At 49.0% G+C, this 121,896-nt stretch overlaps 3 protein-coding genes and 1 pseudogene across 5 annotated transcripts; 1 reads left to right on the top strand and 3 right to left on the bottom strand.

The window, feature by feature from the left end:
* Nucleotides 1-1,977: 1,977 nt before the first annotated feature.
* Nucleotides 1,978-7,563, bottom strand: Slc25a47 (solute carrier family 25 member 47). Its single transcript, XM_032908898.1, has 6 exons — nucleotides 7,444-7,563; nucleotides 5,377-5,420; nucleotides 5,007-5,078; nucleotides 4,339-4,521; nucleotides 3,159-3,483; nucleotides 1,978-2,838 (listed from the first exon to the last, which is right to left on the bottom strand). Exons 1-6 carry the CDS (start codon nucleotides 7,469-7,471, stop codon nucleotides 2,558-2,560), a joined length of 933 nt encoding a protein of 310 aa, XP_032764789.1. The 5' UTR covers nucleotides 7,472-7,563; the 3' UTR covers nucleotides 1,978-2,557.
* Nucleotides 7,564-21,697: 14,134 nt separating this feature from the next.
* Nucleotides 21,698-32,063, top strand: Slc25a29 (solute carrier family 25 member 29). Of its 3 annotated transcripts, none has more exons than XM_032908413.1 (4): nucleotides 21,698-21,912; nucleotides 26,619-26,662; nucleotides 30,075-30,158; nucleotides 30,438-32,063. In XM_032908413.1, the coding sequence occupies exons 1-4, from the start codon at nucleotides 21,879-21,881 to the stop codon at nucleotides 31,194-31,196; spliced, it is 921 nt and encodes a 306-aa protein (XP_032764304.1). In that variant the 5' UTR covers nucleotides 21,698-21,878; the 3' UTR covers nucleotides 31,197-32,063. The 3 variants fall into 3 exon arrangements, with proteins under 3 accessions (XP_032764304.1, XP_032764305.1, XP_032764303.1); XM_032908414.1 differs by lacking the exon at nucleotides 21,698-21,912 and adding an exon at nucleotides 26,510-26,532; XM_032908412.1 differs by lacking the exons at nucleotides 21,698-21,912; nucleotides 26,619-26,662 and adding an exon at nucleotides 26,722-26,873.
* Nucleotides 32,064-40,689: 8,626 nt separating this feature from the next.
* Nucleotides 40,690-67,434, bottom strand: Yy1 (YY1 transcription factor). The gene is made up of 5 exons (XM_032908411.1): nucleotides 65,731-67,434; nucleotides 51,344-51,506; nucleotides 44,766-44,826; nucleotides 43,048-43,206; nucleotides 40,690-42,411 (listed from the first exon to the last, which is right to left on the bottom strand). Exons 1-5 carry the CDS (start codon nucleotides 66,398-66,400, stop codon nucleotides 42,229-42,231), a joined length of 1,236 nt encoding a protein of 411 aa, XP_032764302.1. The 5' UTR covers nucleotides 66,401-67,434; the 3' UTR covers nucleotides 40,690-42,228.
* On the bottom strand, nucleotides 54,200-55,437 carry LOC116905457 (annotated as a pseudogene).
* Nucleotides 67,435-121,896: the final 54,462 nt, after the last annotated feature.

Genomic DNA, 121,896 nt, shown 5'->3' with positions numbered 1-121,896 from the left:
TTATACTATTGGCCCTTCTCCTGGGCCCTTGGCTCTGCAGCCGGCTCCTCCTCCCTGACTTCACTGCTTCTGGGATGGTAACACTTAAAAGCCCTGCGCTTGGGAGGCTGAGGCAGGAAGGCGATGAGAATGAAATCAGCTGGGCCATAGAGTAAGCTCCAGGCCCTTCCTGCTCAGTCACGTCCTTCTCCAGTGGCAGCCTGGACTAGCTAGCAGCTCAGGAGTTGGGATCCACAGGAACCAGAGCACAGCCCTGACCCCCATGAACATGGAACATGAGAGCCAAGAGTCTGCGCTTAACCTCCCACAACATGCCAAGTGTGTCTCACATCCTTAGTCTCAGCCCTCAGGAGGCAGAAGCAGATGTCAGAGTTTGAGGCCGTCCTGGTCTACACAGCATGTTCCAGACCAGCCGAAACTATATAGTGAGACCCTGTCTAAAAAAGTTAAAACTAAAAAAATAAAAGTGAGACACAAAAGTGGGCGCCACTGGAGCTGACAGGGTCAGAGTTGGTGATTTTTGAAGACGTTTTATTAGTTGTTCTTTTCCAGGCGCTGGCCCAGAATGTGCCAGCATCTTTACCTCCCTAAGCTGGGTGAACTTTCAAGTTCAGGAACTAAAACCACAGGGCTTCGGAATTAATTCAAGAGACGTGGGGTGCTAAGTCTGTGTTCGAAGCATGCGAGCAGAGCGGGAGCGTGTGTGCAGAACAGCTCTGAAGTCTACAGGGTAGCTGAAATTGTTTAAAGAAAAACCCTACTGAAACTGAAAGAGAACACAGGCTATGTGACCCAAATGAGGTAGAGAGTGCTTTTCAAAAGTCCATAGCAGCTGTATCTTGTGCATCTGTCTGCCCTTCCTAGATGCAGGCAGAGGATGGCAGGGACAGCCCTCCCTCCAGGCTACAGCTGGAGACATGCCCAGGTCCTGAAGTCCTACCCCTGTATCCTCCCAACCCATCTGGAAGCTCTCTGGCTTTCCTCACAGCCAGGACCTCCTCACTGCCTTTTTACCTGAAGCCGAGAGGTCCTAGATAGCTCCCAGTTTGGGGATGGGACAGACAAGCAACCAGCCAGCTAGCCAGGCTCCATGGGAGGAGCCTAGAGTGCCCAGGTAGTGAGACCAGAAGACCTTCCCGGAGAAGAGGCCCAGGAGATGATACCACACAGATTGAGGGAGATCTTACAGGCAAGGGCTCTGTATGAGATCTGGTGTCCAGGAGTTGGGGATTTAGCTTAGTGGTAGAGCGCTTACCTAGCAAGCGCAAGGCCCTGGGTTCAGCCCCCAGCTCTGAAAAAAAAAAAAAAAGATCTGGTGTCCAGGGACCTCCATGACAGGAATTGACCCAGAAACAGATCTTGTCCCTTCTAGAAACTAGAAGGTTTCACTGGACCAACACACACACACACACACACACACACCCCTAGAGGACAGTTGGTGCGTTGTGTACGTGGTCAGGCTTTGCATCTGAACATGCACAGCTAAAGCAGGAATCGGCCAGCTCTACCACAGGACCATTCAGTGAAGACCCAGTAGTAAGTCCAGCCTGACTCTCAGTGGCCCATCATTGGAAGCCATAGGGTGCCAGGAGAGGGAGGCTAATTCCACTATGTGCCTGAGGACAGACCGAACCTTACCCCGCCCTCCAAGCCACTGGCTCATAAGACATTCGTAAGGTACCCAGCACCCTCCCATCCTCGGTGCAGAGCTCTAGCCAGGTGTTTGGCCTGGCTATGACACAGATAAGGACTACACAGCCCAGAAAGTAAAACGGAGTGAAGCCAGCCCGGGGCTATGCAGGATTTCACAGTGACCCTCTACGTAGTGAGCACCTAGCCACCCAGGCAAGAACTCTAGTCCACCTTCGCCACCAGGACCAAGGTTCCACACCTCCTCTCCTACCATGAACAGACAGGCCTCATGAGGGCCCTGGATGAGCACAAGGGGGCTAGGACCCCACAGACCACAGGGCAATGTGGCTGAGCAACCACAGAAACATTTATTAACAGCCAGTCCTGGACCAGGTTCCAGGACCTTCATGTGACCAGCACAGCACCTGCAGGCAGTGTGGGACTTTGACGGTGATACCCTGCACCGATTCCTTGGGTCAGTGAGAACGTGGGCTCTCTCGAGCAGCCTAGGATGGGACCAGCCCAGCCTATAGCCAGATGTAACCAGCTTGCTGTCTTGTCCCAAGCCTCCCTCTAAGGGGACAGTGTGAATCGGTGAATGTTGAGTGGAACTGGGGTTAGGGGTTGGCAAGGTAATGCTCTGAAATCAGTGTGGGCATGGCTGTACCAACAGGAATGAACAGTTGTTCGATGACAGATGACTCCAAGTGACACGTGTCCTCAAGGAGACTCACACCATCCTGACTCATGGCCACCAAGCAGATGGCAGATGAAACTCCCTGACTGTGGTCAGCAACTGGGCTGGCTAAACTCAGGCCTCCCCTGAGTCACAGCACAGAAGGCCCTCTGCTGTTCGGGTGACAGTCCTGTGGGATCCTGAGCTTGCCTCCGGCTGCTATGTGATGTGGATGCTGCTGACCAGTGCCTATGTGAGCAGGCCCTGAGTGAGCCTCAGCACAGCCTCATAAGCCACGAAGACCACCATGTTGACAGGAAAGGCGCGGCAGCAGTTGAGTGCCAGTCCCTTGAAGAGCACTCTGGGACCCTCCTCCCGCACGCTGGTCACCACACAGTGCAGGAGGCCCCGGTAGCGCTGCTGGCCCTGCCCATCTGCCTGAAGGCGGGACTTGATAACGTCCATGGGCGTAGCCACAGCCCAGGCCAGGACCCCGGCACAGCCTCCAGCCACCAGCACACCTAGGACATCTGCAGGGGAGACAGTGGCCATACCTTATTGCAAGCTTCTTGGAGACAGGACCCAGGCCAGGGGAACTCAGTGAGTCGAGATAAACCCCCCTAGCACAAAGTCACTGTGGCCTTGGACAGTCACACACACTCCCCTCAGAAACCCTACTTGAAAAATGAGGCAGGCAGATAAGAATGCTTAGCCTGATTAGGTGTCAGTGAGCTGCACAAGCAGCCTGAGAAACCTCGTGTGCAAACAAGCCTGCCTGGGTTAAAGCTATGCTTCTATGATGCAGATTCCTTTCCCAGCACCCATGCCGTGCCCTCTGCCTGTCACTCACCTGGCTGACTCTGGCCAGCAGGGGTGAGCCACTCGGAGAGCACAGCATAGGAGAGAAAGTAGGTGGCAAAGGAGTGGCCTTCACGAAGGAGTAGAGCCGAGCTGCCCTTGTAGAGTCCGCGCAGACCCTCCTCTCGGGCCACTGTGACTAAACAATGTAGTGGCCCACTGTACTTAGGCCTGGGCTCCAGGCAAGCAGTGGGTGCTGGACACAAAGCGGGAGCCACAGATGTCCAGGAGGCCGAGGGTCGCCGCTGCTGTGTCTGAGATTGGGCCTGTGTCTGCAGGCGGACTTTGGCCACCTCAGTGGGTGACGTCAGGAACACCTAGGACAGGGAAGAAACCGAGTAGGACATGCCTACAAACTGCCCACAGACTCTAGGACCCGCCAGGGCAGTGCGGAGAGCCCAGACCCCAAGAGGCTGCTAGCTGGTCCTAGTGGTTTGATGGTGCTGAGTTCAAAGCCAGCTCAGCCCAATTAAGGCCAAAGCCAAGGCCTTCTGCTTCCTTCTCTCCTATCTGAGAGTACTGGCTCAACACCTACCAGGTGCTAAGTGAGTGCGACTAAGTCCAAGACTGTAACGGACACAGTAGTGTGTGATAGTCGCATTGCTAAAGCCAAGGAAGGCTTGGCAGTCACATGGGCCTCACTTCTTACCTGCAGATGAGATGGCAGCTCAGAGAGCCTCAAGCCTTTGGTCTCTGCACTGTGTACAGTAGGTGTGACACTTAGCCCCTCAGCCCATGGGGCTCTAAGAGCTAGGGCCTTACCCATGCTCCATCCTGGCTTATGAGGGACATCAGCTGCACTTGCCCTCCCCGCTCCTGTCTGTGGTCCCTGATGCTCCATCTTCATGGGCATGAGGGATTCCAAGTGTCCATGGTAACACTGGGTGATGTTCAGGCATTTGGTGGCCACCCTGATAATGGAGCCCTCCCAGCTGGAAGGTCACAGGCACATGAGTGCTGTCTCTCCGGGTCCTCACACCGACAGAGAGGGTCTTTACAGCATCACCTCCTCCTCCCCACTAGGGTATACTGGGAGGGATCCTAGCCCATCCCAGGCACGATAGAAGTTCCTCTCCACAGTCCCCAGGCCCTGCAGGGTCTACCTTCTCAGAGCCTCAGCCTCCACACCTGCTGGGAGGTAGGATTCAGACCCCCTGAATGCCTCCACTCACCCGGACAAGGCCAGAGGCGCATCCTGAGAGTGTGATGTCAGCCTTGGTGGGCTTGACGTCCGTGCTGCCGTACCGGAAGCGGCAAATGTGAGCCAGGCAGTGGTGGTAGGTACCGAAGGATACAGATGACACCAGGGACACGGTACACACAGGCAGTGAGAGGCCTCTGTAGAATCCCCACAGCTGAGGGATAGAGACCACGTAAGGACAGGACACAGCCAAGAGAAAGTGCCCTTGTGCTGGGACTGAACATCATCACCTTTCCCCAGGCCAGTGCCTCTAGGCTTGGGGGTCTCAGGACTTGGCGATGTTTGAGGTCGGGTGAGGGGTTGAGGAGATAGGTGCCTGGCCATGCTGATGTAACCAGTGCGATGTTCAGCTAACCCCTGCCTGCACCAAGCCCCAAGTTCACTTGTATAGCATCCTCAAGGCCTCCTCCGGATGGGCTCCTCCCAGTCCTTCAGAAGCCCAGTTACCCCTGAGCCCTCTACCCTGGGGACAGGGACTTGGTTCTTTACCCTATAAATATCCCAGGTGCTCAAACTTTGGGCCTCAGAAGGGTCACTGGACTGTGCACAGCCATACCTGTTAGAAGTGCTAACAGACTAGGGCTGAAGGGGAAAGGCATCGCTAGCAAGTGCCACCATATCATCGGGTCCCAGTCCTACCCGCTCTTGACGATATGTGTCCCGGACACAGTGCCAGATGCTTGTGTACTTGGCCTCAGTCTGGATTTTGACCTGCAGGAGAGGAAAAAGGGTTCAGGAAGGGCTGGCCCTGGGCCTGAAACCAGTAGAAGCCTTGGCTTTGCCCCTTGATGGTGACGCATGCTGCTGTAGACTAAATGGGGACAGCGAGCCCCTTCTAGAATAAGGCACAGGATGAGAGAAACCAACAGTCCCAAGGGCCTCAGGGAGCCACTGATAGTATTAAAGGAAGGGCAGGGGGAGGGGCTAGGTCCTGTTAGCATTCTAATTGATGACCAGAGCTGGGTACCAGAGGCACTGTTAGTAAACCAAGGCAGGGCCTTTGCTGTACCTTCACTGTATCCAGAGGGTAGCCCACAGCAACACCGCAGACTCCTGCAAGGCAATCAGAGGAGCCCGTGAAGCAGCAGGAGGTGGCCCTGTCAGCAATGAGAGCCTATGCTTCCCAAGGAACAGAGGAGGTGGCCTCAGGTAAGTGCCTCTCCCCCACCTCCAGCTGACCTCCAGCTGATCCTGCCTGGGCTCCTTCTCTCCGAATCCTCTGTTTTGCTGGTGGGAAACCAAGGCACAGGACACACCTACCAAGCTTGCTAGACACCCCACCCTGGCCCAATGGTGTCTACGCACATTGCCAAGGACATTCCTCAGCCTCCCCTCTGACATCACATTTTGGGAGAACACATGGCTCCCTTTGGCTGATCCTGTCTCTGAGCCAGGTAGACTTTGCCCTCAGGCCTCAGCCTGTGCAGGGTTTCTGTGGAAGCCAGGTGGACACCCACACAGCCCAGGGCTCGGGGAAAGGCATATTCTGAACATAAGCCAAGGGAGCAGCCCAGACCCCTGTCCAGGTCACTTAAGAGCCAGCATTGCCTGGAACGGAAGGTGAGCGCGGGACAGTGTGCACAAACTCCCCCCGAGGCCCACCTGTGGGCAGTGGCAGAGCCTGCAGGAGATCCTTAAGCCACTGGGAGGCCATGTCTCAGAGGAGATTATGAAATTGCAGAATTGCCTTCTGGATTTCTGTACAACAGAACTGCCTAGCCTTGTCCTCTAAGCAACCACACAGACCCAGGCAGTGGGCCACCTGGCGGTCAGAGTCTCAGGAACCACACACTGAGTAACAGTTCTCCTACCTGAGGGGGTTGGCTACCTGAAGACGGTAGGCACAGCAGCTGACTCATCTTGCAGAGAGGCTGGTAGTGCCCACCCTGACTTTGAACCAGGAGATCTAGGATGCCTTCCTTGCCCTGCCACTTCTAGCACCAGGGCCTCCACATCTGCAGCACAACCTTGATGAAACTCAGGGGCCGATGAAGTGCTTGGGCTTTCTACCCCAGAGCAAGGACACCATGATAACCCAGGATGACAAGACCCATGGGTGCGTGGAAGAGTGAGTTCCTGGGGGTGGGGGGACTGCAAAGCAAGTGCCTGACAGGAGGCTCAGATAGAACAGCCTTCTACATCTCTCACTTTACCAACTCCTGCCCATCCCTCAAAGCCCTCCTCTCTTAGGCCTCCTTACTGTGTCTGTGCCTAGAAATAGGTTGACCAGGATCTGTGCCATATGGCCTTGTTCCTGTGCCCCACATTCCACAGTCACCTCTAGATCCAAGAGTTCTTCAAAGAAAGGCTTGGATCGGAGTCCCTAGGACCAGGGACCCAGGCCCAGCACAGAGCACAGGACCTTTCCTGTGACTATAAGGAGAATGTGACTTCCTGTGACACTAACATTCAAAGGAGCAGCCAGCCTCAGGATGGTGGAGGTCAAGACCCGGCAACCCAGGCAGGGCCAGGTCCTGAAGCTGGAGCTGTCTTTCCTTTCTAGCCCCCAGGCTGTTCCCAGCATGAGAAAGCCACCCACAACTATTTCACAATAGCTGCAGGGCCAAGGGTGCCTCACTCAAAATAGTTACACAGCCTGAGGATCAATAGCACCTGGAGTCCAGCGGGCAGTCACCTCTCTTCTGTGTCATCTCTCCCCAGAGGGAGCTGGTTTCAGCCACAGGGGGCTAGACATTAGTAGTAGGCTCAGTGGGCCAGAGAACCATCCAGCTGGGCCTGCTCTATGTCTAGCTCCTGCTCCCTGCAAACAGAACTCCTGGGTACGCAGTTCTTCCTTGGAACCTTCTGTCTCTCCCAGTACTCATTCACCCACACCCAGGACCCCAACCATCTCACTCCACAGGGTCAAGCTCTGCTCCCAAGCCAGGAATCTCTAGACCAGCTCAGAATCCTGCCTGATCTTCAAGGCTATGTGGCAACCCCTCGTCCATGCCAGAGGTCTGCTCAAACCCCGACTGCCTAGGGCTCCCTCCCACTTACACCCCCCCAACACACACACAAAAGCACCACCCCCAGCTCTCCCCAACCCCTGATCTCCTCTATTCAAGTCTTGTACCTCCAATGGCCCCAGCAACAAAATCCATGGACAGTGTAGGCAACAAGAAGGGTTCTGGTCTTGCTGTGTGTGCCGCACTGGCTGGCTCCTGTAAATCCTGCTCCTTAAATACCTGTGAGCAAAGGTGGAGATGGGGCTGTTTAACGAGCTATTTTGATGCCCACACTCACATGCCCCACAAGGTTCGCGGTGCCAATGACCCAAGCATCAGGAAAGCATGTGAGAGGTCATGGCATGTGGCCAACTCCCACACCTATGTCTGCCTCTATTCCCGGATTCGGACTATCCTGGGCTTCTGATTGCTTATGGTAATGGCATAAACAGTGGCCCCTCAGAGATGGACCCCACTCTACAGTTCACCTCCAGTCCTAAAAGGTAGGGGAAGCGAAGGCCTGTTGTAATCGTGGAACCACTAAGACCTCAAAGGGGACGTGCCTGAGGCAGCCACTATGTTAGAGTCATTCTATTTGATGGCAGTCATCCCATGCAGGAAGTGCAACCATGTTTCTATGGCTACCACTGCTAGTATAGTTCAGGGGCTCAGAGATCCCAGCTGCAGCCCTACAGGGGGCCTTAGGGCTAGAGAGCTACCAAATGAAGGGAATGGGCATGTTGACACGGAACCCTCAGCAGTCCTGTCTGAATGGCCCTCAGGGCAGGGCAGCGGAAGGCCACGTGTCCACCTGTTTTTCTGTTCTCTGAGGCCGGCCTTGAACAGGCTAGTTTCAAACTAGGGATGACCCCTCACCCTGACAGTTTGTCTACTTTTAGACAAGTCGGCAGTGCTGGCTGCCACAGCAGAGGGCAGAGGGCAGAAGAGGCCAGAAAGTAGCCTGTCCAAGGCCAACCTTGATGTCCAGCCTGTAGAGGGACATGGTCAGTCCATGACTGGAAGTTGACAGTGCCATTTGGTTTTGAGACAAGGTCTTTGGGCTCCCCATGCCTCTGCTTCTGCACCCACAAAATCTGTGCACACGGAGCAAGCTCTAGTTGGGTCCCTGCAGAATTGTCAGCCAAATTCACGAGCAGAAGGTGGAGAGGGAGGTGACGGGTCTGCTCTAGAGAGGCAGCTGAGCCAGACGGTACACTTAAGAAGCTAGGACCTTGGACAATGAGGGAACCTAAAACACGCTGTCCACCCGAGAGGACCGGGTCGCTTCAGTCCCACACTGCCAGTGGGTAGGACCATCCACGCTGACACTGGGTCCCAAGACCCCATTTATCCCGAACACCTTTCTCTCTCTGCTGGTCTTGGTATCTATCCTCAACTATCACAGTCAGGACCAATTGCCACTGTCCACCTACACTTCCCTAACTGTGTCATCATTCCTGGACAGCAGCCCACCTGTCCAGGCTCCTGATGCGTGCAACCAACACATGCCAGGCGCCAACGTGTGGGACACCTCAGTAAACACAACAATCTAGTCCCTGTCCCAGAGGCCTGGTGTGCTGGAAGAGAGACAGAGAGCCCTTGACAACCAGGAAAAGCCCAGAGGTGATTGCAAGGACTGCTGTGGTCAGCGGCTGGTCCCAGTTAGGCATGGCCATTGCTAAGAAGCAGAGCAGCTGTGACAACCCACAAGAGACCCTCAAGAAAGTGGGCCTAGGAGTGTCCCTCATGATGCAGGAGGTCCATGAGTCTCTCAAAGCCTCTCGCTACCCTAAGATTACCTGAAAAGAGCCCTGAGCATACAAAGTCAGAAACTAAGATGGACACATCTCCTCGGTTTACACGTCAGACTCACTGGCGGTCATTCGCCAAGTAATCCTGAGTTTGCCAGCTGCTGTGGCCATCGGCAATCACAGATTCTTTTATTCCATACTTGGTTATCAAATATAGGTCTCAGATCACATTTTATAGAGTAAAACACACACACACATACACACACACACACACACACACACACACACACACACGTTAAAAACAGGCTCAGTGGTTAAAAGCACTGATTGCTCTTCCAGAGGTCCTGAGTTCAGTTCCAAGAAGCCACATGGTGGCTCTCAACCATCTGTAATGGGATCTGATACCCTCTTTGGGTGTGTCTGAAGACGACAGTGTACTCACATACATAAAATCAATAAATCTTTAAAAGGGGGGGAGAAAGGTTGATAAAGAAGTGTCAGAATTTCAGCCTAGCTTTCCTGGAGCCAGAGGTAGAGAGCTCATAAGGACACAGGTGAAAGTCTGTAGAGACAGGGTAAGTCTGAGGAGATGCAGGTACAGACACAGCAGGTACAGGCCACTGGAAGAGTTTGTTTGAAGTGGTCAGTGTCACCGGCAAAGGATGCAGCCCTTGAGCAGGGGACAGAGGCTGAGTCCTCTCTATGGCAAAATTCCTGTGGAAAAGGCTGGGACCAAGTGACAGGCCACTCAGTGTGCCTGCCCTGGTCTAGCCTTGGGTGCACCCCCAAGAGATCCTGGTGAGGGATTCCATTTTGTTTAGTTGGTAGGTTCATAAGTCTTGTGTCCCTGGAGTGATTTGGTATATTGACAAGCATTATTCATGAACAGCACAAATAAATCACAAGCTTGTGCCTCCCGACTTGCTAGCAGGTAGCGATTACCTGTGTAAAAATGATGCGGAATCCTTCTTTCTCGGCACTTACCCTCAAAATGGAGTGTGGTGATTTGAATAAGAATGGACCCTATGGGTCATGTATTTGAATGCTTAATCACCATGGAGTGTCCTGTTTGAAACGATTAAAAGGATCAAGGGTTGTGGCCTTGTTTGTAGACTTTGAGATTTCAAAAGCCCATGCCAAACCCAGAAAGGCCCCCTCTCTTTCTCTTTCTTTGTCTCTCTCTTCTGTCTCTCTGTCTCTTCTGTCTCTCTTCTATCTCTCTCTTCTGTCTCTCTCTGTCTTTGTCTCTCTGTCTTCTATCTCTTTCTTCTGTCTCTGTTTATCTCTGTTTCTCTTCTCTCTGTGTCAGTCTTTCTCTTCCTTTCTGTCTTCTGTCTTTTTGTCTCTCTCTGTCTCTCTGTGTCTCTCTCTTTCTATCGCCCTTTCTCTCTGCCTATGGATCATGATGTAGCTCTCAGTTACTTTTCCAGCACCATGTCTGTCTATCTGTGCCAGCACCATGCTTGCCACCATGATAATGGACTAGACCTCTGAAACTATAAGGAAGCCCCCAAATTAGATGCTTTTTTCAAAAAAATAAAAGCTGCCTTAGTCACTAAGACAGCTTAGTGAACTTCACAGCAATAGAACCAAGTAACTGAGACATGAGGTAGCTCCAGTCTAGGCTCTAACTAAGCAGTCTGCAAGCTGCTATTCCATATAACAGAGTCATTTCAAGACACAAATAGCTAGGTGGACAAGAAGGCTCAATGGATAAGCCCAGTAACAGCCTAACAACTGAGTTTGATCTCAGGACCCACATGTTGGAGGAAGGGGAGAATTATTCCTCAAGTTGGTCTCTACTTCAATGTATATATGCATGCACACACCCTTAGCATACACCTTTAATCCCAAACAATGAAGATAAAAGTTAGCTTGTAGAAGGAAGCAGCCGTGTTTTGAAAATGATGTCGAATTGAAGGGCAGACAAAGTGACAAATTAGAAGATTTGACAGAATGGATAAGCCCAATTCTCACGAGACCCGAAAGGACGGAGAGGCTACTTAAGAGCACCGCAGGGAGAAAAGGTGTGTGTGGCAGTTTTACTGGGACCATTTTGCAGAGACAGGCTGCAGGTAAAGACAGAACAAGCCAGAGAATGAGAAGGAATCAGAAGATTAGAGCAAATTGCCAGAATTAGTTTGAGGCCAAGCAGAGCAATTCAGTTAGAAGCTGAGAGAGGCCAGATTGGATCAGTCAACTTGGAGAGGAGCCAGAACAGCTGAGTTGAACCAGCCAGCCAGAATTCAGAAAGAACTAGAAAGGATGAGTTTATTCAGCAGTAAGCCTCGACAACTATCACACCCGGTGAGTAAATGTTACTTTTACAAAACAGGGTGAGACTTCCTAGCAGCATAAATGCTTTTTGAGTTTCTTGTAAATAATCACAATAAACCTGTAGGCTCATCAATCTGGATTTGAGTGGAATTCTTTCTTTGGTCTTGCATAAATGACTCAAACACCAGGCTCCATCAAATAGGGATGGTTTATTGAATGCCACATCCCAAGACTGATTGATCAGGGCCACAGGTCAGAATCAGGGGTTGACTGTGATGTTGAGTCAAGATCCCATAGGGCTTTTAAAGCCTGAGATCTACAAGTACCTGTGCCAAGTTATTCTACCAGTCAGGGTTTAGAGATGGGGGTTTCCTTAGAAACTTGTACACTTGTCCTGCTCCCATTGGTCAGGGTACTGGCAGAGGACTTGCCTTATCTAACATTCATGTCTTAACTTGCCAACCAGGATGTTAGTTATATGTCTCTTTCTGCCAAACAGGATGTCAGTTCCCAGGGACATCTTGGGAACTTAAATTTTACTTGACCCCTACTCAAAATGGAAGTCTTATTCCAAATGGTTTCTTATATTGCTGTCTCTCTTATGTTGGGATCCATCCCAGGGGTAACTTAGAAAAGCAAATACCCAAAAAGTTTATACACGGGTGCAGGAAGTGCTGCTGGGTGGTTGGTTTGGGTTCAGGCTTATCGTGGGTAACTACACAAAGAAGTTCTACTGACTTCCTTCATGATTGGTTTTCAACAGCACAGAACATAGCAGACTATGAAATCAACTTGGACATGAGAAAGTTTCCTACTAACAGCAGAAACAACATAAGAGATAGTTTCCTTATAATATTAGGAACAGCACAAAATGGCAGGCTAGCCAGGTAACAGTTCTCTAGGCCTTAGCAGTCCATCTATGTCCTAATATATCTTACCTAGGCCTGAGCATGCTGATGCTGTCTGTATCAGGAATGGAGAAGCTTTTCTTTATATTGCTCTAGAGGGTGTCACACGACACCCAGATTAGCAGCAGGGAGAGAGAACAGAAGGAGTATGAATTGGAAAGGCAACCCTGGGACAGTCATGTTTTCAGAGTCACCCCAGTCTAATTTCTCCAGCACTTTGTCTTCTGAATAATATATACCCAGATTCACCAAAACCACAACTACATCCCATATGTATGGCTGCCTGTATTGTTTGGTCATTGGCTATAAACTTCTCATAGACATTGATAACCTAGGCTAGCCTTCCTCCACAATCATAGCATATAGTTCATAGTGGGTTGCTGCTGGGTGGTTAAGTGGAGGGAGATGAGAACAGATCAGTGAGCATAAGGATGGGTTGGATAAATAGAGAGGTAGGTAGGAGATGAAGGAAGGGATGAAGGGAGAGAAGAATGGATGGATGGATGGATGGATGGATGGATGGATGGATGGATGGGTGGGAGATGGACAGATGGGTGAACAGACAAACAACGAGAAGGTTGGATATAGAATGGAATGGATGGATGAATGGGTAGAAAATGGATGGAAGATGGACGAATGGGTGAAGAGATAAGCAAAGGAAAGATGGATGGTGTGATGGCTTGTGTATGCTTAGCCCAGGAAGTAGCACTTTTAGAAGGTGTGGCCTTGTTGGAATAGGTGTGCCTTTGTGTATGGGCTTTCATCCTAGCTGCTTTGAAGCCAGTATTCTGTTAGTGGCCTTCAGAACAAGATCTAGAACTCTCAGCTCCTCCTGCTCCATGCCTGCCTGGATGCTGCCATGTTCCTGCCATGATGATCATGGACTGAACCTCTGCACCTGTAAGCCAGCCCCAATTAAATGTTGTCCTTATAAGAGCTGCCTTGGTCATGGTGTCTGTTCACAGCAGTAAAACCCTAAGACAGATGGGTAGAAATGGATCAATGGAACAACAAAAAGGTAGAGTCAGAGATGAAGAAATGGATGAACAGATAAGGGAAAGGTGGGTGGGTAGTAATAGAATGATCAGTTGGTAAGAGATAGATGGAAGCAACAATAGAACATGGACAGATGGATAAATAAGGCTGGGATGATAGGAGAAAAGTGTGGGGAGAGTGGCTAAAGGCTGCCAGAGGCCATGGAAGGTAAGGTTTGTTGAAGTCCATGGTGAAAGGAGCTGAGGAACAGCCAGAGCATGGAGCTGTCTATGCTTGCCCTGCCTCCTTCTAGAGTGACTGTCATCATGAAAGGGCTTGTGAAATCTTGAGGCCACCTCCTTCTCTTTGCTGGAGCTGATAGAGATTGTGGGAAGGAAGAGACCTGCCAGGGAGTCCTCTGTGTGTGCACTGGGAAGGTGTGGTACCCTGGGCCTAGGTTTGTTGTGGAAATCTGCCTTGCTTAGCTGTGTGACCTCAGGTCAGAGACACAACCTCCCTGAGTCTTGACTTTCTTAGTAGGCAGTGGATCTCAAGTCTGCAAGGACAACAGAAAAAGCCCAAGGGGTGTCCAATGAGGCCACATCCGGCCATGGGCTAAGTAGTTATTTCTGGTATCCAGGCAACCTTTAGGCATCCTTCACATTGATGTCACATGCCTGAGGCTACCACAGATAGAAGCACTTAGGAGAACACAGGCTTTCTGTCTCGCCACAGAGGGTCTAGACACATTCTATTCACCTTCCTGCCTAATCATGAGTTTTACACAACTGGGAAGGCCATACAACCCAGGCCTCAGGACTGACAGCACAAAGGGACCTTGCAAACTCTTTCCTGCTGGACATTGTGACACATGTGTGTAACCCCAACATTTGGGAGTTAGAGGCAAGAGGACAAGAAATTTACTGCTACATGGCCAACGTGAGGCCAGACTGGCCTACTTGAGATGCTATCTCGAAAAAAGAAATTCTGCCTCAGCTTCCTGAGTGTTGGAAGCACAGACATGAACTACCATATCCAGCACGATCAATGAGTTTTAAGGATTTCATTTTTTAAAATCTATTAACATTTATTTTACGTGTAGACCAGGAGCATGCAAGTGCCTGCAGAAGCCAGAAGAGGGCATGAGGTCACCGGAACTGGAATGACCGATGGTTGTCAGCCACCCAACACAGCTCCTGGGTCCTCAGAAGAGCAGAACATGCTCGGAATCACTGAATAATCTTTCCAGACCCTAATGTTTCTAATTCTGGGTTTCAATTTCCTTCCTTCCTCTTCCTGTCCACATTCCTTTTCCCGGGTGCCTAGGGATCCACTTCTTGTACGTGACCGTAGCACACAGAGGAATGACCTGCAGCCAGTGGGTATAAGCCAGTGTCATGGTTTGTATATGCTTGGCCATGGGAGCGGCACTGTTTGGAGGTGTGGCCTTGTTGGAGTGGGTGTGTCACTGTGGGCTTGGGCTTTAAGACTCTTTTGCTAGTTTCCTAGAAGCCAGTCTTCCACCAGCAGCCTTCAGGTGAAAATGTAGAACTCTCAGCTCCTCCTGCACCATGCCTGCCTGGATGCTGCCATGCTCCTGCCTTGATGATAATGGACTGAACCTCTGAACCTGTAAGCCAGCCCCAATTAAATGTTGTCCTTATAAGAGTTGCCTTGGTCATGGTGTCTGTTCACAGCAGTAAATCCCCAAGACGACCAGACAACTTACAACAGATCATCCCTGCTCTGCCTTACAGCCTAGATAGGCAAACCCTTTAGCCCATCCCAGGCTTCACTTCCCTTACTTATTTCCTTACAGTACAAACCATGGAGTGCAGGCAGGAAGAAGACTCCAATTCCTCACCCTCCAAGGCTGGGGATGGAACCTAGTACCTCATGCGTGCAGGGCAAGCGCTAAACCACTGAGCTGCACCCCCAGCTCCTAGGCTCCACCTTTTAAGGACAGAGTACCAAAGATTTTACAGACCCGTGTGCGCCTGTCTCCCACCCTCAAACCCACATAAAGGCCAGAGAAGGTATTGGATTTCCTGAAACTGGAATTACAGGGAGATGTGTCCCACCCAACATGGTGCTGGGGACCAAACGCAGGTCCTCTCCAGGAGCATCAAGAGGTCTTAACCACTGGATCATCTCTCCAGCCCCATGGAGGCACACTTCCAAATGATTATGAAGAGTCAGGAACCATGGCTGTAAACTGCACAGGCTGTCCTCAGATGGGCTACCCCGGAGGCCAAAGAGGACCCAGCTGAACCATCTGAAAGAGGTCTAGACAGGCAGCAGGCGAGAATGTTTCAGAGTCGGCTCTAGGGAGCCAGGGGAGCAAGTGGGTCACTGTGGTTTGGGGCACATTTCATTCGTGCAGGCATAGCCTGGCCAGGAACAGAAACATGGCTAGTGGGGTAGCAGAGCTTGGGGCAGTAGAGTTTTTACTGTGTAGCACCTGCTCGCTGCCAGCCAGACATCCTCGCTGTGGTCAGAATGACCTTTACAGGGGCTACACTTAGAGGTGAACCATGCCCTTCATTCTTCCCACCCTACCTGGCACAAAAGCCTGGTAGAGCAGAGCAGACACAGAGCTCCATATGACAAGGGAAAGAGAAGCTGATCTACCTGCCCATGGCTACCTTGAAGGGAGGGAAAACAGGAGAAGCTGTGAACATTGACTAAAACCCCACAAAAGTTCACAGAACTCCTCGTTCTAAGACACTAAACATCTTTCACAAGCCTTCCCCCTTCAGTCTCTGGAGTCACCCAGGGCTCCCTTTGGCCACATCTGATACTTGTGGAGTGACATGCCCACTATGAGTGACCAGAGTGAGTTCAGGACACAGCATCCTCTTCTCTCTCCCAACTCCTGTGGTGCCAACTCCAACTAGTTCTAGGGCACCTCAAATCAAGCCTGTGCAGGGGACATGTCGTCCTCAGGCCAATGCCCTCCAGGGCCTGTTGATGCTGACAGTGGGTTGGGAACAGGCTGCCCATGGCATCACCGGGCTGCCAGTATGTCAGTGAGAGCCCCCGGGGGGGGTAGGGAGGCAGAGTAGAACATATGGCCAGATACCCATGAGGGACCCCTATGACCTTCCAGTTCTGGGGACATCCCAAGCAGAAACCCAACAGTCTATTTTTTCTATGCATTTATTTGTTTGTTTGTTTGTTTGTTTGTAGTTATTTATACCAAAGACCATCTTGAATTTCTGGTGTCTGTTGACTCCTGAAGGCCAAGTGGGTTTTAAAGCAGGCCAAGGCAGCCTCTGGTGAACCAAGAGCTGACCCCGGGGAGAACCGTTGGAAATGCACGACCCCCACACACCCACACCCAGAGCTGTAGTGCGATTATTAAATTAATCTTCATCCTCTGCTTCCTGGAACTGGAGCATCACCGATGCAGGATACCAGCAGAGTTGAATGCTGTCTGCTCCCTGGATCTCTCCCCAACTCAAGGCACACATGGCCTGGAAGGAAGGTGACAGGCAAGACGGCCAAGCCAAAGCATCCTAACATTCTGAGACATTGTCCCCAAAGCTGTTAAGCAAGCCACCTCTCCTGCTCAGGGGCTAGGAATTTGATTTGGCTGCACAGGAACTCTAGGCTTCACTTTCCTCTTGGAAGCCTCACGTGTGTCAGGGCACACCAGCCAGACAAACCGGTCTGAGCCTCCTCTGAGGCTGCCTGCCAGGCTAAGAGCTGCTCCTGGTTCCGTGTTCTTCCCTTTCCCTGCAAAGCTGCCGTTCCAGCACTTCCGTGGCTCCTCGGGGTGCCTCACTGACTGAGAAGAGCACTGTGTAGCACAAGCCGGCCTTGAGCTTGTGATGAACCCCCTGCTCCAGCCTTCTGATGCTAGGTTCTGCTGGAGACCCAAGCTCACTCACGTCTACGATTTGCCTCTGATTGGAATCTTTACACTTTATACACCTTTTATTTATTCTGTGTGCGTGAGGGACATCCATGCCACAGTACAAGTGTGAAAGTCAGAGGACAAGAGGTGGCAGTTGGTGCTCTCTTTTTATCAGATGGGTCCTGAGGACCAGACTTGGGTGTCAGGTCCCTCCATCCACTACTCCATCTAGCTGGCCCCTCCTTACAGGATTTCGTTGTCGCCGAGCGTTTTTCGTACTAGGTACCTCCTACGGCTATTCTTGATTGTCAACTTGTCTACATCTGGAATTAACTAAACCCCTAAAGTGGGGGGGGGGCACACCTTGAGAGACTTTTGCTTAATTTGAAGGGAAGATCCACTTCTAGGTTTTTTTTTTTTGTTCTTTTTTTTCGGAGCTGGGGACCGAACCCAGGGCCTTGCGCTTCCTAGGCAAGCGCTCTACCACTGAGCTAAATCCCCAACCCCGAAGATCCACTTCTAATCCAATTTTTGAGGCGCAAAGTCTCTCTTAATCCCGATCTTTTAAGGCGGGAAGACACCTCTTTGATCTGGGCCACACCTTTGACGGTCAGCCTGTGTGAGGGATGGGGAGGAGGGACGCTTGCTCCCTTGGCCAGTTCTCACCCTTGCTGGCATTAGAGCAAGACTTCTTTGGGATTTGAGTGTATACTGAAGACCAGAAGGGACAGCCAGCCTCATGGCCTGAACAACTACTGGATTCTTGGACCTTCTATTCAATGGCTAGCCATTGTTGGATTAGCTGGACCACAGCTTAAAAGTCATTCTACTAAGTCATATAAAAATATATATAATCATATAGAGGGGGGGAGACTCATTCTATAAATTCTTTTCCTCTAAAGCAGTGGTTCTCAAACCTTCCTGATGCTTCGACCCTTTAATTACAGTTCCTCATGTTGTGGAGACCCCCCAACCATAAAATTAGTTTGGTGTAACTTCATAACTGTAATTTTGCTATTATGAATCATAATGCAAATTTATTTATTTACTTCTTGGAGCTAGGGGCTGACAAAGGAGTCACAACCCACAGGTTAAGAACTGCTGCTCTAGAGAAGCCTGAAGGTATGGTAGCCTTGGCTAGCTTAGAACTCACTATGTAGACCAGGACTTGAAGCCATAAGAGATCTGCCTACTTCTGCCTCCTGAGTGCTGGGATTAAAGATGTGAGCTACCACATCAAGCCTTACAGGATTAAAAATAATGTTATATATTTACTTAGTGTGAAGACAGAAGAGGGTATTGGATCCCCTGGAGCTGGAGTTATAGGTGATTGTGAGCTACTCGGACACACTCGGGTCCTCTGAAAGAACACAGGGTGCTCTTTTTTTTTTTCTTTTTTTTTTTTTTTTTTTTTTTTTGAGCTGGGGACCCGAACCCAGGGCCTCGGCTTGCTAGGCAAGCGCTCTACCACTGAGCTAAATCCCCAACCCCACACAGGGTGCTCTTAACTGCTGAACCATTTCTCCAGCTGCCTCTGCCCCCGGGGAATTTTTTTTTTAATTCTAAAAAAATACATTTTAGATAATTGGAAGCACCCCTTGCTTGTCTTTCACTGGCCGTGTGTCCGTGGAGACAGGAGGCACTGTTAGCCAGTAAGGGCCTTCCTAATAACATCACCTGGGGGGTGTTGTGGGGCAGTGGGTTGGGGGGGGATTTCAACCTAGGAACTGCAATGGGAGGACATCAGAGCACAGAGGTGTCCCAGTGCTTTGCGCGAGAATTAGGTAGAATTAGGTAGAGTTCAAAATTCTAAAGCTATGTAGAGGGGTTGGGGATTTAGCTCAGTGGTAGAGCTCTTGCCTAGCAAGCGCAAGGCCATGGGTTCGGTCCCAAGCTCCGAAAAAAAAAGAAAAAAGAAAAAAAGCTATGCAGGTTAAGGGAAGGAGAGCTTGGTGTGTAAACTAGAGCTGGGCAGGAGAGGGCGGGAAGATGAGTAGGTACAGCCAAGTTGTTATGGCTCTCCTGTGTCCTTGGCATTGAGCAAGTGAGGTAGGGGCTGATCGACTGCCCCTCTGGGGTAGGGAGATGAAAGGGTATAGTGCTCCTTTTTGCCTACTATTGGTCCTGTTTCCACACTAAACCTGTCTCATATAAGGACTCAGGAAAGACATTTCCAAACACGTCACTGTGGGCAGTGACAGCCCGGACCCACGCTGCCTCTCTCCTACTGCCCAGCCCTTGGCATGGATCCTCAGAGCTAAACAGATCTCAATACCTGCGGGGCAGAGGTGGAAGGGGTAGTATACTCCTGCTATAATTTTACCCTTGTGAAACATACGAAAACAATAAAACAGTACAGCCCAGGGACGTGGGCACTCCAGGACTCTTTCGGTTTCTTCCCAGCTAACAACCAAGGACAAGCACTTGGACCCACCTTGTCTTCTGCCTCAGATCATCAATGGCCAGTGCAAAGGGCTCTCAGAGAGCAGGATGACTGTCTCAAGTGACTCCTTCCTACATAAGTGCCTGCACCACACCCCCTTCCCCGACAGTGCAGACCAGCAAGCCCAGGGGACACACTCAGCCACACAGGACAGATCCTGACCCACCCACGTGGCATGCAACCTCAACTTAGCCTTCCATTCCCTCACACACGTTGTCCCTAAACCTGTTAAGTCCAGACACAGTACCAGCCTGCCACAACTGGCCCACCCATACTCTGCAACGAGGGACCTAGAGGGCTGCCCACAGGGTCCCACTGGACCTCCCTCCAATGGTTCTGAAGCTCAACTATGGGGTACCCCATGTGCATATGAGGCTCCTGAACCCTTCCCCAGCACTCCTAGAGGATCAGAGCTCCACACAACTAATGCCAGGAATGACGTCCATGTGAAGGCAGGCTCTCCCACGCTCCTCCTCCCCCCACCCCCAACTTTCTCTGGCTTTTTGACGCACGTTCTCTTAACAAATAAAACAAGGGCCAGTGAGATGAGGTTCAGCAAGTTCTGCTCTCGACTGTCCAGCATGCGTGAACCCTGGGTCCCACCTCCAGAGAAAGAGAAAGTAGCCAGGTATTATCATGCACACCTGTAATGTCTGTCCGAATTCAGGAGGCTGAGGCACGAAGGTGTCAAGTTCAGCCTGGGCTACATATGAAGGTCTAGTCTCAAAGCCACAGGCAGAAAGTGCTGTTCTTGTCTCACGGCTGCCCGCCCTCCTGTTTCTTGGAAGCAGGAACCAGGGCGGTGTGAGGGTAGGAGCTTGGCCCCCAGGGCATTCTTACGACTAAGCCCCTGGAAGAGGATTGTTTGGTTCAGCGGCACTGACCTCAGGAGGGACCCTACAATCACCCCAGTTCCGGTGTGTACCTCCTTCTCCCTCTTACCACTTGCCATCAGAAGGCGTCCAGCTGACGCAAAGCCTGTGGAGATCAAACCCAGGTCTCCAGACCCCTAGTTCAGGGCCCAGTAGCCACCACAAGCACTGGACTAGGGGTCAGCAGGCCTGGACTTGGGTGTCGGCTTCACGAAGAGTCCATTCAGTTCTAAGGATAAACACCACCTCTCAAAAAAACACTGGGGTCCTGGCCTCAGATCGGCCCCTCCACCAGATCTGCCATCCCACAACTCGCGCGCCCAGTTCAGAGGGAGCAGAGGCAAGATAGGAGTGCGGGTAACCTCAGGAGGCTTACTCAAGAGAAAGTTACTCTCAGCAGAGGCCCTGAGAGTTATGGCTGTGTCCATCCATCACTTGGACCTGCTTCAAGACTCTTTGCTGATGTAGATATTAAGGGCGACTGGGTGAGGGCGGGCTGTGGGGGAGGGACGTCAGGTTCTTACCCTACCTCAACTTTAGTGCTCTCCAAGCCTGGAGCACAGGCACGCACGCTCCTTGTCCTGCACCTAGCTCACCCCGTCCCTAGGCCCAGGGCTGCAGCCGGATGTGCGCACCCCAGATCTGGCCTTCTGGCGGCTCCCAGCCCTGTCCCGGAATCTCCCTTTCTCCATAACCTTCAGCGGCTGCCACGAACACATCGGGCTTGGCCGCACCCTTCCATCCACAGGCCCCTTCTGTTTGAAAACGTTTCTGCGTCGTTCAAACTCAAGCCCCTGCCTCCGCTTCAGCCCGTTCGCCTAAGGAGATCCGGGGCCTCGGAGGCCCCTCCAAGTGGGTGGCCGTTCTCGAACTTTCACAGCTAGCTGAGTCCAAGGCCTTAGTAGGCCTTGGGAGAGTCGCGGCGTTCCACGTGTGCACTCGCCACGGTGTCCTCTTGACACAGGCAAGGACGATGAAGTTGGGCAGGAGAGTCGCATCCAAACACCGTGAGGGGCCCCAGGGTCGAAGCAGATCGAGCGCCGCCCTACGGACCGTGCAGTTGGGACGTTTCCGGCTCCAGTGCTCAGTGTGCCCACCGCACTGCCCCTGCCCAGCGCTGCGCGGGCGGGCCCGAGAAGCACAGTCTTTGTCTACTGAACCCCGAGGCGCCCCCGCCCGCCGCGCCCGAGGCCACGCCCCCAGGCGCGCCCAGCCAATGAGGCTTGGCGGCGGCATCCGGAGCGCGGGGTGTGTCCGCGCCTCGCTTGCCGATTGGTTGTGCTCTGCCCCCCGCCGGGTGCTGAGGCCGGCGGGGCGGGGCGCGCGGTGCGAGGTGAGGCCGGGCAAGCTGGACGCCCGGGGAGGGCTTTTCTAAGATTCGCCACCCAGTCGACACCCCGACCCCACTGCGCGCCCGGAGGCCTTACAGCCCGAGTCCCGAGGAGTAGTAGGACTCAGCCGGCTCGCCCGGCCGGGCCATGGCGCTCGACTTCCTGGCTGGATGCGCCGGAGGTAAGGAGACGACCGGCATGCCAAGCACACAGCCCGCCTGGTACGCGGAGACAGGTGTCTTCTTGACCCTTCTGTGCCCACTGGGCGCAAGGTCTGGGGATCCCGGCAGCACCGCCGCTTGGCCGGAGGCAGGCACAGAACGGGAGGATACGGCGCGCAGCCTACTCATCCTTCCCTTCCCACAGCTGTTCGAGCGAGGCTGGTGACACCGCGCGACCTCCTAGAGGGCTGCCCCGACCCCAGGCGCCCAGTGCTACCAATGCGATGCTTTAAGTTGCTGGAAGGTTCAGGAGAGGAGGAGGCGGTCTACCTAGGGTGGTCAAATCGGTGGTCATGTCAGCCTGACTGGAGAGGAAGCGGAGTGCAGGCCAGGTCTGCCCATGACCCAACGGTGCGGACCTGTTGAACATTTAGTGCCTTTCCTTTTACCTACAGGATTAGTTTATTTATTAAGTATTAAATATAGAGCCTAGTTTAGCCATTGGGATTCCAAGTAAATCAACTCAGTGGCAGTGGTCTGGCTGGCTATGTCAAGGTTGGGTTCAGCTCTGAGGCCCAGACCTGGCTCTTCACCCACCTGTCCTGCGTCTTCACCCACTTGCCTTCGTAGCCCTACCCGGAAAGGTCTCGCCTGGAACCGTGATAGACTGGAGTTGGCCTTAGGTGCGTAATCTGTGCTCTTCCTCCTGGGTGGAGAAGGTCGGTCTGGCAGGATGCCATCCTAAGCAGTGACATGCCCACAAGGTGCTTGGGAACCACCAGACTGTCACCAAGTCTAAGCTGTGGGAAGGTGACTAAGCCCAGAGATTTCCACAAGCTGGTGGGGAATTAGAGACCCCAGCTGTAACAGGACAGGTGAGGGCATCCTCTATGGCTAAGACCCCCAGGGCCAAGGTTCCCTCCATTTGTAGCCTGGTGAGTACAGTGGACCTGGGGAGCATATATTCGCCCTGAGGGCGGGCCTGCTTAGAGACTCTGACCACCCCCACTGTCCCACAAGCTCATGGGCTCTTGCTCAAGTAGCCCTTCCCTGCCTGGGATACCCCATCCATCTTCCCCCAGCCTGTCTCCATTCCCTGTCAGCATTCACACCCAGGGTGCAGAGAGCGCCCAACTTCGTAGAGTACTGCAGGGTGGGCGTGAGGTTTCAGTGAGATGGAGGTCACCTACAGAGTGAGGTTCATCTAACAAGGAAAGGGGGCCTGGGGTGGGAAACACACACTCAACCTCTCTGAAGGGCTAGGACGGCTGTGGGGCAGACAACGATCTGATGGTGCTCCAGGCTTGCCTTCCAGGTTCCCATCACTGCTCAGCTCTGCCAGCTCAGAGTACACTTGCTGTCAGACAAGCTGAGCTCTGAGGCGCGTGGGGATCTGGCCTTCTAAAGTACCGGTCTAGTTCCTTCTGGCTTTGTTCCTTTCTCTTTGAAGGCCAGGATGATGATGGGGCCTCTTCCCAGAGGAGGAATGCACCGTGGGTGTGCCTGAGCGGTCCAGGACACATCCTACCCTGCCTTTAAAATCTCTGAGAGGCACGGCAAATACCCTGACTTGACTGATTTCTGGTAGAAGGGCAGGATTGCCTCTACTCTCTCCGGACTGTGAGAGGACTGGTCTCAAATGTTGAGGCCACAACAGCCCCTGGGTTCCTGATAGGGCATGGGCCAGTGTGACAGAAATGCCAGATCACCAGGTAGTGTCTACGTGGGAAGGGCAGACCTATCATCTCTCTCAGACCTGTGCTGCCGGCACCCCTAGAGCAGTGGTCCCTTCCTGTCCTCAGATAATCGTGGTGTGAGAGCTGCCCTGGTCATGGTCAGTGGCTTTGGAGTTAGCAAATGGGTTCCTTTCTGTTGGGGTGATCCATCTCCGAGGCGGGTGAGGCAGGGCTACCTGGCTCTTCGAGAAACTATAGGTCAAAAGGACATGGGTAGTAGGAAGTGGGAATGCCCAAGCCTGCCAGCTTTCAAACCCCTTGGGGCTTCCCAACAGAAGGGGTGGGTAAGAGGCTTCGTAGACTCGGCAGTGTTTTGGAAGTGGCACAGACTGTTGTTGCTGGCACCTGTGAGCACCTGTTCACAGCTGGGCTCTGCCCTCGGTGGGAAAGGGAGGAAGGCAACACCAGGGCATACCCAGATGCCTAGCATACCAGCCATGGGCGCTAGGCTTTCCAAAGCCCTAAGAGATCCAGATTAGCCTAAGAAAAGACATTCCAGAAGTAGGATCTGTAAATAACCAAAAAGTGCTAAGCAGGGGGCTTTGTGAGGTCCTGGTTCTGCCCCAGCAACCACTAACCAGGAAGTTAAAAAAAACAGGTGAGAATTAGTGGCTCTCCAAGGGAGGAAACAAGGTCCCACTGCCAAAAATGGGTAACGTTGGGAGGATGTGAGGGGCTCCAGGAGGAAGGGAGCCTTCCTGGAGAGATGGTGGCTAGTGAGAATAGATAACAGTGGAAATTTCCCCAGCTTGGAACCGGGCATGAATCTGCAGCTCGAAGGCTGGTGGAGTGCCAAGCAGGGTTGCTTTAAAGAAACAGGCACCCCCTTGGCACCCTCTGGTGACATTTCTAAAGTCCACACATGAAATCTCAGAGGCATCCTGAGAGGACACAGGGAGAGGGTGAGTAGGCTTCTTATCCAGAGCACTGGATATAGCCCAGCAGACTCTAAGCTGAGAGGAGCCGCTGGAAAGAGGCAGCGATGGTGACCTGTGGTGGGTGAGGGGTCAGGGGATGCTTACCTTTTTCCCCTGTGTGAAGAAGGAAGCGTTACTAGAAAGTGTTTCACTGAATTAAAAGGGCGGAACAGGGAAGGTGCAGAGTGAACGGAGGCCAGAGGCCAGTCGATCGCCACAGACACAGGCTGAGTTTGACGCCAGCAGAGTCTGTATAGGGAGGTCCAGGCCAGCCAGCATGACCTAGTGAGACCCCCGTCCTCCAAAAGAAAGAAACGAAAAGACCTGAAGCACAGAGCAGGGTGGGTCTCATAGAAGGATGCAAGGCACAATTCTGGAGATGTTACCTGTGCACTGGCAGGATCTGGGGCCAGCCCTCACAGGACCAGGGCGGTGAGTGGGCAGGAGGCAGCCCCAGGGCACAGCTGGAGCTCGGTTTCCTCACTTCCTGGCTAAGCTCCAGGGATGTACGGCTGTGGCTCCTCTGTCCTGCTTTGCTCGTTTGTAGAATGAGTTCATCATCCTCAGGAACGGGAGCGGGAACGCTAGGATCGGTATGAACCGAGAACGGTGACCAACAGTGCGTACTGTTAATGCTCATTGCCCAACATCAACTGTTGCAGTTAGACACACAGTACTAGCAACCAGAGGAAACATCTTTCCTTCTGTGTTGCTAAGGGAGGAACCCAGGACCTCAGGCACCGTGAGCAAGCACCCCACCTCTGCCCACAGGTCAACCCCAAAGAGGCTCTTTGACAGATGCTCCCAAGAAGTGGAGCTGACTTCTGTTTCTCCTTCTGTGAAATGGAATCACTGGGCTGCAGGGGGTAAGGTGGGGTTGAAGGGGAGTTACCGATGTTCACTACCTGAATGGCACCAAGGAGTGTTCTTAAGCCTTCGAGGAGGGGTGAACCTTGCTCTTGAGGGTGGGGTCTCCGGCAGGCCCTTAAATGGTAAATAAACTGAGTGTGAGTCAGGGTAGTGTGGCTCTTGGGAGGTGTCAGCCAGCAGCAGGCAGTGGGGCCTCACACCATGCTGAAGAGAGGGCAGAGGGGAAAGGGGAGGGAAGAAGAGGGAGAGAGACAGACAGAGACAGAGAGAGAGGTAAAGACACACAGAGAGACAGAGACCAAGATAAACAGAGAGACAGACAGAGACAGAGACAGAGAGACAGAGACAGAGAGACAGAGACAGACACACAGAGAGAGGGAGAGACAGAGAGAGATAGAGACAGAGAGACAGAGATAGAGACAGAGACAGAGAGAGATAGAGAGAGAGACACAGAGAGAAAGAGAAGAGAGAGACAGACACACAGAGAGAGACAGACAGACAGGGAGAGACAGACAGAGAGAAAGACCGAGAGAGACACAGAGAGAAAGGGAAGAAAGAAACAGAGACACACACAGAGAGAGACAGACAGACAGGAAGAGAGAGACAGAGAGACAGAGAGAGACAGAAAGAGAGATAGAGACAGACAGACAGGGAGAGACAGAGAGACAGAGACAGAGAGACAGAGACAGACAGAGACAGAGAGACAGAGACAGACAGAGAGAGACAAAGAGACAGAGAGAGACAGAGAGGGGGGGGGAGGGAGAAAGAAAGAAAAGAGAGAGAGAGTGTGTGTGTTTTCAGGTGAGCAGAGTAAGGCCAAGATGGTGAGTCCCTTTGTGAGCATGCCCAGAAGATAAATAACAGGAGGAAAATGCAAATCCCAGTGATAGGCTAACCTCTCACTCCAACATGCTCAAGAGCCTCTTGTATCAGCCGCTGGACCGGAGCTGTACAGTTAGTTCCCTAGGAGACACATCGTCTCGAGGAGCTACAGGGGAAGAGAAAGGACAAATGCTCTGAGCAAATCAGCTTGTTGGCTGGCTCTCGTTACCAGAGAGGACACTACAGGAATCCCTGGGAGGGGACCACGGGGCCCCCAGGGTCTCATCGGAACCTGGTCAGTCTCTCCTTCCCAGAACCTCACACTCCCCAGGATTCTGCAAAGGTCTGAGGCACTTGGTCACAGGTACCTTTCTCTTCCAGGTGTGGCAGGTGTGATTGTGGGACACCCTTTTGACACAGTCAAGGTGAGTCTATCGTGGAAGCACAGACGTCGGGGACAGGCGAGCAGGGTCTCTGCCCCAGGAACACAGTAAAGGTCACGCCCAGGTTCTGAGTGAAGGCAGGGCCGCTGCTGGCCACCACGGAATGAGCCACCTTACCCTTCCTCCTGGAATTGCATCTTCCCAGAGGCTGAGCTGTATGTTGAGTCCACAGCCAAGACTGACAGAGACTGAGGTACTGATGATGGGCTGGTCTTTTCATCCCTAGGGAGGAAGTCCATCCTTTTCCTGGTGTATAACTAACTCCCTTAGCATCTTCACTGAATTATTATATTATTCTATGAGTTTTGCCTGCGTGTATCGTCTACGTGTCTCGCGTTTGTGCCTGGTAGAAGTGGAATTGGAGGTGGTTGTGAGCCACCGTGTGGATTCTGGGAATTGAGCCCAGAGCGTCTGGAAGAGCCCCCCGGCTGCTGTTAACTGCTGAGCATCTCGTTAACCCCACCCCTATTATAACTGAGAGAAAAGTGAGAGTTGTGAGGTTGTGGAAATATAAGAAACCGAACCCCACTGGGCCAGGTGTGGTAACACCTCGAATTCCAGCCCTGGGGAGAACTGAGAGTTTGGGGCTGCCTTGTGTTAGGAAAGCCTGCCTCAACAGCTGGCTGTGGTAGCAGACACTGAGGTAGAACTTGGGCGTCTAAGGCAGGAGGCTCCAAGCTGGAGGACAGCCTGAGCTGTTCTAGCAAGACCATGTGACAAACACTTGATAAAACCGAGGGGATTGCTCGTCCAGTTGTTAAAGATGGGTGCCTGCCCTGTTTCGAGTGCTGGCCTGAACCTGTGGGGCAGGTCCTCTGGCAGTAAATCCTCTGAGTCACACCTCGATTAACTAGAGCTCCAGGCTCTTAGGATCCCTGGACAGAGGGAAAGGAGACAGACCTACACCCTCTGGCAGAAACCCCATGTGGAAAAGTCTCCTGTGGCTAGAGCTGTAAATGCTCAACTTATTCCCCTGCCATTTCCCCAAGGCCCAGGTGGCCTGTCATTGGCAGGCCCTAGCCCAGACCTGTACTTGGTACAGACACTAAACCGGCTTCTTCTCCACTTGGGTGAGGGAAGAGCTGGAGGCTGAACACATCTCAAGCTGGGTTGAGTTCACTTCCTGGTTCTTCCTCCTCCCCCCCACCCCCAGGGGTTTGTTGGCAAAGAAAGGAGCTCAATTATTCAGAGCTGGGATTTCTTCCAGTGTGGGTGTAAAGGCCTGGCCTCGTGCACCGGCTTTGACCTTACAAAGCTCTGTCCCTGCTCCAGGCCTCCTCTGCTGCTGCCTTAGTACCTGACCTGGGGCCAGACATGGGTGAACTGAGGAGTGAATGAGGTTACTAAAGTCTAGTTGTCCATCACATACCAGGATAATTTGGGTCTGGTTAATGGGGTATTCAGGCTCTGGACAGCACAGACCTGTCACCCCACAGCAGGCATCCCTGGGAGAAGGCCACACACTATACTCTCTTGGCAAGTGGTGGCCCCTGGTCAACTTGTCCACAAAGCAACCCACCATGCCCACATTGTCTGGATACCTTCTCCACATCCCCTTCCGCCCCCCACGAGGCTCGCTCCCATCCACATAGCAGTGCGTTTATATCTCATGATCAAATGTCTTAAACACCTCCCACAGCTTTGTCCAGCCAGTAAGAGCCTTGGATTTACTTCCTCAGTAGGGCACGGTTGCGAGTTAGTTGGGACTAAAGCAGGCCTCTTGGGCGAGAAAGCACTTTTGTCCTGGAAGCCGAAACTCCTCTGAGTTGCTGAGCCCACAGCCACCCCTCTGCAGTTATTCATCCACAGGAGTCACCCCATTGCTCTTGGAGATGTGGAAAGTGATGTGGAAAATCAGTTTGCATGGTTACCCCTCCCCAACTATGGTTGGGCCGCTGGCATTGTGTTCAAGCAAACTGACTATAAAAGGCTGTTGGTTGGCTGGTTGGTTGGTGGTTGGTTGGTGGTTGGTTGATTAGTTGGTGGTTGGTGGTTGGTTGATTAGTTGGTTGGTTGGTGGTTGGATGGTTGGTTGGTTAGTTGGTTGGTGGTTGGATGGTTGGTTGTTTGGTGGTTGGTTGGTTGTTTGGTGGTTGCTTGGTTGGTGGTTGGTTGGTTGGTTGGCTGGTTAGTTGGTTGTTGGTGGTGGGTTGTTGGTTGGCTGGTTGGTTGGTTGGCTCGTTGGTTAGCTGGTTAGTTGTTTGGTGGTTGGTTGTTTGGTGGTTGGTTGGTTGGTGGTTGTTGGTTGGTTGGTTGGTTGGTTGGTTGGTGGTTGGATGGTTGGTTGGTGGTTGGTTGGTGGGTTGGTGGCTGATTAGTTGTTTGGTGGTTGGTTAGTTGGTGGTTGGTTGGCGGCTGGCTGGTTAGTTGGTGGTTGGTGGTGGGTTGGCTGGCTGGCTGGCTGGCTGACTGGTTGGTTGGTTGGTTTTTAATGTGTATAGGTGTTTTGCCTGTCTATATGTATGTGTACCCTGTGTATGCCTGATGCCCATGGAAGCCAGAAGAGGGAATTGTATCCCCCTGGAACTAGAGTTACAGAAGATTTGAACCACAGAGTGGGTGCTGGGAATTGAACCCAGGTCCTCTGAAAGTGGCTGCTCTTAATCACTGAGCTACCTCTCCAGCCCCTTGGTGGTGGTGGGAATCAAACCCAGGACCTTGCACATGCTAGGTAAACCCTCTATCACTGAACTAAAACCTCAGCCCATGCCCGACCCTTTCTGCATCAGGCCTAGGGAGCTTGCGAGCTCTTGAGAACATGATGTGACCTACTTTTCCCCACAGCAGGAACATGGATCCCAAGCCTAGGAGACGCCCCTCTCCTTAGGCCACCATAAAGGCCAGTGTGTATTAAGAGCAGATAAACTCTCAGCAACAAAGAATGCTTTGATATGGAAGAGGTTCTGGGCCACTGGGCCTGGCAATGTCCCCAAGTCCTGGGGTTATTGCCATGGATCCCTAAGGAGGCTGTCACCTGTCTCATGACTCATGGCCATGGTTGTCAAAGGGCTACTAGCAAGAACCAAGCAGGGGGCAGAATAGAGGCCCAGTATCCTATCCTGATGGAGGTTACTGGTGGGACACCATGCTGGGATCCCTTTGGCCTCATCCCCATATGTGATCACAAGAGTCACCTGAGCAAAAGAGCTGGTCCAGTGGTAGTGCAAAAGAGAGACCTCTCCTCCACTTGTCAGAGGTCTCGGGGATTCCCAGCCCTCCCAGCCCAGTGGCAGCGGGCTGTCCTTGTAGCTGTTAGCTTTCAAACACCCAGCCCAGCCCCACCCTGGGATCCTAGGTCACAGGAAGCTATTTGGCTACCAGCCTTGTGCACTGCAGGCCAGGGGAATTGCTTCAGTGTCTCTGCCTGATCCTGCTTACTGGCCCTGCCCTGCAGGTGCGGCTTCAAGTACAGAACACGGAGAAGCCTCAGTACCGAGGGACGCTACACTGCTTCCAGTCTATCATCAAGCAAGAAAGTGTGAGTGGCTGGGTGGGGCAGTTGTAGGGCTGGGGGGCAAGCCCGGAGGTGCTAGAGACTCAGAAAAGGCTCTCAGGGCATCCTTAAGGGGCCATGGCTGTGTGAGTTGATCGCTAGGGTGTCTTGGATGGAGGACTTTGCATCTAACAGAATTCTGCATGCTGCCTGTGAGTAGCCAGGGGGAGGGGCTGCCACTCCTGTGTGGAGGACCCAAGGACAGCGGCTGGGCAACACAAGCAGGGTGGCACCCCTCACCTGATGGCATTTCTGTCTCTGCAGGTGCTGGGTCTCTATAAAGGCCTGGGCTCGCCACTAATGGGACTCACCTTCATCAATGCACTGGTGTTTGGGGTGCAGGGTAACACCCTCCGGGCCCTGGGCCAAGACTCACCACTCAATCAGTTCCTGGCGGGTGCGGCAGCAGGCGCCATTCAGTGTGTCATCTGTTGCCCCATGGAACTGGCCAAGACAAGGCTGCAGCTGCAGGCAGCGGGCCCTGCCCGTGCCTACAAGGGCTCCCTGGATTGCCTGGTACAGATTTACAGGCACGAGGGCCTGCGCGGCATCAACCGGGGCATGGTGTCCACACTCCTGCGGGAGACGCCCAGCTTCGGGGTCTACTTCCTCACTTACGATGTACTGACGCGTGCCATGGGCTGCGAGCCAGGCGACCGCCTGCTGGTGCCCAAGCTGCTGCTGGCGGGCGGCACATCGGGCATCACCTCCTGGCTCTCCACCTATCCCATGGACGTGGTTAAGTCGCGCCTGCAAGCCGACGGGCTGCAGGGAACCCCTCGCTACCGCGGCATCGTCGACTGCATGCGGCAGAGTTACCAGGCCGAGGGCTGGCAAGTCTTCACAAGAGGGCTGGCCTCCACACTGCTACGTGCCTTCCCGGTCAACGCCGCCACCTTCGCCACGGTCACTGTGGTGCTTACGTACATCCGGGGTGAGGAGGATCAGGTAGACAGCGAGGCAGCTCCGGGCACCTCTACCACTCCTGCCGGGCCAGCCCTGGCCCAGCCGTCCAGTCTGTGATCCTGTCTGTCCCACCAACTTTGTTGGTGTGACACAGGGGGGAATATGGCTCCTCCGCCAATCTTCTTGCTCATTGGCCAGTGATGCTAGCCAGTCTACACCCCACTGGCCTCCTATTTTCTTAGCTGTAAAATGGGGACTCTTCCTCATACGGGGTACATTCGGGGAGATCAAGCCTAGCTAAGTCTGCACTCTGCAGACAGCTGCCAGCCAGAATCTTCCGAGCCCAGCACTCCCAGGGGTTATCTCTTGAGCCAACTGTTACAAACCGGCCAAGGACCCACCCGTTCCCCAGATCCTCCATTGACCATGTCTTACCGTTAGGGACAGTGGCAGCACACAATGCTCTGGGCATTGCAGAGCAGCCCTGCCTCCATGGCTAGCTTCTCCACTGCTGCTCCTGAACGGCAGAGCAGGGTCGAGGCCCTGGCACCAAGCTTGTGGACGATTGAGCCAGTGTAGAGCCTGAATGGAAGCAGACAGGCCACTGGCCTCAACGTCTCCACAGGGAAATTGTGTAACAGCTGTGGCAGGACAAAGTCGTCTTACCTCTGAGCCTTAGGCTACCTGTTTGTAGGATGGAGGCCTGGGTCAGCTGATGTCTGGCTCTCTTAGTGCCACCCAGGATTCCCAGTGGTAGGTAGGCAGAGGGTCCAGGAGAACACTGTGGGATCGGCCCATTTCCCAGTAAATGCCATCCTTCTGGGTACTGTCAGTGCCTGTGCCTGTGAAGGCACAGAGGTCTTGGCACCAGTACAGAGTTGCCAGTTTGCACCTGCCTGGGCAGGGGAAACTGAGCTCTGGCTGTCCGTCACCATTGTACTGTCCTCTAAAGGAATAAAGTCGTTTTCCAGTGTGTGAAGCTCCTCTCTGCGTGGTGCAAAGCACTTCATTTCCATCCTAACCCTGGACTCACTGGCTATGATCTATGTCCTTGAAGTTGGCCCACAGGACTTGGAGCAGGTCAATGGTACACCTAGGCCTCCCTGGTCCACATGGTGGGTAAACAGACAGAGGCATGAATCTTGCTTAAGATCACAGGCAGGCCCTTTAGCAAGTAGTGACCATCGTTCCAAAAACTGGAGGGCTACGGTGGGGGACCCATGGAAGAGAAAAGTTGTGGGTGGAACTATCCACCGACTTGGTCAAGTAGTGTGGTCCCCGCTCAGCATCAGGGAGGGCTTCTCGGAAGAGGCCTCCTTCCCCTCCCTGCCACCGTCTCTGCCTCCCATAGCCACCTGGGCCCAAAGGCTTCTATGGAAGCACCCATGTGCCCCAGCTCTTCACCATAGCACCTCTCAGAAGCTAACTACAGCATGCGAAATCACATTTGTTCAGCTTCTAGGGACAGAAGGCCAGAGGGGAGTGTCTGGTTGTCCCTGAGCCTCCGTCTTGGCCTTTCTTCTCTTTCTAGTAAAGGAAAAGAAGTGATGACAGGGAGTAGAGAAGAGGAGGCCTTCCCAGGCTCCTCAGCCTAGTGACTGTCTCTCACGGGCAATCTGGATAGGGGCCTGGGCCACAGGGCACCCAGTGTCCCCATCACCCTCAAAGCCACACACCTGTACTTTCCAGAAAGGTCCTAATGTGACCAAGCAAGACAGGAGTGGGGCAGCCGGCCCCTTCCAGTGCCAGGGCTACAATACATGGACAAGCCCATTGCTTGAGGAGCGGTTGACAGGGGCTGCTCGAGGCTGCCTTGTGGCGTCCTCCAAATTGGTAACCTCAATAGTAGCCCGAAATGGTAGAAGGTGGTAACACCAGAAAGCAACCCCACCCCCACCCCACTGCCGCTGTGAGAGCTGACAAATGGGTTTTCCAATAAGTCTGGACTAAAAGGAGTGGTGGCCGTTAGTAAATTTATCCTGAGTTTTGTTGTGTGCTGGGCGCCCACATGTGCTGTGGAGGACGGGTTTAGAAGACAACTTGTGGGAATTCTCTCCTCTCACCATCCAAGTCCCAAAGACTAAACTCAGACCAATCATCATCACCCTTGGCAGGAAAGCACACTTATCTGCTGGTCCACCTTGTGAGTCCAAACTCGTCTGTCTTGTTTGCTCCTTGACTTGAACTTAATCTTTATAAGTACTATACGAGAGTTTTATTTCCTGTGCTTGAGACACGGGCTTGCTGTGCAGCCCAGGCTGGCCTCAAATGGGTAAGGGTGTGTCACCATACCCAGCTTATGAGGGGTGGGAGGTGACATGCAAAGAACCCAGACTAGGTACGAAGGGAAGTCCCCTAAGCTGGGTCTCTGATTTAAGGTCATCCTCTAGTCCCAGGCCATCTGCAATCTCAGGGCACCACGTCCTGTCCCCAACCACAGAATGGCTGCACTCCATCAAGTGTGGCAGAAGCAACCAGCATCTCGTTCTGTTTGTTTTTAGTACTAGGGGTTGAAACCAGGGTCTTATGCACTCGCTCTCCCGTTGGGCTCCATGAGGGCTTCTCAGACCTCCCACATTTCATTTGGAACTCAAGTCTGTATCAAAGGCAGACCATGAGCTTGAGCTCCTCCTGACAGCCACCAGAGATGCTGGGGTGAACGGCTAGCACCACCAAGCCCCACGCATGTTCTGTTCTTTGCTTTGTACAGGTCTCTCGGGCTGTGGCTAACACTCTTTCCTCAATTCCCAGATTCCCCAGAGCCCTGAAAGACACTGTTCCTTGACTTTCCAATTAAGGTGGTGACTGTCAGTCAGTGATGTTCCTTGGATTAAAGGACTATGGGTGATCCAAGAGCTGTGTGAGAAGACGCAGCCCACCCCTAGAGGTAGAAAGGTGGGAGGATGGCAGTGTGGGTCAAAGGTCTGGTCCTGTGAGGGCTGGAGTCGCATTGCTCTAGGGAATGACAACTTGCAGGTCTGGCTTTTGAGTTACTTCATGTTATAAATGTCACGACCTGGACCTCAGCTACTCGGTTTTGAGTGTAAATGCCAAGAAAGAATGACTTCACATCCTGTTTACACGAGTAAACATCAACTGCCGACACACCAGGAGGCACAAATTGATCATTTATTTGTGCCAATAAAAAATGACCCCTGTGAATATATCGTGTCACATCAGAAACACCGGACATGGAAACTTAACGCTCATACTGGACGGAACCACCTCAACTAAAACGATACAAGGAGCACTGGGCCGGTGAGATGGCTCAGTAAGGAAAGGTATTTGCTGCCAAGGCTGTGAAGCCGAGCTCAATCCCTGGAGCCCTTACAAGTGGAAGAAGAGAATCAACTCCTTCAACTTTCCCTCTGACCTCCACATGCCACACCCGACTCCCCCTCCCACACACCACACTTATATTTTAATGTAAAAAAGTTCTGCAGGGGCTAGAAAGATGGCTCAGCAGTTAAGAGCACTGTCTGCTCTTCCAGAGGTCCTGAGTTCAATTCCCAGCAACCACATGGTGGCTCACAACCATCTGTAATGAGATCTGATGCCCTTTCTGGTGTCTGAAGACAGCTACAGTGTACTCATATACATACATACATACATACATACATACATATATATATATATACATATACATACATACATATGTATATATATACATACATATACATACATACATATGTGTGTGTGTGTGTATATATATATATATATATATATATATATATATATAATATAATCCTTTTAAAAAAAGACTTACATGGCAGGCATACCGACCACCACCTGGCCACTTGTTGTCACCCCCGTGCAGGAAGATGGCCACAGTGAAGGACTTGCCAGAGTCCCCTGATCCTGCTGGAACACAGGCTCCCTTGACGCTACACTCAATCCATTTGAACACACTGGTCTCCAACAGCCCACCTAAGGATCGGTGACTCCTAAGGCTCACCAGCTTCCCAACACCCTCTTCCCCGGATCAGTTCTCTCCCTTCAGGGCAGCCTCACTTAAAACCTCTAACCCTTTCTTGGCTGTTCTGCCATTCCTATAGTGGTGTGAATGTAAAGTGTACTCTGAGTTAGCACTGGTAATTAAGACTAATTAAGGGGACATGTGGCTAGAGAGATGGGTTGAGCCAGGAGTATTTTTGCTCTTGCAGAGGACCTGAGTTTGATTTCTACCATCCTTAACTCCAGTTTCTGGAGATCTGACACCCTCTTCTGACTTCTGAGGGCACCAGGCACGTGGTGTAGACATAAATACAGGCAAAACACTCATAAGTCTAAAATAAATGTCCTAAAAAAAAAAAGACTGAAACAAAACCAAAGGATGGGCAGCCATTGTTTGGCTGCCAAGCATGGTTGGGATTAAAGGTTTCATGTAGCCCAAGTTAGCTTTGCAACATGGTTTCATTTAGCCCAGGCTAGCTTGGAACTCATTTTATAAGCGAGGTTGACTTTGAAGTGATCCTTCTTACAGCTGTCTGGCTGGGCTTAGAGGTGTGGGAAGACACAAATGTGTCTCCTGATGTTTCTTCCGGTGCTAATCCTGGCCCCTGGGTTTTCCTGTGGTCTTGTGAGGAGTGGCTGGGTGCAGTGAGGACTGGGCTCAGACAAGCCTTCCCGTAAAACCAGATTCCAGCATCGACTTGGAGGTTGTTGAGAGGATGTCCTATGCTAAGCTGCTGGTCCTGTAGTGCAGAACTCATTAGTGTTGGACTTGTGCAAGGTACCCTTGCAAGGTACAGAGGGTCAGCAGGTCAAGGCACGGGGCAGATGCTCCCTGCTCTCTAGTCCTGTCTCCCAAAACATTCCTCACTGAGATCTGGGCAGTAGCCTTGCCCCTCAGAGCCAAGGAAAGGAACCTAGCAGGTTTCCAGGTCCTGCGCCACCTGCTTCCTTCCTTTAACTGCACCCATCACTTCCAAGGCTCAGCTTTAATTCAAAGCACTTCCCTGCCCCGGAGCATAGCAGTCCTGGGTGCTGAGACACCTGTCTGCCCTGGAGCATTCTAGGACTCTAGGAACACCTGCCCGGGTGCCCCAAAGTCTCAGTCCCCACCCTGACCCTCTCCTTTGTGAGCTGGGCCCAGCCCAGATCCTACCACTTCCCTGGATAAAACCCAATGCTGCCAGATGAGGAGAGAAACCCCCCAGCTCTGTGAAGACACAAATGTGTCTGTGATGGATGCATTTGGCAGCATACAACGGAGAAGCCAAGGAAGAGGGCAAAGGAGATGGTCAACCCTCTCACAGGGCCACCGAGGACAGCAGCACCCCCCACCCCGACCCCATAAACACCTTGTTCTGTGTAGCCCTGGCTGTCCTGGAACTTGCTCTGTAGACCAGGCTGGACTCGGGATTCAGATTCCACAGATCCACCTGCTTCTGCCTCCGAAAGCGCTGTGATTAAAGTCGTGCACCACCACACAGGGATAACTGTGCACTTTTTCATAGCTCAACCTTTAATGTTTATCTCCCTCAACTAGGTGAAGTACAAGTGGCATTAATGTAGGACCATAAGTTCCTTAAACAGGGTTTGACACAGGCTGGAGAGATGGCTAAGCTGTTAAGAGCACTGTTTGCTCTTCCAGAGGTCCTGAGTTCAATTCCCAGCAACCACATGGTTCACAATCATCTATGACTGGGGTCTGATGCTCTCTTTTGGCATATGGGTATATGTACAGATAAAACACTCATATACCTAAACCTTAAAATAAACAAACAAACCAGGATCTGCTCCTACACACAGAACGAGTCAAGAATGATTCCTCTGTAGGTTGGGGCACAGGCCTGAGTCAAGGCTGAATCTGGAGGGTTACATGGAATAGACCATTTTCCAGTAGGAAATGGGGACCTGCTGCTGGGCCTGACAGTGCAGTCCAGGAACACTTGATTTGGGGCAGATGACCCTGGGGGAGCGGGGCTTCTCTAGTGCGCATAGTGGTGTGCTGCTCTAGCTCAGAAAGGTCCCATGCACTATTTGCAAAGGGCTTCCTTGAATGCAGGTTAGAAGAGTTTATCCCAGGCCAAGGGACCAGAAACCACACAGCGAAAGCAAAAAAGGCCTGTATTTTAAGTGGCCTGTGAAGAGATTTCTGGGCCTGTTTTTTCACTCTTAGCACAAAATGAATGTTCCCCGGTGTTTTCCTGGTTTGGAGATGAAAGCTACACTTACAGGCTGGTCAGTCAGTCAGTCAGTCAGAGGCAGGCCGCCTGGTCTTTGGAAATACCTAGAGACCAGCCCGCTTACCAGCCACAGACGCAGGAACAGATGTTCATCCCGCCTGCCCAGTGCTCTGTGGGTCTCCGCTCTTTTGGGCTTACAGGGACAGGGGCCCTGCCACTTCAGCCACATTATGCCTGCAGCCCCACTTCAGTATTAGTGGGGGCACCTAAGGCTCCAGGGCCCCAGGCAGGCAGAAAAGTGCATTGCTAGCCAAGTCCTGAGGGGTTGTTTTTTTTTTTTTTCCGGAGCTGGGGACCGAACCCAGGGCCTTGCGCTCCCTGAGGGGTTGTTTTTTTAACCAAGTCCATCTTCTGTCTCCTGAATTTCCAGAGGCCAACACAGAGGATCACAAACCCAGGCACACTGTTTGGTGTCTTCCTTGGGAATCCAGAAACCCTCAGAGCAGGTGAGGTAGCTCACCCCAGGCTGAAGGTAGAATGACCCAGCAAAGCGAGGAACAAAAGGAACCACAGGCGTTAAAAAGCTTAACATTAGCGTTTTTTATTGTATTGTATAGAGCCATGTTACACATGCGTGGTGCTTCAAACTGAGTTATGTTTTTCTGGATGCGAAGCCATCTGATGCTTGATGCGGATGCTTTTAAATACTATTGATATTTCTGTGTCTATGATCTATGTGCTAAGGAGAAACCAAGGACAATTCCAGAACAGCAAAGAATACTTAAGAGATGTACATGACACACAATGCAAAGTCCTTGAGCCAGGGCCTATGGGAGCTCCCAGAAAATGAAAACACAACTTTCCTCGCCATTCGCCATTCGTGGACATCAGAGTTTAACAGCTGCTGGCATTATAAAGAGGCGACTCTGGTACTGATGCCTTCTTTCCTCTCTGACGCTGTGTATGGAGTTACCATGTGGCTGCCCAACTCCAAGGTCATTTCTCAGGGTGGCCGAGGGATCTTCTGTCAATATCATCAAACTTGCCACTCTGAGATGTCAAGCAAGGTGCTGCCAACTAACCCGTCAATGGTCTCCAGAACGCTGGCCGGGCACACCTTGTACCAGTCTGGACGGTGCACCCCGCCTGTGACCTACTGCCACTCAATTCCAAAACCTTGACCGTTTTGTCAGGGACGGTGTGACATTTGCTCACATCTGCCACCCACCCCTTCCTATGAAGTCTACATACTGTCCCAGCTGGAGGCTGATCTTCCTGGCGCCATACTGACTAAGTATGCCCAATGATGCCGGTAGCCTTAGCCACACAGCCACCCTCCCCTGCCCAGTACTTGCTCACCTGAAGGCCCTGTACTTGTGACATCTTGAGGCAACCAAGGCATCTGAGCTTACCCTGAGAGTAGTTAACAAGCCCAGTGTCTTGGAGACCCAACCAACCTGGTCAATGCTGCTGGGGTGTGATTTGAAGCACGGAGTAGCTTTTGTTCTGACCAGCCAAAGTAGAGTTTCAAGTGTTGCAAGCAAGCAAGCACATCTGCTTTGGAGTTCTGAGTTCCTATACTCAGCTACAGTGTATCTGTCAGGTCCTGGCTCTAGAAAAGGTCACGCCAACACCAAAGGGCTGCTAGGACAATGCCTTTTAGAAGTCAATCATGGATGGCATCTACTGATAACTCTCCTCATCTCCCTGCTCTCGCCCCAAAGTCCCTGCTCTTGCTGTAGGCTAGATGACAAGAGAATAGAAACAAACAAACAAAACCCACTGAAGACTGACTAAATCATGCTAATTCTGGAGCACAGAGGAAAGGCATAAGTAGTCAAGTCCCCATCGATGGTGGGGAGTGGGCAAAACTTCCTGGGCCACAGATATACATACACTCGAGTCAGTGATCTGAGGGTTGCACCACAGGTGAGTCCTGCAGAGTGGAAAGGTGAGATAGGTGCTAAGCCAGGCCAGCACCATATCCCTGGAGCACCACACACTTCACTGACAGACGGTAGCTAAAACTGCCTAGAAACATGGGCAGGCACTGCACACACCACCCCTTAAGGTCCTACATGCCCAAACTTAGCAAAGCAAGTAGCATTCAGAGGAACCAATGTGTGGAAACCAAATCGGGGGGCGAGGTAGGGGAGTGGAGTCTTGGTTTTCCTCAGTCCCTCAGGTCTGGAGTCTGGGCACAGGACCTGCACAGAACCAGCAGTGTGAGCTCAGCATCTCTGTGGGAAATAAACATCACTCTGGCATGACAGCTCTGTGTACAGATAACAGATAATATGCCCCCAACCGCACTACCAAAGAGGGGCGAATAACAAATTTAAAAGTAGAAAATAAGATCTTATTGGGTGTAAACTTAGTCTCTGGAGTTTTTACATTACATTTGCTAGAACATGCATTTATTTCTGCTCAGATGTAAGAAAATATGTCTATCGGTATTACTTACAAATCAGATTAAGTGTCTAGACAATGGACTCACTGTTAGAACACCATTTCCAATTTAGTAAATTACATCTATAACAAAACTATAAACTCTAACAAGCAAAATGGGTTTCAGCCAAAGCCAATGAGAAGCAGCTTTCTTCTAGCCGCCGCCGTGTCAGTTCCCTACACCGCTGCCCTAAGCGAGGACCTGCACACCATGCTGTCTTTGAACCCCCAGATGAACTCCTAACGGAAGTTAACTGCACACTGAGAAGACAATGCCAACACAGAAAGGGCGAAGACGATGATGACTGCTCCCCTCAGAAAGGGACAGAAGAGATGGCCGAGGGGAATCTCCCAAGGAATCAAGGCACAGAGGATGAGGCCTCGCTCTACACGTGGGCCTGACTCGCAGGGGGCTGGCAGGCCATTCCGCAGCACAGGTCTGCTCTGCTGTGGAGCCTTGGGCAAGGGTCTTGAGGTGCCAGGGTCAGGCTCGAGGGTAGCACAACACTGGGTAAGGGAGGGCAACGTGGCTCTGGCCTCCTACTGCAGGGCATTTGGGAGGGCTCAACCTGATGGTAGGGAGCGAAGGCCTGGGTGCTCACAAAAGCACAGTGGGGAGCTCCGCCCAGGCCTGGTAGAGTTACATGGGCACTTGGCTCCGAAGGGGCCCCTTTAGGCTTAAGCCCTCCTGACTGCCAGGCATAGCAAAGCCTGCCTCCAGCACACGGCTGGGTCTGCTGATGCGCTCAGTCCCAGCAACTACTCACTGGATCAGATTCTGGACAAATAAAACAAGTATCCCAAGTTACCATTTCCATGTATGGTTCAGAAGGCACTTCAAAATTCCAGAGCCATGGGGCCACTGTTTCCAGGTCACCAAATCTTCCTGATGAGGCCGTAAGAAATTGGGCTAAGTGTTCGACCGGTTGGTCTCCCGGCCTCTTTGTGACTGAATCTGGTATTTGTCATTTTACCTTGTAGTAAGCATTCAGCACAGAAAGACAGACAGTTAGGTTTGCATTTTGAATAAATGAGATTTTGATGTATCACGGCAGTTTATAAAATATTTAACAAGTCTCGTATTTGATCCTAGGTAAAATTCAAAAATTATACTCATACATTGAAGAGGTCACACATGACAAGTCAAGTACTCACTGAGTACAACTTTCTAATAATCTAATCGCCTTGCCGCTCTGCACTTAGTGTGTCTACAAGCAAACAGCTACGGGCACTCAATCACTACATCTGATAGCATCTAATAAGGACTGTACTGAGGTTTCCGACTGGACAAGCCAAGGAGCCACTGCCCTTGAAGGCAGCCTGAGTGACGAGAAAACAGGCAGGCCCATCCTCCCCGGCGCACCCACTGCCAGTCGGTGCCTTCCCTTCAGAAAGCATCAGGCCCCACGCAAACCTGTCACTCCCACACGCACCAGGATATCAAGGGCAATCCTGCCAGCCATGGGCCATCTGTGTGCTCTGAGGTAGTTCCCTAGCTCGGGGTGCTTCCTGCCTGCTCTCGGAATTCAGGGCGTGTAGGAAATGCTAAGCGTCCGTGCATGGACCTCATCACAGTCACTGTCACTGAGTGCAAAATAGAGGAAACTCGAGTTGCTTTATTTAGCTTCCAATTTCTGGGAGGCTCAAGAATTGTAAGTATTCTGGACAACAGAGGAAAATAAGGCTGTGCTTACAGAGGTCTTTCTGCCATACTCTTTCTTTAGGATCGCTATTTTATTGTTGCCCTTTCCGTTACATGAATGCACACATCGGGTGTTAAAGGTACAATACATTCTACAACTGAGCACCACTTTCTGTAACTCAACAGGCAAAGGATCACACTGAACATCAGCATCTGGCAGTATTTTTGGGAAAAAAAAAAGTGACTAAAATGGGTTTAAATTGATTAACACTATTAAATCACATCTAATATTTGATACTACATGATTCAATACAGCTATACGATACAATTATACAAAATGTGTTAACATCAAAGAATACAACCAAAATTAAGATAGCAAACAAAACCTATATAACTTTTTTTGTACAGGAAAAATACTTTTGAAGTATGCATGTAACTGCCCATTCTTTTAAAGAAAATCTACCGCAAGCAAGTCGTCACCCTCCAGAAAGTCACACAGCATTACTAAGCATATCCCCAAAAAGTGTACAATATGCACACTTGGAAAATACAAAATTAAAAAAATTGTAAGCAACAGGTGAGCTTCATATTTATAAGAATGTGAAAAGAAGTCCCATTTTTAGCACTGTTGTATAAAGAATTGTCTTTTGATGCGAAGTTCATGAATTGTCCTCCTGTTGGGACCACACTTTACAAAAACACCTTGTTTTTGAAACGAGATTACAGAGCAAGATAGAGCATCTTAGCAATGTCATCTTATTAAAGTATTTTTTAAATTTTTACTACTTTATCAAAACATGTCCCTTAAGTGTGTAGGATTCATTTTTAAAATTCTTCCTAGAAATAATATACAAAGGAGAGGCATATTTATTCCCAATCACACTCCTGAAGAGGCTTCCCGGGGTCGAGAAGGTCTTCTCTCTTCTTTTCACTGGTTGTTTTTGGCTTTAGCGTGTGTTAAGATGTGAGATTTCAGGTTAGTTGACTGAGCAAACTTCTTATTACAACCGTCGAAGGGGCACACATAGGGCCTGTCTCCGGTATGGATTCGCACATGCGTGCGCAAATTGAAGTCCAGTGAAAAGCGCTTCCCGCAGCCTTCGAATGTGCACTGTCAAGGAAAAACCAGATATCAACCCACTTGGCAAATGAGACCAGAACCTGGGGATCGATGGCTCACTGCTTAGATGGAAAACCACCTACTATTCTGCTGAGCATGCCTCCTTCCTCGTCTGGAAACCCTTCTGAGGGTATTTTAGAACTGACACACTGGGATCTCTGATACTAAGAACCCATGGCTAGTTCTTGAGAAACAGAAGGGCTGTGCTGAGTGCAAATTTACAGCTTGAGTATTTTCAGAGACACTCCAGAAAGTAGACTACAGATGATTAAGATATTTAGTGATGCCAACTGTCAACTCACGAGTCTTCTATAAGCAGCACCAAGTGTCACCTGGAGCTGTAGCCAACAGCACTTATAAGCACTCTATCAGTAATTCAACACACTACTCACTACAAAACAGAACTGTTGAGTCTCTGTAAACCTGCTAGAGATTTAGTGTGGGGTTACTTCGCATAATCCCTCCACCCCCCATCTGTAACACCTGCAGTCACGCGCAGTAACCAGGAACCCAAGCAGACAGGAGGGATGGGAATAAGATACCCCAACTGGTGCCCCATAGTGCTTGATATCAACCACCCTGACCAGCACCCTAGCTTGCAGTTTGGGGAACAGGTACTGGCTCTACCTGAAAGGGCTTTTCTCCAGTATGAACCAGCTGGTGTCGTTTTAGCTTTGAGCTCTCAACGAACGCTTTGCCACATTCTGCACAGACGTGGACTCTGGGACCGTGGGTGTGCAGATGCTTTCTCATAGCAGAGTTATCCCTGAACATCTTTGTGCAGCCCTTAAAACAGAGAGAGAAGCTTAGTGGTTCACAATGCACACTGAGAAAGGACTCAATCACTGAACAGCCTTTACTGACATTGTTTACAGCAAAACCTCCCCAGCACCCCCTTTAAGTTAGCATTACAGAACATTAAACTATTTAAGACAAATAATAAATAAATCAGACAGCTGAGAAAAAGGCCTTATTTTTATTGCAAATCCGTGCTTTACAGATGAGGAAACTGAGGCTTAGAGATGTACTGAAGTAGACTTGCCCAAGGTCACACTACTAGTAGCCAGCCAAGCTGGGAATAGAACCCAGAACCCCAGCTTCCAGCTACACCACAGCCGCCTCACCCAGCTACAGCCCCCAGATGAAGTAACAGAAGCACTGAGAAATAAACGGAGTTAAAATGACGGTAGTCCACCACTACCTTTGGTGGGCCCCGTATTCTGTGCTGCAACAATGGGCTGTCATTCTCCATCGCCTACTGTTCCCTCTTCTCTCTTTGCCTCTTTCCCCTTCTTGACAGAGAAAGAAGCAAGAGGGTCTCCAAGGAATGGCAACTACAGAAGAAATTTATCTGGTGAGACACCGGGAAAAGGAAGAGGCAGGCAAAGCGATACCCGTGCGGGGAGGCAGATGGATGTGTGGTGCCCGAGAGCAGCATGTCCTCAACAATTTCTTCTGCAGTTGTTGCCCATGATGGAGTGAGTGGGGAAATGGTGAGACAGCATGACAGAAGGACAGCACAGGTCACCACTAGACAGCTTCACAGGCAAAAGGGAGGGAGGGGAAAGCCAGTTTTCCACCTTGACCTCTAACTTCAGCTCCCGTTTACACAGAGCAGCACAGAGACCCCGGCATGTATGGCATAACGGTTTTCAAATGCGTCATGATTGTGGCGGGGCTTAACAGCCACATGCACTCCACACCTCCACACTATGAGCGTGTACAAGCTACAGAGACGGGGGGCATGGCCTTCAACAGACCGCTATCAAGCACATTTACTCTGCAACTGCTATTTCTGGAAATTCTTTATTCCTTTCTTTGTTTCTTTCGCCTTATTTCTTGGAATTCACGTCTTTTCCCTGTTCAATCCAATTTGAAAACCACCCCCAGCACCTCAAAGTACTTTCCGGCCACCCCTTTTTACTTTAAAAGACCAGCTGCGTTTGAAAACAGTTATGCACCCTTCTAGCAGTACAATTAACAGAGTAAAAGGAAAACTGAAGGAAATTACCAAATCTTTATTTAATAGTCTATTCTAACAACAACCAAAGTAATTTCCAAGTTTCAGTCATAAGTTTAGAGTCTCAGGAAGACTCGTGGGTTAAGTACAACCCAGTAAAGACTTGACTTGCTAATGGTCCTTACACAGTACAGTCAATACAGGAATAAGAACTCTGGCCCCCTATAGCAGCCCCACTTTAACATATCTTAAGTGTCCTTTACTAACAAAACAAAATTAAGACTCTTGTGTTATAAATCAAAAATCCTGACTGCTCACTAATTGCTCAGTGACAAAGTGAAACTCCTCACACACTGTCTAGCAGCACTCCCCTCGCATTACTTACTTTATGAGGGCAAGCTATTGTTCTTGGAGCATCATCTTCTTTAATTTTTCTTGGCTTCATTCTTATTGAAAAAAAAAAGAGAAAGAGAGAAAGAGAGAGAGACAGATTTGTAGGAGTGGGTCACACTCGGCAAACATAAATCAAATCGTCCCTGAGATTTCTCCTTGTAGAACCAACACTAAGCTCCTGGTGTTCCCCTTCCACAAAGGAGAAAAGACCAAACTGCCCCGACTGCTGAGCCGGAAGCTCTCCTCTGACTTCTACGTAAAAGTGCTGGTGCTTGGAAAGCCTGCATCGCTGCCCCTGGCAAAGCTGGTGTGGCCTGGAACAGCAGCACAAGCACCATTATCATGTGACTCAGACACTGCTCTCCCACTTATCCCTGTTAAATAAAAACTAACACAAAAGGTCATCAGCCCTGACAACTGCAGACTAATTATTTTGTTGGGGTAAGGGACGGCAAAATCAGCAGCTCTAAAATATACAACACCTTAAAAAAAAAAAGAAACAACTACACACATACAAAATGGGCCCACACCATACAGACACAAACCATCTTTTGGGGTTATTAATTTTGGAAGCATGCAGAATTATTTACACCCATTTAATAAAAACTCTCAAAGGAAACCACAAACATGCACTGGCTACTTCAGAGGGGCTGGTGGACAAGTGGAACTGCTGTCTGTTCTGTTAAGACAGGGTTTCTCTGTGTAGCCCTGGCTGCATTGAAATTTCCTCTTTAGACCAGGCTGGCCTTAAACTCAAAGAGATCTGCTTGCCCAAAGGCCCTGCCTCCTTTCCAAGTGCTGTGATTAAACAGGTGCACTGACACTGCCCAGCAGGCACCTCCTGCTGCTGTTTTGGTGGCTGGAGGAAGATCAGTTTTTATAGAATGTTTAATTTTACTTTGTCTTTGAGACAGAATTTTGCCACCACATCTAGCTTTTAAAAAAAATTTCTGGTTGTAGCTTTTCAACTGAGAACCAGTCTATCTTCTATTTCCTCCAGCAGCAACTTTGGTATTTCTTAAAGACTTCTAGCATTCCTTACAAACCTGTGTGTGTGATCAAGGGGCAAGAAACTGAGTTCCTAGAAAACTAAGATTTAAAATGTAAAATTTGAAAGCAGATCTTTTTAGCCCTAGATCTGCTGCCCCACCCTCTTCCATGAAGGTTGGCATTTAAACCGTAACAAGGCCAACAAAGCTCCAAAGGTGACTCGTAACATCTCAGCAGGTTACTCTTTCACCCGAACCCAGGACAGTACCTGGGTCCTCCTTACACTGTCAAGCTAGGAACAAGGCCAAACCTCCCCTGCCTAGAAACAGAGAGAACTTCTACAATGCCTGATCAATCTCAGAACATTCTTCCCAATTCCAACCCTCCTGACACACTATCAGTATTCCAGTTAGCAAGCATTACTTAAGTGTCTGCTGCTTACAGGTTCTTAACTCGCCTTTGCTGGTCTCAAACGCCTGCCTCTACTACTAAAGTGCTAGGATAAAGTGTAATTCGTACTAGTCTCTGCTGCCTTAAATGTCAGTGAATTTGAAGTTTGGGGTTCAGTCCACAGTTGTAGGAGGCCACCAGTGCTACTGCACCACCTAGAGGTCAGGTCAGCATGAAACAGCAGGGATTCATGAATGCTTCAATTTCTTTCAAGTCCTTTCCCCTCCTCAATGTAGGGTTTCTGTTTAACAGTGCTCTGTAGACCAGGCTGGTCTGGCACTTAGAGATCCTATTGCCCTGCCTGGTGAGTGCTGGGATTAAAAGCATATGCTACCACTGCCCAGCTTTCTTTCACGTCTTAATGGGATATCTCTGAAATGGATTCTTATCGTATATCCCAGACTAGCCTTGAACTTGTGATCTCATTTCCACATGCTAAGTGCTGTGACAGATGTATGTCACCACCCCCAATGCCGTTTTGAAAAAATGTGTGCTAATATTCAGCATTAATTTTAGAACAATTTACAATGCATTTGGGCAAACCTAAGACTCAAGTCAATGGAGGATACGACCTAACAAGACTGGTTCTTCCCTCAAAAGCTCTGCAGTGCAGAAGAAAACTGAAGGTCACTCCCACCGACCCCAGCACCGGGACACATCACTTGAGTTTCTTTCACTGACTGGGATACTTTACAGACCCAGACACGATGAGGACAAGGACAGGATGGATATGACTTGGGGATGGCTTCTACTAGCTTCATGACCTTGAGCAAATCACTAACTTCTCAGCCTCGGTTTCTTACTCTGTAAGCAGGCACAATGCTTCCTTTATTCGGGCTGCAAGAAATCCAAGACAGCACACACTAGACCCCTGAGCAATGACAGTTACTATCATCACTGCTCACATGGTTAGAAATGACTTCATCCTTTTGCTTCTTTGATTTTTGAGACAGAGGGTCCAAACCATACAGCCCAGATTGATTATAAGTCCGTCAACCTTGTGGCTCAGCCTCTGGCATGGTAAGAAAGAGCTATAAGCACCCACTACCACACCTGTTAAAATGAGTTCATTCTTTAATTAAAATTATGTCACTTATGCTTAACAACACATAAGGTTCTGATATTCTAAATTATCTTTCAACCAAAAAAAAAAAAAAAGATACTGAAAGGAAAAAGGCAAGCAGAAAGCCACCCTTAACAGCTGTTTATTTAACGTGTTACTCAGTTCTATTAAACTGGAGGGCATGTTGGAAGACATGGCTACTTGAACTGACATTATCTCATCCTAGCACATGTGAAAGACACACCACTATAAAGACTGGACTCCACGAGTCACCCTTGCAGCAACTTTCCAACAGTTTTAGCATAGCACCGTATATAGCAAAGCCCTAACACATGTCCATATACTAACATCTCACAGGCAAAGCCGAGAGTCTTCCAGCAGTAAGTGAAGGAATACAAGCCCCTCCAGCCCGACAAATTCAGACAGATACAGCAGGCAGGACCTAAGCTGCTAGCTGGGATAGTCTCTGTTGTCACTCAGCTATCCTCTGCCAGCATCGGGGTCTCATTATGGAGCCCAGGGTGGCCCTGAACTTGCAACCCTCCTGCCTAAGCCTCTCAAGTGCTGGGATTACAGGTAGGTGTTCACTCACCACACCCGACAGACTACAGGATTTCACAGGCCAGTTTTAAGGAAATATACAAGAACCGCCTAGTTAAAGTTAGGAGACATAAATTCCTCACCAGGCCCCAGTCTCTGACCACATTTTTCAAAAACAGGCAACTCAGTAAAAGACCATGCACCCACCTCGAAATCAGACACCCCCCCTTTTGGAGGCAGGGTGTCAAGATAGGGTTTCACAGTGTAAACTAGTCAGCTATCCTAGATACCCCTCTGTAGACCAGGCTGGCCTCAAACTCACAGAGATCGTACTACCTCAAAATCAGAACCTGGTTTGTTTTTGTTGGTTTTTTTTTTTGGTGTGTGTGTGTGTGTGTGTGTGTGTGTGTGTGTGTGTGTGTGTGTGTTAAAGACAAAGTTTCACTGTGTAGCTATAACCAGTTATCCTGGAAACTCCTCTGCAGACCAGGCTGGCCTCAAACTCACAGAGGACGTCTCCCCGTGACTGCTGGGATTACTGACGTGAGCCACCATCACCTGATTTTTGAGACAGTACTCATGTGTCCCAGGTCTAGCTTCAAACACACTATGCAGCTACAGATTGCTGTGTCTCTCCTGAGTACTACTAGATAAAAGATACACAGCACCTGGCTCACTTGTAAGCCTAGGGTTTCCTGCATACAAGGCAAGCACTTCTGAAAACCAAGCATTCCGACCCTCTAGCTTTAAAGAAAGAACTTCCAAATAAAATTTGTTGCATTTTTTTTCTTCTCCTTATGTCTATGTAACCTAATATGCTAAGCAGCCTAAGCAGAGTGTGGCAGGTCTCAAACATTCTTTGGTCAGTGTCAAGTCCAGGACAGCACACCACACTGCCGCAGGATAGAAAAGAGAAAGAAACATATGAACTCTCAGGTAAAAACTAAGACCTCGGGGTAAGTGTTACTCTCCAATCACAGGGCAGAGGTCAGGAAGAAGGCCTGAAGGACAAGTTTTGCCCTAACTGGTAGAGATCATACTGTGTGACCCACAACAGTGAAACCTGGTGCCTCTACTTGATATTCTATTGTCAGTGTCCCCAGTCAAAGGCCCCTGAAGACCCCACTGCACAATAATACAGTCTCACAATATGGAGACTTGAAAATAGCAGAGCGCACAGGCTCTGACATGCCTCTCCACCACCAATAAAGTCCATACAAGTTAACATGATCTTTAAGGGGTCTAACTCAAGACGGGTCTGGAGTCTAATCCTCAACACCTTGTGCCACACCTTCCTGTTTTCACGTGCCAGCAAAGTGAGCAAGGCAACACCCAATTCTAATACAAATGAGAGTCCTAAGAGCTGACTATAAAGCAAAGACCGTGAGGGCTGGGCTGCAGTTCAGCAGCGCTGCCAAACGTGCACAAGGCTCTGGACTCTTAAAGGTCTGTCACAGTGAATGCTCCTCTTCAAAACAGGACTGCACTGTCTTCTTATCACCTGCTGTGGCCATGGCATTCATGACGCCATTCTCTGTAAGTGGCCTTCTCCCTGGGTGTTGAGTTCTTTATCCTTGGTGCTCTGAGCTATCACTGGGGAAGGGAGACTCAAAACACTGCAAGAGTCATCACACCTGAGCTCTACTGCTCATGACCTATAGCTTCCCTCTCCCTTTAGTCTTTTTCCAGTCCTCCACCCCGTCACTAAACCAGCGCTGCCATGTGTAATAGGCTAGTTTTTTGCTCTTCTGCTTGGTCTCTCAGAAGGTTCTTTGGCAGCCATGCTGCCTCGCTTTCCCAAGCCTTGGTTTTAAATTATTCCCTTCTGCCTTCTCTGCTTCCTCTTTGCTTCCCAAACACAAGGGTTTCCCTAACTTACAACTTCCCTAAGATCTTGATTTTAGCATGACTTCCCTTTAACTTCTTCCTAAAAACATCAAGTCTACATGAGTTTAGCCCCTAAATCCAAACACTGCCTCCCTGAGCAATGTCTGAAGGGTAATGATGTAATAAGGTGGACATTGGAGGTCTTTTTCTTCCCCAACCAGACACATGGAAAACCTTCCTACTTACCTCCTGTCATCTCTAATGTCTACTCTACTACCCTGCTAGTCTAGCTTGAGCCTTCTATTTGAAGTCCTCTCTCATACCCAAGGGGATTAACCCATCTTGGACTCTGCTATAAAGTAATCCTCCCTGACCAGAACTCTTCCTCCCCACTCACATCCTTAGCAGCTGCTCTCCGAAAAGCCCCCGTCTTTGCCAGCATTCATAGACCTAAATGATGATTCAAATTTACCTTGATCCCATCATTTTCTTCAAGCACCCCAATTTCCAGGCATGACCGGGCATCATCTGCATTTTCTACTGTGCCATTCCATCTGGCACTCATCCCCTAAAACATGGAAGCCTGTTTTCTATTTATCAAAACACTAGGTTCAAGCCAGGTACAAAGGTACACACCTATAATCCCAGGACTTGGGAGGTTGAATCAGACTGAGATCAAGGTCACCATGGGCTACAGCGAGACTGTCTTAAACTCTAGGCTCATCACGGTACACATCAGCTACCACCATGTCTATAATATACTGCTGTCATCTCCACTCATCTTTGTGTACTTATCCAATTGTAAGCAGCAAGGAAGAGCTGGCTAACTTTAGGAGCAAACAATATTAAATTCAGGCAGTGTTTGATTCAGTATGCCCCCAAACCATACCTCATTGACAAATTGGTACAATCTGCATTTGTAGCTTTTTTGGGGACAGGGGTGCCTAATACTTCCCATAATTGTACCTGGAATATGATTGTTAACAAAATCTGGAAAGCAGTGCTATTATTAACAGACACAGAGCTGCAACTTTGCTAAGCCATGACAAATGAAATAAATGGCTCTGCTCAACCTCGGGCAAGGGAAGATGCTGCACTACTAGCAATTCCATTTTATTTAAAATGCTACATATCTGTGCACCCCTACCCCACCTCATAAAGATGCCTATAACAATAAAAACAAATATAAACTGCAGAGACTTCTGTAGGAACCCAGCCTATTTCAGACAAACAAATACGAAAAAGTATCAAAGAATGCAAATAGTGACTGCTCAGAACAGAGCTCAGCCTGGGTGGCCACAGAAGTCCCACCATGTCAGCTTAACAACAAACACCAGGACCTACTACACTCATCACACATCAAATCATGAACTGGTAAAATTCCTTCTGTGGTCAAAGCATCCAGGATAAACCTGGACACACTGTAACAGAGGCACAGCTGCATGTGACACTCCCAGGCAGCACCAGCTGTAGAACCAGAGAGCATTTGCCCCTCTCAGTCTGCAAGCATCTAAAATGCTGCCCTTCACGCATCAGTGTCACAGTTATTACCAAAACCAAAAGTGTTTTTTTGTTTGTTTGTTTTCAGGAGTGTCCCTAGAGAAAGAATACAAACCACTACTGTCACATGGGAACAAAAAATACAGCTGGAAAGATTCAAGCACTTCCTAGACTAGAAAGAAAAGGTTCTTGCAACTTACCTGGCAAATTCTGCCAGTTGCTTAGGGTCTGAGAGGTCAATGCCAGGTATCCCTCCAGGAGGGAGTTTCTTGCCTGTCATATATTCAGAATAATCAGGAGGTGAGTTCTCCCCAATGATCTGCTCTTCAACCACTGTTTCATGGTCAATATCTTTTTTTTCATCTGAAACACATGAAATTGATCATCTTAACTATATAAATACATTGAATAAAATAAAAACGTTTCAGTGGAATCCTCATAAGTAACTATTTATAGCTCCCACTTCAATTCTGTGTCCATTCATTCTGTGTCCTCAATCTTTTTGAACTCCTAGGTCACCCAAACCTTCAACACATCAGAGGCAGCAGACTTCCTTCACGTTAGTGTTCTGATTTGGCCTATCAGAAGCAGCTAGTTCTCCATGAATACAGTCATACATTCTCCAGGCTTACCCTTGTCTTTCCTTTCAGTTTTTTGCCTTTTACCCATTTCAAAACTAGTACATGAGAGAAAAAAGAGCATTCTTCTTCGAAGTCAAGCAATCATTACAACAAATTAAATCACTCTGAGAGGAAAAGCAAAGGAGACACAAAAACCAGACGCCTCTCTAATCTTCCACTGCTCTGTCTTTTTAAAAACAAGTTTTTATAAGAAATTTTTCAAGAATTTTTTTTTTTTTTTTTTTGGCGGGGTGGTGCCACACACCTTTCATCCCAGCACTTGGGAGGCAGAGGCCGGCATATCTCTGAGTTCAAGGCCAACCTGATCTACTGAGCAAGTTCTATGGCAGCCAGGGCTACAAAGAGAAAACCCTGTCTCAAAAGACCAAACCAAACACACTCACTTTATCTTTATTGTGTGACCTGTGCATGTGAGTGTGGGTGCCAAGGCAGAGGATAGCTTTCGAGGGGTTCCTTCCTTCCTCATCACTTCCAGCTCCCTTCCTCCCTCTTCCTTAAGTTGGTCTCTTTAGGCTAGCCTGAATGCATCTCCTGCCTCCACCTCCCAAGTACTTCCAATCCAGGTGTGAAGCACCACCTCACACAGCTTACTCACCAGCCTTGTCTAGAATACAGTGTAAATCTACATTAGGAATCTGATGTAACAGCAGATTTACATAGAGCTCTACCGTCATCATTACACACTCCCTATAAAGAGGGGACCACCATTGACTGACTTTACAGAGGAAACTGAGGCGTGGAAAAGTTAAGCAATTTACCTGGGGCTAATAGGTTGTAGGTATAAACCTGAACTGTTAAGCACAAGTGTTTCTTCTTAGGAAGTAGGAAGACCACAACAATACATCCACATATTGATAAAGATGCATTTCTATGAATGGATGAATGGATCTAAGAAGAAACGGCTGACTGGCTGCATCAATTAAAATAAAATATCAGCAGTTACAACGCTGGGACTCCATACTGGCACAGTGTCATTTCATTTCAAGTTCTCAGCCTGCTCTGTCCCTTATTAGCAAGGTCAGTCTCTCACTTAGATAATAGTACCACACCAAAACCTAACCTCACAGAAACACAATGGTAGGCAGGGAAGCTAGATTTCCTGTTCACTTTCCTTAGCCCCAACACTCTGGATATAGCTCAGTAGGTAAAGTGTTTGTCTACCATGGGCTCTGAGTCCAATCCTCAGTACCACATAACCTGTACTTGATGCCACAAGTGTATAAATCAGAACCTGGGGGGTGGCTGGGGGAGGGGTTCAAGGTCATGCCAACTAGAGGCCAGCCTGGGAATACACCTGAGAACTCTCAGCCTAAACTAACCCTTGTATTAGAGTTCCACATGTATTAGCCTTGAAGATAGATGCCTGTCGCTGGCAACAGTGGCCAGAAACAATACAGTCTCCACACTCTGGGAGCGCACTTCTACAGAGGAAGTTAGATGATGAAACACTTCTATGGAGTCACACCTCCAGCCCAGAGAACACAGTTTGAGATTCAGTTCTTACTACACTCAAGAGTATAAAGAACCTAAAAGAAAGACTGGGCAAACAGTCAGAAATACAATGCTTGTTCTACAAGTCTGAGTTTGTTCTCCAGCACCCATGTGAAAACAATGGAACCCCAGCTCTGGGGAAGCAGAAAACATGTAGGTCCCTCGGGCTTACCGGAAACGGATTTAACATACTTGCTATGATTAAGGCTGTCAAGAATCAAGGAGGGACTAGGTGGGTTCAGCCTGGTTGGTCTACATAGTGAGACCTTGTTTCAAAGTCAAAACATTAAGGGCTGGAGAGATGAAGATGACTCTGGCAAGTTCCTAATGTGTGCTGCTCTTGCAGAGGACCTGGAGTTGAGATTCATTCCCAACAGCTCACAATCACCTGCTAATCCCAGCTCCCGCAGATCAGGTGCAGATCAGGTGCGCTCCTTTGGACCAGCTGACACCTATGCATAGGTGTACATACTTGCATGGAAAAACTAATTAGAATTGAGTTTTTTTTTTTTTTTAGAAGGTTCCCACTTTTATAAACAAGTTTTTAAAATAATTCTTTCCACTTTTTTGAATTTTACCATACACTTTAATGTTAAAGGTTAAATTCATTTTTACATGCAAATAGTGTTCCCCCACATGGGAACAATGGTAATATAAAAAGGACATACCACATGAACAGCTTTTTTTAATTGAAAAGCTTAACAGACTGTTGAGTTACAGTCCCCCTCCCAAACCACAAACTAGGTAGTAAACTAAATCTCTAGGCAGCATATTCAAGCTGAGAGATTACAAATTTAAAAAACGAGACAAAACAAGGCCTCAGGTCCAATTAAGAGAGCCCAGCTGCATACAAGCGTACCAGCAGCATAGAGGTCAGAAGACAGCCACACAGTCAAATTCAAGTTGCCTTGTTCCAGTTACCCATTCAAGAACAAATGTTTTGTTAATTTTATTTCAGCATACTTCTTCTCCTAAGTTGTTTTATTTACAATGCCAACTTTGAAAGGCTCACTGAAGTTAACTGGACTTTACAGAAAAAGGTAAAGCCCAAAATACCATTTCTGCAAAGAACCCATAGTTGGGTTTTATTCAGAGTAAAGGAGGGAAAAAGGAAACTTCTGCTCATAGGAGAGAGAAACTCTGCCACAGGTCTGATCTGTACTGGAACTACACATGCAGTGAGGACAAGGCTGTGTTTGTCTGCTGATCTCTAATATTAACAATTATAAGCAGAGCAGTGAAACTAGCGTTTGGAACAACACTTCCAGTGTTACAGTGAGACAGCCATAGCAGTTCACTTCTCTTCACACTATTGGTTCTCTTTGTGTACCTGGGCCTCCTCCTCTTCAGTAAAGTCATTTTTGATATTGAAAGTTTTAGGAATCTCCTCAGGAGCTTTCCCCTTAATCATATTAGCCACAGTCTTGCAGGTGACACCATGCAAACCTTTGATGTCTAATTAGTTTGCAGCCAAATAAGTTCAAAAAGTGTTACTTGGTCAACTTTCAGGAATTCTTGGTCTCAAACAAGAATATCATCTGTCTGCTTTTCTTTGTTCTCCTCATCCTCAGAAGGAGCAGGAGGTCATCCTTGTGCACCACCGAAGGACCTTTTTTAGAAGTGCTGCACTAACATTTGGTAAAGGACCAGGATCATCAGCTCCCTCGTCATCCATTCCCAAATCTTCCAGCGTGGTCTTAATGGTGACAGATTGTTTGGCAATTTCTACATAAACTTCAAATACCTCTCCATAACAACTCTGCAATTTTATCACAGGCATGGTGCTCGGTCTCAAGACCACAGGCTGACAGACACAAAGTTCAAAACCAAACAGAGTCTCTAGAACAAGGCCACTATCCTTTCCACTTCTTTAGAGGTCATCCTGCTTTCCTGATGCAAGGTCAGGTGGATCTGATTTAACAGAGAGCATAAACCCACAAAACAGTGTCACTGCCTGGCCCTTCAGACGCTTGACCTACGTGATGAGATTTTATTTAGAGAAAAGAGGATTAAAGTGATAATTTTTCTACTTGCAAAGGGAATAATTTCTGAGAAATGTGATTTAGTACCAAACAAATACATTTCCAGGAGGTTCCTACAATACTGAAGATTTCGTTTAGAGGATTTAAACCATAGTTTGTTAACCACATTTCTTGGAGGATGGTGGTGTCACTTCTAAAGAAAGGAAGGAAGGGCGGGAGGGAGGGAGGGAGGGAAAGGAAAAGAAATCCAGCTTCTCTTTGCTTTGAGATGCCCATGCAGGCTGTCAGAAAACAAGGACAGGGAATAAAAAGGAATCTACGTTGGAGAGGATAGTGCCAGTCGCTAACACACAGACTTCATTTATAGCCCCAGAAACAAAGAACACACCCGGTGAAAATAGAGAAGGGTCCTAGAGCCACCCCCTAATTCCAACAACGGAAAAACAAGAATTTTCAAAGGAGATCAAAGGTTAAGAAGGGAGAAAGATGCAGTGGAAGCCTGAGGTGGCTCTGCATGGACTGTATTACCGACCTCATGGTCTATATTACATCTCATGCTGTAAATCAAACCTGGGTCCTCCGCCAGAGCAGCAGGTGCTCCTAACTGCTAAGCTGCCATCTCTCCAGCCCCTTGTTTGTTTGTTTGTTTGTTTGTTTTTTTGGTGTCAGACTCTTACTATGTGGTCCATGCTGGCCTGCTCTCATATTCCTCCAGCCCCCACCTTATAATGCTAGAGGACTGGTTATAGGCACACACATCACATGCCACCCTTTGCATTGGCTATCATTATAGTCTTTTAATCTCATAATACTGAAAACAAAAGTAGGAGAGAATGAAGGTCGATCTACTTTGAATATCAAATACAGTGTTGATTTCTGCAAACTACAACAGGTGTTAGTGTACACAAACCAAGGCAAATTATGTTCAGGAAACAAATGAGCTAATGCTAGTTTAAGTTATTAATGCACCAGACTCAGGGGACATGTCTAATCTTTTGTCACTGTCATCTACAAGTGTGTTAGGCCATGTTCACAGCTTTATTGGGATACATATGAGCCACAGGCTGTAGGTTGGGCATATCTGTTAGTGGTTCATTGCTAGAGTTTTCTTTGAAGGCAAAGTTGGCATGGAACCAGATTTGACAGGGGAACAGATCAAGGCCTATTTGGAAAGGCTAAGACATAAGACACTGACTGAAAAGGAGTGCAGTGGTAAGAGTGGCATTCTCCTTGTGGAGAATGTCAGGCTACAACTGCCTGTCCTGTATTTCTACACTAGTTATGACCAGATGCCAATGACCCAGAACTATCAGAGCAGAGCTAAGCAGCCCAAGATGCAGCTGTGGAAGAAACCAAGTCTAGCCAACACCATCTGTGAGGGGGAGGCTGGGCCATTCATCCACATTCAGTACTCCCTGTACATGGTACTATCCAAAAGTTAGAAAGCTATACAGACCAGTCCCTTCTAGTAGTTCAGTTTCCTTACCTGGGATGACCTTTGCAGTCTCATAGGAAGTAAACCAAGGGACTGAAAACAACCCCTAGTTACTAAGTCCTAATAAAAACATGACAACGAAGGGCTGAGAGCTCTGCAGGTCTAGCAGTCAAAGGGGGAGTTTACCCAACGTGTGCCAACCAAACAGGTTTTCTCACAGTTTTTTGGTGCCTGATATAGGGCATGTAATAAACACTTTCCTCTCCTGCCTGTTCTCAGGATCATTTCTCCAACACCTAGAATGAAACCTATTCCCCCTAGGCCTTTGGCTCTTAGAATGCATCTACCGATCATAGCTTTTTGTTTTGTTTTTTGTTTCCTCGCTCATTAAAGAACAAGAACAAAACCTACTTTATAAAATCGATAGCATGTTAAAATGCTAATCATGCTATCTGGAATGTGATGGGAGTTGAATACACAAACAGTATTTTTGGGAGGGAGAGGGAGAGACAGAGTTTCACTATGTTGGAACTCTCAGTAGACCAAGTTGTTCTTGAACTCACTGAGATCCACCCTGCCCCTGCCTCCCAAGTGCTGGGATTAAAGATGTGTGCCACTCACCTCAGCACAGATTCTTGCTTCTCTTTTCCTCCCTCCTCTAACTGGGACAGTAGGCCTTAGACTTTGAGGATGACTACATTTTGCACCAAGTAACAGATTTGCCATCTACCTGTGGTCAATATGCATACCCAGTAGACCCCTCCAATGGTGACTTATAGTTGTGGAGATCAGCTATGGTCACTTTGAGAATTTTCCCTCTTGAGGCTGGGGGTTGGGGATAAGGGGCTACCACATTCCTTGGCTCATGGCCCCTGCACAATCACAATGTCTTGCTTCCTAATCACCTCTTGTCTGACGCTCCTCTCCCTCTGACTCCTTCAGGTGATTACAAGGACACTGGTGTAATTACATTTAGGGCCAACCTAATCCAAGATCCTCTCCCTGTCTCAAGAACCTTAATCAGAGGTATAAATAAAACAATACCTGGATATTATACCTGGATACCAGGAATTAATACCGGGATATATTTGGTGTATTTTTCAGCAAAACAATATATTTACATAAAGACTTTTAAACTGAAGATTTAGCATATGGAACCCTTAGTTCCATCCCAGAACTACCACCACCACCACCACCACACCACAACCACCCAACCTTCAGGTATGATTTCAAAGATAAAACTTTTACTCACATGCAACCTCACACTCAAATTATTGAATCTAAATCTTTCCTTCGGTTTGCACCTCTGAAGCCAGAACATCAACAACCTAATGAAAAGAGGTTTCTGCACCAGGCTTAGTGGTGCTAAGAATGCCAAGCTCAACAACCAGAGCACGCATATCAAGAAGATGGACAGGCGGGACATGGTGGCTCACACCTCTGATCCTAGGCAGAGGCAGAGGCAGAGGCAGGATATCCCAGTTCAAGGCTAAACTAGTCTGCAGAGCAAGTTCCAGGACAGCTAGAGAAACCCTGACAGAAAAAACTTGAGGGTGGGGGGAGGGAGGGAGGAAATCAGAAACTTCAACTAGGGAATATTTTACGTTTTACACTTTTTAGACATCTCTGGCAGATCCAAGAATCACTGTGAAAAATGAGGTTTAAAATTTCATTTTAGATTTGTGTGCATGTGTTTTGTCGTGGGAGGAGCGAGAGTGCCACTTGAATGGAGGCCCAAGGGTAGCTCTGAGGAATCAGCCTCAGTGGGAATGCACACAGCTTACCGGGCACCAAGTGCCTTTTGGCCACAGCCACCTCATCTGCCCTAACGAAACATGAAGACTACATACATGGCTGCATTCAGGAGTCCCCTTCATGTCAGTCACACCTTTTTCCTTTTGCAGCATTGGGGTCAAACTCATGGCCTGAGCTCATGCTTGGCAAGCATCTGACTCCTTCGCTATAATCCTCAGCACCACTTGTTCTTTTCTTCTTTGTAAATATTTATGTTCATTTTATGTGTGTAAGTGTGAATGCTTGTACATATACAATGCCCTTAGGGACCAGAAGAGCATCAGACCTCTGGAACATGGGTTAAAGGGTACAAATCTTTTAGTGCTAGGAACTGAACCCTTGTCTTCTGCAAGATCACCCAGTGTTCTTAGCTGCTATAGCATCTTTTCAAACCCCATTTTTCTTTCCTTTGAAACAAAATTAGGGATTGTTTATCACTGATTTAAAAATGAGATTTAGAGGGAAAAGCAAAAGAGGTGCTTAGCCATGAAGATGAGTTTCCCCTTTGTAAAAAGGCAGGCTTCTTGGGGCCAGCAAGATGGCTTCCTGTTTTTAAGGCACTTGTTTCCAACCCAACCATTTGAATTGGATCTCTGGGACTGACATGGTAGGAAGAACCAACTTCTGAAAGCTGTTCTCTGAACTCCACATGCATATGCAACCCTCCTGCCATAGCCCACCAAGGCTGAAGGCACAGTCAAAGCCCACTTTCTTAGTGTTTTCATCTTGGTATCAAGTAAGGACAGTGTCATTTCCTTTTTCATCTTCACTGTCAGGAAGGAAGCTCCTGAGGACTGACTCCAGTGACTCTGCCTCTATTTCCCCTATTTACACACTTACCTACTCATTCAAGCATGCACTTGCTGGCTGGACTCAGTACCCAGGCCTCCCATCTCTGGCCATTGTGGCTTCACTGTGGTCAAGAGACATCATTTACAGCACCAACACCACCAAACCGAAATGCCACCGAAATGGCAATGCTCCCTATTCAGGAACAACTTGCTCGAGAATAACCTTTACCCACATTAGAAACCACAATGCAATGTCAAATCCTAGCACTCAGAAGACAGAGGCAGGCAGGTCTCTTTTTGAGTTTGCAGCCAACTTGATCAACAGTTGTAGACAGGGCTACACAGAGAAACCCTTATCGAAAACCCTGGGCATAGTGAAGTAACAGAATGGTCATCTCAATTTTGAGGGAGAGGTGTGGCTCAGTAAAACTCTCAACAAGTGTGTGGGGCCTGGGCTCTCCCCCAGCACTGAAACTGATACAATTAAGAATATGATTTTCTATAAAACACTTAGTCATTTGTAAAGAAGTACAATTTCTCTGCTTTAAAGACTGAAAATGAAGACCAGGGTATAAGTGGTAAACTGCAATTTAATACACACGAAGCCAGCTTTCAATCCCTGGTAAGGGAACAATATAAAAAAGGAAAATTAAGTTGGGTGTGTTAGTACACAAATATAATTCCAACACTCAAGAGACTAAATCAGATTTTCATTAGCTTGAAGCCAGGTAGGGCTACATTGCAGATTTTTGTTTCAAAAAAAAAAAAACAAAAAAAAAACAAGACTTTAGGGATCCCCTACTTCATTTCAAGGACTAAAGAGATGCCTTGGCCAGTGCTCCCTGGAGAGCAATTATGATGTGGTTACCAGTACAATTCCCTGAAACCACTGGGCTGTTACTGAAAATTATTCAGAGTTGATATGTACCTCAGTGGGAAAGTGCTTGCCTAGTGTGATCCTCACACCACAAAAAACCATAACTTACTAACAAGGTAGTTACAATTAGGAAATGGCCACTTCATGTTCAGAGACCACAGATCAAGCGCATATATGGACCATTACACCAGCTAACTAAGATCTCCCTACCATTTCCCAGTAACTTAACTAATAAAATTAATGTTTTTAATATCCAAGTCCTGTTTTAGATATCAAATTTTAAAAGTAGTTTTGAATGGATGTGTGTAGGAAACAGCACCCAGAAACTTGACACAGTGAGACTGCCTCGAATATGAGGAGGACCTGAGCTGAGCTACATATTTTACGGGGGTGGGGGTGGGGCTGGGACTGGGGCTGGGGGTGGGGGTGGGATGGGATATGGAATATGGGATATGGGATATGGGGATGGATCGACAGGGGACTGAAGACTGAAGAGATGGTTTGGTAAGACTGATGGAACCAAGTTCAGAGTTCAGCTTTCATGTCAAACTCGAACCTGGGAGAGGAAGTAGAAACAGGACATACAAGATCCTTATCTGACCTCTCCGAGCCCTTGTACATGGCACAAAACACACACACACACACACACACACACACACACACACACACACACACAGAGACAGACAGAACTGTAAAGTGTGACGAGCACTTTCCTGATAAAACCATACAATACAAATCCCAAATAGTCAGGATTTTAAACTATAAAGGTTCTCCTTTCCTATTTCGCTTATTCTTAACTCTCATTCAAAATAGGAGCAAGAGCAGTCACCCGAACAAGAGAGGAGTTAAACCCTAGGAAATCCTCTCTGTACTAATGTCCTGCTAATGACCCTGTTATGAGTCCTTGGTTTCTCAGTTTTCAGAGACTGGCGCATGCTTAAGCAGACTTCAAAACAAGCAGAAATGCCTTTGTAAGCAACCACCTGGGCATCCAGTGTAGGTTTTTGTCCACTTTTTAAAATGAGTGTATTTTTGCCTGCATGTATGCATCACATGCATGCTTGGTGCCCAAAGCCAGAAGTATCAGCTTCCATTAGGACAGTTCTGAGTCACCATTCGGTGCTGAAAAATCAAACCTGGTCCTTCTGAAAAGTAACTAGTGCTCTTAACCACTGACCCAAGTCTCTGTTTTATATCAATTTTCTCAAAAGCTTGAAATGCTTGGGAGTAGATAGGAAAGGAGCCCTCACCTTTCCTAAAAGTGACATTTCTCCTGCTGGCAGAAGAGAGCAGTTGTCAGTAGCAATTAAAAAATTAATCACCTGCAGGGGACAGTCAAAGGTCAGAACTTAGCAGGCTGGGGCTCCCAGTGACCAGCCAGAATTGGGGTCTAAGACTGGTGTTGCTCATGTAGGGCATGTAGCTGACAGGATTGCTTTAGAGAATTTTGGGGATTTGGTTCCACAGAAATTTACGATTGTGGTCTATCTACTTTGTGATTAAAAACATAGTAAATGATACTACCACAGAACTGGCAATGACCAGCACTGACAAGCCTTGAGTTTTTCTGAACATATAAAGAAAAATGTAACAATTTGGTTTTATTTCAACTTAAGGTTTTTTCCTAATGTCACATGTTTTTACTCAATTGACCATATAATAGATTTAACAGGCAATAATTAAAGCCACTTAGGTTTCTCTCAAAGCTTGATGCTTTTAGTGATTTCCTTTATTATTAGTTATATAAAAATAAATTCACTCCTGTATGATTCTGACAACTATTTCCAAAGAAATACAGCTCTGTCAATAATGAAGGAAAAACCTAAACATGAATTTGAAAATAACTACAAATATTCAAAACACAGGCAAACTCTAATTAAGTATTGAGAGTGTTTAGGCTTTAATTTTATCCACAAAATCAGTATATTATGAGTTAGCATTCAGTCACTAAAAATGGATGAATACATGCTAATCCAGATACCAAAGGGCGACTATTTTCTGTTCTTCTAGCACAGTGTCTGGATAGGCGAACTCAGGATTAGTGGGAAGAGGACTGACTGTGGTGAGTGCTGTGAGGACACGGTGGTGACTTATGATTATAATCCCAATTTGGGCCACAAGGTTAGATCTTCCTCCAAAAACAAACCACCAAGTAGCACGTTGTGGTGGCACCCCACTTTAATCCCAGCACCGGAGGAGCCAGGGGCTGGTGGATCTCTGTGAGTTAGAGATCAGCCCAGTCTATATAGTGAGTTCCAGATCTACATGGAAAGATGAGGTCTCAAAAAGCAAACAAACCAAAAGAGAACTGATAACCGTTTGTTGTCTAGGTTTCTTAGGTGATTGAAACATCCCATCTTGCAGGAAACTCCTTAAACAGGAAGATAACTCAAAATAGATTTAGGAAGTCCCTGAAACTGACCAGACTCTCTAGGTCCCTCCTTACCAGAATAAACAATGAAAGTTGAGAGTCAACAGAAGGAAGCTGAACTACAAAGACTTTCAGGCCAGACCATTAACCTGGAAGAGGTTTAGACCAACTGAGGCACCAGGAAAGGGCACTCTCCAATCTACTGAGTTGCCTGCAGGCTGTGTGTGCAACAGGCTCCTGGCTTCCAGCCTTGTGAGCCTCACTCATGCTAGGTGGGCTTTGGTAACAAAATGTCTGAGTTATTTCTGCTCCTGTAAGTCATCCCTCACTCATATTCCTAAAAAGTAACCCAGTAAAACTCATTGCTTCACCAGGTTGAACTTGGTGGTTAAACATACTTTGATCTGTGGTGAGTAAACTTGTATGTATCATCTCCTCAGGAGAAGTCTTCAATATCACTGCAGTATCTCATGATAAACTATGATCTATGAAAAACAAGAGGGGAAAGGAACTGGCTTCTAAGCCTATAATAGTCACAGTACTACAGTACTTTGTTGCTGTTTCACTCAAACTATGACACCACCACCACCACCACCACCACCACCACCACCACCACCACCACCCACCACCACCACCACCACCACCACCACCACCACCACCACCACCACCACCACCACCACCACCACCACCACCACCACCAAATGCTGTCACTGTTCAGAGGGCAGCAGAGAAACCTACAAAATCCAAGTATCTGGTTTCCACAAATTTCTACTAAAATGTGTTAAAAACAACAACACTACTCCTCCTAGAGATACGAATAACTAGTGTCTTAAGATGACTCAACATTGTTGCTGGGCTGTGGTGTCTCCTATCTTTTATCACACTCGGGAAGTAAAGACAGGCTGATCTCATGAGTTCAGGCCAGCCTGGTCTACAGAGGAGTTCCAGGACAGCCAGGGCTACAGGAAAAATCCTGTCTGGCAAAAAAATAAAAGACTACCCACAAGTACTATCTGTATAAGAACTGCTAAATTGGGGGCTTGTGTTAATCTGTGGCTTCCTAGTTTAGATAATCTAATGTACTAATTTAATAAATGTCACACTGTGGAGTTGTAACTCAAGCCTAGGATCTAATGAAGTCTATTCCTATCATAGCAACATACATGACACGTTTATGTTTAATTTAGCTTACCCTGTTTATATTTCATTTACTGTAGTTTTAATTTAGTTCTGAAGATTAAATTATCTTCAGAATCTGAACTTGGGACACGAATAGTTGACCACACACTACTCAGCTCCTTTTGGGTAATAACTGAAAGCCACAAAGGCAAGGAAGAAGGATCATTACAAGACATTTCTGAGGAAATAGGCCATCCCTTGCTCTTGACATCAAATATTTATAACCACCGTTTTTTGCAGACTCCTCAGTAACACACTAGACAATTAAGGTTTTTAAGAAATAGACATCAAAATACCCCAAGCTGCTCTATGTGCCCTTGTAAGCAGCCAGTCATACAGGGAAATGACTAAATGCCGACTGAATTATCAGTTAACCCACATTAGCCAGGCACTTCACTTTCTCCCCTAAACTAACACACTATTCATCAATACCACACTACCAAGTGGTTTTCTCTCTGGAAAAGCAAATTTAACTTGATAAGATCAAAAGCGCCAAACGTGTCAATCAAGCTATTTTATAACATAAGTTTAATATAATAGTTAAGGAACTTGGTACTCCAAATTTGGTTAATTCATCTAAAGCTCTAAACCTGCTTTCATTATTTCATTCTTATCAGAAGGGTGGAAAAAGGCTTTTAAAAATCTCTGTATGCTATGTAGCTAGCAAAACGTGTTGAAGGCACTGGATAACCATTAGGTACTAGTTAAGCTGCATACAGCTCCTGATAAACTCCTGTGCAGCTTGTAACCAGAGTCATTCAGTGAAGAACAGCGCCCTGAGCACTTCCTATTAGATTTCCATAGGGCGCTTTCCCTCTCTGAACCACAAACCCATCAAGCTTACTGTCACCTGGTTACTACTATAGAGCAGCTTTTCATGTATTTCACTCACTCCTCTCAATTTTAACGTTTTAATAAATCACATATCGAGGCTCAAGTGTTAAGCTTTCAAATTCATATTTAATCATCACAAGGGCTACATGAACTAGGAACGGTGGGATTATTCTGTCCAGCCAGTTTCTTAACAATGAAGCAGGCTAGCTTGTTAACATAGTACTAAGAAAAAGTGAACAGTCAACAGCCTTTCCGCAGCTCTAAATTGATTTACTCACGCAGAGAACAAACTCTTCTGTGCCCTACACGGTCTTCCTGACTTTCGCTAAAAAGCCGTATTAACACAGTAAAACAAACTATCCACTTTTTTTTTATTCTTTTCGTGGGGAAGACGAGACTACAGATAAGATATTGAAAACTAAGCTATTTTTATTAGTTTGGTGGCAAATATCCTAGGCTGTGTAACGCAGCCCAGGCTATCTGCATAGGGCCCACCACTTAAAAAACAAAATTCAAAATGCGTAAAAGACCAGTGAAGTGCCCCGGCCCTTGCTTTCTGTAACTCCCGTTCTGGGTCGAGCAGGCGAGGAGCGAGTTGGCAGCGCGGGTGACAGGCTCCAACGGCCGCCGAACCCGCACACGAGAGCCCTACGTGCCACCCAAGTCCCGCCCCACAGCGGCGACGGCCTGGGCCAGCGTGACCGCGGGGCAGCTGCGGCGGGCTCTGCGCCGCCGGCTCCGGGAAGGGCTTTAGGGAGACGCTACGCGTCCGAGGGAGCGGAGCGGAGCGGGGCGGGGCGGGGCCCCAACAGCCCCCGGGGGACGGCGGAGGAACGGCGCGCGTCCGCGCTGCGCCACGGCCCTGTCAACGCCCGGCGGGTGGTCCGGCGCGGGGCGGCGCCCTCAACCGGCCCGCCGCATGTCCGTTGGCTCGGGCGTGGAGGGGCGCCGGCCCCTCCCTCTCCGCCCGCCGCCACAGCCCGCTTCCGCTCGCACAAACTACGCCATTGCGGCCTAGCCGGGCGCCGCCCCTCCCCCGCGCCGCCATCTTCGCGGCCGGCCGCCCCCGCCATCTTTTGGGGCCGCCATACTTGCCCGGGCGGAGAAGATGGCGGCGCCCATCACACACATAAAACATGGCTTCCCTTCAAAACAAAAACATCCTGAGCAGCGGCGCGCCGCTGGCACTCACCTGAAGACCACATGGTGACCGAGAACTCGCCCTCCAGGGTCTTGATCTGCACCTGCTTCTGTTCCCACTTCTTATTACCCGGGTCGGCGCCGCCACCGCCCGCCGCGCCGGCCCCGCTGCCCAGGTAACTCTTCTTGCCACTCTTCTTGCCGCCGCCCTTCTTAACGCGGCCGCCGCCCGACGAAGACCCGCCACCGCTCTTGCCGGCCGCCGCCACGGTGACCAGCGTTTGCTCGATGTAGTCGTCGTCTCCGCCGGCCGGCGCGGGTACCGGAATGAGGATCTGGTCCTCGAACCCGTCCTCGGCGCGCAGCCCGTCCGAGTCGTCGCCACCCACTACCTCCTCGCGCGTCTGCACCAGAATCACCTCTTGGTGGTGGTGCACTTGGGTCGGGTCGTCGGTAACCAGCGGCTGCAGCGCGATCATGGGCGGGTGGTGGTGGTGGTGGTGGTGATGGTGGTGGCCAGCGTGCCCGTGGCCGCCCCCGCCACCGTGGTCTCCGCCGCCACCATCCTCGTCGTCTTCGTCGTCGTCCTCCTCCTCGCCCACCACCGTGGTCTCGATAGTCTCCACCGGGATGGTCTCCACCTCAATCTCATGCAGTTCCACGATCTCGGCTGGCATCTCCGAGCCGTCCGTGGCAATGTAGAGGGTGTCGCCCGAGGCCATGGCTGAGGGCTCCGCCGCCACGGCCGCGGCAGCCTCGGCTCCTGGGCTGCGGGAGGGCGGGCGAGGAGGCGGCCGGCCGTGGGGAAGGAAGGCAGAGGGAGGAAGGCAGCGAGCGGGCGGGGGGGGAGAGGGGGCGGGCGGCGGGGGAAGGGGCGGGCGCGGCGGCCGCGGGGCTTCCCCGCCTCCCGAGATCGGTGCGCCCCGCGCTCGCTCGGCCGCTGCTTGTCCTGCTCCCCGCCTGGCTAGCCTTGCCTCAGCTGCCTGCCCTGGCCGCGCCTCCTCCCGCCCTCCGGGACGGCGTTACGCTGCCCCCTTCCTCCTGCGCCTCCGCCTCCTTCCACACAAATACCAACTCCTCAACCCGAGCCCAGATCTCGCCGCCGCCGCCGCCGCCACACTCTGCTCTGGCTCGGCCTCGCGAGACTTCCGCAGGGGTCTCGGCCCGCCCCGCCTCGATCCCACTCGCTGTTCTGGCTCTCGCTCCTCCCTCCCTACCAATCGCACTACTTCTCTAGTCGCCGAGGCCCCGCCTACTCAACCAGGCTCCTCCGGATTGGGGGCCGCTGGGTTAGGGGGCGTGGTGACCCTCACGCGCGCTGGCTGGCCCCCGGCGCGTGACGTCAGCTCCGCGCCGCCGTCGCTTTACGGCGCTCCGCGTCGCGCGAACCCCGCCATCCACGGTGCAACAGTGACAAAACCGCCGCTTGGGGCCTCAGTCGCTGGCAGGAGTGGGGCGTCGGCGCTGCGCCTTCCGCCTCTGGAGTTGGCGAACTTTCCGCGCGACCCCGGCGCACGGTAACTGGAGCTGGGGTGAAGGGGGGCGCGCGCCTGGGGCTGGTGTGCTGCCGGCGGAGCGTGCGAACAGCGGCCGTGTCGCCGCAATAAAGTCTGCTCTGACGAGAAACGCCTGTGCTTGTTTTTTGTTTTTCTGTTAGTTTTGCCTTTGCTCTTGACTGCTGGTTTCGGCGAGTGGTGGCATCGAAGGCATTCCCCGCCGTGTGCTAGTGGTCCTGGGCTCTGTGGGTCGCGTGCCGGTGGGCGGCGCGCTAGGGCGAGCGCGGCAGGCGGAAGCGGCGCGCGCAGCCTAGGGTTCACCGTTGGAAATGTGTCCGTTATTCTTTTATGACCCGCGGAAACCGGAGACCGAGCCGTTGGGTGCCTGTTGGAACTAAGGGTCTGGGCTGCTCCAGTCGTGCGACTCCACTATTGTAGCTTTCTATCTTTGAATAACTTGACACAGGCTTCGCCTGTTCTTCGCTCGTAAATATTTCTTTTGCCCCAAAATCTTTGCATTTGCCTCCTTGAAAATTCCATGTCTTTTGTGCTTTCCCCACTATAACAGCTTAGTTTTTCCTGGTTCAAATCTGATTGCTTAAGATACATTGTAGCAAAGTGTTTCTTCTGTGTATCCTTTCGGTAGAGGAGGTGTGGTTTAAGGCAACATAAAGATTGCTTTTTTCCCTCCAAGAACCGAACCTTTGAACCAGGTGTTGTATACTTGTTTCTTAGATTTAACTTCCACTGTTGAATATTCCGGTTTACTCTTATCTACTGGAATTGTTAGTATTCTAAACTGCATTAAAATAAGGTCAACTTAGTTTAAACAATTGAGCATCTTATAGTTTTAAACATACTACTTAAAGTCGAAACAACGTGTGCTTGTGCATGTTTATAATCTTTGGGGAGGGGAGTCAGTCGGGAGTTTAAAGCCAGCCTTGGCTACATGTATATTCTTCTGAAATAAATATCGCGTTTCTAGGTTCACTACATATCCCACTCTGTCTCCAAACTGTCTTGTCCTGATTGCTAGGTTTGAAGTTACACATTTGTGCTACCACACCCAACCCTGAATCCCTTAATCTCGGCATAAAGACAAATGATTATTGACAGACATTTCTCTTACACCAGTAGTTGCGTGCTGTTTCCTCCCACCTATATGAGCAGAAGCTTTGATGTCTCTGAAATTGCTGTCATTTCTCATTTTTCTGAAACTTAGATTTGATTTAAGGCATAAACGAGAGAAGGCTGGGAGGGGGCTAAGAATAGACAAATGTCCGTTAAAGAGAACCTGATACCTCTTATCCAAGCTGGATTTTTTGAGAATTTACTTGTGTAAGTCATGTATACTAGGTAAGCATTATATCACACAGCTACCAAAAGGGGGGGGTGTCCTTTTATTATATAAATCTTGCTGTCCTAGAACATGAAATATTGACCAGGCTGGCCTCAAACTCAGAGATTTACCTGCCTCTGCCTCTTGAGTGCTAAGATTAAAGAAAGACATGTGCTACCAGACCCAGCCTCAGCCTTTCTTCCTTTGAAGAAAATCAGGCCAATTATTAAATGTTTGTAGACAAGCACGGTCTTGTGGTTGAACTTCCAGTACTCAGGAAGCTGAGACAGAAGGATCACCAAAAGTTATGGGAAAGTCTGAGCTACATACAACTTGTCTCAAAAAGAAAAGAGAAAATCTGACTGCACCATATTACTATATTTGATGGTTTGGGTTGGCTCAAGCCCTATATTCATGCTGTTTGCTTAACAGCTAATTATTTGGCTGCTTCATGAAATTGGTCAGGAGACAGTCTTGTTAGGAAGCCTAGGCTGCTTGTAAACTCACAGCCATCTTTGCCTCAGCCTTTTCAGGGCTGGGATTGCAGGGCAGGCACCACTACACCTGGGTGATCATGCTTTCAGGTTATTGTCTAGTTACTGTAGAGTTAATGCAAATAATAATTTGACTCTACCTCAGTTAAGAATTGAAACTATTAGAGCTAGACAGGAAAAAATGGGGTATTTTTTTTTAGTTGTAGAAGCTAGGGAATCTTTGTTTTACTTTTAGATCTTAACATGTGAACTACAAAAGAAATACACCCCTGAAGTCAATGCATATAGTAGGTTTAGAGTTTGGATCTGGGTGAAATAGTCTATGAAGCATCCCATGTCATGTCCGTAAACCAACACGATTTATTTGGTATTTTATTGTTTGTACAGCCTTGGTCTTCCATTTTTCTTTGTTCATACAGTGCTTTCCAATGGATATGTAATAACGGGTTTTATGTTGACATTTTCATACAGATACATTGTATTTCAATAAACATACACCACTCCTGCTCCTACTAACCCTGTTCCTCTCCCCAGCTAGCCCCTCTACTTTGTCATATTTGTGTGTGTCTATCTCCCAGTCAGTTACATTACCATGCTAGTGTTTGTAACCACATTTCACTGCATAGCTGTTGCAATATGAAATTGCCAGGAATTGCCTTCTCTGTGTGTTTGAAGCAGGTCAGTATGGCGGAGGGGAAGAGTGTGTACAGGGGGAAGTTACCTGGTCAGTATGGTGGAGGGAAGAGTGTGTACAGGGGGAAGTTACCTGGTCAGTATGGTGGAGGGAAGAGTTTGTACAGGGGGAAGTTACCTGGTCACTATGGTGGAGGGGAGGAGGGTGTACAGGGGAAGTTACCTGGTCAGTATGCTGGAGGGGAGTGTGTGTACAGGGGAAGTTACCTGGTCAGTATGGTGGAGGGGAGGAGTGTGTACAGGGGAAGTTACCTGGTCAGTATGGTGGAGGGAAGAGTGTGTACAGGGGAAGTTACCTGGTCAGTGTGGTGGAGGGAGGAGTGTGTACAGGGGGAAGTTACCTGGTCAGAATGGTGGAGGGGAAGAGTGTGTACAGGGGAAGTTACCTGGTCAGTATGGTGGGAGGGAGGAGTGTGTACAGGGGAAGTTACCTGGTCAGTATGGTGGAGGGGAGGAGTGTGTACAGGGGAAGTTACCTGGTCAGTATGGTGGAGGGAAGAGTGTGTACAGGGGGAAGTTACCTGGTCAGTATGGTGGAGGGAAGAGTGTGTACAGGGGAAATTACCTGGTCAGTATGGTGGAGGGAAGAGTGTGTGTGTACAGGGGAAGTTACCTGGTCAGTATGGTGGAGGGAGGAGTGTGTACAGGGGAAGTTACCTGGTCAGGAGTGGTGGAGGGAAGAGTGTGTACAGGGGAAGTTACCTGGTCAGTGTGGTGGAGGGAGGAGTGTGTACAGGGGAAGTTACCTGGTCAGTGTGGTGGAGGGGAAGAGTGTGTACAGGGGGAAGTTACCTGGTCAGTATGGTGGAGGGAAGAGTGTGTACAGGGGAAGTTACCTGGTCAGTATGGTGGAGGGGAGGAGTGTGTACAGGGGAAGTTACCTGGTCAGTATGGTGGAGGGAAGAGTGTGTACAGGGGGAAGTTACCTGGTCAGAATGGTGGAGGGGAGGAGTGTGTACAGGGGAAGTTACCTGGTCAGTATGGTGGAGGGGAAGAGTGTGTACAGGGGGAGTTACCTGGTCAGTATGGTGGAGGGGAAGAGTGTGTACAGGGGAAGTTACCTGGTCAGTTGGTGGAGGGAGGAGTGTGTACAGGGGGAAGTCCTGGTCAGTATGGTGGGGGGGAAGGGGGTGTGTGGACAGGGGAAGTTACCTGGTCAGTGTGGTGGAGGGAGGAGTGTGTACTGGGGAAGTTACCTGGTCAGTGTGGTGGAGGGGAAGAGTGTGTACAGGGGGAAGTTACCTGGTCAGTGTGGTGGAGGGGAAGAGTGTGTACAGGGGAAGTTACCTGGTCAGTATGGTGGAGGGAGGAGTGTGTACAGGGGAAGTTACCTGGTCAGTATGGTGGAGGGGAAGAGGGTGTACAGGGGGAGGAGTGTGTACAGGGGGAAGTTACCTGGTCAGTGTGGTGGAGGGAGGGGGAATGTGTCAGTAGGGAGGGGAGGAGTGTACAGGGGAAGTTACCTGGTCAGTGTGGTGGAGGGAGGAGTGTGTACAGGGAAGTTACCTGGTCAGTATGGTGGAGGGGAAGGGGAGTGTGGTGGAGGGAAAGTGTGTACCTGGTCAGTCATGTGGTGGAGGGGAGAGTGTGTACAGGGAGTTACCTGGTCAGTGTGGTGGAGGGGAAGAGTGTGTACAGGGGGAAGTTACCTGGTCAGTATGGTGGAGGGGAAGAGTGTGTACAGGGGAAGTTACCTGGTCAGTGTGGTGGAGGGGAGGAGTGTGTACAGGGGAAGTTACCTGGTCAGTATGGTGGAGGGGAAGAGTGTGTACAGGGGGAAGTTACCTGGTCAGTATGGTGGAGGGGAGAGTGTGTACAGGGGAAGTTACCTGGTCAGTATGGTGGGGGGAGAGTGTGTACAGGGGGAAGTTACCTGGTCAGTATGGTGGAGGGGAAGAGTGTGTACAGGGGAAGTTACCTGGTCAGTATGGTGGAGGGGAAGAGTGTGTACAGGGGAAGTTACCTGGTCAGTATGGTGGAGGGAAGAGTGTGTACAGGGGGAAGTTACCTGGTCAGTATGGTGGAGGGAAGAGTGTGTACAGGGGAAGTTACCTGGTCAGTGTGGTGGAGGGGAGGAGTGTGTACAGGGGGAAGTTACCTGGTCAGTATGGTGGAGGGGAAGAGTGTGTACAGGGGGAAGTTACCTGGTCAGTATGGTGGAGGGAAGAGTGTGTACAGGGGAAGTTACCTGGTCAGTGTGGTGGAGGGGAGGAGTGTGCACAGGGGAAGTTACCTGGTCAGTATGGTGGAGGGGAGGAGTGTGTACTGGGGGAAGTTACCTGGTCAGTGTGGTGGAGGGAGGAGTGTGTACAGGGGAAGTTACCTGGTCAGTGTGGTGGAGGGGAAGAGTGTGTACAGGGGAAGTTACCTGTTCAGTATGGTGGAGGGAAGAGTGTGTACAGGGGGAAGTTACCTGGTCAGCATGGTGGAGGGAAGAGTGTGTACAGGGGAAGTTACCTGGTCAGTATGGTGGAGGGGAGGAGTGTGTACAGGGGGAAGTTACCTGGTCAGTATGGTGGAGGGAAGAGTGTGTACAGGGGAAGTTACCTGGTCAGTATGGTGGAGGGAAGAGTGTGTACAGGGGAAGTTACCTGGTCAGTATGGTGGAGGGAAGAGTGTGTACAGGGGGAAGTTACCTGGTCAGTATGGTGGAGGGGAAGAGTGTGTACAGGGGGAAGTTACCTGGTCAGTATGGTGGGAGGGGGGAGTGTGTACAGGGGGAGTTACCTGGTCAGTGGGGGGGAGGGGAGGAGGGTGTACAGGGGGAAGTTACCTGGTCAGTATGGTGGAGGGGAAGAGTGTGTACAGGGGAAGTTACCTGGTCAGTGTGGGTGGAGGGAGGAGTGTGTACAGGGGAAGTTACCTGGTCAGTGTGGTGGAGGGAAGAGTGTGTACAGGGGGGAAGTTGCCTGGTCAGTGGTGGAGGGAGGTGGGGGGGGGTCAGTATGGTGGAGGGAAGAGGTGTACAGGGGAGTTACCTGGTCAGTATGGTGTTGTGAAGCTGTCTCTTATGCACATCTAATGTGTATAAGGAGGGAAGGAGTGTGTACAGGGGAAGTTACCTGGTCAGTATGGTGGAGGGGAGAGTGTGTACAGGGGAAGTTACCTGGTCAGTGTGGTGGAGGGGAGGAGTGTGTACAGTATGGTGGAGGGAAGAGTGTACCTGGTCAGTGTGGTAGAGGGAGGAGTGTGTACAGGGGAAGTTACCTGGTCAGTGTGGTGGAGGGAGGAGTGTGTACAGGGGAAGTTACCTGGTCAGTATGGTGGAGGAAGGAGTGTGTACAGGGGGAAGTTACCTGGTCAGTGTGGTGGAGGGAGGAGTGTGTATACAGGGGAAGTTACCTGGTCAGTATGGTGGAGGGGAGGAGTGTGTACAGGGGAAGTTACCTGGTCAGTGTGGTGGAGGGAAGAGTGTGTACAGGGGAAGTTACCTGGTCAGAATGGTGGAGGGGAGGAGTGTGTACAGGGGAAGTTACCTGGTCAGTGTGGTGGAGGGAAGAGTGTGTACAGGGGAAGTTACCTGGTCAGTATGGTGGAGGGAAGAGTGTGTACAGGGGGAAGTTACCTGGTCAGTGTGGTGGAGGGAAGAGTGTGTACAGGGGGAAGTTACCTGGTCAGTATGGTGGAGGGGAGAGTGTGTACAGGGGAAGTTACCTGGTCAGTATGGTGGAGGGAAGAGTGTGTACAGGAGAAGTTACCTGGTCAGTATGGTGGAGGGAGGAGTGTGTACAGGGGAAGTTACCTGGTCAGTATGGTGGAGGGAAGAGTGTGGACAGGGGAAGTTACCTGGTCAGTGTGGTGGAGGGAGGAGTGTGTACAGGGGGAAGTTACCTGGTCAGTATGGTGGAGGGAAGAGTGTGTACAGGAGAAGTTAAGATGGTCAGGAATGGCGGGAGGGGAAGAGTGTGTACAGGGGTAGTTACCTGGTCAGTATGGTGGAGGGGAAGAGTGTGTACAGGGGAAGTTACCTGGTCAGTATGGTGGAGGGAGGAGTGTGTACAGGGGAAGTTACCTGGTCAGTATGGTGGAGGGGAGGAGTGTGTACAGGGGAAGTTACCTGGTCAGTATGGTGGAGGGGAAGAGTGTGTACAGGGGAAGTTACCTGGTCAGTATGGTGGAGGGAGGAGTGTGTACAGGGGGAAGTTACCTGGTCAGTGTGGTGGAGGGAGGAGTGTGTACAGGTGTAGGGGAGGGGAGGACAGTTACTTGGTCAATATGGTGGAGGGAAGAGTGTGTACAGGGGAACTTACCTGGTCAGTATGGTGGAGGGGAGAAGTGTGTACAGGGGAAGTTACCTGGTCAGTGTGGTGGAGGGGAAGAGTTACCTGGTCAGTACAGGGGAAGTTACCTGGTCAGTATGGTGGAGGGGAGGAGTGTGTACAGGGGGAAGTTACCTAGTCAGTATGGTGGGGGGGGAAGAGTGTGTACAGGGGGAAGTTACCTGGTCAGTATGGTGGAGGGAAGAGTGTGTACAGGGGAAGTTACCTGGTCAGTATGGTGGAGGGGAAGAGTGTGTACAGGGGAAGTTACCTGGTCAGTATGGTGGAGGGGAGGAGTGTGTACAGGGGAAGTTACCTGGTCAGTATGGTGGAGGGGAGTGTGTGTACAGGGGAAGTTACCTGCTCAGTGTGGTGGAGGGAGGAGTGTGTACAGGGGGAAGTTGCCTGGTCAGAATGGTGGAGGGGGAGGGGTGGTCAGGGGGGAAGTTCATGGGGAAGTTACCTGGTCAGTGTGGTGGAGGGGAGAGGTGTGTACAGGGGAAGTTACCTGGTCAGTATGGTGGAGGGGAGGAGTGTGTACAGGGGAAGTTACCTGGTCAGTGTGGTGGAGGGAAGAGTGTGTACAGGGGAAGTTACCTGGTCAGTGTGGTGGAGGGGAGGAGTGTGTACAGGGGAAGTTACCTGGTCAGTATGGTGGAGGGAGGAGTGTGTACAGGGGAAGTTACCTGGTCAGTATGGTGGAGGGGAGGAGTGTGTACAGGGGAAGTTACCTGGTCAGTGTGGTGGAGGGAGGAGTGTGTACAGGGGAAGTTACCTGGTCAGTATGGTGGAGGGGAAGAGTGTGTACAGGGGAAGTTACCTGGTCAGTATGGTGGAGGGAGGAGTGTGTACAGGGGAGGTTACCTGGTCAGTATGGCGGAGGGGTAGAGTGTGTACAGGGTGACAGGGGAGGGGAAGTTACAGGGGAAGTTATGGTGGTATGGTGGAGGGAAGAGTGTGTACAGGAGAAGTTAACTGGTCAGTGTGGTGGAGGGGAGGGTGTGTACAGGGGGAAGTTACCTGGTCAGTATGGTTGAGGGGAGAGTGTGTACAGGGGGAAGTTACCTGGTTAGTATGGTGGAGGGAAGAGTGTGTACAGGGGAAGTTACCTGGTCAGTATGGTGGAGGGGAAGAGTGTGTACAGGGGAAGTTACCTGGTCAGTATGGTGGAGGGAAGAGTGTGTACAGGGGAAGTTACCTGGTCAGTGTGGTGGAGGGGAGGAGTGTGTACAGGGGAAGTTACCTGGTCAGTATGGTGGAGGGAAGAGTGTGTACAGGGGAAGTTACCTGGTCAGAATGGTGGAGGGGAAGAGTGTGTACAGGGGAAGTTACCTGGTCAGTGTGGTGGAGGGGAGGAGTGTGTACAGGGGAAGTTACCTGGTCAGTATGGTGGAGGGGAGGAGTGTGTACAGGGGGAAGTTACCTGGTCAGTATGGTGGAGGGAGGAGTGTGTACAGGGGGAAGTTACCTGGTCAGTATGGTGGAGGGGAAGAGTGTGTACAGGAGTGGAAATTACTTGTTCAGTATGGTGAGGGGAAGAGTGTGTACAGGGGAAGTTACCTGGTCAGTATGGTGGAGGGGAAGAGTGTGTACAGGGGAAGTTACCTGGTCAGTGTGGTGGAGGGGAGGAGTGTGTACAGGGGAAGTTACCTGGTCAGTGTGGTGGAGGGGAAGAGTGTGTACAGGGGAAGTTACCTGGTCAGTGTGGTGGAGGGGAAGAGTGTGTACAGGAGGAAGTTACTTGGTCAATATGGTGGAGGGAAGAGTGTGTACAGGGGAACTTACCTGGTCAGTATGGTGGAGGGGAGAAGTGTGTACAGGGGAAGTTACCTGGTCAGTGTGGTAGAGGGAGGAGTGTGTACAGGGGAGGTTACCTGGTCAGTATGGCGGAGGGGTAGAGTGTGTACAGGGTGAAGTTACCTGTTCAGTATGGCGGAGGGGGGAAGAGTGTGTACAGGGGGAAGTTACCTGGTCAGTATGGTGGAGGGGAAGAGTGTGTACAGGGGAAGTTACCTGGTCAGTATGGTGGAGGGAAGAGTGTGTACAGGGGGAAGTTACCTGGTCAGTATGGTGGAGGGGAAGAGTGTGTACAGGGGGAAGTTACCTGGTCAGTATGGTGGAGGGGAGGAGTGTGTACAGGGGAAGTTACCTGGTCAGTATGGTGGAGGGGAGGAGTGTGTACAGGGGAAGTTACCTGGTCAGTGTGGTGGAGGGAGGAGTGTGTACAGGGGAAGTTACCTGGTCAGTGTGGTGGAGGGGAAGAGTGTGTACAGGGGAAGTTACCTGGTCAGTGTGGTGGAGGGGAAGAGTGTGTACAGGGGAAATTACCTGGTCAGTATGGTGGAGGGAGGAGGGTGTACAGGGGTAGTTACCTGGTCAGTGTGGTGGAGGGAAGAGTGTGTACAGGGAATTACCTGGTCAGTATGGTGGAGGGGAAGAGTGTGTGGGGGGGGGGTGGAGGGAGGGTGTGTGCAGGGGAGTTGTCTGGTCAGTGTGGTGGAGGGAGGAGTGTGTACAGGGGAAGTTACCTGGTCAGTATGGTGGAGGGGAAGAGTGTGTACATGGGGAAGTTACCTGGTCAGAATGGTGGAGGGAAGAGTGTGTACAGGGGAAGTTACGTGGTCAGTATGGTGGAGGGGAAGAGTGTGTACAGGGGAAGTTACGTGGTCAGTATGGTGGAGGGGAAGAGGTGTGTGCAGGGGGGAGGGAGGAGTGTGCAGGGAAGTGCCTGGTCAGTATGGTGGAGGGGAAGAGAGGTCAGTATGGTGGAGGGGAAGAGTGTGTACAGGGGAAGTTACCTGGTCAGTGTGGTGGAGGGGAGGAGTGTGTACAGGGGAAGTTACCTGGTCAGTATGGTGGAGGGAGGGGTGTGTACAGGGGAAGTTACCTGGTCAGTATGGTGGAGGGAAGAGTGTGTACAGGGGAAGTTACCTGGTCAGTATGGTGGAGGGGAGGAGTGTGTACAGGGGAAGTTACCTGGTCAGTATGGTGGAGGGGAAGAGTGTGTACAGGGGAAGTTACCTGGTCAGTATGGTGGAGGGGAGGAGTGTGTACAGGGGAAGTTACCTGGTCACCTGGTCAGTGTGGTGGAGGGGAGGTGTGTACAGGGGAAGTTGTGGGTCAGTATGGTGGAGGAAGAGTGTGTGGGGGAAGTTACCTGGTCAGTATGGTGGAGGGAGGAGTGTGTACAGGGGAAGTTACCTGGTCAGTGTGGTAGAGGGAGGAGTGTGTACAGGGGGAAGTTACCTGGTCAGTATGGCGGAGGGGAAGAGTGTGTACAGGGGGAAGTTACCTGGTCAGAATGGTGGAGGGGAAGAGTGTGTACAGGGGGAGTTACCTGGTCAGTATGGTGGAGGGAGGACAGGGGAAGTTACCTGGTCAGTATGGTGGAGGGGAGGAGTGTGTACAGGGGAAGTTACCTGGTCAGTATGGTGGAGGGGAAGAGTGTGTACAGGGGGAAGTTACCTGGTCAGTGTGGTGGGGGGGAGGAGTGTGTACAGGGGGAGTTACCTGGTCAGTATGGGGGGGGGGGGGGTGTGTAAGGGGAGGTTACCTGGTCAGTATGGCGGGGGGGGAAGAGTGTGTACAGGGTGGAAGTTACCTGTTCAGTATGGCGGAGGGGAAGAGTGTGTACAGGGGGAAGTTACCTGGTCAGTATGGTGGAGGGAGGAGTGTGTACAGGGGAGTTACCTGGTCAGTATGGGGGAGGGGAGGGGTGTGTAAAGGGGGAGTTTCCTGGGGAGTATGGTGGAGGGAGGAGTGTGTACAGGGGGAAGTTACCTGGTCAGAATGGTGGAGGGGAAGAGTGTGTACAGGGGAAGTTACCTGGTCAGTGTGGTGGAGGGGAAGGGTGTGTACAGGGGGGTGACGGGGTCGGTATGGTGGAGGGGAGAGTATTTAAGGGGGGAGGTTACCGGGTTAGTATAGTGGGGGGAAGAGTGTGTACAGGGGAAGTTACCTGGTCAGTATGGTGGAGGGGGAAAGGGTGCAGGAGTGTGTACAGGATGGTGGAGGGAAGAGTGTGTACAGGGGAAGTTACCTGGTCAGTATGGTGGAGGGGAGGAGTGTGTGTACAGGGGAAGTTACCTGGTCAGTGTGGTGGAGGGGAGGAGTGTGTACAGGGGAAGTTACCTGTTCAGTATGGTGGAGGGAAGAGTGTGTACAGGGGGAAGTTACCTGGTCAGCATGGTGGAGGGGAGGACAGGGGAAGTTACCTGGTCAGTATGGTGGAGGGGAGGAGTGTGTACAGGGGAAGTTACCTGGTCAGTATGGTGGAGGGAAGAGTGTGTACAGGGGAAGTTACCTGGTCAGTATGGTGGAGGGGAGAGTGTGTACAGGGGGAAGTTACCTGGTCAGTGTGGTGGAGGGAGGAGTGTGTACAGGGGGAAGTTACCTGGTCAGTGTGGTGGAGGGAAGAGTGTGTACAGGGGAAGTTACCTGGTCAGTATGGTGGAGGGGAAGAGTGTGTACAGGGGGAAGTTACCTGGTCAGTATGGTGGAGGGAAGAGTGTGTACAGGGGAAGTTACCTGGTCAGTATGGTGGAGGGGAGGAGTGTGTACAGGGGAAGTTACCTGGTCAGTATGGTGGGGGGAGGAGGAGGGGGAGTTTCCTGGTCAGTATGGGGGGGGGGAGGAGTGTGTACAGGGGGAAGTTACCTGGTCAGTATGGTGGAGGGAGGAGTGTGTACAGGGGGAAGTTACCTGGTCAGTATGGTGGAGGGGAGGGGAGGAGTGTGTACAGGGAAAGTTACCTGGTCAGTGTGGTGGAGGGGAGGAGTGTGTACAGGGGAAGTTACCTGGTCCAGTATGGTGGAGGGAAGGTGTGGGAAGGTGTGTGTAAAGGAAGTTACCTGGTCCCAGTATGGTGGAGGGGAGGAGGCTGCATGGTGGGGGAACAGGGGAAGTTACCTGGTCAGTGTGGTGGAGGGAAGGATGTGTACAGGGGAAATTACCTGGTCCAGTATGGTGGAGGAAGAGTGTGCCAGGGAAGTTACCACCTGGTCAGTGGTGGAGGGAAGGTGTGTGCAGGGGAAGTACCTGGTCAGTATGGTGGAGGGAGGAGTGTGGGGGGAAGTTACCTGGTCAGTATGGTGGAGGGGAGAGTGTGTACAGGGGGAAGTTACCTGGTCAGAATGGTGGAGGGGAAGAGTGTGTACAGGGGAAGTTACCTGGTCAGTATGGTGGAGGGAGGAGTGTGTACAGGGGAAGTTACCTGGTCAGTGTGGTGGAGGGGAAGGGTGTGTAGTTACCTGGTCAGAATGGTGGAGGGGAGGAGGGTGTACAGGGGGAAGTTACCTGGTCAGTATGGTGGAGGGGAAGAGTGTGTACAGGGGGAAGTTACCTGGTCAGTATGGTGGAGGGGAAGAGTGTGTACAGGGGAAGTTACCTGGTCAGTGTGGGTGGAGGGGAGGAGTGTGTACAGGGGAAGTTACCTGGTCAGGATGGTGGAGGGGAAGAGTGTGTACAGGGGAAGTTACCTGGTCAGTATGGTGGAGGGGAGGAGGGTGTACAGGGGGAAGTTACCTGGTTAGTATGGTGGAGGGAGGGGGAGTGTGGACAGGGGGAAGTTACCTGGTCAGTGTGGTGGGGGGGGAGGAGTGTGTACAGGGGAAGTTACCTGGTCAGTGTGGTGGAGGGAAGAGTGTGTACAGGGGGAAGTTACCTGGTCAGTATGGTGGAGGGAGGAGTGTGTACAGGGGGAAGTTACCTGGTCAGTATGGTGGAGGGGAGGAGTTTGTACAGGGGGAAGTTACCTGTTCAGTATGGTGGAGGGAACAGTGTGTACAGGGGGAAGTTACCTGTGCGGTCAGTGTGGTAGGGAGGAGTGTGTACAGGGGAAGTTACCTGGTCAGTGTGGTGGAGGGGAGGAGTGTGTACAGGGGGAAGTTACCTGGTCAGTATGGCGGAGGGGAAGAGTGTGTACAGGGGGAAGTTACCTGGTCAGTATGGTGGAGGGGAACAGTGTGTACAGGGGATGTTACCTGGTCAGTATGGTGGAGGGGTAGAGTGTGTCCAGGGGAAGTTACCTGGTCAGAATGGTGGAGGGAAGAGTGTATACAGGGGGAGTTACCTGGTCAGAATGGTGGAGGGGAAGAGTGTGTACAGGGGAAGTTACCTGGTCAGTATGGTGGAGGGAAGAGTGTGTACAGGGGAAGTTACCTGGTCAGTATGGTGGAGGGAAGAGTGTATACAGGGGGAAGTTACCTGGTCAATGTGGTGGAGGGAAGAGTGTGTACAGGGGAAGTTACCTGGTTATTTCTATGTTGAAGAAGGGGTTGTGTGAAGCCAGAAGCATAGATGGATGCTTTGACAAGCTAGTGCTGCGTAGATGAGAGCGGAGGTTGACTCTGAACACAGTTCACTAGTGCCTGCCTAGCTTTTATTTACTTTTAGTTCTGGGTCGTCTTGAGCACACAAGTACAGGTGTCCACAGAGACCAGATTCCCTGTAGCTGAATCTTCTAGGCAGCCACCACTGAATGTAGGTACTGGGAACTAAACTCCGGTTAATCACAGAACCATGTCTTCAGCCCCTTATCTGTCTCAGGAAGAGCAGAGAGTTGAAAACAGTATCCATCGTAGCTTCATAGAATAAACCTCTGAGAGGAAGAAGCGTCCCAGTGACTTGGAAGTTGAACAGAATAGAAGTGTTGAGGCCAGTGCTGCTGCAGAGTGGCCTTTAATGCAGACTGCCATCTGAAGGAGTAATAAAGTCCAATGTCTTAAATGTTTAGAAAGTCATGTCACAGAACTCTGATGAAGACATTAATTAGCCAGCTCACAGAGACAGCAGCAGACAGGTTAATTTTTATGTGTTTTTATGAGCCATTCTTTGTTCTGAATTGACACTTGAACTTGGGGGTTAATCATGGAAACTAGGCTAGAAGTGCAGTTCTCATATGTGCTTACCATATGCAGGGCCCTAGATGCTATCAGTGCCACTCCCAGTGAAGACCACAGGGCCATTGTCTTGGTGAAGTTACCAGCCAACACCTAAGAGAAACAGTAGCCCAGAGACAAGGAAAGGAGACACTAGTTCCAAGTGAATCACAGTGTAGTACGCAGTTGCTGTTTCAGATTCTTCCTCCCTTTTGTAGTTAAAGTATAGGTTAAAGGATGGGGGAGGGGGAGCAAGAACTCTATTCAGGGCCACAGCCAGGCAGGGTCATAAGACAGACAGACAGACACAGACAGGTGGATATCTTTGTACTACCAACTACTAGAAGAATTGCTTAGTGTTAGGAGCAACATGAGTAAAATTTCTCATCTTGAAAACACAATCATGGCACACTGTTTGACCTGAGGAGAGAATTGGGAGTGTTCCTGTGCTGTTCTTCATAAGCAGTGCGTTCTTTGTGCCCAGAATACTAGTGTAGAGTGCCTGAATGCTTTCCTAGTGGTTTTCTGACCAGATCATACTCAAAGCAGCCCTCCCCATGCCATTTAACAACTGCACACTGTCACAGCCCTTGACTCTCAACCTGAGCTACATCGAACCTTTAACTTTAATCATCTCAGTATCTCGTGTGTGTGTGTGTGTGTGTGTGTGTGTGTGTGTGTGTGTGTGTGTGTGTGTGTACACATGCATGCAGGTGCTTTCAGAGTCTAGAAGAGAGTGTCAGATCCCCTGGAGTTGGAGTTAGATGCAGTTTTAGCTACCCAGGGTGGGTGTTGGGAACCAAACTTCTCAGCAAGAGCCCCAAGAACTCTAAACTGACGAGCCTTCTCTTGCCTTGCCATCATTTCAATTGCTGCATTTGTGTCCTTAGCAGTCCTGATACCTGGTTCACATCCAGAGTCCTGTCATCCCAGTCTTTTCTCAGACTCTCCCCTCATTTCTACCCAAGACCTTTAGTGGTGTGTGTTGTGTGTCAGGGTTCCTGTAACCTGGGTTAGTGGTGTGTGTTTTGTGTCAGGGTCCCTGTAGCCTAGGTCAGCTTCATCCACTATGTGGGCCAGACTCAAAATCGTCTCACAGCCTGGTGTGAACCACAATATACCACAGGCCTTGAGTTTACTAATCCATCCTTCCTAGACTAGAAGTTTTATCACCCGCTGCTCCTGGTCCTACAAACATCTGATAAATTTCAGCCCTTAGACCACTGCACACCTCTCCTTCTGGAACTCTGGATCTGTTGGGGAAATGTTCATGCAGGCTCTAGTGCCAGCTGAGTATTTGATGCTAAGGGAAAAGTGTTTGGAGAGCCGGGGGTGTAATATAAATCAGTCAGTAAAGTATCTGCCTAGCATCCAAGTTCCACAACCTCCCAAAAAGGAGTTTTGTGTTTGTTTATTAAAACAGTCTCGCACAGCTAGGCTCAAACCCTTCTTTGTCCTTGAGCCTGGAGGATAATGTTGAACTCTGACTTTTCTCTCTTCATCTGCTACAATCTTGGCTTACAGGCCTTGAGGGAAGTTGAAGGGGCCAGGTGTTGTAGCAAAGAGTGGCTACATAACCATATCCTTTTCTTAAAACAAAATCAGATGGACAGGTTCAAAATTCATCTCCACAGATGCCAGTAGTTTCCATTCCCCTCAGGAACCGATGAGCAGGACGTTCCTTTCCAGCCAGGTCTCCTGAGTCACTTGGTCTGCCAGTCTTTAGCAGTCACCTGCATGCAGACCATTCTTAACTCTGTCTGGTTAGAATGAACTCCAGGGCTCTGTGTCCCATTGGCTCCTCCGGTGAGCCTGCCTCCTCATCTCAGCCTCACCGACTTCACCTGCTTCACCTTGCACTTTGATTTACTGCTTGCCCCCAGTTGCCCACAACCAGATTCTGTAAGTCACCTGTCTTCATCGGGTTTTCTGTGGCTGTGGTAAATACTGTGACCAACAGCAGCTGGAGGAGGAAAGGGTTTCTCTAGCATACACTTAAACTTCACCGTTCATCATTATGTCCGAGCTAGAGCTCAAGGCAGTAACTGCAGTAGAAGCCATAAAGAACTGTGCTCTACCGTGGGCTTGCTTCCTCGGTTTGGCTTGCTCAGCTTGAGGATACCAGACAAGACAGCCTGCCCAGGGGTGCCACTGCCCACAGAGGGCTGGGCCCTCTCACATCAAACACTAATCAAGAAAATGCACCATAGGCACACCTGTAGGGCAGTCTGTTGGTGGCATTTGAGGCACCAGTTTTGACTCCTTCCCCCAGTTCCCCTTGGGAGATACCAGATTGTTAAATTTACCTCTTAAATGCTTCCCAAGCATTCATACCCATTCTGGCTACTACTGTGTCCATGCAGCCTCAAAAGCCAGCCTCGCCCGTGCTCTGCCCTCCCCACTTCCCCCAAGCATCCCTTAAGTTTCCTATGTTACTATGCAGATTCCTAGCTTGTTCAGCTTTCCTGGAATTTCCGAGGGCCTCAGGACAGACACTCCTCAAGAGCTCAGCCTCAGGTCTCATTGTCCCACTCCCTTGCTACCTATGTCAAAAGGTCATCTCCTTCAGCTTTCTCTTCTTGCAGGGTAGTTCGGATGACATCTTTTGTAAGCATCCTTGGAATGTGTTTTTGTATCACTCTGCCGAAACTGTTGTCCTCAATCTTAAACTATAAGGACATACCCATCAGTGTTTCTGCTCTTCCGAAGAAACATTTTTTTAAATGTGTGAATACATGCCTGCATGTATGTTCCTGTGTTTCCAAAAAAACATTTTTACTATGCATGAATGTTTTGCCTGCATATATGTATGTGCACCATGTATGTACATATTAACCCACAGAAGTCAGAAGATGTCAAGTTCCTTAGAACTGGAGTTATAGATGGTTATGAACCGCCATGTAGGTGCTGGGAATCAATCCTGGTCTTTTATAAGAGCAGCCAGTGCTCTAAATTTCTGAGCCATTACTCTACCCCTGAAACACGTGTTCTCTGAGGTCTGGGAACCTTGGAAAGAGCTGGCCTAATACAGGACACTGTGGGCCCCTTGGAACAAAGACAGCTGACTGGGTCAGGAGATCCTGGGGCAGATCTTTGTTTCTGTAGCTCTCCGTGGTTCTGAGCACATGCCTGGTGAAGGGATGACATTTCATTGGGGTTCAGGGAAAGGGAAGAAATGTTCTTTGAGGCTGAGTCTAGAAGGAACCAACCCTTATGAGAATGTGGGGCCTTCGTTAGTTAAGTCCTTAAAGTCTCTTGGGTGGTATAAATTGCCACACTTGTAAGCAAACAATAAAACAGCTGAAAATTACACACGGATCTAGATCATTGAAAACACTAAGAAATCACCAGGCAGTGGCATATACCTTTAATTCCAGCACTCAGGAGGCAGAGGCAGGTGGAGCTCTGAGTTCAAGGCCAGCCTGCTTTACAGAGTGAGTTTCAAGACAGCTAGGGCTACATAGAGAAACCCTATCTTTCAAAACCAAACAAAAACAAAACCGAAGTTAAAAAAACACTGAGAAGTGAATCGGTCGCTCGGCTTGGTTGACAGGGTGCTGCTGGTCCAGCACTTTGTAGACCAGCATGGTGTCCCACATCTATATAACCATAGCTTTCAGAAGGTGGAGATCAAGGTTATCTCAAGCTACATAGAATTGGAAGCTGTCCTCGGATGTGTCAGACCTTATCTCAAAACAAACAGGCTGGGACTTGCTGCTCTTGCAGAGGACAGGAGTTCAGTTCCCAACACCCACATGATGGCTCACAGACGCCTTTGAATCCGTTACAGGGATCTAATGTCCTCTTCTGGCCTCTACAGCTCCTGTATGCATGGTGTATACACATACACTCAGGCACACATACATATGAAAAAGAAGTATTAAAAATTGGAATTTGGGGGCTGGAGAGATGGCTCAGCGGTTAAGAGCACTGACTGCTCTTCCCGAGGTCCTGAGTTCAAATCCCAGCAACCACATGGTGGCTCACAACCATCTGTAATGGGATCCAATATGCCCTCTTCAGGTGTGTCTGAAGACAGCTACAGTATACTCATATGCATAAAATAAATAAATCTTTTAAAATATCTGGGATTCATTGGTGTCATAATTTGTAATATGAAAAAAATACTTATCCTCAGATAACATGTAAGTGATGTCTATTTGTGATTATTTTCTCAAAGGGAAAAGTGAGTCAGTAGTAAGAAAATCCTTGACACAGGGCTTTAGAAAGAGAATTAGGCAAAGCTGGCATGGTCTCTCATTCACCTCTCCCAAAGCAAACGTCTTAGAGGTAAAGCCTGTCACAGTTGCCGTTTCCTGGGTTACAAGTATGGTAAGGGGTGCTAACCATGAGGCTGAGGGTCCCACATCTACAACAAGCACTCTAAACAGTGAGCTCTGAGCCACCCCCAGATTTTTTTTTTTTTTTTTTTTTTGGTTCTTTTTTTTGGAGCTGGGGACCGAACCCAGGGCCTTGCGCTTCCTAGGCAAGCGCTCTACCACTGAGCTAAATCCCCAACCCCCAGATTCTTATCTTTAAAAGTGCATATTTAGGGGTTGGGGATTTAGCTCAGTGGTAGAGCGCTTGCTAGGCCCTGGGTTCGGTCCTGAGCTCCGGAAAAAAAAAAAAGTAAAAAATAACTGTGTGTGAGAGAGAGCAAGTGGGGAAAGTGGATGTGTACCTTGGCGCACAAGCAGAGGTTATAGGACAACCTCAGCTATTGGTCTTCCACATGTTTGAGACAAGGTCTCTTTGTTGTTAACTGCTGTGCACCTAGCTAGCTGGCCCAAGAACCTCCCATCATCACTGTAGGGTCACCACAGTCACTGACACATGCTACCACACCCATCTTTACAGGATACACTGGAAGTTTGGGGGAGATGATAGGCGAAATCAAGCTAAGCAAGCTAGTAGCCTCTGCTTCTCTTCCTGCCTCAAGGTTCCCAATCTTAGTTCCCTTTATGAGGGACTGAAAGCTGTCAGTTTACATTAACCCTTTCTTTCCCAAGTTACTTTTGGACATGGTGTTTTTCAAAGCTAGGATAAAGGCGTTCTGAGGATTCAAACTCGGGTACTCACACTGTGCCCACCAAGCCTAGTCCTCAGATGTCTTACTGTGTGATTAGCAGATTACAGGTAGGTAATGGGGTCTATAGGTTTGTGGGGTTTATAGGTTTGTAGGGTTTATAGTTCGTGGTATTAGGAGGTGTGGCCTTGTTGGAGGAAGTGTATCACCGTGGAGGTGGGCTTTGAGACCTGTCTCCTAGCTGCCTGGAAGGCAGTCTTCTCCTGTTGGCCTTCAGATCAAGATGTGGAACTCTCTGCTCCTGCAGAGCCATGCCTACCTGGATACTGCCCTGCTTCCGCCTTGATGATCATGGACTGAACCTCAGAACCTGTAAGCCAGCTCCAATTAAATGTCCTTTAAAAAGTTGGCCTTGGTCATGGTGTCTGTTCACATCAATGGAAACCCTAGGACAGAAGTTAGTAGCAGTTGCCAGGATAGGCCTAACCATATTTTTCTTTAGAGGAATGTGGATTTGGAAAGCCATGGAATGCTTTTAATAGGGCTCAATGGACCATCCTAATAGGAATATGGAAGACATTGGTACTGAGGGTGATTTGAACTGTGCAGACCCGGCCCACGAGGTGTCAGAGAGAAGAATGTTAGTTTGTGACCTAGAGGCTTTTTGTGAAATTTTGGAGCAGAACGTGGCTGGTTCCTTTTTTGCCCTTGTCTGAAGAGTCTGTCAGTGGCAAAGGTGCATTGACAAAAGAGGTCCCAAAATACTCCAGTTTAGACTGTGCTGTGGTTCTCAGGAACAGCATTTGATGAAGCATAGCGAGCTTCAAAAGAAAAATACTAAGTGTGTGGTTCAGGTACTAAAGGGGGCCAGGAAGTGAAATGGAGCTGGGTCCTGTCTGTGTTTGAGGAGGTAAACATTAAGGGAGCGGTGATTTGGGCAAAATCCCACCCAGGTAAACTTATTGCTTATGCACTTGCTGTTGAGTAAGGAATAACTTGGACTTTTAATCTGGAATGAACTACAATCCAGAAATGGAGGACACACCTGTGATCCAGACTTTGAGGTTGGAAGACACAGGCTTTTGATCCAGATCTTGAGGCATAGTGGCCATGCAAAGCTTAGGCCCAGGCCTGGTAGTACACATCTTTTAATCCAATAGACAAAGGCAAGGCGATCTCTGAGTTCATGGCCAGCCTGGGACAGAACAAGTTCTAGATGAAGAAAAACTTAAATCCAGGCATGGTGATACTTTCCTTTAATCCCAGCATTCAGGAGTAGAGCCATGTAGATCTCTGAGTTCAAGGTCCACAGAGCAAGTTTCAGGACAGCTGAGCTTAGGCAGTGAAGGAGTTGAAAAACAGAAAGCTGGTGATGATGTAATAGAACAAGGGGCCCATGTTCCAGCTCCAGCAAGCAACAGAACTTGGCAGCTTTGGCCATGTGACTCTGGCTTTATTGTCAAGCATTGACTAGAATAGAAGGGAAGACTGGGACAATCGATGCTGATTAGCTGGACCTAAGACATTAGCAAGGATTAGGAAGGAACCAGATCACTGGGGTAAAGTCTTCTGGAAAGTATTTTCTGAGACACAAAGAAGCTATGTTCTGTATATAGCCAAGGTTGTACCTTGTGATACAGTGGACTTGGTAAGATGTAAGAATTACCCAGATAGTACTGTTTTTGAAGGTATGAAGGGGGTCATGGAGAGCAGCTGAGGCTTGGCACTGTGAGAGGCCAGGGAAGGCTGAAGGTGAAGGTGCATTTGTAGTTGATGGCCAAGATTCAAGGGGTCATACAAAGAAGTTGAGGCTTGGCACCATGAAGGGAGCCTACAAGAGGCTACTGGTGAAGCCTAGATGCAGTGGAAGACTCCAGTGTATTGGAGACGCCAGTACCACGGGACGATCACCAAGGACAGCAGCAGTGGAGTGGATTCAACCAGAGCCTAGAGGAGGGGAGGAGGAGGAGGAGGAGGAGGAGGAGGAGGAGAAAGAGGAGAGGGAGGAGGAGGATGGGAGGAAGAAGAAGAGGAGGAAGAGGAGGGGGAGGGGAGGAGGAGGAGGAGGGGGAGGAGGAGGAAGAGGAGGAGGAGGAATCGTCCTCGTCCCAGGCCCTGTGGAGGAGCCCAGAAGATCATGTGTAGATCCCAGACACTACAACAAGAAGGTATAAAGTTGAAGTTGCCTTGGATACCCCAAGACATTAGAGATGTCCAAACAGTGGGATACCTGCTGAGGAAATCAGGTATTTGCTGAGTGGAACCAGCCAAAGAGAAATAGTTGTGTTGTAGTCAACAAAGCAGAAAGGAGTTAGACATAGACATGGAGATGCAGAATTTGGAGTTTGCCTTGCTGGCTATTGGTCTTAACTTTTTTCCAGGATTTCCTCATTATGTTGTTTTGGAATGGTAATATATATCCTGTGATGTTAGAAGTATGTGATCTGCTTTTTGATTTTATAGAGGATTACAGTTAAGAGATTGCATGAATCTCAGGAGAGACTTTGAATTTTGGACTTTTAACATTGAGACTGTTATAGACTATGGGACTTTTGAAGTTAGGCATCTGACACCAGTTCCTTCCTCTGTCTCTTGCAGAGAGAGGGTTTTTGTGAGAAGAAGGCAGAATCAGGATTTCACCAGTGGTGGCACATAACCCAAGCTTGGCACTATATGTAGGCATTAGGCCAACACTCTCAGGTAGAAGGTGGGGGAAGCAAGACCTGTGACTGTGGCAGGGGCTGCAGCACACAATAAGCAAAGGCCAGAGCTCATAGCAACTGTGAAGAAGAAGAAGTCGAGGAGGAGGAGCCCACCACCATTATGCACGAGCCTGAGGAACTCCTTCCTAGAACTGATACAATGCGTTTGAAACTGGCAGGTTCCTAGAGATTGAGTTTGGAAATATAAGTTCGAAAACAGTATAAGAAAATAAATGGAAATGTTTTTGAAATGTGCTCAGGTGCTGAAGAAAGGAAAGATGCTCACGGTTGACAGTCAGAGAAAGAAATATTAACTTCTAGTAATAAAGTGAAGTCTCAGAAGGAAGGAGAGATGTAGAGACTAAAAAGGAAATAGAGAAGCAAGGCAGAGGGCACTCGAACCTTGTATAATTTTGTCTCAGTTATAAGCATAGAAATAATTATATGTTCAGTAATGATTGCAATTTTATATAGCCTCTTTAAGAAAGATCAGAATAAAGCAGACTTAGTTAGATAAGAGGAGAACTGAGAAACGGAATGTTAGGTTACAAACAATAGAACAGCGATTAGAGGATCCTTTAAATCAGAGTAAAGAATTTTCAGGAGAATTCAATCTAAAACTTAGGGAGAAGCCTTATGACAAGATTACAGATTGGCAGCCCATATTGATGGCTAGAGGTAAAAGGTTTAAAGAAGCTATTATGTCATATAGTTTGCACTCACCCTATGTGAAACAGATCAAACAAAATTGTATAATTCCAAAAGCTTGGGAAGATTTGGCGTCAGCCATCTTAGAACCTGGCCCTCAACTACAAAGGCTAATATGGTATGTTGGTGAGCTTGCTGCCGAAGGTTGCAGTCCACCATGTTTAGTCAGCTTTCTGAGCTCATTACAAAATAGAGAACTCCCAACACCCCCAGGAGGACTTCCTACTCTCTGCCTGTCCTTAGGCCTGGCTTATCTTAAGTGTGATCTTTGGCACGGTTCCCTACAAATGCTTTCCGCTGCTGCCCATGTGATAATTAGGTATTGTGCTCCCTCAGGATGATAGGATTGTGCTGCCTAATGCAAATGATGCATACTGTAACCACCTATCAGCTGTCCCCTAGCTGCTGCCCTCTGCTACACATTGCCCCCACCCCTGGGGTAAAGTGGAACTGCCACTCCGAAGCTAATCCTAGTAGTCTGTCCTTCCATTGTTCTTCAACTCTGCTCCCCTCTCCCTTGTAGGCTGGTGACCAACAATCCCCAAGGAAAGGAGAGACCCACAATGATAGACTGATGACGCCTCAGTTATGGAAACGAAATCAGAGTAGAGGCATTAATATTGCCAAGGGTGTCAATATACTGAATTAAGAATACAGATTATGTGTGATGTTGCCACCTTGGATCAATGTGGCATTGTAACTTTAAGTGCTTGGGGCAAGGTTGAACAACAGGGAAAAACTATCTGAATTATTTACAAAAGTAACCCAGGGTTCAGATGAATCTTTCACTTAATTTTAACAAAGATTAATTTAGGCGTAAATAGAGTACTATTAGGTCCAGATGCTAGAGAAATTTTAATTGCCTCTTTAGCTTTCAAGACCGTTAATGCTAAATACAAAAAGCCTATTAGATCTTTGAGGGCTAGGTCAGCACCTCTTTATGAATGGATTAAAAACAACTGTGGATATTGGATCTACTGCTCACAATTCCATTGTGATTAGACAGATAACTACAAAAGCTCAAAATGTCCAAAGTTGAAATTACAGTTGGATGGAACTGGGATTTAAAGTCTAGTGGGCATTAGAGCAGATGTAACAGTAATTTCACAAGATTCCTAGAGTGTAGCTTGGCCACCTCAAAAGGTATCTATACAGCTCCCAGTTTGGGACGTTGTGTCAGGTAAAACAAGTCTAACATGGATTAAATGCATAGGACCAGCAGGTCAGGTAGGAAGGTTAAAGCCACATATAGCAAATAAAGCCGTGAACTTGTGGGAAGAGTCCTGTTGCAGTAGTGGGAGTCATGGATTAGCATTCCTCCAACTTCTGAGACAAGCCATAGATAGAAGGTGTTCCTGATGAAAGTACTGGAAAATGTCGTCAGTGACAGTTACAGACTCTCCAAGCTGACCGTAAGCTGACAGCAGAGGTCGGCTCTCTAAATTCATAAGGAGGGCCACTGCTGATAGGGTACCAACTAAAATGGTGGACTGACAAGCCTGTTTGAGTAGAGCCTTGGTCCTTAAACAAGGAAAAGGTACAGGTACTGGAACAGCTAATCCAAGAGCACCCCGAGGCTCAGTATACAGAAGAGTCCACCAGCCCTTGGAATTCTATATTCGTCATTAAAGAGTAATATGGAAAATGGAGGGTGCTGACAGATCTGAGAGCAATCGATCAAATCATTCAACCTAAAAGATTACTTTTTTCCAATAACCCTTGAGAAAACTTTGATTGCACGGTGCCCACTTTTAACCATAATAAATAGCTAACGGGTAACAGTGGAGTGTCTTGCCACAAGTAATGTTAAACGGTCGCACCTTCTGTCAATATTTTCTACAACAGCCGTTGGAAATAATTTATAAACGGATTATAATTTAGCACTATCTGGATGATCTCTTGCTGGCTGATTAAGATGGAGATACCTTAGGAAAAATGTTTGATGAAGTACAGAGAATCTTTGCCTTGTCGGGGATTACAGATTGCTCCTGAAGATTGGTCTGCAGACAATGCAGCTACAGAACAGAAAGGTCAGAAGAGACCAATTACAAACTCTTAGTGATTTTCAAAACTCGCTGGGAGATACTAATTGACTAAGGCCCACAATTGGTTTAACTACTCAAGAGCTAAGTATTTTATGTCAGACCTTGTAAGGTGATAAGGATTTAAACACCGAGAAAATTATCAGCTGAATCTGGAAAAATTGGGTCTGGAAGAACAGAGATTGCAGGATGCACATGTGGGCTGCTTGGATCTGAAGCTGGATTGTATTTTAATTGTGTTGCCTTCTACTTATTCTCCCTCGGGAATTCACTTTTTTAAAGATTTATTTTATTATAAAGTGTATAAGTACACTGTAGCTGTCTTCAGACACACCAGAAGAGGGGCATCAGATCCCATTACAGATGGTTGATGGGATTTGAACTCAGGATCTACCTCAGTGCTCTTAACTACTGAGCCATCTCTCCAGCCCTCCCTCAGGAATTCTTATGCAGAGAGAAAATAGTATCTTACAAAACCTATAAAGAAAAGGTTTCTGGGGCCACATGGTGGCTCATAACCATCTGTAATGGGATCTGATGCTCTCTTCTGGTGTGTCTGAAGAGAGCAACAGTGTGCTCACATACATGAAATAAAAAATCTTTTAAAAACAGACAGGCTTTCTGATTTGTGAAGGGAAGAATGGCAGATAACAGGAACAGACCCAGCAGAGCCTACAGTGCCTTGTACTGATGCCGAAACCTTACCTTGGTAACCAGCGAGGATTGGCAGAGAGCTTGCAGTGATCTTTTTGGGGAGAAATTAACAAGAGATATCCAAAAAGCAAGCGACTTCAGTTTATAAAAAGAACTACTTGGATTTGTCCTCGTATAATGAGAGGAACGTCAACTTCTAAAGCTCCCACTTTTTATACATATGCCAATTAGTAAGTCAGGGGTGGCAGGTTGTAAGTCAGGAGATGTAAGTAAACAACTCAGAGCCCATATGCTTCAGTTCAGAAATCGGAACTATATGCTGTTCTCATAGTTCCACTACATTTTCCAGAGCCTCAATATAGTTACTGATTCTCAATATAGAGACAGTTGTTTTGCATATAGGAGCTGCTGAACTCATTCCAGATGGTTCAGAATTAACTTGGTCATTTATACAACTGCAACAAGTAATTCAAAGTAGAAACAATCCAATATATTTAATTCATAATCAATCTCATACAGGTTTGCCAGGACCATTGGTAAGCTTTAGGAAACGAGGCAGATCAGTTATTCATAGGAAGTGTATTAGAGGCTTCAGATTTTCATAAAAGGCATCATGTAAATAGTAGAGGCTTAAAGAAAAAATTTTACAACCTGGTGACAAACCAAGGAAATTATAAAATATTGCCCTACCTGTTTGTCAAATCAAGCTCTATTACCTGCTGGAAAGTGACTCTACAGGTACCCAAAGAAACTGAATTTGGCAGATGGATGTGTTTCATTTTGCAGAGTTTGGAAAATTAAAGTATATACATCATATAGTTGATACCTACTCAGGATTTCAAAGGACTCCTGTCTTGAGTTCTGAAAAGGCTGATGCTGTCTCTCACATTTATTAGAAATAATGCCTATCTTAGGATACTTTTATAGATTAAAACTGCTAATGCATCAGCATACGTGTGCAGTAAAGTGCAACAATTCTTTAGATACCGTAACATAAAACATGTTTGAGATATACTCCACAATCCTACTGGTCAAGCAACCTCACTTTAAAGGAAATGCTCATTAAAGTTGAAGGGGGTATGGGATCTCTCAGAGATAGATTAAGTAATGCTTTATTGACTTTAAATTTTTAAGTGTCAATGAGACAGGTAGATATTAAATTAACTCAGCCTATGTATTATAAGGATATGTTACCCTCAGAGTGGAAGTCAGGATATGCATTGGGGAAGAAACCATGCCTTTGTCTCCACAGGAAACAAAATCTATAGATTCCGTCAAACCTAATAATAATTACGTTTGATCAGGGAAGATCTGCTGAAAGTCTTGGCTGCTGACATGAAGAAACCCAGAAGAACAACAGGACAGGTGATCCCCTCCCCATGGGGACAGCTCTGAGACTGGCTGAGACAGGTGTGTCCATGTGTAGCCAATGAGTCTTGTTGGCTACAGAGTCCTTGTGACTAATTACGCGGTATCCTTCCTGTGGCATGGATGGAGATTACATTACAGTTTGGTCAAGCAGTCCAAATGGACTTACACTGTCTGAAGCCTCTTACCTGCTCAAACATAGAACAGAGAGAATCATCGGCTGGTCTGTGCACAGCACACATTCCATAGTGTGTTAATGCAGAGTGTGTGTTACCTTTCAAGAATTTGTGTTTTCAGAGTGAAAGGACCAGACACACGTGAAGACCAAGCACATAGCCCAGGTGACCCAGCCTCACAGACTGCCTCAGTTGCTGTTTCCTCAAAAATTGCATCCAGGGCAACTTCAGAGCAACCTGCTTTAGCCAGGACTTCAGTTAAGCCCTGTGCTTTCCTATCACAGAGACTGGACAGCAAATGGAATGGCTAGCTCTCCCAGGACTTGGCCAAGATATAAGCATAATGCTTTTGTGCACTGTGTAAGGTTTACCCTTGTGTTGTTCAAATGCTAATTTCTCGGCCCTCAGATCTGGTTTCTATCTGGACACAGAATGGTAATGCTTATATCAAGAGGCTCCTGTCTCAAGTTTATGTAAACAGTTCTTACCATGTATTCTCTGCTGATCACCCAATGGCTGGGCAGAATAGAGGAAGGAGGGTGGGGGAGAGGAGGGAGATTGAGATCAGTGAGGAGGACAGAGGACTTGGAGCCATGAAGAAGGGTTCTAGAGAGAGATCACGGAAGCCCAAAGAGCCAGATCAATAATAATATGCAAATGTAATGGGGCTGGGAGGTAGCCAGATTATCAGAAGGCTAAGGAGGATCATGTAAAGGCTCAGCTATCGAGGTGAAGTTTTAAATAAATACTGGTTTCTCTGTGTGGTTATTGGGGACTAACATAAGATAAAGAAATAAAATTAACAGACTAATTCACTGTACATTTATATTAAATAAAATTCATTTATACCAATATTCTAATTTTTTTTTTTTTGGTTCTTTTTTTCGGAGCTGGGGATCGAACCCAGGGCCTTGCGCTTCCTAGGCAAGCGCTCTACCACTGAGCTAAATCCCCAACCCCGCCTAATTTTCTTAGAGTCTCCAAAAGATGCCTTTTCTCCCAGACAGCAGAAAGCAACTCTAAGAACAGGACACCGTCATTCCCAAGAAGTGGGGTGGGTGGCTTTCGGTTGTTGAGTAGGTGACAGATGTTTTTTGTCCTTTAGGGGTGTTGGTTACAAGTTGTTATTGGATTCAAGCATGTTTTCTTTCTCTTTCTCTTCTGTCCTTTCTCTCGTATCTAGTGTTAAGGGGTAAAAAGGGATGACAGGAAAAGTGGAGGGTATAGGCCTTAAGGGATAAGAAAGGTGGATTGTTGTAGCCGCTTTTACACTAGAAAGCAGCTATGAGTCTGTAATGGCCATTCCCGGTTGTCAGCTTAACTATGTCTGAAATGAACCACAATCCAGAAATGGAGGGCTCACCTGGGATCCAGACCTGGAGGCTGGAAGACGCACGGTTCTGACCTGGATCTTGGCATGGAGATCTTGAGGCATAGTGGCCACAAAAAGCTTAGGCCCAGGCAAGGTATTACACACTTTTAATCCCAGGAGACTGAGGCAAGGAGATCTCAAGGAGTTCAAGGTCAGCCTGGGACAAAGCAAGTCCCAGATCCAGGCGTGGTGGTGCACACCTTTAATCCTGGTCACCCCTTCTGCTGGAGACCTACATAAGGACATTGGAAGAAGGAAGATTCGCTCTTCTCGCCTGCTTGCATTTACTCACCAGCACATCTGTTGGAACCTACCTCTACAGAAGACCAGCTGAAACAACCAGCCTCGTGGGACTGAGCAACTTCTAGATTCCTGGGCTTCCCATTCACAGCTGACCATTGTTGGGTTAGCTGGACTACAGACTATAAGTCATCACAATAAATTCCCTAATTATAGAGAGACTATAAGTTCTGTGACTCTAGAGAACCCTGACTAGTACAGTCTCAAATATTTTAGATCAGTATGGATTATTGTATAGTGACAGAAAAACATATAGCAAATAGTTAGAAACAAGCGATGTTTTCTATTCAGATATGCTTGGATAGAGGGTCTTCAAACACTGGAGATTTATTGAATATGGTGTTTTCATGACAGTGAGACACATCAGCTGCCTGTCCATTAAAGAGCCTCTACCCGGAGTTTGCTTCAGTGCTAGCCATCGGGCAGAAAGCTGCCCCTTGCTTCAACTGCTCACAGCGGGCTATCCAAACTTTGGACAAGCAGGACACTAGAAAGTCAACTGCCCGGCTTTGCCAAGACGAGGTCAGATATTCTGGGTCTGTTGGCTAAAACTCGGATGCCCCGCTGACCAGGCAGCCAGCAGTCTCCGCCATCGCTATAGTTGTGGAAGCCGCTTGCTGTGCGCTTTGTTGACTCAGGTAATATTTATCCTCAGGTCTGATGGGGCTGAAGTGTAGATAGTTATAGTCTTACAGCTTTCCTTACTAAAGATTAATTGTGTAGAATTTTTTTTTTTTTTTCCTTTTCTTTTTTTCGGAGCTGGGGACCGAACCCAGGGCCTTGCGCTTCCTAGGCAAGCGCTCTACCACTGAGCTAAATCCCTAACCCCAATTGTGTAGAATTTAAGAAATGTTTTAGGGTCTAAAAATATGTCTTTACGTTGGTAAATGCAAGTTATGGAAATTAGAGGAGACGGAAGCTTAAACAGTGATGGAGCATGATTTATGTACAGATCTTTGGACTCACCAAGATGGGATCAATACTGAAGTACTTCTCTAAGGTTGCCAGATATAAATGGACTGGACATTGCGAATACAGCTCCTGATGGTTCTCGCAATTGTTCACCTCTCGTATCGTTCGTAGATGTCCGAGGTAAAGCTACTGCACTGATAGCAGGAGATGTTAAGGGTCTGTTGTGTGAAGGCTGTCTGTACACTCAGCTGGTGACTGCTAAACTAGGAGAGAGCTGAGCAGTAGCTGGCTCTTGGCATTGTTATCACTGCTTCCTATTTGTCACTGTTCACCTTCCTCACTTGCTGATGGGCTCCATAAAGACCTGACAGCCTATAGACGGGCAGGAAGGAGAAGGCAGAACTTCCCTGCAGAGTGGGGTCTCTGGGAGAAGGCAGAAATGAGGATTCGCCAGCAGGACACAGAGGTGGACAGACACGAGCAGATGCAGAGAGGTAAAGAACTAGCCACGCGGTGGGATGTAGTGCCAAGATTGGTTGGGTTAATGTAGATTGAGCTAGCCGAGAGTCTGCCCAGCTAAAGGCCCAAGCGAAAACAAATACTAGTAAGTCCCCGTGTTCTTATTTAACTACTGGTGGGTCCAGAAAGTTCTGCTCTAGTCTCTCCCTGCTTTCTCCACCTCACGGCTGCCCAGTACTGTCATGCTGGACCTTCCCATGTGCAGACTCACAGGTATTGGAGCCAAGTGACTGGATCTTGGAAATGACCAAATCAGTCCTCCTGTCAGCCGTTTTCTGGAGAAAAGTGGCTAACGTATGTGCATATTTACTCTGAAGAATGCGAGCGGCTCCAGAGTGGATCCCTCGTGCAGCCTGCCCTCCCTCCTTACACATCTCAGTTTTCCTTTGCAGGTAGCAGGCAGACGTCACTGTGGGCATGTATGTTTGTACGTGTGTGCAGGTGTGCGTGGCCCATGCAAGGGACCAGAGGTATTGGGTGTCTCCCTCCATCATCCCTGTCCTCCGAGGCAGGGAGTCCTTTCTGAACTTGGAGCTGATCTTCAGCTACCTTTTGGTCAGAAAGCCACAGCACTCCTGCTCCCCTCCCACAATGGGTAGCAGCCCCGCCCAGATTCTTACATGGGTCCTGGCATCTAGACTCAGGTTCTTTGATTGCCCAGCGAGCACTCTTGCTTCTGAGCCATCTCCCTAGCCCCTCAGTTTTGTCTGTCTGTCTGTCTGTCTGTTTTGTAATGTGTGCTGGTGCTTTGCCTTTCGTGTGTCTTTGCAAATGTACCAGATGTCCTGGAGTTTGAGCTGCCCTGTCGGTGTTGGGAATTGAACCTAGGACGTCCAGAAGAGCAGTCAGTGCTCTTATCCACTGAGCCATCTCTCCAGCCCCCACCATGTGAAGTTTTAAGTGCATGTTTGGTCTATATATATATAAATGAAGATAGAAAGCCAAACCTAGACCCTCATTCAGAGAGGCAAACATTTTCTGACATCTCTCAACTCTTTCTATGCCTTGTCCAAATCTAGTTAGGATTACACTGTGCACAATGCCCCCCGTGACTACTTACTCATAACGTTCAAGTTATTACAGCCAGCTCTAAGAGTTAAGTGTTCATAATTCATGGACTCTGTATGACTAGAAAACATGCAGCCTCCCAGAGAGTAACTCCTCTTTTGAGCCTCACCCCAGTTCCCAAGAGAGTGTCTGACGGGTGTTGGCTGCAAGCTGCCACTGCCCACTGACGTGCCGAATTCTGTGCTGCCTTGCTGCACTGTTAGAAGGGATCCCTCATGTGTTTTCCCCGTGGCCTGCACCAGACACCAGAACAGCTTCTTCAGTCTGCTGATGAACTGAGGGGCTTGCCGTTCCTGTGCCTCTCTGTCTGGAAACTGCTCAGCTCCAGCAAGCTCTTTGGCCCACCTTTCCCTGTAAGTGAAGCCTCGCATCACCCACAGTCCCCCTGCAAGGTGTCTCAGGAACCCCGTGTTACCCAAGGCCCGAGTATCCCCGCCCCCTCCTAGATCCTCCTTCCCACACTGCCTCTGGGCATTCCGGGGTCTTCCAGTGTACCCGGAGCCCTCCCTCTAGAACCACCCGTCCCCCTGACCTTCGTGTTGTGTGTTACAAGTGGCTTTAGGCTTCGGACTTTAATGTGAGCTTGCGATAAAGCCTTCCTCCTGTTTCTGTTATTGTTCCGTGAGACCTTGAAGAAAGGCAGAAGAGGGTATAAACCGTGAAAGATGAAACTTGACTGTCAGACTCCTGCAGAGGCAGCTGAGTTAAAAGAGCATTTCAGCTGTGACACCACAATCCAGGGCAGAGGAACTGGAGACTGCTTCTGGAAGCCCCACGAAAACAGGTCCCTCCCCTGCCTGCCACTGGTGCTCAGTTCTCCTGCCCCCCTCCGACTCAGTCCCTTGTTTTCCTGTCCACCCTGCCCCCTGCTCCTCTCCTCAGTTTACCTGCTGACCTCTCTCTTGTCCCCCCTGTGTCTCTCGCCCTTCACTACCCCGCTTCACTTCCCTCCTCCCTCGCAGAGCATTAATGTATAGATTTCACACCCGTCCTATTTCTCAGCTACGGCTTCGCGTGTTATTAATAGCACTAATAGATGACTCGTGCTCTGAGCCTTCCCCTCCCCCTAAGAAGATTCCGGCATGTGTAATTGTTTTACTTCATGGCTTTTAATTGATTTTTCTCTTCCCAGGGATCCTCAGACTCCTGTAGAAAAGTTCCTTATTCTCTGAACCAGGGGAACTAGAACTCTGCACAGCACCCTGACAGGTCCTCACCTGGCTATCGCCTGTGCTGCCTGAAACCTAGGGACAAGCCTCTGTCGTTAAGGCCATCCTGCCTCTTCCCCTAAGGCTGGCCCTAAGTCCCCTTCTTTCAAACACTGGCAGAAAGACACTTTTCTGGGTCTCCTCGGCCGGCCGGGCCGCAGGTTCCCTGTGAACTGGATTCTGTCCAATGTGCTGAGCTTTAGGGACTGGAGCAAGGCATCAGCTGCCTTAGCATATTTTCTGGGCATACACTCATGGTTCCCCGAGCCATTCCTAACTAGGGCATGCTGCCCTGTATCCTTCCTTGCCTTCCCCCAGCTCCCTCCTAGCTGCCAGACACAGTTTCCTGGGATAGCCCCTTCTCACTGGAATGCACAGAAAACACCTTCGCTAAGCACTGGGCAGCCCCAGCCTCCCAATTCCTGTTCCCCTCTCTTCCCATTTCCTCAAAGCGTCTCTTGTGTTTGTTGGGTACTTTCTTCGGGGTCTGCTGCACAGAGCTGCTGCCCTGGTACTGGTAAGAGAAGCCCGAGAGGATGTGTTCAACTACCAGCAGCATGTGGATACTGCCCGAGCCTCTGTCTCCTCAGCCGTGCGCCTGCTTCAGGAACTGGCTTGCACAGGAGCAGGCCCTGTTTGCCACTTCCTGCTTTAAATTGAGCCTGTAATACTGAAGTCGCTTAAGAGAACAAGTCCTCTGTGTTCAACCAAGTCGCTGCAGGGTTTTGCAAGGTTCTGCTAACAGCAGGACTCCGTCCAGGAAGTCCTCAGAAGGGCGGGTCCTGGCTTACTGATGTCACGGGCAGATTTACGGCTCTCACTGTGGGCAAAGGCTCAGCTCTGCCCCCTGTGGGGCTAGAAGTTCAGTTCTCTACTAGTTGGGAAAGCAGTCAGGGCTGCTTTAGAGTGGGGTCACTGTCCAGGACGCTGATAATGAGGCCCACCCTGGAGAGGTCGATAGGGCTGATATGGCCGGCTGTCACCAGGTTGTTCTGGTTGTTGGCTCTCTCGTGTCTGTCTTTCAAATGACCAACCATAAAGTTTGTGATAAAGATGGGGAGCTAACTGGGACAAAGAACAGATGGTGAAGAGGAAATTGACACCACAAGGCAGAGAACAGCCCAGCAGCCCGGGCTTGCAGGGCTTCCGGACTTTTCTATCTGCCTGTGGCCAGAAACGTTGCAGAAGACCCAGGCTGGGGCAGGAGACTTAGGCTTTCTGAACACTGGACCATGGTAAGGAAAAGGCTCGGTGGATTGACTTCCCAGGGCCTGTATCCCTCTCCTCTCAAGTCCATGGCTTCCTTCCCTGTTAGGGAAACTTTCCTTCTCATTGCATGAAGGTGTGTCTATTTTTCATTTGTCATCTCTGTGCCTGTAGAGAGCCAAGGGCCGGCAGGGTTCTGGTATTGTCGTTTCTGTGGCCCACCGCTGGGTTTGCTATTCTATAATAAACCTTCGTCCTTCCTCGCCTGCCTAGGGGAATCTAGAGCTGTGTCAGGGATCGTCTCACTACCGATCAGTTGTAATAAAGAGCTGCCAGCTCGTATCTGAACAGGAAGGAGGGGGGCGGACCGGAACTTCCGGGCAGGAAGAACGGTGCAGGGGAAGGAAGCAGAAGTAGGGGGATCCAGAGTGGACACGGACGGAACAGGTACTGACTGCAGCAGAGCAGAGTAAGGTGTAGAACTAGCCACGTGGCGGCCATAAGCTTCAGTGATAGCGGAAGATTGCCCTAGCAAAAGGCCTACGCTTTAAACCATAACACCACTGACAGGTCACAGGAAGTTCTGCCCCATCCCCACCCCAGGGCTACTTAGGCTGTTAGCTGGAAAGAACAGGGACCCACCTCAGCCTCCAGTGGCAGGTGAACACAGTGGTGCTTGGCTGGGTCTTGACCTTATTGTGGTGGCAAGGACCTGGAAGCTAGTAGTATATACCTCAGCTCTAGTTTGAAAGTCTCGGAACCAGAAAAGCCCTGATATAACTCAGTTTATAGTTGAAGACCCAGGAACTCAGGACTGCTGGGGCACTCCAGTCCTGACACGATGGCCGTACAAGGAAGGTGCGTCTCCGAGTGCCGAGCCTGTCTCAGAGGGCAGGGCTGCCCCGGAGACAGAGACACACCCACAACAGAGCTCCACCGGCTTTCTAGGGATTCTTATCCAGTCAGGCCCATACTGACAAATCTCCATTCACGACTTCGGGCAATTGACCCAAAGTCTGAGCCTGGGCAAGTCAGCCGTTCTGGTTGTCAGGAGAGTGCGGTGATGAAGCCGGGTAGTTTAGGCAACTCCCCTTGGCTCTAGAACATTTCTAGGAAGCACACAGGTGTAGAAGAGGTCTGTCTGCCAACGGGAGACCTAAATTCACTGCCTTTGGGTTTGAATTTTTTTATGGTGTCCATGGAAATAGCCCACAGCATTCTAACCTGTATGCTCTCTGCTAGTTTCTACATGGGCTTTCCCTGTAACTTGCAGTAGGACCCAGGGGCCGCCAGATGTGCATGGCCCAGGGCAGGGAACAAGGCTCACCAGCCTGCTCTATGAGGATCCTCTAAGTGCCAAAGGTCAGGGTCACCTATAATCTGTGTCTTGCCAGAGCCTGGTAGAGCTCAGAAGTAACAGCTGAAGCCCAGTCTCTCATTGGACAGAACAAAAAGCCAAATTTAAGCCATCCAGAATCTGTCAATGTATTAGGTCATCGCCCCCCCCCCCAACCCTGTACTCTTAACAATGCATAAGAAAACCAGGGTGTGTGCACATGCATGCAGGTGTCAGAAGAGGTCAGAAGAGGGCAGCACATCTCCCGGGGCTAGAGTTAAAAGTGCCTATCGGCTGCTAACCGTGGATGCCGGAAACCAAGCTAGGCATTTTCTGAAAAAGCAGTCAATAGAATCTTGATCCTCCTGCCCCCACCTCCCTAATTCTGGGATTGGATGGGCAGAGGGAGGGGGAGATTTGGTTGCAGAGTGGGATTAACTGGGCCCTCTCCAGAAAGCACTTTTCCACATAACAGTGGAGCAGACTGTCCCTGATGGGGCTTGGGTTTTCACTCCTACCTCAAGTCTAGCATCTGAAGAGTACATGAGTTCTCCCTGCGATCCCACAGCTACCTAGGAACAGAAACCACAGTGGGTAATCCAGAAGCCTGGGTGCTCCTGGACCTGCTACCAGCTAACTGCTCATGTGGTCTTGGTTAGGTCACTTGGCCTCTCTGAGGTTCTGTGCTCCCAACCACCCCTAGCCACCCCACCCCACCCCCTACCCCCCACAGCAGCCGAGCATGGTCAGAGATGACATCATCGCTCAGCTTCCACCCCTGGGTAGCCTAGGCCTGCAGCAGCCTCCAGAACAGGAGAAAATAGTCCCAGACCTGTGGGGAGACCAGCCCAGGTGTGGCCCCATAGGAGCGGTCAGGTCAGTGCCCCGACTGCTTCAGCAACCCTGAGAACACCAGTCTAAGAGACAGCCACCACTGCAGGGCACACTGCTGCCTGGGAGCCTGGGAAGTGCACTGGGAAGTGGGAGAGGGTGCAGCTAGCTGGCTGGGGCCCAGTTACAAAGGACAGGATGGGCACACATTGCTTTCCAAAGAGCAATTCCAGGGGCCCTTCATGGAAGGAGCCCCTGTGGACACCAAGATAATGGAGGGTGTAGATCACCGAAGCAAGCAACCTCACCAAGGATGATAAGGGGTGAAGCAGGAGTTGCTTACGTGCGGGAGGGACAGAAGCCCACTGGAGGAGGGGGCACGGTGCAAAGACTGCTAAGTGAACCTAGTAGCCCAGTAAGACAGCCCCAGTTCAGCTTGAGAGGACAAGCCCTAGAGCTCCTAACCATGGTGGGAGCCTGTGTCACAAACCCAGGAAGTGGGTGGCAGGCATCTTCTCCCAACTGCATGGATCACGGGAGAGCACAGCAGAGAGGCCTGAAGGCCGTCTTGAGCAGGGCCTCTTGATTCCCCTGCTGGCTTGGGTGGGAAAGGTTGGGTGTGCATGAGGGGGTGGGTGAATGAGGCTGCCTAGGGCCCAAAAGGAACAGTGAGAACTAAGGCCCGGTAACCTAGCTTGGGTACCAAAATGGGGTGCAGAACGCTTTTGTGCTCCATGGAGGGTGGGTGGAAGGGATTGTAGGTCCCTTAAACCTGACCATGGGATTCTTGGCAATAAGCCTGCCTGTCTAAGGGCTGTAGTCATAACGTCCCAGTGGCTTTTCCCAGTACCCTGGGAAGAAGGCAGATCAGAACAGAACTGATTAGCAGCTCTCTGGAAGGAAACCAAAGGTGAATTGACATTTTCCCAGCATCTCAGTGCACACCCTCTCCACTCACAGAGCACCCTTTCTAGGGAGGAGCCCAAGGACACAGCTTCAGCAACAGAAAGCTCTCCTTAAAGATACGTTTTTGTCAGGGGCTCTGAAGGCCTCCGAACCTCCTTGCCCGCCCCTCCCCAACCCAATGCTACACAGATAAGGAGAGAGAAGTAGCTCCCCTCTGGGGCAAGCCCTGAAGAAAGGTCCCTCCCCTGGCTTCAGGGCCTGGTACAACAGATCAGTGAAGGGAAATCAGATCAGTGAAGGTTTGATGGATGGCTACCGGATGGAGAAGCCAGAAGGAACTGCCAAGGGCCCAGACACTCCCAAGGGAAGGTGTTCGCCTCCAATCTGGTTTCCTGTTGTCAGCAGCACACAAGAATGTTTTCCGCTTTGCAGATATTGTCTGCTCTGGCCTTGTGTGTTTTTATTATTTTTTTATCCCCCCCCTTCTCTGTGTGTGTGTGTGTGTGTGTGTGTGTGTGCAGATGTTCAAGAGCTACAGGTGGTTGTGATCCACCTAATGTGAGTGCTGGGAATGGAGCTCGGGACTTTGGAAAGAACAGTTCTTTTAAACAGAGTCCTCTCTCCAGCCCCGAGATAACCTCCTTAGTATGAGAGTCCCAATCACGCCCTTTGATCCTATTTCTCCGCCGCCACCACCCCCCCCCCCGCCACCAGGAAGCTCCATGTCAACGTCACATTTCTTTCCCTCCCGTCTTTGACATTTGTACAGGAAATGCTCTTTGCTTTGGCGAATCCTCCCTTCCCCTTAATCTCTTGCAACCGAACTCAGGGCCTTACACAGGCTGGGCAGGCCCTCAGCAGCAGAGACACAAACACTTCCAGCCTCTCAGTCACTGTCAGTTTTACCATAGCCACCAGTCTCATGTTTGTTTCTCCTGAGACAAGGTCTGCCTGGTGCATTATTTCCTTAAAAGTCATTTGTCTTCCATAGGTCCGCGAGGACTGAGGTTTCAGACAGCCAGTGACTTCTAAATCATTACAGCCTGGCCCGAACTCATCTTTAACCAAAATAGGAACCATCAACATCAACCTGTTTTTGCCAGCAAGCACTATGAATACCCTACATATGGTGTAAGAATCCCTGCTTTAGGATTTGAGGGACTCTTGGAGACCAACATCTGCTCCCTGATGGGCAGTGGAAATGTTTTCCTCGCAAAAAGTTGAAACGCTTGGGGGAGTCGTTTGTTGATGGTCAGGTGAGGTTGGTGAGTGAGGAAAACTCCAGAGCCCAGTGTGTTCAACTTTTGGAACGTTGGTTGTACAATGGGCAGGTGGATATTGTCCTGGAGAACTGGGCCCCTCCTGCTGACCAATCCTGGCTGTAGGCACTGGTCTCGTGGGTTTGCTGAGCACACTGCTCCAATGTACGGGTTTTGCCAGGACTCAGAAAGCCCAGACACCAAACAGTGACCACAGCAGTGTGTGTGTGTGTGTGTGTGTGTGTGTGTGTGTGTGTGTGTATGCACAAGTGTGACTGAGGACTGACTGCCTGTAACTCCAGTTTTAGAGGGTTCAGCGCCCTCTTCTGCCCTCCACAGGCACTGCACCCACATGTGTTCATGAACGCATGCCTGAATACACAATGTACTTAAAATGGTCTCTCTCTATATATTATATGACATATATATGTTAATCCTTTCAGCAGCTGTCACTGGTGCCTTTGGTGAGGTACAATGCACTGTGCAAAGTGCCCTTGTTATCTTCAAGGTCCTTTCTTCCTCGGAAGAGACTGGAAGGGACAGGAAAGGTTCCAGCGTTTTGATTCCTCTGTGAGGACCGGGTAGGCAGGCGAGTGCGGAATGGAGGTTTAACCGCCCAAGTCCTTATCTCTCAAAGTCAGGCAGTCATTGATAACTTCTGAGAGTGAATAATTGGTAACTTAACGACAAGTCTTTTAAACATGGAGATAAGAAAGGACCGGGAGATGCTTTCCTGATTAACATGCTTGAGGGCAAAGAGGGCTGGTCCGACCGGAGGCTGAGTTCAGATCCTAGCACCCACATCAAAACCAGGCATAGTGGAACACGTCTGAAACTCCAGTGTTGGAGGGAAGGGAGGAGTCAGACAGATCCAGGAGGCTGACTGACTAGCCAGTCTAGTCGAAAGGGTTCAGGAGGAGATCCTATCTGCAAGCAGACAAGGTGCAGAGAGATTGAGAAAGACACTCGGCATTGATCTCTGATCTTCACCTGCCCACATGTGCATATGCAACATATGTCCCTGAACACACATGTAAACATACATACATGCATGCAACTACACATACAGGGACATACAAAAGTAAAAATGTGTACCTGAGCCCAGCATTATGGCACAAGCCTGTAATCCCAGTACTCTGGAGGCTAAGGAAGGAGGGTCACAAGTTCAAACCAGTTTGGGTTGCATAGCAAGACCTTATCTCAAAAACAGAAAAATGTGGACCTGGGGTATCGGGTATATCTCACGGGTAGACTGCTACACTACAAGCATTAAAACAATAGCAAAGTGTGTGTGTGTGTGTGTGTGTGCTTGTCACTAATGTCATCAAAAGAAAGTAAAAAAGGAAAGAAATAAAATGGATACCCCAAAATGAACTTATTTGCCTGGATTTCTCTGAGGCTGGGAGTAAGAGAAGCCCCGTACACGCAGAGGGCCCAGCCTCCCAGGTGGTCTTTAAAACAGCTAACCTTCCGTTGTTACTGAATGCAGGACCCAAGGAAGATGTCAACGCTCACAGCCTGTTTCACAAGTCTGATCCGTAGCTGATCTTGCCAGCTGGCCCACAGAAGCCTCCAGCTAAGTGTGAGCAAATCAGTCAGCCTGCACTGTCTGCAAGCCCAGGGAGAAGGCGCTCTGCAAGCAGCCGCCTTAAGGAAACCAGACCCAGGCCTGAGACTGACTCCAGGTCTAGCCTCTGAGGAGTCTCAGAGAAGTACTGAGCCAGCCAAGGTATATGGAAAGTAGGGTAGGGTAGGGTTGGGGCTGGGGCGGGGGGATACCCAGGAATTGCCTTGTGTGTCTGGAGAAGACAGCTTGGACTAGAAGCACCAGGGATTGGCAATGAAGAGACTGGGACTCAGGTCAGAATAGGGTTCTGATAGGAGGTGTCTCCTGTCTCATCCCCTTGGCCTTGGTCAGAGTGACAGCAAACTCCTGTGCTCCTGTTTGCTCTCCCAGCCCACCCCTGGGCCCTGCCCTTCCAGACTTTGCCCTTGTTTTCTTCCAGCACAGCTCCAGGCTCTCAGCTGACTGGCATGCAGGTGCTCCCAGCCTCCCAGTTCTGTTTCCAGGCAGTCCGGCCTAAAGATCTAGGCCAGCCAGCAGCCTTTGGAAACCTCCGCTGACTCCCCGGGTGTTACAGTTTCTGTCAAGCCTAGACATACCTGAGAAGGGAATCTCACAATACCTCAATCAGAATGGCCTGTGGGCATGTCTTTGCGTGGGAGGGGGGAAGGAGGGGGGCATTTTCTTAATTGCTAAGTATCAGAAATCAAGCTGAGCAAGCCACGGGGAACGAGCTAGAAAGCGGCGTTCCTCCATGCTCTCTGCTTCAGTTCCTGTCTTGGCTTCCCTCCATAGTTGACATAACACACCCATCCCCGCCAGGTTGCTTTTGGTTAAAGTGTTCTTTCACAGCAAGAAGTAAAGCTAACCAGGACCCCAGGACATCAGCTCGGGGTGTAGTTCCTAAGTCATATCTGTGTCCGCACAATGTTGAGTTCCTACTGCATACCAGGCCCTCTACCTGAAAGGAAAGACAACCCTGAAAGGCAGTCCTGTACGGTACCAAAAAATCCTGAGCGACCACAGCGCGCCCCGCCCAGCATGCACAGAGCTGGCGACTGGAGTGCGTTTAGTAGGAAAGGCAGCCAGGCGGAGACACAGAGCAGAACACGGAGAACAGAAGGCCACCGCAGGCCCCGCCTCTCTCGCGACACGTGACCAGACTGACCAATCCCGGTGCGGGGCGGTTCCGCTGGTTCCGAGGCACAGCCTTCCGGATGCTCGGATGGGAAAGACGCCAGCAGGGGGAGCCACAGGGCCATGGCTCGGTCGTGCGTGCGCTAAGTCACCGGGCCGTGAGTTCCTGAGGTCGCAGCCGCCCCGCCTTGTTCGGGTTTCCGCGGGGCGTGGACACTGGGAGGGTTGCTTCCCCTCTGCGAGTCCGCTTGAGTTGAGGACGCGAAGGCGGTCCAGCCGCGCCCCTGTGTTCTTAGCTGAGGATGTCCCCGCCTAGGTAGGGTACGGTTTACGGCCAGTCCTCAACTCTGAAAATGAGTGCGACTCGGCGTTTAATAAAGGTAGCCATGCTGAGCAGGGCTTCGGAGGACAAGCTCGGAAGGGAGTGGGCCGGGGAAGCCACACGCCCAGGAACCCTTGGCTGGGCACAAATGGAAACTGACCGGGACTCACCTGGGTCACGGCTGCCACCCTGCGGACAGGAAGCTTGGAAGGTCATGGAAGTCACCTCAACCTTCATTTGCTATAGTATAATTTGTATTTCAGCCCCTTCGGCTCTGACTAAGTCAACTCTTTGCTTAGTTGTTTTAAAGTATATATTTTATTTTAGGTGTATTTTTGTTTTTACCTGCATGTCTGCATCAAGTGCGTGCAGTGCCTGTGGAAGCTTAAAGAGGTCGCACTCATTGGAACTGGAGTTATAGATTGTTGTGAGCCACCAAGTGGGTGCTAGGTATCAAACCCTGGCCCTCTGCAAGAACAAGTACTCAACCTCCAAGGCATTCATCCCTCCAGCCCCATGGCCTACCTACTGTTTAATTAATCTGTTCATTCTCTTTGAGCCTCTTTTTTCCTCCCTACCTGTTTTGTGTTTTATGTATGTGTCTGCTTGTTTCTATGTGGCGGTGGGTTCAGGTACCTGTGGAGGTCAGGAGGTTTCTATTCCCCCGGGGTTAGAGGGATTCTGAGCTGCACAGTGTGGGTGCTGGGAATGGAGCTCAGGTCCACTGCAGCCGTAACAAGTGCTCCTAACAGCTGAGCCCTTTTCCATACCGCTGTTGCTTTGGACAGAAGGTCTCTTCTTCGTAGCCCAGGCTGGCCTGTGAAACGCTTGCCTGTGCCGCCTGAGAGCTATGCGTCACCAAGCTGCCTTTGTTTACTTTTTTTTTTATTTCGTTTTTTTTTTTTTCTTCTTCAAGACAGTGTTTCTCCGTGTAGCTCTGGCTGTCCTGGAACTCTCTCTGTGGACCAGGCTGGCTTCAAACTCTCTGAGACCCACCTGAGTGCTGGATCAAAGGCATGTGCAGCCTTTATATCTTTCTTACATGGTATCTTTATTTCTTTTCTTTGCTTTATTGGTTTATTTTGTTGATTTCCCCCCTTGTCAAGTTAGACACTTAGTTTCATTCATCTCTATAAATAAGTATCAAAAGCTATATATTTCCCTCTAAATACTTAATGCCTTAGATTCTGATGTGTAATATTTCAGTTGTTTTCTAGATATTCTAAAATTTCACTTGATTTCCCATCTGATGCAACAGTATTTTGTTGTTTTCATTTTTGGTTTGGTTTGGTTTGGTTTTTTTTTTTTTTTTTTTTTTTGTGGTGGTGGGGGAGACAGTTTCCCTGTGTGGTGTTGGTTATCCTAGAATTCTGTCTGTAGACCAGGCTAGCCTGGCACTCAAAGATCCAACCTGCCTGTACCTCCAAGTGCCGGGATCAAAGGCATGCAGCACCACCACCCAGGCTGCACTAGTGATTTAAGAGATTTAAAATTTGCAGGTACTAAGGCCGTCAGGTTTTAATTCTGTGGTTAATTTCTGGTTTGATTTACCTCGTGATTAGAGAATGTAGTCTTATCTATTTTCCGTAACTTTTATTTTTTTTAAAAGTTGGATTTCCAGCTAGCACCGTGGCTCAGTGGGTAGAGAAGCCGAAAAGCCTGGTCATCTGAGTCCGATCCCTGGAACCCACATAAAGTGGAAGGAAGGAATCCAGTGCACAGAACCGACCTCTCACTTCCACACGAGTGCTTTTGGCCCCTGCGTGTGCACACACACTGCGCTTACACACACAACAATAAGTAAATCAGCTATAGTTCTTAGAGACGGCTTAATATGTGGTCCATCTTTGTGAAGGTCCATCTGCAGTCATGTGATCTTTTTTATTTCTTCTCTCTCTCTCTCTCTCTCTCTCTCTCTCTCTCTGTGCGTGTGTGTGTGTGTGTGTGTGTGTGTGTGTGTGCATGCCAGTGTGTATGTACAGTCTGTGGGGCCAGAAGTCTTCATCAGACTCTCTGGTGTGGAGTTACAGGCAGCTGTGAGGTGCTCGGCATCAATGGGCTTCTGTGCCCTGGAAGAGTCAGAGGACTGTTCCCCACTGAGCCGTCCCCCAGCCCAGTGGTGTAGTATCTAACTTTTTAAAAACTGGTTGTGGGGACACACACCGTTAGTCCCAGCACTTGGGAGGCAGAGGCAAGAAGATCTCTGGGAGTTTGAGGCCGGCCTGGTTTGTTTAAGGCAGGGTCAAGGACAGCCAAGATGAGATAGGGAGACCCTGTCTGGAAAAAAAAAATGATTTTTTTTGTACGTCTGAAACATTACTATTTATTGCTTTTTTTGGGCCTGTGCTTGCCACTGTGTTCATGTGGAGGTCAGGAGATGACTTGTGGGAGTTCTTCCCTCCCACCATTTAGATCTGGGGATAGGACTCAGGCTTTCTTCCTTGACGGAAGTTCCTTTACTCATCAACCGTCTGGCTGACCCAGTGGATAGTCTGAGTTCTTTCGTAAATATCACTTATCTAATGTGTCAGGAAGAGGAGCACATGCATGGCACCGAACTCAGTGTGAAGGTCAGAGGAAGCCATGGCGGAGTCAGTCGTTTCTTTCTATCCTGTAGGTCCCAGAGTTGGAACTCAGGCCCTCAGCTTCACAGCAAGCTGCTTTACCTGCTAAGCCATATCGCTGGCCCTCGCACAGTCTTTTTATTAGGGCAGAGGACGTGCTGATGACTAAAATTGATTTAGATAATTCTATTACTAATTAGATTAGGTAATCGCTAATCTTTATTACATGTTTTTGTGCACGCATTTATTACACACACACACACACGCACACACACACACACACACACACACACACACACACACACACGTGGAGTGTTCATCCCACAGGATATGTGTGGAAGCCAGAAGGCAAGCTGCAGGAGTTGTTCTGTTCTCTCCTGTAGGTCCGAGGGATGCATCCCAGCTCCCTGGAATGGCCTCTACTCGATGAGCCATCGTCCTGGTCCCTGACCTTACTTTCTGTGCACCTAATCTCTAGGGGTTAATTAAAACCCTTACTACTGGCCCTGCTCTATTCTCCCAGCGGTGTCACACGGTGGAGAGGTCACATCCTCACCGCCATTTGCAGTCGTCTTGGTCACAAAGTGCTCCTCCTGGCTGCGTTTCACATTTGCCTTGGACGCGGTGCACCTTCTGTTTGCCCACATCTGCCTGGTGCCTCTCACGCCAGGCTCTGTCTCCTTTCCTTCTCGGTCTTCCTGTTCAGGGGCATCTGTGGCTGCTGATTTTCGTCACACGTGACTAGTGCTGGATCATTTCACTGACGTATTTGCTTACTCTGGATGCACCTAGTTCCTTCTGATACCTTGGTAATTGTATTTATATTAATAGCCCTTATTATTTTTAATTTCTAAAGTAGGGTTTTTCCCCCCAATATGCCATATTTTAGTGACTCTGATTCTTTAACTTGGCGTCATTTATGAGTTGGTTTGGAAGCAAGTCATCGATACTGGTTGGTATGCACTGTCCCTTGTGATGACTGTTATCGGGGAACAGGTTCCAGTCTAGTCCAGTTTCTGTTCCTGTAACATCCTTACAGCAATATTGCAAGTATGGGACTTACTCACCCACATCTCCATATTAGGTCAGGTGTCCATTTACGTGGGTGGGTGTTATGCCTGCATGTTTGTCCGTACACCATGTTGATACCTGTTGCCCAAGGAGGCTACAGAAAGGCGTTAGATTCCCAGGATCTGGAGTTAAAGATGAGTCGCCATGTTGGGTGCTGGGCACCTGACTTGGGTCCTCTGGAAGGGCAGCCATCGCTCTTAACCACTGAGCCATCCCTCCAGCCCATACTTATTTTGGCCAAGGGGATCATCCTGGAGGTGAAGACGAACTGACAGTGACAGCTGCCGCTTTGGTACAAATTCATCTCAGCTAGGCCTGCAAAGAGCCCTGGAAGACAAAAATCTATACCCTTACAGTTCTTAATCCTTCATTCCCTAAAAGTATCTGTGATTCCAACTACAGGCACTCATCGAGCTTGGGTTTTTGTGTCTGTCTGTCTTCCCTTCTTTCCTCCATCCTTGCCACAACGGGACCTTAGAGGAAGATGTCAGGGCAGAATGCAATAATTTTGTATCACCTATGTGGCATGTAAATATAGTTATCTATCGTTTGTCCTTGCGTCCAAGATACAGCGCTAGTTTTGGTTGTTACTGTCACTCAGAATATTTTTCTAAATATTTATTTTTATTTACTTATGTATGCACATGTGCCCGTGGTTCCCCGAGAGCCGGGGTTACACGTAGTTGTGAGCTGTCTGACAGGGCTTGGGAACAGAGCTCTGGTCCCCAGAGAGAGCAACAAGACTAAGCACCATTGTGCACACCCACAAGCGCTGTTCAGACCCCTGTTTGGGGTTTTGAAATAGGGTCAAACACATTCTCGCTGTCCTCACCCGGGAGAGTCCCTTCTCTTGCTTCAGCCTCCGAGGATGGCGTTACACGTATGCCTCGGATTAAGATTCCCATTGGAGGGACCAGTAGGATGGCTTAGCGGGTCAAGGCACTTGTTGTACAGAACCTGTCCGAACATCTGAGCATCTGAGCTCGACCCCTGGAGCCCCATACACACACATGCACACACACATACACACACACACACACACACACACACACACACACACACACACCACTAGATAAATAAATTAAAACACACACACAGTCAAATAATTTAAGAGTTCCATTTTAAGGTTGATTAATTGATGATGTGATGGCTCTCTGAATGACAGCGGAGCTGTTTTGTCCCTCAGCCCCTGCAAAGACCACACGGTGGCCCTACTAAGTTGGAGTTCAAAGGCACTATGCCTGCTTCCTGCTGGAATTTCCACGCCCACCACCCCAACCCCCGCCCCAACCCCCCCGCCCAGGCCCAGGCAGTACAAGCCACCCAGCAAGGCCCTTGCTTTCCACTCAGTCCCCAGAGAAGGTATCTTCTGCATTTGCTATCTGTCAGCTGGGCAGAGAGACGTAGCCCAAGCCACTAAGTCGTGAGTGCAGTTAGCACAGGCTCACTGAGTTTGTGGGTGGCATCAGATCTGCCCTGCCACTTCCTCCTCCAGTAAACCCGGGCTTGGCTGACACATGCTAAGATAAGTCAAATTTTATGTCATTTCATTAACACATCCCCTGGAGACAGGTAAGAGTCACCCTGTCGAACACATGGCCGCCCCAGAAAGACATAAACGATATCACCAATAGGTGTGCTTAGGTGAAAGGAGCAACCTCACGGGCCCCACCTTTAACAAAGAACCACAGGCAGCTATGGAATGCCGAAAGAGGGAGAATAGTCCCCCCCCCCGGGGATGAGCCCCAATACCAAGCGGTCAGCCCTGAAACCATATACACACAAATAAATAAGATGTATTTATTAAGATATAAATAATTAAAAAACCATTCCTGAAGGACAGTGAGGTGGGCTCAGTGCATAGAGGGGCTTTCTGCTAAATCTGATTATGATGGAAAGGCCAACCCAATCCTCACAAGCTGCCCTCTGACCTCTACCTGTGCACACACGTGCATGCGCGTGCAGGGTACACACCAAATAAATAGAATGTAAATAAATGGGCTCGGCATAATGCTGCGTGCTCTTAATCCAGCACTCAGGAGGCAGAGGCAGGCGGATTGCTGTGAGTTCGAGGCCAGCCTGTTCTACAGAGGTAGTTCCAGAACAGCCAGGGCTACACAGAGAGATTCCGTTACAAAAGCAACATTGAAAGATTTCAATTTTGTTATTCTTAGAACCCAGACTTCCCAGAATCACCTGGTGCCAACCGCCCTGTGCCTGAGACAATCTTATCTTATTTGGTTGGTCTCCCCAAGGCCTGCTAAGCAGGGCAGCCTGTCCAGACTACACCTTCACCAGCATCCCTCCCTTTGGGCCTTCGCTGCAATACGTCTCTCCCACCAGGGATGCCACGTTTCATCCAGCTTTCCCTGTGGGAGGCCCTCCCAGTCCTTCCACCTAGGTGGCTCCATCCCAGCCCGGCTGAGCCACCGGGCTGAGGTACCACTGCTGGTATCCCAGCCTTGCTCTTTGTGCCTCTTATGGCCAGGGAGTTAGCCCAACTAAAGTTTTCCAGGAAGATCTTTCATTATTATAAACTAGGAATTCCCCATGATTGTGCCCCACTGGGCATATGAATGGCTGCCCTTAGCTCAGCAGAGAAGTCCAGCCTGCCTGGGATTGGCTCAAACACAGGGACCTATTCCTCCCAGTGGCCATGTCATCACATGCCACTGCGGCTCTGCCTAAATCAAATGCTAGCAATGCCAGCCCTCAGGAATGCCACCAGTCCCCATGCAGGACAGGACAACTACTCAGTGGATGTTGGTCACCACGGCTGAGTCTCTTATCTAACTGAGGTCACTTGCCCCGCCTTTGAATCTGGCTTCTTTGATAATGTTATCCCTGCGTGCCACTGAGCTAACAACAGGAACACGAGCATTCCTCTCTCTGCAGCCCAGCCCAGGGCAAGTGATTGGATAACACGGATCACAGTAGAGGGAACCTGACACATTGGATTGTTCACACCAGAGTGAGAGCTGAGTGTCCTCCATTGTGGGAAAGGCACTGAGAGTTGGAATTCAGGGCACCGCGAGTGCCAAGTCAGGCCTTGATGGCTTTGGTCACAGCAGTTGGGGCTCGCCTCGCTCCTGACAGAGGTCTGAGGTTAACTGCGGTCACTGTCTGCAGTTCTTTTACCCAGCCATATCTCTGTAACCCCTTGTCCATGTACGGCAGGTTCTGTCACCTGGACCCCCTTTCTTGTGCCTGAGGCTGGCAGTAGGCGTTTAGTAGGTGAGTCTAGATGGCTGCCCCAGGCTGCCTCCCAGGACAGTCGTTCTTTAGTCCTGTTCCAGACCCCAGAGAGAAATCTCCCAGCTCCCCAAGACTGAGGGAATAGCCCACAAAGCGAAGGCAGAAAGACTACTGTATTCTCAGAGGAAAGGGTCCTTAAGCTGAAAAGTGCATTTAAAAATAGTCCTGGGCCTTCAAAATGGCTCAGGGAATAAGATGCTTGTAGCCAAATCCCCGGGACGCTCACGTACATGGTAGAAGAAGAGAACTGACTTTCAGGAGCTGTGGCATGCGTGTCCCCCTTCTACATATATGCGAATAACAGAGCCCCGTTTACACACCTGTCATCCCAGTACTTAGCCAGCTGAGGCAGGAATTGTTGGTCCTAGGGATGCTGGTTGGAAAGTCCATACTCACTGGGAGAGGGGGGACCCCCCCCCATTAGATCCTTTTTATGTTCCCAGTGACTCATACCTGCAAACTCAGAGAGAAGAGCAGTAAAAGCCCTGCCCTACAGCCCCACCCCCTAGGCTATTGGCTTGGGAGAACCCTTCTAGATTCTGTAAACCTTGACTATCACGCAAGCATGCGAGAAGACAAATGCACCGTCACCTACCTGGCACAGGACTCACATCCATGTCAAAAGACTTGGACACACTCGGGCTGTATGCACAGGTGGTCAGAGTGATCGTGGATTCTGTACATTTACTTCCTCTGCCCAGGTTTGCTGGGAGAGATGCTACACAAACCCCAGCTCCCGGTCCACCCACTCCTGCCATCCCTGACCAGCCCTCCCCTGCCTCTCCTACACTGAAGAAGTTGCTGCCAATCTAAGTGCTCAGGACTGGCAACCAGTTGCCCTGAGTTGTGGGCTTGGCACATGGCCCAGCTACAGACCCTAGGAAGATGCCCTGAGTGTGAAAAGGTGGAGATGAGCAGTTGGGCAGGAGCCAACTGAGGACATTTCCCCTGAGGGACATGGCTGAGGCCTTTGGGGGAACTCTCAGAGCTGTTGGGGGTATGGGGAGGGCACCTCTTCCTACCCTGAAAAGTCGTGTTCAGTGGAAGGCAGACTCCTGAAGTTGGTGGCAGGGGACGCTCCTTGTTTTAATTCCCTCTTGTGTCTTTGTGGGTTGGCTCTAGCGTAGCCTGTGCTTCCTCTGGGACATATCTCACAAGGGATCTGTGTCTCAGTAAGCAACTTGGGAGGTGCCCAAAGTTGAACCCTGGCTGTACAAAGACGGACAGGATGAGACAGGTAGAGAGGGAGGCTATGCCACCTGACCTGACTCAGTATGAGAAATGTCAATCTGGGCTTAGGTTGGTCATACTCTACATAGTCACGTTATCAAGAACGTTCCAGAGTCTTGATTGACTACATCGCCTTGTAGAGCCCATAGAGCATTTGTAGTGGAGCAGAGAGGCACCAGTAGCCGTCGCTGTAAATTGCCACCTTACTGGATATACTCTAGAAAAGAGCTCTGAAGCGCTCAGATCTAGAACAGTCCCCCACTGGAGTCCAAGAGTGTGCTCAAATTAACTCTGATGCCCACCCACTTCACACTGACATCCAGCAGGTTCTTGTCAAGGCGGCAGCCATACTTTCAGGCAACACGAAGTCATAGTTTAATGAAGTTCGTGTGCAGAGCAACGGCATTGGCACGTACCCAAGGCGAAGGAAGGAGGCTTGTCATGACTTGAGAGGTAGATGCTTCCCCCAAGTATTATTTGCTGGAGGTCTGGTTGCCAGTAAGAGGGGCTTGGAAAGTAACTTGAGTCACTATAAATGACTTATTCGTTGTCACTTCACACACACATACAGACACTATCCACTCCCAAGCCAACTCTCCCCAGACTTCCCCCAAGAGCATCCCCCCCACACCTCTCTCTGTAACCCAGAGTTAGCGCTTCCTGCAGGGATGCTGACTGGGTTGTTGCAATGATCTTGTAGATGCAGGTTAGCATACACGGTGACTCCATGAGCCTGACACCCATGTCCTGCCCTGAAGAAAACACTTCAGCATTCCTCTGCGTCCTCCGGCTCTTAAGCTCTTTCTGATCCCTCTCGCACGGTGCTCCCTGAGCCTCAGGCAGGGTTGGGGTGAGGGTTTGGAACAGATGTTCCATTTAGGGCTGAGCACCTGTCTTAGAATTATGGTTAAACACCATGGCCAAGAGCAAGACGGGAAGGAAAGGGTTTGTTTGGTTTGCACTTCTGCGTAGTCGTCCATCATCCCATCAACCACTAATTAAGGAAGTGCCTTACAGCCAGATGCTACGGAGGCATTTTCTCCGTTGAGCTTCCCTCCTGTTAGATAACGCGAACACAGGCACCCAAGTCTTGGGGTTGGGGGGTTAGTTCGGTTTATAGGTTTTTCAAGACGGGGGGTGTCTCTGTGTAGCCCTGGCGGTAAAGGAACTCGCTCTGTTCACCAGGCTGATCTCAAACTCTGAGATTTGCCTGCCTCTGCCCTCCAAGTGCTGGGATTAAAGGCTTGTGCTCCACCCCAATCTTATTCTCAGCACTTCAACCCCTGCAGAGAGAAGCATTTTCGGGGGGGGGCTTTCATTTAAATTTAGCATTCATTGTGTTTGTGGGTCCACATTTTCCTTGTTGCAGATTTGCTATATATGCTGAGTAGAAAATAACTCATTTTTTTTTCTTTTTTTTTTTTTTTTTGGAGCTGGGGACCGAACCCAGGGCCTTCCCCTTGCCAGGAAAGTGCTCTACCACGAGCTAAATCCCCAACCCTGAAAATAACTCATTTTTAAAAGTCCTTTAACACTGCTTAGTGGCTAGAGAGATGGCTCAGTGGTTAAGAGCACTCACTGTTCTTCCAGAGGTCGTGAGTTCAAATCTCAGCAACCACATGGTGGCTCACAACCATCTGTAATGGGATCTTCTGGTGTGTCTGAAAACAGCGACAGTGTACTTATATAAATAAAATAAATAAATAAATCTTTATTTAAAAAAAGAAATATGTCACCTTTTTTTTTCCTTTTTTTCTTTATTAACTTGAGTATTTCTTATTTACATTTCGAATGTTATTCCCTTTCCCGGTTTCCGGGCCAACATCCCCCTAACCCCTCCCCTTCTATATGGGTGTTCCCCTCCCAATCCTCCCCCCACTACCACCCTCCCCCCAACAATCACGTTCACTGGGGGTTCAGTCTTAGCAGAACCAAGGGCTTCCCCTTCCACTGGTGCTCTTACTAGGCTATTCATTGTTGCCTATGAGGTTGAAGCCCAGGGTCAGTCCATGTACAGTCTTTGGGTAGTGGCTTAGTCCCTGGAAGCTATGGTTGGTTGGCATTGTTGTTCATATGGGGTCTCAAGCCCCTTCAGCTCTTTCAGTCCTTTCTCTGATTCCTTCAAGGAGGGTCCCGTTCTCAGTTCAGTGGTATGCTGCTGGCATTTGCCTATGTATTTGCTCTATTCTGGCTGTGTCTCTCAAGAGAGATCTACATCCGGTTCCTGTCGGCCTGCACTTCTTTGCTTCATCCATCTTATCTAGTTTGGTGGCTGTATATGTATGGGCCACATGTGGGGCAGGCTCTGAATGGGTGTTCCTTCTGCCTCTGTTTTAATCTTTGCCTCCCTATTCCCTGCCAAGGGTATTCTTGTTCCCCTTTTAAAGAAGGAATGAAGCATTCACATTTTGATCATCCGTCTTGAGTTTCATGTGTTCTGTGCATCTAGGGTAATTCGAGCATTTGGGCTAATAGCCACTTATCAATGAGTGCATATCATGTGTGTTTTTCTGTGATTGGGTACCTCACACAGGATGATATTTTCCAGTTTCCTCCATTTGCCTATGAATTTATAAGGTCATTGTTTTTTGATAGCTGAGTAATATTCCATTGTGTAGATGTACCACATTTTCTGTATCCATTCCTCTGTTGAAGGGCATCTGGGTTCTTTCCAGCTTCTGGCTATTATAAATAAGGCTGCTATGAACATAGTGGAGCACGTGTCTTTTTATATGTTGGGGCATCTTTTGGGTATATGCCCAAGAGAGGTATAGCTGGTCCTCAGGTAGTTCAATGTCCAATTTTCTGAGGAACCTCCAGACTGATTTCCAGAATGGTTGTACCAGTCTGCAATCCCACGTAACAATGGAAGAGTGTTCCTCTTTCTCCACATCCTCGCCAGCATTTCTGTCACCTGAGTTTTTGATCTTAGCCATTCTCACTGGTGTGAGGTGAAATCTCAGGGTTGTTTTGATTTGCATTTCCCTTGTGACTAAAGATGTTGAACATTTCTTTAGGTGTTTCTCAGCCATTCAGCATTCCTCAGCTGTGAATTCTTTGTTTAGCTCTGAACCCCATTTTTTAATAGGGTTATTTATCTCCCTGCGGTCTAACTTCTTGAGTTCTTTGTATATTTTGGAGATAAGGCCTCTATCTGTTGTAGGATTGGTAAAGATCTTTTCCCAATCTGTTGGTTGCCGTTTTGTCCTAACCACAGTGTCCTTTGCCTTACAGACGCTTTGCAGTTTTATGAGATCCCATTTGTCGATTCTGATCTTAGAGCATAAGCCATTGGTGTTTTGTTCAGAAATTTTCCAGTGCCCATGTGTTTGAGATGATTCCCCACTTTTTTTCTATTAGCTTGAGTGTATCTGGTTTGATGTGGAGGTCCTTGATCCACTTGGACTTAAGCTTTGTACAGGGTGATAAGCATGGATTGATCTGCATTCTTCTACATGTTGACCTCCAGTTGAACCAGCACCATTTGCTGAAAATGCTATCTTTTTTCCATTGGATGGTTTGAGTTCCTTTGTCAAAAATCAAGTGACCATACGTGTGTGGGTTCATTTCTGGGCCTTCAATTCTATTCCATTGGTCTATCTGTCTGTCTCTGTACCAATACCATGCAGTTTTTATCACTATTGCTCTGTAATACTGCTTGAGTTCAGGGATAGTGATTCCCCCTGAAGTCCTTTTGTTGTTGAGGATAGTTTTAGCTATCCTGGGTTTTTTGTTATTCCAGATGAATTTGCAAATTGTTCTGTCTAACGCTTTGAAGAATTGGAGTGGTATTTTGATGGGGATTGCATTGAATCTGTAGATCGCTTTTGGTAAAATGGCCATTTTTACTATATTGATCCTGCCAATCCATGAGCATGGGAGATCTTTCCATCTTATGAGGTCTTCTTCAATTTCTTTCTTCAGAGGCTTGAAGTTCTTATCCTACAGATCATTACTTGCTTGGTTAAAGTCACACCAAGGTATTTTATATTATTTGGGACTATTATGAAGGGCGTTGTTTCCCTAATTTCTTTCTCAGCTTCTATCTCTTTTGTGTAGAGGAAGGCTACTGATTTATGTGAACTAATTTTATACCCAGCCACTTTGCTGAAGTTGTTTATCAGCTTTAGTAGTTCTCTGGTGGAACTTTTGGGATCACTTAAATATACTATCATATCATCTCCAAATAGTGATATTTTGACTTCTTCTTTTCCAATCTGTATCCCCTTGATCTCCTTTTGTTGTCTGATTGCTCTGGCTAGAACTTCAAGAACTATATTGAATAAGTTGGGAGAGAGTGGGCAGCCTTGTCTAGTCCCTGATTTTAGTGGGATTGCTTCAAGTTTCTCTACATTTAGTTTAATGTTAGCGACTGGTTTGCTGTATATGGCTTTTACTATGTTTAGGTATGGGCCTTGAATTCCTATTCTTTCCAGGACTTTTATCATGAAGGGGTGTTGAATTTTGTCAAATGCTTTCTCAGCATCTAATGATATGATCATGTGGTTTTGTTCTTTCAGTTTGTTTATATAATGGATCACGTTGATGGTTTCCCGTATATTAAATCATCCCTGCATGCCTGGGATGAAGCCTACTTGATCATGGTGGATGATTGTTTTGATTGCTCTTGGATTCGGTTTGCCAGAATTTTATTGAGTATTTTGTGTCGATATTCTAAGGGAAATTGGTCTGAAGTTCTCTTTCTTTGTTGGGTCTTTTGTGTGGTTTAGGTATAAGAGTAATTGTGGCTTCATAGAAGGAATTGGTAGTGCTCCATCTGTTTCAATTTTGTGGAATAGTTTGGATAGTATTGGTATGAGGTCTTCCATGAAGGTCTGATAGAATTCTGCACTGAACCCATCTGGACCTGGGCTCTTTTTGGTTGGGAGACCTTTAATGACTGCTTCTATTTTGTTAGGAGTTATGGGTTGTTTAACTGGTTTATCTGTTCCTGATTTAACTTCGGTACCTGGTATCTGTCTAGGAAATTGTCCATTTCCTGTAGATTTTCAAGTTTTGTTGAATATAGGCTTTTGTAGTAAGATCTGATGATTTTTTGAATTTCCTCTGATTTTGTAGTTATGTCTCCCTTTTCATTTCTGATTTTGTTAATTTGGACACACTCTCTGTGTCCTCTCATTAGTCTGGCTAAGGGTTTATCTTGTTGATTTTCTCAAAGAACCAACGTTTGGTTCTGTTGATTCTTTCTATGGTCTTTTTTGTTTCTACTTGGTTGATTTCAGCTCTGAGTTTGATTATTTCCTGCCTTCTACTCCTCCTGGGTGTATTTGCTTCTTTTTGTTCTAGAGCTTTTAGGTGTGCTGTCAAGCTGGTGACATATGCTCTCTCCTGTTTCTTTCTGCAGGCACTCAGAGCTATGTGTTTTCCTCTTAGCACAGCTTTCATTGTGTCCCATAAGTTTGGGTATGTTGTACCTTCATTTTCATTAAATTCTAAGAAGTCTTTAATTTCTTTCTTTATTTCTTCCTTGACCAGGTTATCATTGAGTAGAGCATTGTTCAACTTCCATATATATGTGGGCGTTCTTCCCTTATTGTTATTGAAGACCAGCTTTAGCCTGTGGTGGTCTGATAGGACGCATGGGATTATTTCTATCTTTCTGTATCTGTTGAGGCCTGTTTTTTGACCAATTATATGGTCAGTTTTGGAGAAAGTACCATGAGGTGCTGAGAAGAATGTATATCCTTTTGCTTTAGGATAGAATGTTCTATAAATATCTGTTAAGTTCATTTGGTTCATGACTTCTCTTAGTCTGTCTATGTCTCGTTTAATTTCCGATTCCATGACCTGTCTATTGATGAGAGTGGGGTGTTGAAATCTCCTACTATTATTGTGTGAGGTGCAATGTGTGTTTTGAGCTTTAGTAAGGTTTCTTTTACGTGTGTAGGTGCCCTTGTATTTGGAGCATAGATATTTAGGATTGAGAGTTCATCTTGGTGGATTTTTCCTTTGATGAATATGAAGTGTCCTTCCTTATCTTTTTTGATGACTTTTAGTTGAAAATTGATTTTATTCGATATTAGAATGGCTACTCCAGCTTGTTTCTTCTGACCATTTGCTTGGAAAGTTGTTTTCCAGCCTTTCACTCTGAGGTAGTGTCTGTCTTTGTCTCTGAGGTGTGTTTCCTATAGGCAGCAGAATGCAGGGTTCTCATTGCGTATCCAGTTTGTTAATCTATGTCTTTTTATTGGAGAGTTGAGAACATTGATGTTGAGAGATATTAAGGAATAGTGATTATTGCTTCCTGTTATATTCATATTTGGATATGAGGTTTTGTTTGTGTGCTTTTCTTCTCTTTGTTT

This window comes from Rattus rattus, chromosome 7 (genome assembly GCF_011064425.1).
Source record: "Rattus rattus isolate New Zealand chromosome 7, Rrattus_CSIRO_v1, whole genome shotgun sequence".
Classification (NCBI taxonomy): domain Eukaryota; kingdom Metazoa; phylum Chordata; class Mammalia; order Rodentia; family Muridae; genus Rattus; species Rattus rattus.
Note: the sequence above shows the minus strand (reverse complement) of the source record. Positions and strands in the feature narration are given on the sequence as shown.

Excerpts from the sequence above, each read along its gene's own strand:
- Slc25a47 (XM_032908898.1), bottom strand. The coding sequence starts at position 7,471 with ATGGATTTTGTTGCTGGGGCCATTGGAG. Across the intron at positions 3,484-4,338 it reads GCGCCTCTGGCCTTGTCCGG|GTGTTCCTGACGTCACCCAC; the intron begins GTGAGTGGAGGC and ends TCCCTGTCCTAG. Across the intron at positions 2,839-3,158 it reads TGCTGGCCAGAGTCAGCCAG|ATGTCCTAGGTGTGCTGGTG; the intron begins GTGAGTGACAGG and ends TCTCCCCTGCAG.
- Slc25a29 (XM_032908412.1), top strand. The coding sequence starts at position 26,784 with ATGAGCCACCTTACCCTTCCTCCTGGAATTGCATCTTCCCAGAGGCTG. Across the intron at positions 26,874-30,074 it reads CAAGACTGACAGAGACTGAG|GTGCGGCTTCAAGTACAGAA; the intron begins GTACTGATGATG and ends CCTGCCCTGCAG. Across the intron at positions 30,159-30,437 it reads CTATCATCAAGCAAGAAAGT|GTGCTGGGTCTCTATAAAGG; the intron begins GTGAGTGGCTGG and ends CTGTCTCTGCAG.
- Yy1 (XM_032908411.1), bottom strand. The coding sequence starts at position 66,400 with ATGGCCTCGGGCGACACCCTCTACATTGCCACGGACGGCTCGGAGATG. Across the intron at positions 51,507-65,730 it reads GGTCACCATGTGGTCTTCAG|ATGAAAAAAAAGATATTGAC; the intron begins GTGAGTGCCAGC and ends CATGTGTTTCAG. Across the intron at positions 44,827-51,343 it reads CAACTGGCAGAATTTGCCAG|AATGAAGCCAAGAAAAATTA; the intron begins GTAAGTTGCAAG and ends TTTTTCAATAAG.